Source organism: Apodemus sylvaticus, chromosome 21 (genome assembly GCF_947179515.1).
Source record: "Apodemus sylvaticus chromosome 21, mApoSyl1.1, whole genome shotgun sequence".
Lineage (NCBI taxonomy): Eukaryota > Metazoa > Chordata > Mammalia > Rodentia > Muridae > Apodemus > Apodemus sylvaticus.
This window is the reverse complement of record NC_067492.1, coordinates 37,013,896-37,158,074: the sequence shown is the minus strand read 5'-3', so window position 1 is coordinate 37,158,074 and position 144,179 is coordinate 37,013,896. Positions and strand designations below refer to the sequence as shown.

Sequence of the window (144,179 nt, the reverse complement as noted above, 5' to 3'; positions counted from 1 at the left end):
GGCTGTCTGAGTTGGCAGTGTCTGAGGTGCTTCAGTAGCTGCTGGGAGGCCACCTAGATATATTGGGCACCTGTACTAAGCCTACCAGAGTGACTATGATACTCAGAATATTATTCAGATTGGAAGTAAGTAGCTAAACACATAATTGCCTTGACCATTTCTGTACAATGTCAACAATCAAGACAGGAAATAAATATTCTTTCAACTTCACTGAATGACCATTTTTAAACACTGTTCATATTGTAACCCTGTCTATAACTGCTTTATTAATTTATGTACAGTATATCATCTATCTCCTCCTGTTGAATATAAACCTCATGGGGATAAGAATCATTGATTTATTCCCTAATAGACTCCCTATTAGAATCTAAACTAAGCATATTGCAGGTACTCAATTTAAACATGTCTAGTAAAAGACTCCAGAAACGTATGACCCTTCTAGAATGTCTTTACAGAATTCTTGAGAATTTTAGAGTAGAGTACAGCTGACCAGAGGATTACTTTGTCTCTTTACACACTATACATCTCCACTTAAAGAGACCCAGGCCTACTCCTACGACTTACATTGGTGACTAGGAGAGGGTGTTCTTCAGGAAGCTCCAGGGCTTTTCAGGCTCTGATGGAGCAAGCCTTAGGGATCCAAGATGGGCCTGACAAAAGGGGCTCCCAGGAAGACGGCCGCAGGCTATGCAAATCCTTCTAAGCTAACATACATGTCCAGAGCTTTGCAATGAATGGTGCTCACCATGTGTGGTGAGAATGTATGCCCTGCTGGTCAAGATAAAATGAAGACATTTTTGAGGAGAAGGTCCAGGATCTGCATTCCATGTGAGTTTTGTCACTTTCCAGGGATGTGACCTTAACAAGTCATCTCAGTCCTCTAGACCTCAGCTTCTTCTCCTGTAAAATAAAGATAATGAAAACTGTTCTTCCAAACCAGGATGAGAAGGAGTCAACTCCAGTTTGAATTGGATATATAAAAGCATTTGGATTTTATGCATAGTCATGAAAATACCATTGGGACTAAATAAGGCCTTTGTTTTCTTCTCAGAAGCCTCTGTAAATATTTATCCATTAAGATCCCGAGGTTTTGACCTACATGTGGGGTGAGGCAGTGCATGAGAAGTGTACCCCAATCTCAGGAGAGCTGACCTACCTTCTCAACCTTCCTAATGCTATGACCCTTTAATACAACTCCTCATGTTGTGGTGCCACCAAACTTTCAAATTCATTGCTATTTCATAACTATAATTTTTGCTACCATTATGAATCATAATGTAAATATCTGATATGCAGTATATCTGATATACTACATTGTGAAAGGGTTGTTTGACTTTCCCAAAGGGTCTGGACCCTCAGGTTGAGAGCCACTGTTGTAGAGGAAGGACCATGGGCACACTCGATCCACTTTTGAGAAGGAAGTTATAGACCAGGAGAGAGACATGGAAAGGATACAGAAGTTGGAAGGAGTAAAGTCGTCTGTTGGTGTTATCATGGAAGACCACTGGCTTGTAGCTGAGACCAAAAAGGAGGCAAGATTATCAAGAATAAGCCTTAAATGCAAACACCTAGAGATAGCACAACACAGGGCCATTCTGGGAAGGCTGAATAGCACGTGAATATCACCGGGAGAAGTCTAAGGGAAGTAGAAGAAAACCTTGGATGATAGGGTGTGTGTCAGGAAGAACACAGGCTGAGGGACTAGCCTTTATTTAGTGGGCAAATAAGTAGGATAAATAGATATGGAATCAATAATCCAATTCTACAATATTTCTCTCCTGACTCTGGACATTGTCATCCAGAGAGCAAGAGACTGGGCATCAGGCAATGGGATAAACGTTGGCTCAATTCTTGCTCAGCAGACAGTTCTTCCTCCTCTCCCTGCAGCTTCACACCTGTCCTCATTCTAGCTGCTTTGAGGCTGGAATGAATGGTTCTTATCCCCTTCAGGAGGCAGGAGGATGTCCATATATTAGGTCAAGGCTATTGTTGCTAACCCCTGTTTGCTCTCAAAAGCATATTTTGGACATGATCTTAATCCCTAATTCTCCAACTCTTTGCAGCAAGCTATCTCACCCAAAATAATGGTCAGAAAGGAAGAGACTAATCTAGATTTCTCTACTACAAAAATTGCCAATGAAACACCCAAGTATAAAAGGGAGTCTAACTTCCAAGTCTCTGAATCAATAAACCAATTCCAAACTGTGTACAGTTAGGCTGATCCTGTTAGTGATGTTTACAGAAAAACTAAGCTGGATTTATAGAAGTTAAGCATAGAGAGACTCCAATTATACATATTTTGATATGATTCTTTTTAAAAACTTCAAGATCATGAGTTTATCACTGGAGTAACCTCATAGTAATTTGGAAGCATTTTAAAATCAAAATAGCCAATAACACTATAAAGTCTGCGGAAAGTCACATGATAAAACCTTGTCCATCCTTTTTAGTAATTAAGGACAAACCTCATGCCTGATCTTTGCTTTTACCTTACCATTTGCATGGGGATCGCTTTCTTGAAAAGAATGTATGTTAAAATGTCTATTTATAGCATTGATCATACCATATTGGATCCATTTATGTTCTAGAAAACTCTTGTGCAGAAATATGAGGCATATATGGGGGACTTAAAAGGTAGACTTGGTTCTTGATTAGATAGATATAGGGGTTGTGAAAGAGAAAGAATACGAAGGATGAATATATGCTGTTGGCTTCTTAAGAGAGGGCTACCACTGTGAGATGTCTTCATAGGAAGACAGCACCAGACATGGGGATTTCAATACTGGAAGAAGATCAATCAGGGGGAGGGATGTTCAGGGGTGAGTATGAGAGTGGAGAAAAATACAAAGTTAAACCCAGGGAAAGTTACAGATAAGTTACAGTTGTGAGTGAGACACCTACCTGAGTGGTAGAACGAGAAAGAGGGGACAATATCAGGGTAGCCCAGGACTCACAGGGTGATGAGAAGGAAGGTGTAGCCGGGGTAGAAACCACCAACCATGGCCTGTGTTATCTCAATGGTGACTTTCTACCCAGATGAAGTGGGCAGGAGCTAGGTTGCCCTGGATAGAAAAGTGGACATATGGGATGATATCATAAACAGAAATGCACAAACTGACACTTGCACAATGTGGCCTGTGCACATATTGACCACCTACTGTGCGCCAGATGCAAATTTTCAGTGTTTTTATTCCTTAGAAGAACTTCATTGGGTAGTTGATGATTTTAGTGTCTTGGTAAGCCTTTCATTATCTGTCCAGAAGTAGGCTAAGAATCAAGAAGAAAATAAAATGACCTCTTTCAATTCTTCATGCTTCATTTTTTTTTGTCCTCCTGTGCCAGGCAGCTGTAGTTGGAGTCGTGAGCATCCTCTCCATCTCTGGGAAGCTGGAGCTGGCTGAATCTGGCTGTTCCAGGCTCAAGTCCAAGTCTGGAGGGCAGGAAACTTTGAGAGGCAGAACCTGCTTTTTTACTACGTAACTTGCAGCTCCACTGACCAGTGCTCAGGGTAAAGAATGCTAAACATGCATCCGGATATTTGCACTCACTCATGCAAATGGTGAGAGACATCTGGACCAAAGCCCAAAGCCACATCATGGAAGGACAGTAGTTCTGCGGTCCACTGGGGTGTCTGGTACTGGGAGGAATAGTTATAGACTTACCCCTGTAATTGCCACTACTGAGACAAATTACATCATCTAAAAATGATAGGTAGCCTCCCACCTTCCCAGGAGCTCCATGGCTGCCTAAATGGCACCACTAAGACACACCCATATACAATATTCTCTCTTTTATTTGAGCAGTCATTACTCAACTCTTAGATTACAACCTTCATTCAATTTTCAGATTGCAGAGATCCAGTTACCCAATGACTTCTCACCTAAAGATTTCTTCCTGTAGCATTCTAATCTCCATGCACTGTGAACATCCAAAGGCAGAAACTAGTGAGCAGAAGCTTTTAGGCAGTGAAAATATTGTACCCTCAGAAAAGGCTAAGACATTGTAGAGCAAATCGGGGTCTCACAACATCTCATCTCTGGAATTTGGACACACCTTTTTAGTATCTCAGGATCTGTGTTTTCTCAAGTTCTAGGCTCTGGCATTTGGAAGAAATCTCATCCTTAACTCGTTCCCTTCTGAATCCTAACTTGTATTCATCATAATACCTGCTGAGGGCCCTGCCTGCTACTAAGCACCTGCTTCTTCTTGAGTTCACTTATGTTGATGAGCTGGGATTTGGGGTCAGAAGGTTCCACAGGAACCAATTCGATCTCCTCAGTCTAACCCCAGTATTAAAAGTCAGAAGAGAAAGATGTCAGCCTTCTCACAAACTCCTCAGACTAACTTCAAACCTCTTCACAAAGAACTGAAAGCCAGAAAAGCCTGTGCACTTATCACTGTTTTCATTGCTACAGTCATATGACTGACAAAGACAGGGTTTCTTTCACTTCTCAGTCCGGTGGTGTAGCCCAGCTAGAGATGGGACTTCTAAGGTCTTAAACATGCATCTGAATTTTTCCATGAACACCTGACAATATTCATAGAGAAGTCCGTAGTGACATAAATTCCTCCCTCAATATGCAATTCCCGTGCCTTTCAAACTCTCACATTAGCCGTACTTTGTCTCTAGAACTTTAATAAATGTTAGTGTTGTTCTCCTTGATGCAAGATGATGTCTTCCATCTGAGATATAAGGCAAGCCTAGATTTAAAACCTGTTTTTTTTCTGCAACAAGTTTCTTTTCTCTTTTATTTCAAAGTAACTGTTTTGCCAGGGTACCTCTTGTGAAAGATCTTTTTATAAATTCTCTCTTCCTCTTTTTCTCTGTTTTTTTGTTTCCCTTTCCCTTCCCCCACCTCTTACTCTCTTTGTGAGGTACATGCATTTATATTCAGATCAAAACACAGATACTTATTTCACCATAAAAAGAACATTTATTGCCTAAATTGAGGCCATAAGTGCAACCGTTTCCCTTCCCTGGGCTCTGCCTGTATCTATGACAAAGTTCTTCAGGATCCTCTAAGATCCGTCTTTGATTTACATACACTTTTAGTGGAAGAACCATATCTTGGCTTCTCTTGCAGCGCCTTGCATTCACAGCTCATTGTGGTATGGCTCAGGTTGTTTCTTGGCCATAGACTGTGTCCAGAAAGCTACTTCCTCTGCTTTCAGTCTCTGGGCTTGCTGGGTGGTGGCACCAATCTGCAGATATCCTTCTTTCTGGTCATATTCTGGCCAGTGAGGCAACCCCTCCCCATTAGGGTTCCTGGGAACAGAGTCAAATAGAATTCCTTAAAGCTACACTGTGATCTCTGCATGTTTAATGAGATTTATAATGATTCCTAGATTATCTGTGCCCACCCATCTGTACATATCATAAGAGATAGGGAGAAATGATGTAAGAGCAATGGTTTGGAGTGACTGGATTTGAATTTATCCCTAAACTTTAGAAACTACTCTTAATTCCAATGAGCACCTTGAAGGTCCAGTCTGGTCCAATACCCCAGTCCCATCTCTGCCACCATCCTTACCCATTCCGAGCAAAGTTGGCCCAAAATTTCATCATCATCTTGCTGAGTTTGATCTCCTCTTCAGAGGCACCATCTGTGAGGAAGGGGGAAGTTAACACCCGTCAGTGCTGAAAGCATAGCTCTCAGGCCCAAGACCAGCAGAACTCGGGATACTGTTCAGAAAGGTGGGATTCTGAACCCTACTCCATACCGACTTAGTCAAAAGTCTACAGAGTCCTGGTTGACTGGTGCACACTTTCAGACTGAGGAGGACTGATCTAGGATTTGTCAGTGGGACACAGCCCATCCAGTACTGCCTTCCCGTCCCAAACCCATCCATTCCTTCTTCCACACTCAGGGTAGAAATGTCACACCATGGGGTTTCCTCTACCCCAAAATATTGTTGATTCTTAGGTCTTCTCTTAGTCTTGTAAACTTGTGAATGTTGAAAAATATAAAAATGTGGATATGCTAAGTTGTCATTTAACTCGGGCTTCCAACAACAGCTGATGTGCCCTAAGGCAGCTAGAGAGTAGGTTAGGGGTCACAGGCAATTTCTGAAAGGTTTCATAGGTTTAGAAAGGTTTTCTCCAAATATTAACTGTGTTAGAGCATCATAATGTATTATTAACTGTAATATAGATAAAAATTCACATACACATATATTAAATAACTACATAGATTGGTAGACATACTTATGCGGTTTGAATATGCTTGCCCAGAGACTAACACTATTAGGTGGTATAGCCTTGTTGGAGTAGTTGTGGCTTTCTTGGAGGAAGTGTGTCACTATGGGGATGGACAATAAGATCCTCTTTCTAACCATGTGAGAGCCAGTCTCCTCCTGTTGCCTTTGGAACAAGATGTTGAACTCTCAACTCCTCCAGAGCCATGCCTGCCTTGGTGCTGCCATGCTGCTGCCTTGATGATAAAAGACTGAACCTCTGACCCTGTAGGAAAGTCCTAATTAAATGTTGTCCTTATCATAGTTGCCTTGGTCATGGTATCTGATTATAGCAGTAAAACCCTAACACACATACCAATAAATGTGAATATGATTCATAGTTAGCACCAATTCTGACCTTACCTTCAGTCATATTCTGGAATGTTATTTTGAGTATAAATTCAAGAATGGGATTCTTATCATCAAGTGGCCTAGGTATGATTTAAACCATTTCAATCTCTTGTCCATGGTCAGGATTGTGAGAAAAGTTATGCTGGGGACGCAGTAATATATATTCTCCTTCATGTATGTTAGGCCAGAAGAAAGAGTGGTCATAACCAGGCATGCCTCACCCCAATATACAGACTTATGAAATTAAGATCAAGACTGGAGAAACATAGTCAAGAATACCAAACCAAATCTGGAGCCCAGATCTATTAATTCTACACGTATACCAGCAATGAGCTATTACCTCTTAAAATTGGGGCACCGAAGACCGAGTAGACTTCATCTGCATGGTCTCCTACTACATTCTTGGGTCTTTGGGGTGATGAGAAGCTTGGGTAGTATTGAAACTCATACATGTAGGTGGGAGCTCCAGCATCTGAAAAGATATAAATTCATAACAGCTCATGTTATTCAACATACACCTAGATGGAATCAAAGCTCCTGTCTTCAAAGGAAACCCCTGTTCATAAGCACATCAGAAATCTTCAAGAAAACCCATTGATTTGCTAATATTTGCATAGTTAACAAAAATAAAATGTTTGAGTCTTATGTTAATGCATTTAAAATGAATATATACAATGAACCCGGTAAATATGCTCTATAGTTGTTAATGATAGCACACTAGTGCTTGTTCATTTCAAGGAGATCTACGGCACACTAAGTGTCCCCATTCAGCCTGGCTTTGAAAGTTCCTATAAACTGAACCAAATTTACTTGTGTCTGACAATAATGTCATTTATTTCTTGTTAAATTGCTGTTTAAGTTCTCAGGTGAGCGGGTGGACTCCAGCGTGGAAGCCCTTTGCTTTAATCGCCTCCTTTCTCATTTCTTCCCTCCCTCCTGCTGAAACTTCCTTTTCCAATAAACCACTCTGCACTTATGTCACATGGGTTTCATTACACTCTCTTACTCCTTCCGCTCCCTTCAGATTGCTTTTTCCTATCTCACACTCCCCTTTCTAGTTACACACAGAGAGACACAGACAGATACAAATACAGACAGACACACAGACAGACATGCATGCACACAGACACACACATGTACACACACACACACAGGCACAAACAGACATACAATTCTATTCAGAAAGAAAGTCCTGTACATACATTTTGCTTCATATACTCTACTTTTCCTCTAGCTGTTTAACTGTTTCAATTGTAATTATTGAAAGAATAATCCTGGTAATTAACAAATGATAGTTAATAAAATTAAAAATAGATTTTTTTTTTTACAGCAAAGGAAACCAGTGAACCAAAGAAGCAGCCTACCCAAAGGAGGAAACTGTCATTCATATCTGACAGAGGAATAAAACTAGAATATACAAAAAAATCTAAGAAAATAAATATCAAGAAAATAAACATGAAGCTGGGCAGTGGTGGCGCACACCTTTAATCCCATTACTTGGGAGGCAGAGGCAGGTAAATTTCTGAGTTCAAGGCCAGCCTGGTCTATAGAGTAAGTTCCAGGACAGTTGGGGCTACACAGAGAAACCCTGTCTCAAAAAAAGAAAAAAGAAAAAAATGAAAAGAAACTTGATTTTTTAAAAAGGCCGTGGAACTGAAATACTGTGTTACAAAAGAGGATCTTGAACTTCTGATCCTCCTGTTTTTTTTTTTTAAATTGATGCCTGAATCTTTATTGATGGTCTAAAAGCAGCCATCAATAAAGAAAGCATTCCAGCTCAACATTAAAAAAATTCTAATACTATAATGCATGCAGTGAGATTAAAGGTATATGCCCTACCCCAGTTTGTAGGGGGCTGGGGACTGGACCATGGCTTTGTGCATGCGAGGCTAACATTCTAGGAACTATTATGAGCATACTACACATCCCTGGTGTTGTTTACTGCTATTAACTACCAAGTTAACCAATTGCATTTGCACCTCATGCCCAGAATCTATTGATTGGAAAAAAAACAAAAAACAAAAAACAAGATCTCTGCTGAGTCATACTTTGCACACTGACTATAAAAGCTTTCCACATCTGTCTATCCTAGGGAGTACGCAGGTTAGAGGCCCTAGCATGCATCTTCATCATTCTCCCGTCCAACTTCTGAGACTTACCTCTATGGTCACGGGACACAATCACTGATGGGACACCAAATAGCATATCCCCAACCAAGTCGAGGACTCCATCTTTGATCGCAACAGGGTCATCACTACCTTTTGTGTACTTCTCTAAGGCAGCTGGAATAATATCCTCTGGTATGCCCTGAAATAGATGTCAAAAGTGATCACCAGTCTTCCCTGCAGGTTGAGGCTTCATTAAGGCTGACCCCCCTGTGACCTGTGTAAATCCTTCCTGGGGTGATGCAGTGGGAGACGTTAAATTGATCTGCAATTTGACCCAATCCCTCCAAATATCTGTATTTCTCAGCCAGTGGCCATGGATCCTTAGATGCTTACAGACACAGAAGCAAACATCTCCAAGAATTTAATGGCCATCTTCTTGTCCAATTTTATATCAGGTGGTAGAAATCCCAACATCTGTTGAAAAAATAATTAAGCATTTATGAATCCTCAGAAATGAACAGAAAGAGACAATCCTCTTACTGTGAGATGAAGGCTCTAGCTGTTCATTCGGTGGGTTTGGTTCTCTCATATGTTTGACAAAAAAATATTAATGAAGCAAATGTTTTATATAGAGGAATTTAAAGAAGGTACTGAAGGCACCCTAAATAATTACTTAATGTCTGGGAACAAGTTCCCTACAATTATTCAAATTATTCAAAGTTAGAGCAGAAGCAAAAAGCTCAGAGTTAGAACAAGCCATCCCCTTCCCTCCAGACTCAGTTTCTGATGTTTGGGCCCAGGATTCACCTCACAAACCACTCAGCCAGACAGGGATAGTTCACCAAGCATTTGCCCCAGGACTGATTGACTAGGGCCACAGTTCAGATTTGAGAACTGAACCATGACCCTGAGTTAGGGTCCAACAGTTCTTTTTAAGTCTGAGACTTACAAACATCTGTGCCAAGTTATTCCATCAACTGGGATTTATGAATGGGGGAATTCCCTTAGGAGCATGTCTTTGTTGTACACCTATCTTGCTCCCATTGGTTGAGGTATTCAACTGTGGCATGGGACGTGCCTTGTTTGATATTCATGTCTTAACTTGTTTACCAGGATGGGACTTGTCTTGTGACATTCATGCCTAAACTTAACAGCCAGGATGTCTGTTACCTACTCTTTCTGCCAAGAAGGATGTCAGCCCAAGGAGGTCTTGGGAACTTAAATGTTACTTAACTCCTACTCAAAATTTAAGTCTTATCTTAAATAATTTCTTATATCTCTTATGTTGGGGTCCATCCTAGGGGCATCGTATACCATAAAAGGTTCAGGAAGTACTGCTGGTGGTAGGTTCGGGTTCAAGCTAATTGTATGAAACTATACAAAATGATTTTACTGACCTCTTTCATGACTGATTTCCAAGGGCACAGGGCATAATAGAATATGTAGAATAGAATTTGGCATTATAAATTTTCCTATTAGCAGTAGAACATATGAGAAAGTTTCCTTATAATGGCAGACTAGCCAGGTAACACTTACCAAGGCCTCAACATTTTACCTAGGCCTTAACATTCCATCTAGGCCTTTTACCTAGGCTTTAACACTGGAATCAGTCAGCTCTGCCTGTGCTCTTTGGTCTCTGAGATCCTTCTGCAGAGGTCGAGAGCAGAAGAACTCTCAGCTGGGACTGATCCCCTTTAAATGTCTGCACTTAACTCCAATGACAGAATAAGGCACATCCTAAGATACACACAACCTTATAAAATCACTATTTGAGAATGTTCAAAGGTTGTGGTTGAAATTCCTCTTTCCCCTAGCAAAACAACAACAACACAACATTGTTGAGAAGTCTGTCCCTGAACTGTACCATCTCTTAGAGCTATGACCATACACAATCCTCAGCCATCATCCAATCATTTGTTTCATTTTTGAAATGTAAAACATCAAAACAAAACTTTTAGTTCAGGAGCGTAAAGGCAAATTTAAAAGTATTACCCACAATTTGGGATAAAGGTTTGGGAAGCTAACCGTTGTTGCTTCTTTCAGTCCCTGGGAAAGACAGAGACCTGATTTCTTACTTCACCTCAGACCTCTGCCTGTTGTCATGAAGAGGAGTCTTTCTCTTCTTCCTACATCCTGGAGATGTAGGTATGTGAACTCATCACCACCACACCATAGTACCTTGAACAGCTTTCAACAGTCTAAAGACACCTCTGGCTTTGGGGTCAGGGAGTTAGTTCAGATAATGCTTTATCATTAATCATAATGCTTTATCTGCTGTCCTATTGTGGATTAAAATATGCCCCCCTATTTTTACTATTAGCAGTATTTTGATCTTTAAAAGAATCTATTTCTCCTCCACTCAAAGTCGAAAATAATTCCGAATCCCTTTCTTCAAAAAGTGGCAATGAGTCATTGAGCATCCTGGTGGAGATCTGCAGGATCCAAGACCCAAGCACAGGAGGAGATATATTTACCTCAGCCCAGTTCTCCTGAACTTCCAGCTCCTCCCTCACTTTCTGCTTGACCTTGGTTAGTCAGGCTACAAAATGCTTATACCAACCAACTCTTGCCTAGCCCAAGAATTTCATAATTCATTAAGAAAAGGTAAGCAATTGGTATAGAGTTCCCAAGCCTGTGCATCTTAGTTGGGCCATGAAAGAGAATGCTTCTTTGGATGAATACATTAGAGTGATGGGAACAGCTGCTCCAGACACAAGGCAGGGCTTAAAGACAGAATTCATGAGAGCACAGAGCAGAGGTATGAGAGCAGCAGCTTAGAGGACAAGCATTTGTCTGAGGGGTCTCTTCATGCTCACTGTGGGCAGAAGCCAGCCACATTCTTGCTTGTTGATTCCCACAATGTAGGGCACAGTGTTGAAGTTCTTCCCAGCCAGGATCCCTTTTGGGTCCTTGGGTAGCACCACTCCATCAAACACAGTTAACACATTCTGGTGGCTCTGGGGAAGAGAGCAGTGCAATGTCAGAAAACCCCCACATCTCTTACTATCTAAGGGAGATAGTGGCCTGTCTAAGGGAGCAGCTAGAATACAGACCCCACGAACACACAGTGCACAGAAATTTGTATCTTTTAGAAGACCTGTGAGCCACATAGACCAAACTTTTGGCATTTATGAATGATGAGTCTAAAACAAGTGGTTAAGTGAAGGGAGGGAGGCATTTTCATTAAATACATAGCATGTATAAACACATTTATTCATAAACACACATATACACACACATCGGTCATGAATATTCTCTAGAATTGATTTTCACTATTCCTAATATTTAGATCTATAAAGTTTCCATGAATTTTGAATTTGTGAATCCTGGGCCTCCATTGCATTAGAATTTTAGAGGTAGGATCTGATCACAATATTGTCATCATCCTTAAATATGGGAACCTGTTTAACTGTGCCTTATATAACATATATTTCTCCTCAAGCCCTAGAATTTGTAAGATTTATTCATAATATAATAAAATGCCCTTCTGAGCTGGAATTACTACTTCTTCAACCCTGGGGAGCAAAACACTTCCTTTAGCTTCAGCTGCAATTCGTTACTGGCATGTGGATGCTAAATACTCAAAATCCACAAGTTTAGACATTTTACTACCTTTTCCACAGTTTTATCATACACTGTAGTTATCACATGACCATTCTCCCAAATTGCAAAACTGGAAAACATTCAAATTTCCTCCCCTACTTTTAGGTGTCCTGTATTGCTGTCAGGATATCAGCACGGACATCACAGTCAAAGACATGATGTCCAAATGGAAAAGGCTGAGTCAAGAAAAGAAATGCTGTCCTTTGGAGCTTAATCCAGGACAGTCCAAGTTGGAGCTTGACGGAATGAATGTCCTGAAGCAAGACTGTAGAGAAGAGGGGCCACAAAGTGAGATACCCTGAACAGAATCAGAACAGCCTTCTTTCCATCCTAATTGAAGATGTAACTCAATGGAGTTGCTGTGCTTTGAATCTTAAGTATTCCTAAAGGCCAATGTGGTGTAGGCCTGGTCCACAGTCTGTGTTGCCGAGAAGAGGTAATGGATCCGTTAGGAAATGGGCATAAGTAGGGGTTCAGGTAATGAAAGCGTCCATTTAAGGGAAACTGTGGAACTCTGTCTCTTTCTTCCCTCTTGGCGTCCTCTAATTCTGCCCCCATTTCTCATTTTCCTTCTTTCCTTCTTTCCTTTCTTTCTTTCTTTCTTTCTTTCTTTCTTTCTTTCTTTCTTTCTTTCTTTCTTTCTTTCTTTCTTTCTTTCTTTCTTCCTTCCTTCCTTCCTTCCTTCCTTCCTTCCTTCCTTTCTTTCTTTCTTTCTTTTATTCTTCCCTTCTTTCTTTCTTTCTTTCTTCTTTCTTTCTTTACTTCTTTCTTTCTTCCCTTCTTTCTTTTTAGCCTTACCTTTGATTGTAATGAGACATAACATAGTTTGCTAATTTATTTTTGCTATACTGTGCTCAAAAGTTGGAATTCTTTGAAACAGATATTTTTCTACTTTACTGCTGTCCATCTCTGAAGCCATAACCTGTCACATAGTCGTTAAAAGGCTAACCGTCTGAAATAATTGAGATTCTTTAAAGTTCATAGATATTTAAAGGTACTCTGGGAACCCCATGGAGCAGTCAAGAGGACAGGGCTATAAAATTTAGCATGGCTAATGTCAAAAGACCCTGACTACTGATGGAAAGTGAGGAGAAGGGAGACGATGGTGGTCACTACTGGAGTATTTCTGTGTTCAATAAAGTGGGGGTTACATCTCCCTGTGTGGCTTATAACTTGTGTTCCTCAGCAATGGTTTCCACCACCCTTAGTTATCACATGACCATTCTCCCAAATTACAAAACTGGAAATCATGCAAATTTCCTCTCTATCTTTTAGGCGTCCTGTATTGATGTTAGGATGTCAGCAACTAAGACATCTGGCAGTGCAGCCTCTTTTCATTGGTTCTTTTAGTACAATAATTATAATTGAGAAGATACAAGGTTGCTGATTGGGAGCACTAAACCAGTAGTCAGAGGAGGAGTTTTAATACTGCCTGTGGTTCTTGGCTCTGCTAACCTGTTGCTCAGGACCTCAACAGTACACACACACACACACACACACACACACACACACACACACAAGGATTGTGATTCCACAAACAGAAATTCTTTCAATCACTGTCTAAGTCTGTTACAGTTACAAACCTTAAAAGATCCTTACCTCTTTGGTATCTCCTTGCAAATTGGGTTTAAACAGACTCTGTGGAGACAAAGAAAGCAATTATGGTTAGAGTCTTTCTGATATGAAGCACATCTTCAGACCTGTGCACCTAGTTTCTTCTCAGGATAAGAGAAACCCACATGACATCTTCTCAGTCCATGCACATGGTAGAGCAGGATGAGGCCCGTGGAGGGGCAGCAGTAGGAATTATTTAGTGCTAAGACCCAGCATCAGAGTCACCGAGGCTCTGAGGGGGTGCCTGCCTCTGTGCTGGCATCCTCTTTCAGTCCTACCTATCTCTTCTGGTAACAACACACCAATTTTTCTGTTAAGAAAATGTGGGTCCAAGGCGACTTCAGTGGCAGGATGTTTTAAATTTTATGGAAGACAAAGCTGGATGGATCAGCAGAATGGGATGAATCCTCTGCTCCTGCCCTTTTGCTACTTTGTCTTCATGACTTCAAAATGTGAGCTGAATCACTATGTCTCAGAACACAGGGGACAGCTCAAAGATGGATATAATACAGTGCTAGTTAGAAAGACTTTGACTCTCCAGGAATGTTAGGAGGAGTAGATAGTTCCTAAGCACACAGGGTATGAGTGTAGATTTCTGTTGTGCTTAAGCTTTATAGGAGGCAAATGTGCTTCAAAAGGAAGCCAATAGAGCAATGGAAAACTGTGGTGTAGATTCTTATTTTTAGAGCACTTGGAACAGGATACACTCTTAAATTTGAGTTATTTGATGTTTTTACAATCCATTCCTTTCCTGTTTAAGGCTTGAGTGTTTATTTACAATAGAAACCCCAACTCCAACAAGCTCACTGATGCTCATTCCAGCCCACCACGATGGAGGTGACTTCAACGCTACTCCATCTAATGGGTCTGACCTCAGTGTGTGTTATAGTTAGAGTATCACATGGTCCCCATCAGATAAAGAGCAGTGAATAAATGAAGCCTGTGTGCAAGCCTGTAGAGGAAGTTCATTAGACTACACACCCACCATTTTCTGTGTAATCTCCAAGAGCTCCTCCTCTGTCTTCTGCCGCAGACAGTGAACAATGACAGCAGATGTAGTGGTTTTACAGCCAGCAATAACAGCAATTTTCTGCAAGAGATAACAGGCAACCGCAGATGTCAAGAGCAACATCAGTACCTTCCTCTGATGTAGGCAGGTTCTACCTTAAGAGCCATTTGTGAAGACAGAAAGCGTTTCCTGAAAACACTCTAGATCAATAGACTTTCCAATACAGGTACAACAAAAAGTTACCTTTGTTATTATTTTTAATGTTTGTCATGAACACATCTGAGCATGTTTTCTTAACTTTTAAAATACAATGTTGCAAAAATGTATTATCATAAGAGAAGCCCTGTGCAGTGGATAAAAGGCAAGGAATCCATGATTCCACTGTCCACTTCAGATCTACTTCCTTAATTTACAGGCCTTTCAACCTATCTAGTTTTCAGCATCTGTTATATAAGGAGAGCTAGTGCATTTAGAGGGCATACAGTCTTTCCTCCCACAAAACCCATGCAGAACTGTAGAGTGTCTGAATAACATGACTTGTAGGAAGAAGCTTCTTCAGAACCTACAGATTGTCGTTTAGATGGAACCCTAGAAGTAATCTCTGTTCAGCCATTCTCACTTTGGAAATCCCTGGAGCACATGGCTGAGTTCTATGACCAGGAGGACCCCTGAGGACTCCAAGAAAGAGTATGGTGATTTTCCAAGGTAGGACCTACCTCAGCCACCGGTCTGACATCCTTGGTATACAATCCAGGAGTGAGGGCAACACCACTCTCAGAAATGGCCCTGTGGTAGAGGTTCTTGGACAATGGGGACAATACCTGTCATGAAGAGAAGAGGGTAGTTTGGCTTACAGGGGTTCAATGTAATCCATTTGCCCTCTGAATGCCCTCATCCATCTGCCCTCATCATTCTTGGAAACTCTGGCAATAAAACTCCACAAAATAAACTCAGTGGAGTGGAACTAGGGTGCACAGAATGTGTAACAAGTGTCTGGGGTGACAAGAAAAACTGCTTGAAAGACATTTTGACAATTTCTAGCCACAAATTCTGTTTGAGAGTTATTTTGACTTTCTCCAAAAATTAATGTTTATAGGGTCAAAGGAAATGAGGAGTCAGCTTCATGGTAGAACAAGTAATGCTTCAAGTTAACATGAGATATGAAATGAAGAGAGGGAAGAAGGAAGAAGGAAGGGAGGAAATGGTAGTATCATCATGGAAGTATGCAAAGACATCTACTTCATATCCTGTTGTATATAATGGAAACAATGGAAACTATCCCAAGATTCTGACATTTTGGATATTTAATAAATAATCAATTCATAGCTTACCATGGAACTCTGTAATTAAAAGTAATAACACTGTATGAGTGTTTAAGGCTTAGGGGAATATTTATGCCATACTGCATTTTAAAGTAGAGTTTCATCGTTGAAAAAAACAACACCACAATTAGATTATGAGATTCAGAAGATGCATGGAAAATAATAAATAAATAAATAAATAAATAAATAAATAAATAAATAAATAAATAATAGATGAATATATAGACAGGTAAATAGGTAAAGTTGCAGAAACAGTAATAGATAGATAGGTCAAAATATTCAAAGTGACTATATAAGAGACACAGAGCTATGGATAACATTATTCCACTTAATGTCATCTGTAATTTTTCTTTCTTTCAATTTAAATATGTATGTATAAAATGCAATCATTGAGTTTATATTTTGTTTAACTGTGTAGTTTCATATGGCTACCAGAACTTTCTATAACATCTCCTTAACTCCCAGTTTTCATTTAAGAATTTTTCTCAACTCAGCACGCATGTTTTGCACATTCCTACCCATTCTTCTCTGTCCTGCCCTCATACGCCCTTCCTCTCAGCCACTTCCCACAAAAAACTCACCCTTCTGCTCCAAAATTTGAGATCCACCCTGGTAGTTATGGGCAAGCCATCAGGCCACCACATAGAAATTCTTTTCTTCTTTCCACACTTGAGTCCCCTACAATGTAGATCTAACTTGGATCCAAACAATTCTTCTTCCTATTTGTAGTTTATCATCAATCTTATTTCCCAACAGAAGAAAGGTAAGCCCTAGTCCTAGTTAAGAAGATGCTGGTAGTTGATAGTACCTGAGAGAGGAAGGGTCCATTTTTTGTAAGACTGTGGTCCTGGTGGGTTGATCACACCCCTGTGAAGGCTACACCTCCAAGAGTATATAGACAACATAAACTATATATGATGAGGTTAAAATAAAAAAAAAAAGAGGGCACAAAGTGAAATGGGGAGTTGGGAACAGATGGATATACAGGAGATGGGTAGTGGGGAATAATATCAAAATTCACTGCATGAAATTCTCAAAAACTAATAACAAAATCATTATGAAGACAAAGCCTTCTGTACAAAATGAGATTCATTTTTTTGTTGAATAAACATTCTTAAAGACTTGGAAAATATGGTGGATAAGGGGAAACAATCTCAATTAAGAGACCAGGGCTGTCATTCATTCAAACTAGAACTGGAGATGTCTATACCTCTGGGGACACCAAGTAAAATTCCAAGCTTCCTAGTAACCAAATACCATTAGTTTGGTTGTAGGTGACTGACCATCTAATGTTGTGCAGGATGTAAAACCAACACCAAATCCAGGTTTTGGGCCAGTAGTTGGCTGGTCTGAGAGGTCCCATCAACAGCCACATTAGCAAGACTGGACATGAGGCGTGGTGCCCAAGGAACTTACAAGAATAGAGACACTGAAACCTCCTGCTGACTCTCCAAAGATGGTCACAGATCCCGGATCACCTCCAAATTTAGCAATGTTGTCCTGGACCCAGTGCAGCGCAGCCACCTGGTCCAAGTGACCCCAGTTCCCCCGGCTGTGTTCATCCCCGGTGCTGCAAGAGATATAGAAGACATAGAAGATATAGAAGACATAGAAGACATAGAAGACATTACATGGCAGGGATCTTAGGACTATATATATATATATGTATACTGGTAGTGTGTCTTTTGCAGTTTTCTGGAATCCAGGTGAGACCAGTATCACTGACTTAGGAATCTTCCTCTGCATTAGGCTGTCACTCATTATTCTGACAACTATTTACTAAGAGTCCAACATCCATCCAACTCTGGTATGAGGGCCATAGCCTTTCTTAAAAGAACATAAAAATATGGCAACATTCAGCCCACAGTACAGAGCACAAACTAACAGATAAAATGAGAATATGGTGTCAGCAACTGAGGAAAGAAAATCAGGTAAGGTTAAGAAGCAATGGTAAGTCTGGGTTGTGTTTTAGACTCATAACCAGAGAAACCTCTTGAGTTGGTTGTATGTGCTAGAATCCTAAGTAAAATGAGGACCCAAGGCTTTGTAAATATCCAAAGAAGAGAATTTCAGCAGGAATAAAGGTCTTGGGGCTGGGGAACAAAAAAATACGTGTGTAACTTCTGTGCGATGCAGGTAGAGGCAGTGCTGTGAGCCTTGGCGTGGCTTCTGTGTCACTGCAATTCATGTGAGTCTTATGCAAAGGCACAACATGGATTAGTCACCGTTTCACTAAGTATTCTGGCCGCAGTATGCAGGAGCTATCATGTGAATGTTCTAAGTTTGATTAAAATGATTCTTATAACAATAACCCACCCCACAGAAGCAAGGCTTTGCTCAGTGGAAAAGTGGATCCAAGGCAAGTAGATGGAGCATATTTTAAAGATAGGCTTGCAAGGATCTTTTGCCTACTTGGGGAAAAACCGGCATGAACCAAGAGTCCAGGATGAATGAAAACCCTCATGAGTAAACGGGTGCTTGCAACAGCAGCAGCCATATTAGGTGCCTCGCGGGAGACAGATGGAGACCTTGGTTGGTGCCAGGGGTTCAGCTTCTTCCTGTGAAGTGGGAGAACTCTGTACATGTCTAGAAAAGACTGGGAGGTAGGTAAAAGAACTATGTAGGATTTAAAGGAGAATGGGGGGTTTACAAATTGGGGGGAGGTGTTACTGGAATCACTCAGAGTATTTAGAGAAAGAGAGACGGAAACACACAGTCTTTGAAGTCAAAGAGAGGGGGACAGAGCAGGAGTAGACATGGCAGCAATGAGGAGGACAGCAAGGCCAGGGCAAAGCACCTCATTGTAGTTAGTGTTATAAGATATATGAGGTTGGGATAAGCACTGGTAAGGTCGCAGTTAGCTTCTAGGATGACAACTTAACTGCATGCATATTCAATGGTTTGGATCTGCTCTTTGTCACAAGAGCTCATGTACAGGGGCTTTAGTTCCTAATATACTATATTTATTCAGTGTTAGAATTTGTAGGTGAGGTCTTTTATTGGGTGCACTGTATTTTGAGGGAGTCTGTATGCTCAGGGTAAGTACCCTATATCCCAAGAAAATTAGTTGCTACCAAAAGGGCAAGACTGACCTTCCATTTTCTTGCACTTTCTGCTTTTCCCTGTGGTTGTCTCTTTGTCCCATAGACTCAGTTTCTATTCTTCCATAATTCATTATAGCCTAAGGCCTCACCCTATACCAAAGTCTGAATAATGATGCAGTCCTTGGTGTCCAGCCACCCCAAAGACTGATCTAAATAGATTGTCTTTCCTTATCACTGACCCATTTCAAATACATTGCTATAGAGCTAATCAATACAGTAGCCAGTATGCAGAGAGAAATGTTCACAAACCCTACCTGAAGAATCCCCAGATGCTCAGGCGGTACTGAATGACCACCACCACAATGTTTTCATATGCAGAGAGGGCCCGTCCATCAAACGTTGATGCCCCACCCAGCGTCAGTCCACCTCCATGGATCCATACCATCACCTAGTTAGCAAGAAAAAAAACATACTTTTTCTAGGAAATAGAATTGGGAAGGGACTCAGAAGATGTCTGGTTTGATTTTCCTGGCCTTGTCCTAATTTAGGGCATCATGTCCAAAGTTCCCCAGGGCCTAGCTCAATTGTAAAAGTAATATTGTCTTTCATCCTCAACTTACCTGGCTGGAAGACTAGATGTTACCTGTTGCAGGATTTTCCCTGACCAATTACTTTAGTGCAGAGGAGGTCTGTGATTGGACAGGGAAAAGGGAGGAAGAGTGAAAGTTACAGGACAAAGAATGTCTGGGAGGAGAGAGAGAGAGGAGAATGAAGGCCGATGTGATGATTTCATAAGGTAGAATAATTGGGATAAAGCTTTTGTCATTATCAATTGGCTCTGAAATTATTTCATTGTCATTTTGTAAATTGTGATTTTACTGATAGTAAATCTGATTGGTTAACTACAAACATTGAGAGTCTTGATTTTACCAGATAAGTAGGTGTTAAGATGGCTGACTTTGAGGTGCATGGGTCATTGTGTGGTAGCAAGAGACACACCACAGAGTGTGTCTCTCTTGACCACCACAGAGAGATAGTCCAGCAGAAGCCCTATGGCACAGCAGGCCCAGAGAAATGGCTGGCTGAGAGACCACACTGGTGAGATCACAGTTGCCTATACCAGCTCAGGAGCATGCCGGTTCATTTTTTTTAAAATATTTCCCACACCAGGTTGAACCCAATGTGAGGCACAAATCCACTAGAAATTTAAGATTATTATCCTGAGAGTTAGAGGGGTTTTGTTGTTATTGTTTAGTTAGTAACTGGGTAGCACTAAAAGCAAGTCATGTGAGGAGTCATGCATGGGGAGTTGAAACAAACTGTTAGCAGCACTGAGGACCCCAGCTGTGGGAGATTATAGGCTGCTCTGTGTTAGGAAAAGGATAAAGTTGGCTGCTCTAGACCAAAAGCCAAACAGAAAGATGGTATAGATTGTTAAATCAGCCAAGCCACCGGACAATCATATTCTGTCTAATGTGAGCTCCACAGGAATCTTGAGGGTCTTACATGATTGGCAACACAGAAAAGGCTGAAGTATAGGCACATACAGTATTTTGGTTTTGGAAAAGATGATTACGGTATTTAATCACCTTCCAGAGTTATATGGATCAGATATGATGAAGGGAGACCTCCAGAGAACTAAATTCCAGAGAATCAAACAAAAAAATATAACTTGAAGATACTAAAATTTTGTTTTTAGATTTATATATCACATAATACACAGTCTTGGTGGATTTTCTCATTAGACATGCTGAACTGACCTGCTGGAATTCCTGATGTCCTTGGATTTCAGCCAGATCCAGTCAAGGCTCAGACATCAAAGACTATTTTCCCTACACTTTCCCCCTCCATAATATCTCAAAGCCCATATTCAATTTGAAGAAATTGTAAAGAGTCATCGATCCAGTTCCCTGGGCTTTGGGGTTCTTCTAACTGAAAGTGTCATCATGTAAACAACAGTGGGAGAAGTTGTTATCTCTTCCCAGTACTCTAACATCCTGACATGTGACTCATTCTAACAGCTGAGTCTTTTAGCTTCCATCCCTTTGACCTGTGATATGCTGACATGCTCAGCTCCAGGCCCTGATTGGTACCCTCCCCTGTGCCTTTACTGCTCCTTTTCTCCATCACAATCCTCCTCATTTTGCTAATCCCAGTTTACATCCACCTTCTCTGTCATTCAGCCATCTGACTATGAAAGGGTCTTTACTAGGTTCTTTTAGAGGACTTGAGGCTGATTGGGAATATAATAATGTATGGCTTCATAATTTAAAGAGGTCACACTTCATAGAACTGAGAGAAGATAAAGTTGAAATCTTATAGGGCACTATAAGGCACTGTTAATAAGCAAAGAGAAATCAATGATAATCTGAGCATGGTAAAATGATTGTTATCCATAATGCCAAAACAAAGACTACCCTATCTGATAGATAGAAAAACTGAGGGACCTCTGCTGGGGATTCCACAGCTAATGAAAGGTACAAGTAGGAAATGAGCAACCATCTGGCCCCAGCACCACAGTTGAGCTCATGGCCACAGGTCAGGGATCTGAGCCAGTAGCCAGGCCCTCCCACAGCTCTGACTATAGTGTCATTGCTTCTGTGTTCTCTGCCATGACTCAGCTGCAGCTCAGCAGCCACTAAGGAACATTATAACATGTGAGGAAAAATGAGGTGAGGAAGGTACAAGATTCCTGCTCTTTCAGCAAGTAGAAGCAGATCCAGAATCTTTGTCCAGATCCCATATTCTCTAGAAATGTACCTAGCTGGACAGTTCCTTGCTTTCCAAACTCCACGAGCTTCTATTTCTCCTCTGCTTGGGCTCTCCACAATCTACATGGAGAGTCTGAGTCAAACTCATCATAGAGTAAAGATGAGTCAGCCGGTTGGCCAATGAAATGTTAAAGCTGTTATCCTGTATGTCTCTAATGACTGGCTGTCATGATCCATGAAGGGAAGGCTATGCAAAGCTCTTCATGTTCTTGCTTCTTCTCCTGATTCTAAATCTGGCTGTATGGATGCAGAGTCCAAAACAGAAGGGGAACAAATGAGTGGGGGTGAGGTTTGTTCCTAGTTCTTTGTACAATGCAAACATATTTAGGATGAAACACGATTCTGGTGACTTCTCCTTCCTCCTACACTTCTGAGTTCTGTTTCAGATGCTCCCAGGAGACTAGGTTGATGCTCACACCCTGTCTTATTCCACTTCAAAGATATCTCTTTTATAGTAGCTTTTCCCCAGGCCTCTGCCCTGTAACTGGCAGCCTGCCCTACCCTCATTTCTATGGAAAATGCTGACTCATTTGGGCCATCAGCGTATGCCAAAGGCAACCAGGGAGGGAAAGAGCTACATAGAATATTATCACATGAGGGCGGTAAGGGACATGAAAAGTGTTATGAGATTGCCCCAGACTCCTCCCTCTACAATGCCATCATGGACCACTGCCATCATGTCTGAAGTAATTTGAGAAGAAAGGCAGCAGACATCTCCCTAACCAGCCCCTGCTTAAGAGCAAAGGTGTGAATATAAATGACCCAAATTCTTGTCCTGTCACCCCTTCTGTGTTCTCTCTCTTTCCTACCTGAGTTTTTCTGTCTTATTTGTTTATTTATTTATTTGTTTATTTATGTATTTATATCTGATGTAAGGAAGCTCTTGGTCCCTGACAATTCTAGTGTGTCTCCTCTTATGTCTAGCTGCCTTTTTCTCCTTCCAGTCACACCAAAGACCTGGATGCTGTAGTGAATGGAGCTAGATTAGGGGTTTCCAAACTTACTGGTAGCCTGCTGTTCTTTGAAAAGTCTGCAGGAGTATAAATATTTAGGTAGAGACAGTCTTCCGAAAACTCAAGATGGATCTTCTCCTTTCTATTGGTTATGAGGTCATTGACCCTCTGTCCTTTTGCTGCATCTTGGGAGCACCTAGAAGGGAGAGTGAACACTTAAGATTCCAATATATAGAAACAGGAGATGTCATCTGAATCTCAACCTTGCATCAGGATGTTTGCTCTTATAAATGGAGGACTAAAATCCAATGTCATTAGTAAGAGGTACTTTGTGGGTAAGTGGTGGGAACCTGGAGTCCCCCAACCCAGTAGAGAAGCACTTGACATCTCTCCCTTTCCTCAAGCCTTTGAGATACTCTGGGTAATGGAGAGATATTCATAGTCTGACCTACTTGGGATATGACAATCTCACCAGTGTTTGTGTAGTGCCTTGCTTTTGCCTAGCCCTAGTGCAGTGGGCTGAAGGTGACCCTGATCATTCATTGGGTGACCTTCTTCTAGTGCTTATGAGATTTCTGTGAATCCAAAAGCTATACCAATAACTGTTTATCCTATTTCCCGTCGTGGCTGACATCTTTATGGGATGATCCCAAAGACCTGCATTCTAGTAATTAGTCACTGACATGCTAGACAATACTAGCTCAGTACTTTTTCCTGCTCTGTACCCCAAATCTCCAGGTGCAAGTAAAATCAGTGCTATCTCTAATGACCTCAATCAACATCTTATGCAAGAATAACTGTTGGTTTCTCTAACAAGGAATTACAAAGGACCAATGTAGAATAGATATAGAATTGTTGGCAGTTAGTGAGTCATCCTGGAGTCCCAGGCACGGATTTTAATTTTCCTGTATATTAATTAATTTAAGCTAATTTACAAGTAACTAAATTAGTTACTAACACATTAGTGCTTCCTGCCTACCCCTAGTTCTGTTTAATACTGTCACTTTGGAGAGGGTGCTGAAGAGGAGACTCTAGAAAATAATGAAAGGTCTGTAATGATTCTAAATTACTCTTGAGGGTTCCAGAAAGAACAGCTATCTGGCCAGAGGATGACTCCTTCCTGCATCACATAAAGACAGATGCTCTCAGAGAATGAAACTCAGACCCGTGTCAGCAGCTTACATAGGCGGGTAGGTGGTGGTGTTCTTTATGAAGCTCCAGGGCTCTGCAGGCTGTGGTGGAGCAAACCTCAAGGATCCAAGAGGAGGCTTGGCAAAGGGCACTCCCAGAAAGACGGCCACAGGCTGTGCAAATCCTTCTACGTTGATGTATTTCCCCAGGACTTTGCCATGAACAGTGTCTACCACAGGTGGTGAAGAGGGGTTTCCTGGTGGACATGGAGGAATAATAAGATCAGACCTGGATTCCAAAGTCATGGAAAAAGTCAGGAAAAAGAACTGCTAGGATGAACAGAACCTTTGCTTTCCCCTCTTAGAAACCTCTAGAAACTCTTAAAATTTTTGGTTGTGAGACTAGCCTTTAATGGCTGAGCCATCTCTCCAGCTTACTGAAACAGATACAGAGGTCCACAGCCAAACACTGGACAGATCTTTCAGAATCTTATGGAAGAGTTGAAGGAAGGATTGAGGGCCCTGGAAGGTACAGAACCTCTAAAGTAAGATCAACAGAGTCAACTAACATGGAACCTTGGGGCTTCCAGAGTCTGAACCACCAACCAAAGAGCATACAAAGGCTGAACTATCAATCCCGTCACCCCCATACATATGAGGCAGATGTGCAGCTCCGTCTTCCTCAGTTCCCCCAACAACTAGAGCAGGTTGATCTTAATGCTGTTGCCTGTCTGTGGATTCGGTTCCCCTAACTGGGCTCCTTTGTCTGGCATCAGTAAGAAAGGATACATCTAGTGTGCAGAAAGTCAATGTGCCACTCACAGAGGAGAAGGGGAGTAAAGTGTGGGAGAGAGACTGTAGGTTGGGGAGATTGAGGTGGAGCAGTTATCAGGATATACAGTGAATGACTAAACAAATTAATGAAAAATATGGAAAACTCTAGAAACCTGTATCCATCAGGAATCTGGTGCTAAGCAACATGCTGAACTACAGGATGAACAAGAACTAGTTATTTGTCTCAGGAAGGTGAGCCTTTTAGGAAAAAACAGACATGCTAGACTCAGAAGAAATGAGGTCTTCTCATCGGTAACATCGTGGAGGAACTGAGACATTGAGCAGGAGGAGGAATGACTATGAATGATGAAATGTGGAGTGATTAAACAGGAAGCAAAATCAAGAAGTCTGGGCAGTGTAAGTGCCTGGCTAGGAAAGATGAACAGCCTGTGAATGGAGTTCACAAGGAGAAGATAATCCTTAGGATTCAAAGTGTATCAGGGAGGGCACTGAATGCCTGGCTAAATGATTAGATTTTTACATGGTGAGCAAATATATAACAAATGTGTTTCTGGTATTGAGAACCCAAATGATCTAAAATACTCTGGACTCTCTATGTAGAATCTTCCAAGGGGAAGAAGAAATGGAGTGATATCAATCTGACTTTTGGCTCCATTCTTGAATGATAGACAGTCTTCTCTAATTCTCCCACAACTTCCTTATCTATTCCTCCACCTTCTGTGGGACTAGAAATAACCACCCTAAGCATCAGGAGGATGTCCACACATTTCGTCACAACCAAATACTGGCATACCCTTGTTTGGTTAATAGCCTTTTTGTCAGAGCATCATTTTAAACACGTGATTTCTATCTTCTAGTCCTGTTTCCCTTTAGCTGCAGAAAGTATATCAATTCCTCCCTCAATAAGTTTTGAGAGAGAGAGAGAGAGAGAGAGAGAGAGAGAGAGAGAGAGAGAGAGAGAGAGAGAGAGAGAGAGAACATGACATGGGATGGGTAGGAAGGTAGGGAAGAGCCAGGGGAGCTTGAAAGGGTAACAAATATAATTAATACTGTATAAATTTTTGTATAGCAACAATAATAAGGTTGGTCAGAAAAGAAAATTCCAGATTTTTCTTTCAGAAATAGTCTTGACACTAGAAAGTCTTTATGGGAATCAAGCTTACAAAATATTTATCTGTGAGGCATGAGCTCAGTTACCAAGTTCTATAAAATGGACATTTGGTTGTTTTTATTTCTGATGCTAGTTACTGTAAATAAAAGCAAGGCAACTTCTGAGGAATCACAGGTACATTTGCTCCTCAACGTATGACGTTTTAACATAATGACATTTGATTAACGATGTGTGTTTTACTGTCAGCTCATTAAATTTTCAGATTGAGACCTCTTCTTAAGTCTGAGATGAGCTTTACACAGAAGAACCTTTAACACTGGGGACTCTTTAGGGAATTCCTGAATGCAAGTTTGAGGCCATGCCTGGTGTTATTAGAAGTCAATCCCCAGGTTGTGTCCTCATATCATGGCTGTTAATTATTATTATTTTGTTTAACTTTTATTTTTAAACATACCACTGGGAAACCTGGATATGAAGTGATCCATAGGTTGAAACATGGAATGCTGATATTTGTTTTTCCTTCATGAATTCAAGAGTTGTTTCCTCTGCTTGGGCCCCATTTATAATCAGGACAAAATTGCTTTAAAAGATATGAAGTTATATATCAGGAATGGGGACTTGCTCCCTGCCTTGATATGGTGCTAAGGAGGGAAAGAAGGTTAGAGGTGAATCTGTAGCAGCAGCTCTGTGTGGGATAGGTGTGAGGGGAAGTAAGTTAGATGAACCAAGGCTGTTGGAGTGTACTTATGACCCCAGTGCCTGGGAGACCGAGGCAGGGGGAACAACCTTCATTTCTAGACAAGCTTAGGCTATATGGCAAGTGAAAGTATAAACTGAACTGGGTAGAAAGACAAATAGAAACAAACAAAAACATCATTGCACGTGATCATCTCATATTTAAAGATCGGAAAAGGGCAGGTGGCTCTATCCAATTGAGCTGAGGGTATGCAGTATGAGTGAGTGAGTGTGTGTGTGTGTGTGTGTGTGTGTGTGTGTGTGTGTGTGTGTCTGTGTGCATGTAACTCCACTTTAGGAGTGTAACATAAGAGAGAGAGAGAAAGAGAGCCAACATCACAGAGAAACATGGCTATAGCTGACTGAGAACACCTACCAAGACTTCTGGCAGGAGAAGCCATGAACCATGGAAGCCTCAGGAAGAGGAGGAGGAGGAAAAGAATGAAGAGAAGGAAGAGGAAGAGAAGGAGAAGGAGGAGAAGGAGGACGAAGAGGACGAAGAGGAGGATGAGGAGGAAGAGGAGGAAGAGGAGGAGGAGGAGGAGGAGGAGGAGGAGGAGGAGGAGGAGGAGGAGAGGTGGAAAAAATGCTTCAGAGATGAAAGAGGGCAAAGTCTGATTACAAATAACCAGGCATGGCTGAAGTAACTGAACTTTCAACCAGATCACCTAGAGCAAAGTGTGCTTGCATGCAAGGGGTGGGGGTGGGGCGAGAATATTGCCAACAGAATTGATGATTTGCATCATTGCACACACGTATGATGCCTACTGTCTACCAGAAGTACATCCCAGTTTCTTGTATTCATAACGAGAGTCTTTTTAGGTAACTATTGGTATGTCCACTTAACTTGGAAGCATTGTGTGTGAAGTTGCTAAAGATGGAAAAAGAGTGGCATTGCCAAGGTAACCAGCAGCAAAGGCATGTTCGGCTTCAAATCTGGGTCCTTCAGTTCCAGGCCTCTCTTAATGTCACGTGTCCACACAGGGTAAAGTATTTGGGGAATTGATTGCTGAGTACTGCCTCTGGATTCAGGAACTAAAGACAGCCCAGGACTTGATTTTCCAGACAAACTTGGAAAAACATACCAGTCTCTGTAGGCCACTTACCTCAGCCAATAAAATGGCACCAATATACATCCAAATCAGTGCTACAACCACATATTCACCATGAATTTAATTCATGTGTCTGATGTTTAGGAGGCCATTGTGGCCCATGAGAACTGTCCCTCTCAGAGTCTATTTCAGTCATGATTCTAAACATTTCCTTTATGATATCATCAACTTCTGTCTACCTATCTATCTGCCCTCATCACGCTAAACATGGTACCAGACACTAAGATGTTCACTGTTCCCTAGAGTCCCTTGAAATGCTAAGAAAAGAGGCATTTGCTACAGGTTCCCCAGCCTGAGCCTCCTCACGGATCTGGCATTTCCTGTTCCCTCCATCTTAGTATTATGTCTCTCTTCTTGGGAACAATGAATAACAAAGTTCATTTAATGGTTATTGGGTCCTGATGTGCTAGCTTATTCATACTGCATATTTTCTATTAATACATCACATATTTATTTATTTATTTATTAATAGAAAATATACATGGAGGGCCCACTATATGTAGAGGCATGAAGGGGCGTCCTATTGCAAGTGTACCTAAAAGCTTTAGAATTGAAACCAACTAATCCTCTACAGTCCAGTGAAGTAAGGAAACTGACCTGTCTTGATTCCTCTTATGCTGGGCTTGGCTCCTTGTCCTCTGTACCTATAGTGTGTTGTAGGGCCTCAGGGATTTTATTGTCTCCTGATCTCAGTGTGTCCTGTACCAAGGTCTAGGCCACTTAGAGGCAAATCTAAGTCAGGAGAGTGAATTCTCCTGCAGAGCAAACTGTCTTGTCTGTGCTCTATGCCCAACCCTGTAACTCTGTGTGTCCCCCAAAATTTGTATTTCAAAAGTACTCACCGCAAACCATGCAGGTTGCTAGAGACACCAGAAACAGAGTGCTGAGGGGGCACATCTTGCATGGACGGACTCCCAGGTCAGTGAAGTTTCTGACTCTAATCAGCAAGGAAGGAGAGTGTAAGGTCCTGCCCATGAGCTGGAAACCTGCCCAGGAGTCCTGCCCACAGAGCCCAATTACACAATGCAGAACTACACAGAGAGACACAAAATCTCTTCCTCTTCCATAGCCACAGATCTTCCAAACTTACCCTACTTTATCTGAACACAATACGTTTGCTGTATTATATCTAAACAATTAGTATGGAGATTTCAGATAATAGATGGTCATACGCACAATCAACAGCTTCTTAAATAAACATTTTCCCCTCTAACACTCTCCTGTCAAAGTGCCAGCAGTTCTCAAACTCAAGCAAATACCCCCCTCAAAGGGAGTGTAAAGCCTTAGTGAGGTGGGGGCGGGGGGAAGGGGAGCTTCTTATATCAGGCTGAAAATTTTTGGAGATTCTCATGACTCTGTAGTTGCTCACCAGGGAGATGGGAGCACATCTCTCTCCTTTCCTTTTCTAGTGTTTTGGACTCCTGTGTTAGGTCACAAGATAATCTTCAACTGCCCAACTTGGAGGAGTCCAGATTAGTTCTATTGTAATCTTGCCAAGTGGCCTGTCTTGGACCACATGCAGTCAAGGTTGGGAGCTCACTTGCTTCAGGGCAGAAATCTAAGTATAGACCTTCTTAGAGTAATTGAACTCTATTTCAAAACCCTTGGCTTTTACCACAGACCTGTCCATTGATTCACGCATACTTTGAACATTAATCAGACCAGATGTGAGGTTAGGGAGAGTCTGATGTATGTGTAAAAGCTCCTGACCATGGGGCTATGGTGTAAGCGTGCAACTGGGAGAGGGTCCTTCACAAGGTGCTGGGGTCCCCTTCCCAAGGCCATCAAATGCTTTAGGACAGTGCTTTGGTTGAATAGAGCCTGGTATATCCGGCTAAGCAAATGTCATATCCTCTCTCAAGGTAGCTGTGAGCATCACTGTGTAGTAATATGAAAATACAGAAGATCAGCTCTGGAGAGGAAAACACAGGTTATAGATTATCACTTAGTTTAAAGACTTAGTTTCTCTGAGAGAAACTAAGCAGAGATCTCCAGTCCTGTTAACATACCTACAATACTTAAAACCATGAGCAGTACAAAAATGTGTCTACAAAGAGCATTTGTTTCTAAATAGGAGCAGAAAGAAACAGCCCAAATAAGTGTTCGTGAATTCAACAATAAATAAGTTGGTCACCTATGTCCCTCACTGAACATTGTTTTTAAGAACAAGGTACTACGGTACCGCCATAACTTGAAAATAGGAAAACTAAAAGAAGCCAGTTACAAAGCTAATAGACTTGAGGCTGCCAGTTGTGTGAAGGTTCCAGAATATGAAGATGAACAATGATGGCTGCTTCCTGAGGGAAAGGACAACGTGAAGGAGCAGTGGAGAGCTGCCACGGCAGGGAAACCTGCATTTGGGTTTTACGTTTGTCTAAGGAGTGATGGAAAATGTGCTGGGTAAGTTGGCAGCGATGCGTAGCTTACTAGCATCTTTTTAAATGTGCTAGAACCTGATGGGTTGTATGCTTCCTATTTACTTAAAGTCTCTATTTTTATCCATCCTTCTATTTCATTGGCACATGTTTCTTGAGAGCCTGTGCACCCTGACCTCAGTGTCTTGCTCAGAATAACCCAGTAACTCTCACTAGTGGACCCAGAGGCTCAGTTTGGCTGAGGGACTGGCCCTAGATCACCTCACATAAGAAAAAATGCTGAGGTTGAAGAAAACCTGTAGAGCTATGGATCTGTAGTCTTAACTTCTGCAGAGTGTGTCAGTTGTACAGAAATGACTTTTCTGAGGGAGATCTGGGGAAACACCCTTCTCCTGGACTTCCCTCCACCTCTCCTCATCAAAATACCCACATGAACCCTCCTACTGGCTTCCACTGTGTTTCTAAGCCTCCAGGAAGGACGAGCACAGAGTACCCTATGGAGGGGTCAGGGGATCAGAAGAATAAAAGCAAAACCCATAGGATTTCTGGGAGAGACTGCAGTTAGGTGACAGACAGACGAAACTTGGTCGATTCTATCAGTGTGGATTTCTTTCTGGAAAAGCACTGCTTAGCCAGGAGTCTCAAGGCCCAGCCCTCCTGGTATTTAACTGGAGATAAGTATTTATTTATAGCTAATGAAGTAAAGTGACATTGTGTGGGGAGGGCAGGGGGTGTACCCAAACCAATGTAATGAAGGTGAGCTTTCCCCGTATAGTATTTTTCCTACAACCAGTTGGAAACCACAACCGTGAGACAGAAGAGATAAAGCAGTCACACGATGATGGTACCCGAGTCCTCAGGCTGTACCTGGATGGCAGCTGCTCTGGAAAAAAAAGTGGCATTGGCTTCCTGGGATGAAGAACTTAACCTCTATTTTTGAGTAATTATTATGTATCTACATATGTACACAAGCACATACACACATCATACACACATATGTTCTGGGGCAGCCATTCTTGAGAGGTACAAATATAATGCAAATACTTCTTACACAGTAGCATAGGAGACTTTATTAATTTGGTCTCTAGTCTCTCACCTAAGCTACAGCACAGAAGCTCACTCCTACAGTTTCTTTCAGAGATCTCAGAATGGGAATGGTAGTGTGGATGCTGTCAGTAATGGCAGGTATCCTAGAACCACACAGCACAAGTGTTCCTGTGTGAATTCCACTTTCTTTTATTTTTAATATTTTTATTTTCTATATTCTTTGTTTACATTCCAAATGATTTCCCCTTTCCCAGATCCCCCCTCCCCATATGTCCCATAAACCTTCTTCTCTCCATCCCTTCTCCAATCACCTCCCTTCTTTTTCTCTGTCCTTATATTCCCTTCAATGCTAGATCAATCCTTTCCAGGATCAGGACCCTCTCCATACTTCTTCATGGGAGTCATTTGTTATGCAATTTGTGCCTTGGGTATTCAGAGCTTCTGGGCTAATTAATATCCACTTATCAGAGATTGCATTCCATGTGTATTCTTTTGTGATTGGGTTACCTCACTAAGGATGATATTTTCCAGATCAAACCATTTGCCTAAAAATTTTGTGAATTCATTGTTTCTAATTGCTGAATAGTATTCCATTGTGTAAATATACCACATTTTCTGTATCCATTCCTCCTTTGAGGGGCATCTGGGTTCTTTCTAGCTTCTGGCTATTATAAATAAGGCTGCTATGAACATAATGGAGCATGTGTCTTTATTGCATGCCAGGGAATCCTTTGGGTATATGCCCAGGAGAGGTATAGCAGGGTCCTCTGGAAGTCTCATGTCTAGTTTTCTGAGGAACCTCCACCCACCCACGTTAAGATGTTTTCTGAAGTAGAACAATGACATTCCGAGTCCTCTGGGCCTGGAATGACTCTCAGGCATTGACTAAGGAGAGTTGGCAGGAAGTATCAAGTCTCCTCTTTGCTGGAGAAGCTCTGAAATACAGGCTTTGCCCCACTTTTCCTTCTGGCACTGACCTTTATCACACACAGCACCAGCTGCTGAGTAGTAAGCCCTTCCCTCCTCTCTTGTTCCCTGCAACTCTCAAAAGAAACTTCTACTACAGTGCTTATCTCAAGTTCCCTTTTAAGACAACCCAAGATGGGACAAAGGATGCATGTATTCTTCGATCTGAGATCTAATCACTATGTGTGTGATGAAAGTTGACTTGTGCAGGACCTACCCTCAAACTTCCTCACATGCTTGTGTTTAGACATAGGCCTTTTAAATGACTAGATAGTAAAATAAGGCCATGAAGCAGATGCTAATCCAGTTTAACTGATGACATCATGGAAGAAATTTAGGGTATGCAAAGTGATATCACTTGACAAGTGTGCTTTAAAGAGCAAGGACTCTGATAAAAATTCTTTCCTCATCAAGGTTAATGTTTTCCAGATAGTTCTAGGAGTGGGGCATGGCCTGGTAATAATGAACAGAGCAAAAGAAGAGGAAATAAACATGTTCAGCATATGTATAGAGGAACGGGGCAGGGGGAGGTAGCTACTTCAAAGAATGAAAGGCTTGAAAGAAAATTAGCCATAGTGGCAACTTGAGCTTGAATGATCAGCCTCCATAAACAAAAGACACGAAGTTAATAGTCTGTATTAATAGTCAGCTCTGCTTTCCACCGAGCCTGGGTCATCTTCCTAAGGCAACCCAAATAGAACAACATATAAGCACAAGCTGGTATTTTTCTTGTTGGGCAGAATGTGAGAAGGCATGCCAAATAGCACAAAATAACTCAATGTCAAAACCACAAAGTCCCATGCAAATAACTTCTATAGAGTCTTGATTAGTAGTCACCCGCCCTGCCTGATTTATTAGGGTGGTGGCCCAACTGGCAGACTTCTCACAAGACAAAAATGCCTTGACCTTTTACATAGTGACACTGTCAGTTAAATGGCCAAAGATAAGGAGGGAATGACTAGGTCTTAGAAAGAAGGAAACAGGAACCTGGAGAGGAGGGTTTTCTTCACTAGGTCAGGTCAATGTTGACAGAAAGCAGCACCTAGCTGTCAGTCCATCACCCCAGACATGCTCCTGAAATCTTCCCCAAGACCAATGCCTTTCCCTGCTGTGAAATTTCTAGAGACCTCATGTTTAAAGATGTTCTTTCACACTGTGACAGGATGTGCAGACTTTCAGTGAGTGTGGGGACTTAGTAAAATGATCAGTGTGTAGACAAGTTCTACTTTGCAAGGATTGGTATGGGTTTACATTCCTTTCTTACTTTTATCCAGTAAGAAAATATGGCCTTAAAAGAGCAAAGACTCTGAGAGAAAATACTTTCCTCATCAAGTCTGGTTATTATTTTCAAGATAGTTTTAGGAGTGGAGTCTGGCCTGGTAATAATGAAAAGAGCGAAAAAAGAGGAAATAAACATTTTCAGATTTTTAAAAATAAAAATGTTTACGTGGAGTTCTTTGATCCACTTGGACTTGAGCTTTGTACAGAGAGATAAGAATGGATCAATTTGCATTCTTCTACATGTTGACTGCAAATTGGCCCAGCATCATTTGTTGACAATGCTGTCTTTTTTCCACTGGATGGTTTTAGCTCCTTTGTCAAAGATCAAGTGACCATAGGTTTGTGGGTTCATTTCTGGTTCTTCAGTTCTATTCCATTGATCTACCTGCCTATCTCTGTGCCATACCATGCAGTTTTTATCACACTGCTCTGTAGTACAGCTTGAAGTCAAAAATGGTGATTCCCCCAGAAGTTCTTTTATTGTTGAGAATGGTTTTTGCTATCCTGGATTTTTCATTACTCTAGACGAATTTGCAAATTGCTCTTTCTAACTCTATGAAGAATTGATTTGGAATTTTGATGTGGATTGGCATTGAATCTGTAGATTGCTTTTGGCAAGATGGCCATTTTTTTTACTATATTAATCCAGCCCAACCCATGAGCATGGGCGATCTTTCCGTCTTCTGAGATCTTCTTCGATTTCTTTCTGCAGAGACTTGAAGTTCTTGTCATACAGGTCTTTCACTTGCTTAGTTAGAGTCAAATCAAGTCATTTTATGTTATTTGTGACTATCATGAAGGGTGTTGTTTCCCTAATTTCTTTATGAGCTTGTTTGTCCTTTGAATAGAGGAAGGCTACTGATTTAGGTAATTTTATATCCGGCCACTTAGCTGAAGTTGTTTATCAGCTTTAGGAGTTCTTTCATGGAATTTTTGGGGTCATTTAAGTATACTATCATATCATCTGTAAATAGAGATAATTTGATTTCTTGCTTTCTAATTTGTATCCCTTTGACTTCCTTGTGTTGTCTAAGAGCTCTGGCTAGGACTTCCAGTACTATACTGAATAGGTATGGAGAGAGTGGGCAGCTTTGTCTAGTTCCTGATTTTAGTGGGATTGTTTCAAGATTCTCTCCACTTAGTTTGATGTTGGCTACCGGTTTGTTGTATTTTGATTTTACTATGTTTAGATACGGGCCTTGAATTCCTGATCTTTCCAAGGCTTTTATCATGACCGAGTATTAGATTTTGTTCAGTGCTTTCTTGGCACCTAATGAAATGATCTTTTTTTTTTCCATTGAGATTGTTTATATAGTGGATTACATTGATGGATTTCTATATACTGAAGCATCCCTGTATCTCTGGGATGAAGCCTACTTCATCATGATGGATGATCTTTTTGTTTGTTTGTTTTTGTTGTTGTTGTTGTTTTTCAAGACAGGGTTTCTCTGTGTAGCCCTGGCTGTCCTAGAACTCACTCTGTAGACCAGGCTAGCCTCGAACTCAGAAATTCACCTGCCTCTGTCTCCCAAGTGCTGGGATTAAAGGCGTGAGCCACCACTTCCCGGCTGGATGATCATTTTGATGTGTTCTTGGATTTGGTTTGCAAGAATTTAATTGAGTATTTTTGTATCAATGTTCATAAGGGAAATTGGTCTGTAGTTCTCTTTTTTGTTGGGTCTTGTGTGGCTTAGGTATCAGAGTAATTGTGGCTTCATAGAATGAATTGGGTAGGGTTCCTTCTCTTACGATTTTGTGGATTAATTTGAAGAGTATTGGTATTAGGTCTTCTTTGAAGGTTTGGTAGAGCTCTGCACTAAACCCATCTGGTCCCGGGGTTTTTTTTTTGTTGTTGTTGTTGTTTTTTTTTTTTTTTTTGGTTGTGAGACTATTAATGACTGCCTCTATTTATTTGGAGGTTATGGAACTGTTTAAATAATTTACCCGATCCTGATTTAACCTTGGTACCTGATACCTGTCTAGAAAATTGTCCATTTCATCCAGATTTTCCAGTTGTGTTGAGTATAGGCTTTTGTAATAGGATCTGATGATTTTATGGATTTTTTTCAGTTTCTGTTGTTATGTCACCCTTTTCATTTCTGATTTTGTTAATTTGGATACTGTCTCTGTGCCCTCTGGTTAGTCTGGCTAAGAGTTTATCTATCTTGTTGATTTTCTCAAAGAACCAGCTCCTGGTTTTGTTGATTCTTTATATTGTTATTTTTGTTTTTATTTGGTTGTTTTCAGCCCTGAATTTATTTCCTACCATCTACTCCTCTTGAGTATATTTGCCTCTTTTTGCTCTAGAGCTTTCAGATGTGCTGTCAAGCGGCTAGTGTGTGCTCTTGCCAATTTCTATTTGCAGGCACTCAGAGCTATATGTTCTCCTCTTGTCCCATAAGTTTGGGTATGTTGTGGCTTCATTTCCATTGAACTCTAAAAAGTCTTCATTGAGTAGAATGTTGTTCAGCTTCCACGTGTATGTGGGCTTTCTATTGTTTTTGTTGTTATTGAAGACCAACCTTAGTTGGATAGGATGCATGGAATTATTTCAATCTTCTTGTGTCTGTTGAGGCCCGTTTTGTGACCCATTATATGGTCAGTTTTGAAGAAGGTACTGTGAGGTGCTAAGAAGAAGTTATATTCATTTGTTTTAGGATAAAATGTTCTATATAGATTTGTTAAATCCAGTTGATTCATAACTTCTGTTAGGTTCACTGTGTCTCTGTTTAGTTTCTGTTTCACTGATCTGTCCATTGATGAGAGTGGGGTGTTGAAGTCTCCCATTATTATTATGTGAAGTGCAATGTGTGCTTTTAGCTTTAGTAATGTTTCTTTTATGAATGTGGGTGCCTTTGCATTTAGAGTATAGATGTTCAGAATTAAGAGTTCTTCTTGGTATTTTTCCTTTGATGTGTATGAAGTGTCCTTCCTTATCCTTTTTGATAACTTTAGGTTAAAAGTCAATTTTATTCGATAGTTGAATAGCTACTCCAGCTTGTTTCTTGGGACCATTTGCTTGGAAAATTGTTTTCCAGCCTTTTACTCTGAGGTAGTGTCTGCCTTTGTCACTGAGGTGAGTTTCCTGAATACAGCAAAATGTTGTGCACTGTTTACAAATCCAGTCTGTTTGTCTATGTCTTTTTGTTGGGGAATTCAGTCCATTGAAATTAAGAGATATTAAGGAAAAGTGATTGTTGCTTTCTATTATTTTTGTTGTTAGAGGTAGAATTATGTTTCTGGGTCTATCTTCAGTTAGGTTTTTAAAAGATTATTTTCTTACTTTTTATAGGGTGTAGTTTTCCCTCCTTGTGCTGGAGTTTTCCATTTATTATCCTTTGATGGGCTGGATTTGTGGAAAGATATTGTGTAAATTTGTTTTTGTCATGGAATGACTTGGTTAGAAAATATCATCCGGAGTGAGGTAACCCAATCACAAAAGAACACACATGATAAGTACATATTAGCCCAGAAGTTTGGAATATTCAAGATACAATTCACAGATCACATGAACCTCAAGAAGAAGGAGGACCAAAGTGTGGATACTTCAGTCCTTTTTAGAAGGGGGAACAAAATACCCATGGGAGGAGATACAGAGACAAAGTGTGGAGAAGAGACTAAGGGAAAGACCATCCAGAGATTGCCCCACCTGGGGATCCATCCCACATACAGTCACCAAATCCAGACTTTTGTGGATGCCAACAAGTGCTTGCTGACAGGAGCCTGATATAGCTGTCTCCTGAGTGGCTCTACCAGTGCCTGACAAATATAGAGGTTGATGCTCTCAGCCAACCATTGGACTTAGCAGAGGGTCCCCAATGGAGGAGCTAGAGAAGGACCCAAGGAGCTAAAGGGGTTTGCAGCCCCACAGGAGGAACAATATGAACCAACCAGTAATCTAGAGCTTCCAGGGACTAAACCACCAACCAAAGAGTACACATTGAGGGATCCATGACTTCAGCCACATCTGCAGCAGAGGATGGTCATGTCAGTCATCAATGAGAGGAGAGGCCCTTGTCCTGTGAATGCTCGATGCCCCAGTGTAGGGAAGTAGGAATAGATAGGTTGGTGAGCATGGTCGGGGGGGGGGATGTTATAGGGTGTTTTTGGAGGGGAAAGAAGGAAAGGGGATAACATTTGAAATGTAAATAAAGAAAATATCTAATAAAAAAGCAAATGCGCATTTATTTTTTTAAAGGTTTGAGTTAATAATTTAATGTTAACTAATTTTACTTCCCACTAAAACAATGCCTTGTTTGGACTTGTCTCTTGTTCAGGTCAATGATGGGGAAGGCTCAGTGGTCAAATGTGCTAACTGCTTTCAGGACCCAAGTTCAGTACCCAGGTCCCTTACAGCAGCTGAACTCTCGCATCACATCCGACACCCCCTTCTGGCCTAAAAGGGCAATTGCACTCATACACATACACCCCTATTCCCCACTCTATAAAATCTCACCTTCAATGCACAATGAACACAGCAAATTTTCATCACAGGTTCTTACTGAAAAGGCATTAGAGTTTGAACCCATCTGCTCAGAAACTACAAAGTCCTTAGCATTCAGCCATAGCTTGCATTCCATTTTTCCCCATCCCATTACTACCAAGATGCCACTGTATTACAAATTCATCTGAAACCATACTGTGCTTTATTCCTACAGTCCTTTAAGCATAGCTGGCAAATACGCATTTAAAAAGAATTCATTAAATTTAAAGAGAGGGCATGGGGAAAGTTGCAGGAAAGAGGATGAGAATGAAATAAATACTCGTATATGAAATCTTAAAAAAGTGAAAACTTTTAAAAGAAAAACAGTTTTTAAATAGAAAATAAAATGCTGATATATGAGAATACACACACACACACACACACACACACACACACTTTGTTTTCCCTAGCTAACTGGCCTTTGATATCTGACAAGCAGCCTTGATGCTCCATGTATATAGATTGTACAGTGCTTTTCTTGCAAGATAAGATAAGAAATGAACTATTTTTCCAGTCCTTATTGAGTCAAAGAATTACCTGTACTCCAGGAAATTTGACACACATAGGAGGCACATGTACAGCTTGCCTGTACTGGGGTGTAGATTCCTGTCTTAGAGTGACTTTGTTTTTCAAAAATAATCTCTGAAGTGACTCTGGAGTCTAACAAGCCTCACACAACTTCTCAGAGATGTTCCTGATGTCTAATTTGCCTGCATTATTTCAGCTGAAGGTGACTCATCGAACTGTCAATTAATTGATAATAGTGCCTTTCCATTGGCTAACCCCCAGAAGATTGCTATGTCTAACTATACGAACTGGATAGGAAACAGCAAGGAACTGAGTTAAATATTAAGATATTGGCAGGCCATGTCTCAAATTAACCCGACAAGTTTTCCTGTGACCATTTCTGTACTCAGCAGGTTAATGAAAGCCCACATTAGAATAGACATTACACAAGAGCAAACAACGTGTAATGCTTTGCTACTTGTCCTGGGACTAATCACTGATATACTGTGGATGGAGACATTGTGCTGAGGGATCCAACATCTGAGAAACTACGGCAGATCCTCGCTGTATGAGGGCTCAAGGGGAAGGTGGTTTGCTCACTCATGCACTGTCCATCACTGAGCAGAATCCATGGCCTACAGTTATCAGACATCTTCCCATGTACCCTGGCACATAAGCTGTGTCTGTGTAGCCCCCATTTATGTTGAACTTACTCGCTCATTTATTTAATTATTTAGAAATCACCAAGAATCATAGAAACTACAAAAATATGTAAAAACTAGTAAATTAAACAGGAAAGGACAGGATACTTCAGACTTCAGCCTGATAGCAAGAGTATCCACAAAAAGACTAACAAAGTCACAGCTTCGCCTTAAGGCCACTGAAATATCATGGGAATAAAACTTTCCCGAGTATACCATTGTGAAACCTGAATTATTTTACCTTAAACTGGGGCCAAGACAAAAGTCAGACATTTGATCCTTGGAAAACATTGCTAATCTTCAGTCATTTGTTTTTTTTAAACCAAGCCTCGAGAAGACTTTTTTTTTATATAAAAAAAAAGTTTTATTTATTTATTATATGTAAATACACTGTAGCTGTCTTCAGACATACCAGAAGAGGGTATCAGATCTCATTATGGATGGGATGGTTGTGAGCCACCATGTGGTTGCTGGGATTTGAACTCAGGACCTTTGGAAAGGAGCTAGTGCTCTTAACTGCTGAGCCCCCAGTCATTTGTTTTTATTTTAAAATAGCTTATATAATATTCTTTTGGGTTTTAAAAATATTTTTATTTATTCTTTAAATTTTTCATTTGATCATAGCATCTGCCACTCTGTCCCTCTAGGGCCTCCATTCTGTCTTCCTCTTTTTATTATTAATAACACGAGTCCAGGTAGCACTACCTTTGGGCATGGTCATGAGGCCACCCTTGGGGACATGGGCAATCTATCATCAACCATGTCCCCAAATGAGAATAGCTTTTCTTCCTCAACAGTCACAAACTCTTAATAGCTCCTCTGCCAGGGGATGTGGTTTCAAGGGACCCTCTCCAATGCATGCAAGAAATGTGAATTATGGCTGCCTTGATTGTGTGCACGTAACCACAGTTGCTGAGAGGTGACCTGTGCAATCATTCTTTCATTCTTTCTGTCCCTTCTTCCGTATTTCCCTGTAGCAGCTCTGGAAGACAGTCATTGTTTCTATATACATGTGTGTTTCTCTTTGCAATGTTCCCTGATTATTTCTATATAAATTTCATCTCTCTCTCTCTCTCTCTCTCTCTCTCTCTCTCTCTGTCCCTTCCCTTCCCCTCCTCTCCCTCTCTTTCGCTCATCTACTTTCTTCACATATCACCATACTATCTATATAGCAATATATATTGTTTATAGTCTTAAACATTTTATTAACACACTATAATCTATCACCTATGGTCTTGTAAATAAATCTAATAAAATTTATTTGTAAATAAGAGACATAAAAGTAGCTTTTTTCAGTTTGGGAAACATTTTTATTTTAATATATTTATTCAAAAGATGGCTTTCACAGGATGTGGACAAGTGGGGAAAGTGGATTAAAATAAAATAGATTTAAAGTAAGCTGATATAATGTGTCCAAAACTAAAATAATGGCAGAGATAAAAATACACTCATGTTATATAACACATCTGGTTTCTAAACTGTATGTAAAAATAAACCACTGATAAAAAATGAGCATTGGGTTTGATTTGGTAACGAAAAGCAGCTGCCATTTTGACCACCATTCTGAACACCAGTTAGGTGACAGGGTTTAGGCTGCTTAATGCTCTGATCTCCTAGAGCTTCTGAGAACTCTCTGTTTATATTCAGGTCCTTGTGGAGCAAGAACGCATCTACACATTCTAGAGTTTTGATGCTGTATTGTAAACAGGGGCTCCATCTCTCTGGGATCCATTGAATTTTAAGACTGACTCAGTGTCAGAGAATCTCTAGTCTTTAGATGAGTTCCAGAGAAGAATACACTCTGCTGTAAATACAAGTTACATCCTGAGGTACAGTAACTAATGGGTTACACACCAAACATGCTAGGAGTCACCCTACTAGGACTGCTAAGGAAGCCCTGTTTGTGAGAGTGAGATGCATGATAGCATCTGTATGGTCTCCTGGATCTAGGTAGAGTGCTAACAAACTTTGGGTAAGTTGTAGACTGTTACTAACACCAGTGTTGCCATAGGGTTTCCATGGCAACTACCCAATTATGGTGAAAGTGTCCATATATGAGAAAATGAATATGGCTGTGTTTCAATAAAACGACTTTTTAATGCAGACAGCAGTCAAGATTTGTTTTATGGGCTACAATTGTCATAGCTTTTCTAGACTGTGGAAGACAATGGAGGAAAGGCTGCTAACTTGAATCAGGTCTCTTTTTAGAAGGATGGAAATGCTCTGCATTTAACAGCCACATTTAATGTAGTATACATAATTTATATTCTTGAGATTTTCATACACAAGTACCTTATTTACATCACTTCCACCCTTTTCTTTTCCCTCTTCAACTTTCCCTGTGCCCTCCAACTATGTAAATAGTCATTTTAAATACACATTTTATGTGAATTGCAGTTTAATGAAACAAAGATCTTCAATACAGTGCTATATGATGCAATCCCATTTTTGCTAATATATTATAATTTGAATAGGAAGCATTCTGAATGGTTTACAATTCCAATTAATAGGATTTCTGTTCCTGTGATAAAAACACTATGACCAAAAGCAGCTTGAAGAGGAAAGGCTTTTTTCACTTATATTTATTTATTGCAACCTTCAGGTCCTGCCTCATTGTTAAGAAAAGTCAGGGCAGGAACTCAAGACAGGATTCTGGAGTCAGGAACTGAAACAGAGGCCACGGAGGAATTCTGTTGATTTGTTTGCAATACATGCTTCCTTGCTCTGCTTTCTTATACCATCCAGGAATAGCCACCAGAGTGGCACCATCTCCAGTGACATGGCCCCACTTATAGCAAATCTTATGGATGCATTTTCTCAATTGAGAATTCCTCTTCCCAAATTACCCTCGCTTATGTCAAGCTGACATAAAACTAGCCAGCGTGTATCTAGTTTGGGTTGTAAATTCCTTTATTTATTTATTTATTTATTTATTTATTTATTTATTTATTTATTTATTTTACTATTATCCATCTTGCCCTTTCTGTACCGGTGTTCCTTGAGCACTTACAGTGCGGCAAGCCCTGTGTTTGGTGTTGTGTGTGTGGAATGCCAGCAATCAAAATAACCCATGATCCATACTAATGAATCTGAATGCTCGGAGTGGCTGAGGAATTGACCCAAAGTCACAATTGCTGAGCTCTCGAGCTCCTTGTCCTAAACTCACTACTGTAGACTTGCTCAAAAGGTCCTGCCCTGACAAGAGCTATCTGACCTCAATCTACTGGCATTTAACCAGCATCATGGGATTAGGTGTTACAATGATGTAAGAATGGCAATGGGCTAATATCTGCTTCTCAGTGAGTGTGTACCATGTGTGTTCTTTTGTGATTGGGTTACCTCACTCAGGATGACAGTCTCCAGTTCTACCCACCTGCCTAAGAATTTCATGGATTCATTGTTTTTAATAGCTGAGGAGTATTCCATAGTGTAAATATAACCACATTTTCTGTACCCATTCCTCCGTTGATGGATATCTGGGTTCTTTCCAGCTTCTGACTATTAGTGGAGCATGTGTCCTTATTACCTGCTGGGAATCCTCTAGGTATATGCCCAGGAGTGGTATAGGGGGGTCCTCCAGTAGTATCATGCCCAGTTTTCTGAGAAACAGCCAGATTGATTTCCAGAGTGGTTGTACCAGCTTGCAACCCCACCAGCAGTGGAGGAGTGTTCCTCTTTCTCCACATCCTCACCAGCACCTGTTTTCTCCTGAGTTTTTGATCTTAGCCATTCTGACTGACGTGAGTTGAAATCTCAGCACTGTTTTAATTTGCATTTCCCTGATGACTAAGGACGTTGAACATTTCTTTAGGTGCTTCTCTGCCATTCGATATTCCTCAGGTGAAAATTCTTTGTTTAGCTCTGTACCCCATTTTTAATAGGGGTATTTGACTCTTTGGAGTCTACCTTCTTAGGTTCCTTGTATATCTTGGATATTATCCCTCTGTTGGATGTAGAGTTGGTAAAGATCTTTTCCCAATTTGTTGGTTGCTGTTTTGTCCTTTTGACAGTGTCCTTTGCCTTACAGAAACTTTGTAATTTTATGAGGTTCCATTTGTCAATTCTTGATCTTATAGCATAATACCCAAGAAACAATTCACATATCAAATGATGTCCAAGAAGAAGGAAGGTGAGGCCTCTGGTCCCGAAAAGGCTCAGTGAAGCAGTGTAGGGAAATCCCAGGACAGGGAAATGGGAAGGAGGTGATTGTGGAACAGGGGGAGGGAAGAGGGCCTATGGGACTTTTGGGGAGGGGGGGCTCCAGGAAAGAGGATATCATTTGAAATGTAAATAAAGACTATATCAAAGCCAGGCAGTGGTGGCGCACGCCTTTAATCCCAGTACTCTGGGAGGCAGAGGCAGGCGGATTTCTGAGTTTGAGGCCAGCCTGGTCTACAGAGTGAGTTCCAGGACAGCCAGAACTATACAGAGAAACCCTGTCTCGAAAAACCAAATCCAAAAAAACAAACAAAAAAACAAAAAAAGAATATATCAAATAAAAAATATATCAGTATACTTTATGACAAAAATAATAATAATGGTAATGGGCAATGGGTTGTTCCCAGGCAACAACAAAAGGGAGAAGGCAACTCAGCCTTCTTAATACTAGTCTTACTCTACCGCTAACTGCAATCAATGGCTCTGAGACACTCAGGAAGAAGATGGCTGGTGCCTGAGTCCCTGCTCTGTGCCTGGGCAAGAGAGGCTCTGTGGTCCACAGTTTGGCTTCCTGTGAGCCCAAAATAAATGTCTATTCTTAGCCATCATACTTGTTTGGATAGGCATCCTGAAAAATATTTGGACAGACTTCAAACAATGAACAGTCCTTTCCATGGGGGTAGGGGTTGTCACTTTGGTCTTTAGTATGTTCTTTGATCAGGTCTACAAATACACACTCCCACAGATGATTTCATAGGACCCAGAATAAAAAAATGTAAGAGTAGATGTCAGTGGCTACCCAATGTCCTGGATCACAGGACCCCAGTGTTCTTGAGTGACTTCCACCTGCCAAGAAGCTCTCTCTATTTCGGGAACTGAAATAAAGTGAAATAATGTAACCACCCTCAGGACAGGTAGTAATTCTAGGGTATCTGTAGTTCTCCAAGCCCTGAAATAACAGTCAGTGAGGAGGCAACATGATATCTAAGTATCTCAGTTTCCCCATATCCCTGCTGGACTTACTTTGAACAAGCATATTATCTTCCCTGCATTTTCTTTTAATCTTGACTCTGGTCACCCAGGGAGCTAGCTGACACAGCACATTTAATACTTCATTGCATGATTTCCCATGACTAGTTCTAGAATCTCACAAAAACCCAAAGAAAAACAAATTCCCTAGTGTCTTTAGTCACCTATGTTTTCTGTAGGTTCAAATGACTTCCCCTAGAGTTCGTTTGTTAAAGTTCTAACCTTCAGATTTCATGGGAGTTCTGTGTTTACAGAAAGGAGCTTTATTGAAGAGATTATAAAGAAACACGAAGCAGTTTTGATGTGCACTAATTCTATCTAATTGATGTCATCACAAAAGGAATGATTTACACTGTACAAAGTGACATCCCTGGCAATTTTGTGCATAGAGGACCTACCTGTAAAGGCACAAAGGGGACAACCTATTGGAAAATCACAAGGCCTGAGAGAAAACCATGCTGCCAAATTGAACTTATACTATCAGTCTCTAGAAACAAAAGAGGAGATGTGGGTGCGTACCTTCTCCCCCAATGTGTGCCATATTGTTATAGCAGCCCAAGAAGAGTGCCATGTGAGCCTAATTCAACATTGTTCTTGTCACCTGGTGGAACCTAAATCCCAGACATGCATAATGTGTGACATGATGTACAGCAACTCAATGTCAAAGTCAGTATCAATATCCCGAGACAGGACTTTTACCTTATAGTGCCTAGAGACTCTTATTTTGTTGATTCACCAGGAAGATGTCCTAACTAGCAGCTTTATCACAAAGCAACATGCTTTGATTTTGTGCATAATCATGATGTCAGATTTTTGACCAAAGATTAGAAGGGAAGGGCTGAGGGGTTAGAGAAGTCTCAGGAAGAAGCAGGAACCTAGGGAGGAGTGTACTTTCACCAAGATGGCTTGATAAGCCTGCCATTGTCTGGATTGGATCAATGTTGATAGCATGCAGGACTGAGAAAGTAGCACCTAAGTAGCACCCTACTACTGAAGACACATTGACACTTCTTCCATAAGACAGTTTTGCCTGCTGTGGAATCTCTGGAGACCAGAATCTCAAAAATGTTCATTAGCACTCACTCTGACCTGGTGTGGAACTATGTACTTCAGGAAAAGACTACAGTAACACAATTGGATTTTGGAGATCTACTTGGCCAAAGACTAACCTGAGCTGAGGTCCCTGCCTTCATTTTCATAGGAAAGTCCCTCCTTTCCTATTCAGAAAGGAAATTTGGTCTTCAAAGGACATCATAATAAAAGAGTGCTCCTCCACCTCTACCTATATAGGCTAATCTGGGTAGTCCTTCTAATAAGACAATAAAGCTGTTTCCAATTAATTCCTGAGCACCAAGTCTTACCCTCTCCTCATTTACTATCTTGCAGGCATTTGAAACCTGGCTGATGGTCTTGGCACCTTAGCCCATAAAACTATAAGGCACATTCTCAAGTAGCCACCAACCATCACGTAAAAAACAAACAAACAAACAAACAAACAAACCAAAAAAAAAACCATGCCTTTATAATTAAGAAGAATGAATTGTTTGCCATCCACTGCTGAATCACAGGACCACACAGACACAATACCACCCTATTAGGCAACTAAAGTTAGCCACACCTAGAGATTTTCTGCACTTGGTTGTAGCCTCTGGAGTAGTTCACGACCCGTGGGTGCCTTGCAGAAGTGATGTGTGCCACTGGGGTCTACAAAGCCTCACACCAGAATCCACAGCAGGCTAACAGGTCTATTTTCTCCCTGTCATTTTGGCTATAGAGGTCACATCCTTCTGTTGATTGAGATGCTTTCCCCTAAAGACTCCTGCATGGAATCTTTATGATGATATGATAAAATCCTGGGAAGTAACCAGTGAAGACATCAAATGTGCTTTTGCTAGCAAACTGCAAGTTTTCTTATTGCATTTTGCTATTGGCTTTCACTGTAAGAATAGGTAATAAACAATAACCAAACACTATCTGAATGCTGTTCTGCCGGAGGTTTTCATTGCCAGCTTAATTAAGCTCCCTTGTAAACTTAGTCCCACACAAACTCTCAAGCTAGGAAGACAATGCAGGCAATGTCTTTGCCAAAAATAAAACAAACCACCCTCTACTGGGCATTTCCAATATTTTAAAGGTAAGACATGACATTATTTACAGAGATCACACTCTATAATTAGGCAATCAGGTTACTGCAAAAAAAAGTAAATAAAATAAACATAAAAAATATAATACTTTCAGCAAATTTAAATTTTGATTGTGCCCCTGTAACAGCTGTTATCCCTTGCCAGGTGTCTGGCAGTTTAGTTCCCAAGAGAATCTCCTTGCCACATGAAGCCTAATGCTCCACATTCTTCTGTGCATTCCAGTTCTGCATAGACCAGCCTCTTCTCCATATCTCCATTTGTTTAAGGTCCTGGTAGACTATATATAAAAATTACAACAGCCCTGTGCCTACTGTAGATGCTTTTAATCAGACTTTGTGTCACTATGAAAAATTCTTAAAATAAAGAACTTAGAAGAAAGAACCTTTATTTTGTTTGATAAGTCGGGCTATCTCAGTCTATCATGGGAAGGCGCAGCCCTGCTAAGCACTGTAGAAGTCAGGAACATAGAGATGCCCATGCAGGTTGGCTCTTCTTTTGTTCTGTTTTATTTCATGTGGGATGGTATGAACCACACTCAAAGACGGTCGTCTCCTTTGCAGATATAGCCAGGCATGTGCTGTGCTAATCTCCCAGTGTCTTCTCAAGCAAATCAACTTGATAATCGACCTTAACTACTGAATTTACAGTTATTGCCCTCTGTCAGATGAGTGGCTGGCAATGATGCTTCTGCCCTTCTGTTCATGGTCTCTGCTTTTTTAAAATGACACTTTTAAAATTGAAATGTAATTACTTTCCCATTACCCCTCAAACCCTCCTGCATGCCTTCCCTTGTTACCCCTACTATGTCCCCCCAGTCTCACTTGCTGTCATACTGGTGAATCTCTTTTTTGAATTAACACACACACACACACACACACACACATACACACACTGAATCTAGATAGTGTGGCTTGTGTTTGTATAATTTCATTCTGACCACATTCTATTGCAGAACCACTTAGGTGGTTCACCCTGAGGAGGGGCTGATGCTCCATCTCTTAGCAATTGCTAGTTGCCTGAATTTCTGTGTCTTGACGCAGAACTGCTTGAGATCTCTCCCTTCCATGTTAGCACATCTATTTCTTGTATCATTGCTCCAGGTTTGTTTTGGCAGCCAAATATTTGAGGTATCATAGGAGTAACTTCTCTCTTGTCTCTAGGAGATACAATTTCCCAGCAGATTTCCTGGCCTACAGGCAGTTACAATCTTTCTGCTTCCTCTTCCTGATAGTCCCTGGGCCTTAGATGTAAGAGTTGTGTTGTAGATATATCTATTGGTTGTATGTTTTGTTGAGCATAACTTCTTGATTTGATAGAAACTCAAATACCAATTCTTGTTTTTATTTCCTGAGTCTTATTTAAGAAATAATTGTAGCCAGACCTGATATATCTCTATTATGTCTTTGTACTGCAATTATGTAGAGGTTAGCAAGAATATTTTTCCATTTTAAGTTGAATTTTCAACAGGCAGAACAGTTAACTATTTTCTAATTTCTAAATACACATAGCCATCATCTTAGTTAGGGTTTTATTGCTATGAAGAGACACCATGATCAAGGTAACTCTTATATTGGAACAACATTTAATTGGTTCTGGCTTACAGTGACAGAGGTTCAGCCCATTAACGTGATGGAAGGAAGCATTACTCTCAATCTCTATCTCTTTCTGCATGTTATAGCTATTTATACAATACAAATTCTCCCTATTCATGAACATGGGAGGTCTTTGCATTTTTTGGTGTCTCCTTAAATTTCCTTCTTGAGTTTATGATTTTCTCTATTAGCCACAGGGATTTCAGGTTGTTCTCATTTCACACCTGGTCTCCTTCTCACCAATCAATTCTTTCTGATCAGTCTTAGGATGATCCTCCAGTGTGCTTGGCCAGGGTTCCTGTATTTTATGCCCCTCAAGATGGCCAGTTGTATGTGTGGAGAGAGCAGCTCTTCCTATAGGTCTCATCGATGTATAAAAGATTCTGTCATTTAGTCTTGAGACAAGATTGACTCCATGGAGACTGACCTTCACTATGTCAGAAGAAGACATTCTCTGAAGCTCAAGTAAATGGCTACAGTGTTCAGGACCCTTGTTAGCTAACTGCCGGTCACAATGATGGCTAAGGTAGGCACTCTTCATTTTATTAAATGACTATCAGTGATTCAGTTTCTATACTGGCTGACTTACTTTTGGATATATTATTTTTTTTAACAAGGCATTATTTTGTATGCTATAATTTTGTTTGTTTATACAGCTTTAGAAAAGTGACACATTTTCAATGCCAACCTTCAAATTATTGTAATTAATACATCTCTTCCATTTATGGGAATAGTATTAAAGCTTCTTATTGAAGTAATATCTTACAGTAAAATGAGTTAATGAACTGACAGAACATTAATGGTGCAAAAAGAGTCCAAATGTCCATTGGAGTCAACCTTTAAATAAAAACGTAGAGGGAAAGAAATGCTTAAACAATGCTTTTTATTTGGGAGTGAACATGGGACATTGTGATGCAGAATAAGATACCATGGAAATTGCTGGAGGCTGATGGCTAAAGGAAATCTAAAGGCAAAACTAACAGGTTTGTTGTTAAAATGCTATTATGAAACACCATTCATTGACTGGGAGGATCAGCATAATTGGTTCAAGTCTGAATAGATGCTGCCAGACTAAAATCCTCTCAGAATATGCTAATTGAATGTTACAATGGCACTTGAGAAGGATGTGATTTTGCCAGACTCCTTTGTAATCTTTCTTGATTCCCTTCTTATAACTCTCCTAGTGTTACTTTTTTGCTTCAAATGGAGACAAGTGTCTTAATTTGGTTCTGGTAGCTTTTACAATGGCCAAAAAGTGGCAATATGAGACAAGTGAAAATTCCAGAAACAGGACAATGTAGTCTACACTGGTGATGTATAGTGACAAGCCATGGCAAGGGGATGTATGAGGCAGAACCTTCCCAAGTCTTTTCAAAACAGCTCTGCAAAGCTAGTTGGGAGAATCTGAGTCTCTCAGGATAGTTTTCTCCACATGGTCCAACCCTGCCATAAATACAGCTTAGTGTAATATGCAGTAGGACATGGCTTACCTATATCTCAGACCTGTCATCATGTGCACACCACTAAGGTGTTGGATAAGGTGTAGGGGGGATTATGGGATTGCTCTGAAGGCATCTGGCAGAGGATAGCCAAATTTTAAACTTACTTTAAACATTATGGTATTTTTTGGTGTTTTCCTTTTTCTTCATTGTTGTTTGTCTTTTGGTTACCTGATTTCCTAGTACTAGAGAGTGAACTCTGTAAATAATGCCATGCTTTAAAGTCAAAACTTTGGAAATGCCTAACAGAGGCTAGTTTTGTTTGAATTTTGGCAAAGAAGTCATCTACACTGTGTTTCCGTTCTAGGACTTTGCTTATGACTGAGATTCAAAGGGTCTTAATTAGGTTGGTAGTGGAAACGCCTAACAGAACATCAATCGGGTGGACCTTAGTTATTGGTAGGAGCTGTTAGCTCTGCTTCAGGGAGAGCCAGATGCAAAATGCAATAAGGGAACATGCAGTTTTATAGCAGAGGTCCGTTTGATGTTAGAAGCAAGAAAACTGTGGGAGATGACAAGATTAAAGACTTAAAACTAAGCCACGCTTTTTCATCTGGAGGAGAAAGATGCCTCGAGGTCATTGTAGGAATTGTTCAGATCCCACTATTTGCTCTCAAGAATGTAACATGTTTCCTTGAAAATAGAATTTTCATAGTATCCTTTCAAATAAGCCATGGGAGAAGGAGAGGATGTATTTCCCTACATTCTGACACCTAAGCACTAAGGAGCTCCTACAACTGTAAGGACCTGTCTGCTCCACCATTTGGGGGTAGACATTGGCATCATCCATGTCTTCATGGTTCTTCAGTCACACAGAATGCAAATTATTGACTCATGGAAGCCTTGGAATGGATTTCAATGGAAATGCAGACAATGTGTGCCTTGGTCAGAATAACCACAACCTGTGGAAGCACTCATGTCCTCATGTCCACATGTCCACACATGTAAAAACTACAGATGCCCTCTGTAGAACAGCTCCAGATAGAGCAGAGCCAGCTCAGAGAGGCCATATGCACCACAACCCTCAGGTCTATAGAAGAGGAGAATGTAGCCCGATGGTGCTCTCATCTGAATACAATGTGCCATGCCACGGGTGTAAGGCTGTGAGTGTGAAGGGCATAGTATTTGACCTGCTATCTTTCCGTCTTCCTTTGCTCCCACTCCTGCTTTATGGTCCCCAAATCTGCCATTGGACCCAGGAAAAAAGGAGCAAAACAACATCTCCCCTCTCCCACAGTATGCTTGTTTCCTTTAGATAATGGGACAGTCTCCTGTGGAGGTGACGTCCCATGATGTTGAATATCTCTCCATTCTCCCTTCGTTAATGTGTAAGTGAATTATTCTTAATATAAATGTAAGCAGTGAATTAAGCCAGAGCTATATTTCTTTATGTTAGTCCCTAATAATCACACCTCAGTGTGATTATTTATTTATAATCACACTGTGTTTATTTAAAACTGCACCTCAATAACTGAGCAATTCACTTTCTATGTTAATCTGGCTACCTCTCAGCCAATTGATACTTGCATATGATTATTGATCTGATTATCAGACGTCTCCTTCATGGCTCAAATTCCTCAATCCTGCCCCTGGCCTAGAAATCTCTGTCTCTGTCTCTGTCTCTCTGCCTCTTTCTGTCTCTGTCTCTCTGTCTCTCTCTCCCTCTCTCTCTCTCCTTCCCTCCTCTTTCTTCTCTTCCTCCTCCTCTTCTCCTTGGCAGATATCCTACCCTATTCTTTATTTCTGCTCAGCCATTGAGTGACTAGCATTTATTGACAAGGCAGAGAATACATGGTAAGAAAAGTTTACACAAACATGAACAGGAGATACTTGGTATAATCATTACAATGCCATGTCCAGAATGAAACAAGACATAAGGGCAGAGAAATGAACATTTGAGTAACCCAAGCGTAAACCTTACAGAGTATATGAAAACATTATTAGTACACTAATAATGCACATAGATCCATTTTGATCCAAAGACACAGACTCTGTGTCTAATTTTGATTTCTAAGGGAATGCTTTTGTGATGTCATTAAAAATTGAAAGCATATGGCAGTCAGTTGTGTCACATGCTTTTAATCCCAGAATTTGGGAGGCAGAAGCAGGTGGGTCTTTGAGTTCAATGCTAACCTGGTCTACATAGTGAGTTCCAGGACAGCCAGGGCTACAAAGGTAACCCTGTCTCAAAAACCAAACATTTGAAAGCATAAAATCAAATGTTTCTCCCTCTTCTGTTTGTACAGCATGCCACACAATTGATTTTTGAAACAATATGCAATGAATAAAGACCCTTTTCTTAGCTCCAGACTCTCACACCTGGCTGGGTCTCCTGATCACAGTTCAACATGTTCCTTATGGGATGGCCTCTCTGCTGTGTCCTTGGCTTTGAGCTCAGTCCAAAACTTCACTTCCTGGTCTTTCAGCCTATGGGCTGCCTGTGCTTGGATTCCAATCTGAAGGTATCCTTCCTTCTGGTCATACTCTGGCCAATGAGGCAGCCCATCACCATTAGGGTTCCTGTGAACAAAATAAAGAGAAATTCACCAAAACTTGCTGCTTTCATGGTGCTTAATGATTCTAAAAGATGCCCTCCCTGGCTTATCTCTGTCAAGAAGCCTGTAATCTTCCACAGATCAGATGGAGAGGTCTCTATCTCCAGGTACAGATTTTTTAAAGCTTGCAATTTACATTTGCATTCTCTGTGTGTTATAGGCTGGTAGTGAGCTAGAAACTAGTGGAATAAAAGGTGGAGTGTAGTTAGAAGAAGCAAATACTGGCATCCTTGAAGAGTGCTGGGGTCCCACTCCTTCCTGCCATGGCTTCCTGACTGCATGATGCTCTGCCTCAAATGAAATGTCCAAGTGAAACTCGGAGATAGCACCCATTTAAGCGAGTGGACTTTGGGCATTTTGTCAAAGTATTTGAAAGCTAACATCTAAAATTGTTTCTGAGAAGTGGGTCACTCTGTGGTTAAGCCAGCATTGTTTTGAATACTTTTTAATAGGCTTGTGAAAGAATTTGGAAGTTTGGAGAACATACTGTAGTAAACTCAGAATAGGTAAGTAGGAGATTCTAGATTCTAGTGGGTACTAAAAAGAAAGAAGACAAGGAAGCCAAGTTTGTGACATTTCAGAGAGCAAAGAAGCCTCTGTGAGGAACTTGAATCGAGATAATTAGTGTTACATTATGTCTGCATTTGTCTTTACCCCGACCTTTCTTGATAAATTAATTGCAATGACAGCAGATTGCATAACTGATGGGCTTGTTCAAAAGCATCACTGCTTTCAGGCAATGTTAGGGTACTTTTTGTTGGTTTCAATTAGATTTATGGTGAAATTAAAGGAAAAAATAACAGTATAAAGAGTTGCATGATCCTGTGTTTCAAAATTAAGAGTAGGGCCAATAAAGATGCAAGTCTTCTGAACAGATAAAAAGAAGGACATGATCTTGAGAATGTCTCAGGGATCTGCAAGATAGCTCGTCACAAGGGTGTCACTTGTTTCAAAGACATTGCTTGAGATATCAGCATTAGCTGTCTTTCATCTACAGTATAGTGTAAAGAGTTGATTCTCTAGGACTGGCTTCCCTATGTTCAAGTTCTCAGAGACTTTATAGCTGATGACCCATGGAGCCTAACTTGACTTCAAGTTACATCTTGGCATCAGCACATTGCATTGGTTTTGCAGGCAAGCAAAATGCAACACTTGTGGGGCTCTCAAGGTTGCTATCTGGATTTCAATGAAAGCTTGGGCAATCATCAAGTGTGTAGAAGGTTTCAAGTCCCAGGTAGCAACCCTGAGAGCATGATGCATGGAACTGTGAGAGTAGAGTGACATTTTGATGGAGGGAGTAGGTCATAAGTGGCATGGCTTGGAACATTGGCCTAGGAAACATTCAGACCATGAGCAGAGTGACTGTCATAGTCACTGTTGATGTGAAGAGACACTATAGCCAAGGATACTCTTATAAAATAAATCACTTAATTGGGACAATTGCCAATTGAGTAAACTTTTAGTGGCTTAGTCCATTATTGCCATGGCAAGAACATGGCAGCATGCATGGTAGTGGAGTCATAGCTACCCTGATTGACAGGCAGAGAGAGACTGGGCCTCACAAGGCCACCCTGAGTGATACACTTCCTCTAACAAGGCCAGACCCATAAATCCTTCTAATCCAAGCAAAGAGCTTCACTCCCTGGTGACTATGCCTTCAATTATATGAGCTATGGAGGGCATTCTTATTCTAGCTACCACAATGCCCAAGAGGCCACAGAGGCTACAGGCATTGAGACTTTAAGAGAATGTATTCCCCAGCATTCAGAGCCCATGTGTCCGTCAATAAATTCCTGGATGTTTCAAAAATAGATTTAGGATGTAAATTCTTCTCGCTTAGATTTTGTACCTGCTTTAGTCTAGCTTCTCATTGCTATTCTCCTGACCCTCCCCATAGAACAGCAATGTTTGGCTATTTTCCTTGTATCTTAGAAATTTGTTACTTTTTTGTTTGTGTGGGCTTTCATAGCAAAGGTTTGCCTGAGACTGGAAAGTCTTTGGACTTGAATTTCAATGCAGTATTCAAAGTAATGAGAAGTTAGGTATTTGTAATGGTCGTGAGCTTCTTGGGGTCATGGGCAGGAGGTTATAATTTAGAACTTAATACTACCCCAGATGCTCATGGGTTGAAGGTTTGGTCCCCTCCTGATGGTGCCATAGTGACATGGAAGAAAAGTAATATAGGAGAACTTGGAGGAGGATGATCATGGAAGACTTTCCACTGAGGATTATAGTAGGACCCTGGCCCTTTCCTTCCATTCACGAATGACAGGAGGTAAAGAGTTTTGACCTATCATATGCTTCACACATGATGTTCTGTTCCGACACAAAAGCTAATAGGCAAAAATGACAAAAAAAAAAAAAAAAAAAAAACCCAGTCTGAGCCAAAATTCACATTCTCTCCTTCATGGTAAACTACCACAAATATTATAACTACAAATTGGATGAACCTAGCTCTCATTGTGAGAATGCTACAATTAGAGGGACAAAAGGATGATCACACAAACATTAGCAAACTAGTCCTTCCTCAGGGGTCTGACTCACTGCACCACACCTCCAGCTTTGGTTTCATAGCCACCCATCTCACCCATTCCGAGCAAAGTTGGCCCAAAATTTCATCACCATCTTGCTGAGATTGATTTCTTCTTCTGAAGCACCCCCTGTGATAAAGAAGAAATAAAAAAATTAGAAACTTAATTTAAGATGTAGTTAATGAGCAGTTGTATTTGAATCTGAGTACCTTTAAGAGATTCCATCTTGTCTATAAATGGATTGCCCTGCATATGTTCTGTCTAACCTCATCTACGAAGATAAATGGACTCAGGCCTGGTTACTATTTAAAGGGAAGAAATGCACTTTTGGCCTTTATTGCATACTCGAGTCAAAATCTTCCTTTTAAGAAGATCTTGGTGAGTGTGCCCTCAATTTAAAGTCAAGAGGAACGTTCCAGATGTTCTTCGCTTTCTCTGTCATGTTCACCTGCCTGGAATTTCCTCCTTGGGATTTAATGGCAGCAACACTCACTATCCCTGGCTTTAGCACCAGGGTTGCTTGCCCTTAGGTCTACTTCTGACACATATCCTTCTTCAGAGAATCTGAACACCATCAGAATGGGAATGATACCAAGTAGATATCCAGCAGGGAAATGCTTAGAGGCACTGGTATGCTATAAAGGACATAAAGTATGCTAAACTGTTGAAAAGTAAAGTGTTGAAGACCTTTGTGCAAGGTTCCCTAAATATATTATTAACTATATTTATTCGATATTTTTTTTAAAATGATTTCCTATTTTCTGGCTCTCCACTCCCCGAAAGTCCCATTTAAATGTGTGTGTGTGTGCACCCACATGCATGCCCACACCCATGTGCACACCTGTGCACACATGCACGTGGAAACCAGATGGTGGGTAAGACCTTATTAAAGGTTAGAAATTTCCCTCACACCCCACTACACTCACAGTGTAATACTTATGGGAGGAAAATTAAATACTGGCACTCTTGCCCTAAAAGCAGGGCCTATAGTGACTTTCCACGTTTCTTACTGGAGTCACAGGTCAGGATTCTGAGAATGACTATCTCTGGGGACACATTAGCATAATCCCATCTTGTATGTTAAAGGAGAGAGTCTGGGGACTGTCTTACAGCTGATCCCTGTCACAAAGCACAAAGAAAGCCAGTTTAAAAGGAGAAACTCGCTCAAGGCCATCAAGGCAAGACAAACTGAGGCCTCATATCACCAAGAACACAGAGACATTACCTTTTAAAAATGGGGCTCCCCATAGAGAGAAGAGTTCGTCAGCGTGGTCTCCTAACAATGTCTGGGGTCTCTTGTCAGACACAAAACTTGGGCGATACTGAAACTCATACATGTAGGTTGGGGCTCCAGAATCTGTGGAGACAAGAATTCAGGTACAGTTACATTACCAGACACACACCTGGACGGTGTCACAGCCTTAGGTCCTGCACTTGACTATATTTTTCATCTGCAAAAGAGGTATACACAGCTTTAATAAGGCTATGGACATCATCCTTCTAGTCCACAACTGTACCATGGGACAGATCAAGTGCTCTAGCACCCACCCCAAGCCCATACCCAGAGATAGCTTGACTCTCAGGAGGTCCGTCATAACGAGGCTCACAGGAGGGGCAGGCTCCAGCCAGAGACAACAAAGCCAGTTAACATGAGGGAGAAGCAGATGACAAAAGGCAAGCACAAGAAGATAAGCAACAGAAACCAATGCCACGAGCTACCATCACAACCCAGTTCTCTCACTACAGCAAGCCCTGGACATACCCTTATGTACCTGAAAAGCAAGATTCTGACCTAAAATCCTAAGGATGATAAAGAACCTTAAGGAGGACATAAATAACTCACTTAAAGAAATACAGGAGAACACAGATAAACAGGTAAAAGCCCTTTAAGGGGAAACACATAAATCCCTTAAAGAAATACAGAAAAAAAAAGACAAATAGGTGAAGGAATTGATGAAAAATGTCTGGGATCTAAAACTAGAAATAGAAACAATAAAGAAATCACAAAAGTAGGCAACTTTGTGGATGGAAAACCTAGGAAAGAGATCAGGAGTTATAGAAACAAGCATCACCAACAGAATCCAAGAGATGGAAGAGTGAGAATCTAGGCATAGAAGGTACCATGGAAGATATTGACATAAAAATCAAAGAAAATACAAAGTGAAAAAAGCTCCAAACCCAAAACATCCAGGAAATTAAGAATACAATGAAAAGACCAAACCTAAGAGTAATAGGAATAGACGAGAGTGAAGATTCCCAATTCAAAGGACCAGAAAACATCTTCAACAAAATCATAGAAGACAACTTCCCTAACCTAAAGAAAGAGGTGGCCATAAATTTACAAGAAGCCCATAGAACACCAAGTAGATTGGACCAGAAAAGAAATTCCTCCCCATCACATACTAATCAAAACACTAAATACAGAGAACAAAAAATATTAAAAGTGATAAGGGAAAAGGTCAAGTAACCTATAAAAATTACACCAGATTTCTCAACAGAGATTCTAAAATCCAGAAGATCTTAAACAGATGTCATGCAGAGCCTAAGAGAACACAATGCCAGCCAAGGATACTATACCCAATAAAACTCTCAATCACCATAGATGGAGAAACCAAGATATTATATGACAAAACCAAACTTAAACAGTATCATGCCACTAATCTACATATGATAATACGAGGAAAACTCCAACACAATGAGGGAAACTACACACAAGGAAAACTAAGAAATTAATTATCTCATAACATAACACCAAAAGAAGAGAACCTCACAACATAACACCACCTCTAGCAACAAAAGTAATAGGAACCAACACTCATTGATCTTTAATATCTTTCAATGTCAGTGGACTCAATTCCCCAATAAAAAAGCATAGGCTAACAGACTGGATATGTAAATAAAACCCAAAATTTTGCTGCATACAGGAAACACAAAGACAGGCACTACCTTAGACTAAAAGGATGGAAAAGTTTTTTCCAAACAAATGATCCCAAGAAACAAGCTAGAGTAACCATTCTAATATCTAATAAAATAGACTTTCAATCAAAAACTAACAAAAGAGGTGGAAGAAGGACATTACATATTCATCAAAAGAAAAATCCATCAAGATGAAGTCTCAATTCTGAACATCATTGTCCCAAATACAAGGGCACACACATTTGTAAAAGAAATGTTACTAAAGCTCTAAACAGGCATTGAACCTCCCACAAAAACAGTGGGAGACTTCAACACCCCACGCTCACTAATGGGCAGGTCATCCAAACAAAAACCAGATAGGGACACAGTGAAAGTAACAGAAGTTATGAGTCAAATGTATTCAACAGATATCTACAGAACATTTATTTTGCCTAAAACAAAAGAATATACCTTCTTCTCTGTACCTCTTGGTACTTTCTCCAAAATTGACCATATAATCAGAAACAAAACAAGTCTCAAAAGATATAAGGAGATTGAAATAGTCCCATGCATTCTATAAGCTCACCACAGACTAAATCTAGTATTCAGTAACAAGAAAAGAAACAGAAAGCCCACATACTAATGGAAACTGAATAACACTCAGTGATAACCTGGTCATGGAAGAAGCAAAGAAAGAAACTAAAGACTTTCTAGAATTTAACAAAATTAAGGCACAGCATAGTCAAAATTATGGGACACAATGAGAGCAGTGCTAAGAGGAACTCATAGCACTGAGTGCCTTCATAAAGAAATAGGAGAGATCCTACACTAGCAAATTAATAGCACATATGAAAGGTCTAGAACAACAACAAAAAAAAGCAAACACACACAACCTCTTGCATAAGGCAGGAAATAATCAAACTCAGGGCTGAAATCAACCAATTAGAAACAAAGGGAGCTATACAAAGAATCAACAAAACTAAGAGGTGGTTCTTTGAGAAAATCAACGAGATAGATAAAACCTTAGACAAACTAACTAAAGAGCCCAGAGTTAGTATTCAAATTAACATAATAAGAAATGAAAAGGGAGACATAATAATAGAAACAGGAAATTCAAAAATAATCATCAGATCCTACTACAAAAGTCTATACTCAATAAAATTGGAAAATCCAGATGAAATGGATGATTTTCTAGACAGATAACAAGTACCAAAGTTAAATCAGGACCAGATAAACTAAACAATCCCATAACCCCTAACGAAATATAAGCAGTCATGAAAAGTCTCCCAACTTTAAAAAAAAAAAAAAAAAAAAAAAAAAAAAAAAAAAAAAGCAAGCCCAGGGCCAAATGGTTTTATTGCAAAATTCTATCAGATCTTCAAAGAAGACCTAATACCAATACTTCTCAAGCTAATCCACAAAATCAAAATAGGAGGATTATTACCTAATTCATTCCATGAAGCTGTAGTTAAACTGAGAGCTAAACTATAAAAAGACCCAACAAAGAAAGAGACCATGAGACCAATCTTATAAATATCAATTTAAAAATACTCAAAAACATTCTCACAAACTGAATCCAAGAACACATACAAATAATTATTCAGCACAATCAAGTAGGCTTCATCTCAGGTATGAAAGGATGGTTCAAAATATGGAAATCAATCAACATAATCCATTATATAAACAAACTCAAAGAAATAAAAAGTCATATGATCATCTCATTAGATGCTGAAAAGGCTTTTGCCAAAATACAACAACCCTTCATGTTAAAAGTCTTGGAAAGATCAGGAATTCAAGCACATACCTAAACATAATAAAAGCAATATACAACAATCCAACAGGCAACATCAAATTAAATGGAGAGAAACTTGAAGCAATCCCACTAAAATCAGAAACAAGACAAGACTGCCCACTCTCTCCCTATTTATTCAATATAGTACTGGAAGTTCTATCTAGTGCAGTAAGGCAACAAAGAGAGGTCAAAGGGACAAAAAATCAGAAAGAAAGAAGTTAAGGTATCACTATTTGCAGATGCTATGATTGTATACATAAGCAACCCCAAAATTTCTACTAGAGAACTCCTTCATCTGAAAACAACTTCAGCAAAGTGGCTGGATATAAAATTAAGTCAAACAAATCAATCGCCTTCCTCTATACAAAGGATAAATGGTCTGAGAAAGAAACTAAGGGAACAACACCCTTTAAAATAGTCACAAATAATATGAAGTGTTTTACCTAACTCTAACCAAGCAAGTAAAAGATCTGAATGAAAAGAACTTCAAGTCTCCAAAGGAAAAAAATTGAAGAAGACCTCACAAAATGGAAAGATCTCCCCGCTCATGCATTGGTAAAATCAAAAATAGTAAAAAATAGTAAAAAATGGCCATCTTACTGAAAGCAATCTATAGATTCAATGCAATCCCCACCAAAATTCCAACTGAATTCTTCAGAGATAAAAAGGGCAATTTTCAACTTGATCTGGAATAACTAAAAACCCAGGGTAGGGAAAACAATTCTCATCAGTAAATGAACTCCTGGGGGAATCACCATCCCTGACTACAAGCTGTACTTCAGAGCAATAGTGATAAAAAGTGCATGTAGAGCAATGGAATAGAATTGAAGAGCCTGAAATAAACCCAACACCTATGGTCACTTGATTTTTGACAAAGAAGACAAAACCATACAGTACAAAAAAACAGCATTTTCAACAAATGGTGCTAGTGTAACTGGCAGACTGCATGTAGAAGAATGCAAACTGATCTATTTTTATCTCCTTGCATAAAGCACAAGTCCAAGTGGATCAAGGACATCCACATAAAACCAGACATGCCGAATCTAACAAAAGATAAAGTGGGAAAGAGCCTTGAACACATCAGCACAGGGGAAATTTCCTGAATATAACACCAATAGCTCAGACTCTAAGATCAACAATTGACAAATGGGACCTCATGAAAATATAAAGCTTCTGTAAAGCAAAGAACAAAAAGGCAACCTACAGATTGGAAAAGATCTTTATTAACCTTACATCCAAAAGAGGGCTAACATGCAAAATATACAAAGAACTCAAGAAGTTAGACTCCAGAAAATCAAATAACCCTATTCAAAATGGGATGCAGAGCTAAACAAAGAATTCTCAACTGAGGAATCTCAAATGGTTGAGAAGCACCTAAGAAATGTTCAATATCCTTAATCGTCATCAGGGAAATGCAAATCAAAACAACCCTGAAATTCCACCTTACACCAATCAGAATGGCTAAGAGCAAAAATTCAGGATACAGCAGATGCTGGTAAGGATGTGGAGAAGGAGGAACATTCCTCCATTGCTGGTGGGATTATAACTTTGGAAATCAATCTGGTGGCTCCTCAGACAACTGGAAATGGTTCTACCAGAAGACCCAGCTATACTACTACTGGGAATAGACCTAAAAGATGTTCCAACATATAACAAGGACACATGCTCCACTATGTTCATCGCAACCTTATTTATAGTAGTCAGAATCTGAGATCAACCCAGATGTACCTCAGTGGAAGAACAGATACAGAAAATGTGGTATATTTACATGATGGAATACCACTAAGGTATTAAAAACTGACAACTTTACAAATTTTAGAAGGGGAAACAAAATAATCAAGGGAGGCAGAGGGATAGAGAGACCTGGATGGGAGAGGGGGGAGAGGAAAAGGGGGACAGGGCCAGGTATGAGAAGAGACAAGAGAGAAGCCTAGAAGGCCAGGAGAATGAATATAAATATGTAGCAGTGGGGGGTGGGAGGGATGCAGGGGATGAAAACCACTAGAAAGTCCCAGATTCCAGGGATTCGAGAGGGTCCCAGAACCCAATGGGTGTGACATTAACTGAAATACCCAACAGCAGGGAGATAGAATCTGAAGAGACCAGTGGATGGCCCCTAGTGGAGGGATGGGGCCACCCACCCATCTCAAAATTTTTAACCCAGAATTGTTCCTGAAAAAAAGAATGCAGGGACAAAAAAATGGAATAGAAACTGAAGGAAAGGCTGTCCAGAGACCACTCCCCCTTGGGATCCATCCCATCTGAAAACACTAAAACCTGACATTATTGCTGATGCCAAGAAGTGCTTGCAGACAGGAGCCTGGTATGGCTGTCCCTTGAAAGGTTCTGCCAGCACCTGACTAAGACAGATGCAGACACTTACAACCAACCACTGGACTGAGCCTGGGGACCCCAATGGAAGAGTTAGGGGTAGGACTGAAGGAGCTGAAGGAGATGGTAACCCCATAGGAAGAATAGCAATATCAATTAATCAGGCCCACAGCAGAGTTCCCAGGGACGAAACCACCAATCAAAGAGTATACATGGGTTGGTCCATGGCTCCCTCTACATATATGGCAGAGGACTGCGTTATTTGATGTGAATGGGAGTGGAAGTTCTTGCTCCTGTGGAGGGCTGCTGTCCCAGCCAAGGGGAATGCTGAAGAATGAGCTGGGAGTGGGTGCCTGGGTGGGGGAGCACCCCCTTAGAGTCAAAGAGGAGGGGGGATGTGGAGGGAGTTTGGGGAAGGGAGACAGAGAAGGGGACAACATTTGAAATGTAAATAAATAAAATACTTAATAAAAAGTAAAAATAAAAAAACCCTCACATATAAAAAAATCAAAGTGTGAGGCTAAACTGGGTCATTAAAAATAATCAATATTCTCCCATGGTGGGGGTGTTGGGAAGAAGCCTATGACTTGCTTAGGGCTGCATAGCTGGTTGATACAAGCTTATGATTTAAGCCAGGTGTTTATTAAATGAACAGTTAATGTATCCTGCATGTGTGATGGCATGGGTGTGCCTTGGTTCCAAGACAAGGTAGAACCTCACAGTTGTCTTTTGTACACCTAGCTTTGAACATTCCTAAGGTTCTCCTCAATTCTACTGAGCAGGTTGAAAAAAATAGTCCCAGCTGTCTTTCTGAAAATCTATGATAATTAGATTAAAAATTGTTGTAGAAATTATTTAATCTCAATTGGGGGTTTCTACTCTGCCTTTGATCATTTAGTTCCTGGATAACAGACACAACTTTTTATTATTATTATAATAAGCCTAAATCAGCAACAAAGGTGGGCAGATATCTACCCTCTAAGCTACTAGAATCTATTTTCCCATTAACAACCCCGAATTACAATTGGCCATGTTCCATTTGTGCAGCTCTTCAATTGGCAAATCCTCATGACCATGCTTTCATGACTCACCTAACCAGTGGCATCTCTTTCTCCTCCTCCTCCCTCTCCTCATGGATCTCAGATCATCCCAAGTCGCGGACCCCCAAGCCTTGCCTATCTCAATTATGCCCAGCTGTAGACTGTAAGCATCTTTTCTCACCAATCAGGGATAACTTAGTGGGTAACGTCACATAGGTCACTTAGAGCTACATGCACATTCTCTTATCCTTGGGGCAACCAGGGCTTGGGGGCCAGTATTTAGCATTACAGTACATAGCAAAAGACCAAATCTCGACAAAAAATAATCCATCCAGAAACTGGAGGTTTCATATTTTATATTCAAGTATGGTTCAAAAACATATTCAAAATGTAATCCTTGGGGCCACTAAAGGGGCTCAGTAGGCTGACCACCAGGGTGGCCTCAATCTTTTCCAAACTTTATGCTCACATCACTTTAGAGTATTTTCTGGGATCACCTCCTAGATGAAATTGGCTGTGAACCTTATTCTCATAGACACTGGTAGAAGCAAGAATAAACATTATAGGACATAAGAGGCCAACCTTCAATACTTGACCCTCAGCAGACTTCATATCTATCTGTGCTGAGGGGAAAAAGTTAGAGACTTGTCTGATGAGTCTATGTTCTTCCCCCATTCTCAAGTCTTACCTCTGTGACTACGGGACACGATTACAGATGGGACACCAAACATAACATCTCCAATCAAGTCCAGGAACAGGTCTGTCATGGTGACAGGGTCGTCTGTCCCTCCTAAATACTTCTCAATAGCTGCTGGAATCAACTTCTCAGAGACGTTCTGAAATGAACCAGAAAGTTCACCTATTGCACCTTACCTATTGCAAAGAGGGCTTTTCCAGACAGTTACCAGGGATTCTTTGATTCTGAGTCACTTGAGTGCTATGCCAAATTCTTCTAGTTTTGGCAGTGAGTGGAAAAGAAAAAACCTTCTGGAAAAGAATGTGGTGCAGAGAAGAATAATACAAATTCTTTAGGTTTGTTTGTTCTTGGTAGATTTTAAGTTCAAATTTGGAAGTTAGGAATTTCCACAATATATCTTTATTGTTCCACTGGCTTCAGTGGCAAAAGTCCACATGACTGAAGCCACATACTAGGTTTAAAACTGTTCTCCAGTGGGTGATATCTCAAGCTATGTCCTTAAATAAAGGCACTTTTCTTGCTACACATATACTTCACCCCTAGGACCCCAAAGGAAATGAAATTTTTGCTATCTTCTCTTGTTTTCTGGAAAAGGACACTTTTAGTATCTGTACTGGCTTGTTTTGTGGGTCAAAATGACATAGTCTGGAGCTGTCACAGAGAAAGAAGGTTCAGTTGGGAAAGTGCCTCCATGAGATCCAGCAGTGGGGCATTTTCTCAATTAGTGATCCAAGTGGGAGGGCCCCTTATGGTTGGTACCATCTCTGGGCTGGTAGTCTTGGGTTCTATAAGAAAGCAAGAAAGAAAGCCAGGGAAAGCAATCCAGTAAGTAACATCTTTCCATGGCCTCTGCATCAGCTCCTGCTTCCTGATCTGCTTGAGTTCCAGTCCTGACTTCCTTTGGTGATGAACAGCAATGTGGAAATGTAAGTTAAATAAGCCCTTTCCTCCCCAGCATGCTTCTTGGTCATGAGTTTGTGTGTGTGTGTGTGCAGGAATAGAAATTCTGACTAAGACAGCATCTAATAAATTAACCTCAAAATAAAATATTCCTAGGAAATGGAATGAAGAAGGTACATGTCACATGATTCTCAGCTGTGAAATTTCTCTTTAACTCTATGGGGCCCAGGATACACAGGGACACACAGAAAATGGCAGCCTGTATACCAAAAGAGCAGAATACCCAAAATCTGTAATCAGCATGGTGCTCCATTGGCTATACCTCCTCATAGTAACCTATGTAAATCTTATGCCTCCATCCAATTTGACTTAACTTTCAAAAAATTTTTCCAAGAACTTGTCTGCAGTCACCAGCAGAGAAGGTTGCAAATCACAAAAGTGTGTTTCACAAAAGTGTGTTTCTTTCCAGGATGTGAAAGTAAGAAAGGAAGTAGGGCTGACCCCAACATCTAAGTATTTTTCCAACCATTGACTAAGCCTGTGTTTCTGGGAAAACATACAGACTTCTTTATTTGTCAACCAATTCCCATGATTCCCTCAACACTTACAAGAATGGGATAGGCCTGCCACAGAATGGATGCAGCTGTCTTCCGGTCCAGTTTTCTTTCGGAAAGTGGGAAGCCCAAAAACTGTTAAAGAGATGTTTACAAACAGTCATGAGTTGTGGAGAGGAGGAGCCCAACAGCCAAACAACCAAATCAATACAGCAGGAAACTTCTTCACTGGGTCTGATTGGCATGTGATTTCATGTTTGAAAATAACCAATGTGACAAATGAACAGTACAAGGATGTGTGTGTGTGTGTGTGTGTGTGTGTGTGTGTGTGTGTGTATGTATGTATCATATACAAACAACATACTTTATATTTGTACTAATATATTATAAATTCATACACAGCATACATTGTATACTGTTTGTAATATAGTATATATTGTATATGTATATATTATATACTGTATATAACAATATAATACATATTTATACATATATATTCAAATATAGTCTTTGTAAGGCCAAATTCTATATATGTCTATTAATATGCACTCCAATACAAATGTGTATGCGTGTCTGAGTGTGTGTGTGTGTGTATGTATGTGTGTGTCTGTGTGTGTGTGTGTGTGTGTGTGTGTGTGTAGCACAAGAATGAAATAACATATTGGTCAGTAGAATAACATAGAAATGAGAGTTCAGGACAGAAGACTCAAGCCCCTGCCCACAGTCTCAGGTGACTGAAGAAGCCAAAATCAGCCACATGGCTGTACACTTTTTATGATCTCTGAAGTTCTTTTCTAGCACAACTGTACAACCATCAGTGAGTCCATACCTCATCCAAACTTCTGTAGTCAAAGATTTGATCCTACTCTCCTACAACTTCTAGCAACTAGTGGTTATACCCTAGCACAAAACCAGCTCAGGACACTCAATTGAAGTTATTCAATTTTCCAGCCTGAACTTGGTGATGGGCAGACTAGTCCCAAAACCTTCTCTTGGAGAGTTAGAGAGCTTGCAGTTATGAATCCTTTCTCTATCCTATGAGTTATAGTTTCCTTGACAGTATTATTTTTCCATGACCTGAGAGAAAATTTGCTTGTGACATTTGAAGCCTTTTGGAAATGTAAACATCTGGAGGAGATAATGCTTGATCCTCTTTGTGGCCACTGTGGAGGACAATGGACTCACTTTGGTGAATGTTTGATTGTAGCTTACAACTTCTGCCTGATAAGAGAGCATGAACTGAATTCAATAACCTTGTGATAGACTCATCATTCATATCAGAGATGAGATGATTGAGCTCCCAGCCTTGAAACCTACCTAGATATTGGACCCAACTCAGGTCATGCCTTCTATTTTCCATATTTCTGTCATACTATTAGAAGTAAACTAAAAGTTCCTAATTCAGTTACTCAGTGTCCAACTTGATCTACGACATATTAAAAAGTCTTTCTTGGCTTTCAGAACTAACTCAATGAATTGTCCCTGAATCTCAGCAATGGGGCACCTAAGAGCACTTGTGAAAATCTGTGAGACCTAAAAGTTCAAGTGTAAGGTAGAAGCTCCTGAGCCCTGCCTGACCCCTGCACTCCAGTCCCCTGTCCTTTGTAGATGTCCTCAGTTTTCCTATCTGCATAGATATTATCTACATTCCTGCCAGTCTATGAATTTCAATAATCTCTCAGAAATGTTAGTGTTTGGGAAGAGAGACTAAAATTCCCAGTAGATAGTTGAAATTTCTGAGCAACTACAGAAATGCCCACTCATGGCAATGGGGACATCACTCATGGTCTTTAAGAAAACTGGAAGTAGAAAGAAGACATGGAAGCAGCTGTAGGATTGTGATAGGACATCTATAAAAGAGGCCATATTCTCACCATTGGGATAATCCAGCCAAACTCATGCTTGTTGATGCCCACCATGTAAGGGACAGCATTGAAACTCTTCTCAGCCAGAATCTCTTCTGGTGCCTTTGGAAGCAACACTCCATCAACCACAGTAGGGAGGAAGGGATAGCTCTGGGAAGATGAAAATGTTAACATCTGTGATCATGCTGCACAGGAACAAGCGAGATATGTATACTACCCTTACTAAGGCTTGGGGAACATTATGGAATGGTAGGAAGCACTGGGAGGCAGAGGGAAAGCGTGTGAAACCACCTTCCCCTAGACAACAATTTCTATCAATAATTTATAAGCACGCTGAACACGCACAAGGCAGGCCCTATCAACAGTAAGTCAAGATATGAGAGGGGCTGACAGAGTTCTGCCTTTTAATTCTGCATTATTGACCATTAATAAACTCTGGTAAGGAGGAATCAGTATCTTGTTATATACAAACTGCTGCAGTATTGAAGAGGTAGCTCCAAACCCATGATCACAAAGACCTTTTAAAAACCAACAAAGTATTGTTCTCAAATGTAGCACTAGATAGACCCAAAGCAGAGGATTGTTAGTTTAAGAGAGCAAGCAAGAAGACAAAGTACTTTCTCTTTGAGCTCAAATAGAACCTATTGAAAAATAATTAGTTTTAAGAAGACAGAATTTATCACTCAAGGCAATCAAGTCATGGACTTGATTCTATATCTGGGAAATGTAGGGGAGGGCCAAATCCTCCTCCAACAGGCTGACAATAGAAACTAGGACGTCTGTACAATTACTCCTGCCATAGAAAAACTGCAGTGCAGAGAGGCTGCCATGGTACAACCACTATGAAAATCAATCTGGCTGTTCCTAAGAAAACTGGACATGATACTTCCGGAGAACCCTGCTATACCTCTCCTTGGCATATACCCAGAGGATTCCCCAGCATACAATAAGGACACATGCTCCACTATGTTCATAGCAGCCTTATTCATAATAGCCAGAAGCTGGAAAGAACCCAGATATCCCTCAGTGGAGGAATGGATACAGAAAATGTGGTGTATTTACACAATGGAATACTACTCAGCAATTAAAAACAATGAATTCATGAATTTTTTAGGCAAATGGTTGGAACTGGAAAATATAATCCTAAGTGAGGTGACCCAATCACAAAAGAATACACATGGAATGCAATCATTGATAAGTGGATAGTAATTAGCCCTGAAACTCTGAATACTGAAGATACAATTAGCATATCAAATGATTCCCATGAAGAAGGAAGAAGAGGGCCCTAATCCTGAAAAGGCTTGATCCAGCATTGTAGGGGAGTACCAGGACAGAGAAAAGGGGCGGGGGGGGGGGGAGATAGGAGAATGGATGGAGAGAAGAGGACTTATGGGACGTATGAGGAGGGGGGAACTGGGAAAGGGAAAAGCTTTTGGAATGTTTACACCAGTCAGAATGGCTAAGATTAAAAATTCAGGAGACAGCAGGTGTTGGAGAGGGTGTGGAGAAAGAGGAACACTCCTCCACTGCTGGTGGGGTTGCAAATTGGTACAACCACTCTGGAAATCAGTCTGGCGGTTCCTCAGAAAACTGGGCACCTCACTTCCAGAAGATCCTGCTATACCACTCCTGGGCATATACCCAGAGGATTCCCCACCATGTAATAAGGATACACGCTCTACTATGTTCATAGCAGCCCTATTTATAATTGCCAGATGCTGGAAAGAACCCAGGTATCCCTCAACAGAAGAGTGGATGCAAAAAATGTGGTATATCTACACAATGGAGTACTATTCAGCCATTAGAAACAATGAATTCATGAAATTCTTAGGCAAATGGATGGAGCTAGAGAACATCATACTAAGTGAGGTAACCCAGACTCAAAAGATGAATCATGGTATGCACTCACTAATAAGTGGATATTAACCTAGAAAACTGGAATACCCAAAACATAATCCACACATCAAATGAGGTACAAAAAGAAAGGAGGAGTGGCCCCTTGTTCTGGAAAGACTCAGTGAAGCAGTATTCGGCAAAACCAGAACGGGGAAGTGGGAAGGGGTGGGTGGGAGGACAGGGGAAGAGAAGGGGGCTTACGGGACTTTCGGGGAGTGGGGGGCTAGAAAAGGGGAAATCATTTGAAATGTAAATAAAAAATTATATCGAATAAAAAAAAGAAAAAAAAGAATATAGAAAATAAAAATATATGAAAAAAAGAATTAAATAGTTTCTACAAAAGTGATGTCCTCAGCACTAAGACTAAAGTCTCCCCCTTCAAACCATATCACACCTGTTTCTTCCCAGAGACTTGTGCTTCCTATTGATGGCTCCAGGACTCCTTAGCCATCACAGTCTCCTAAGCATGAAAAATTCTTGCTGTTACAGGGTTGTTTTAAAAGCTGGAAATTTCACTTACAAAGGGATAGGTTCCTCTGAGTGATACCAAGTTGCTGATGGGGAGCATTAGATTGGGAATTGGGTCATCTTACCATTGATTCTTTTAGCTATATGATCCTTACAAGTGATTTCCCCTCTCTGGACCTCAGCAGTGTACACACAAGAACAATACTTTTCTACAAATGAGAATTTTTTTCTCAATAGAAAAACTTACAAGAATTATAAGAACCCATAATTTGGAAAACAAAGGACTTTACCTCTCTGGGGTCTGCAAGAAAATCAACACTTCCAAATTTCTGTGAAAACAAAGGCAGAGAAATTGAAGATAGAGGGAAAAACTTCTTTGTACAAAAGCTTATCCCTTGATCCTGGCCTCAGAGGTATTAGGTTATCTCTCCTGATTCTTCCTTGGTTAAGAGAACCTTATACCTGATCTGTGATGGTTAGCTTTAATTATCAACTTGGAACCACCCAGAACCATCTGGGAAGAGAGTCTTAGTGGGGATAGAGTCTACATTGTGGTGGGCCTGTGGTGCTCTTGTCTATTGGTGAGTATTCTAATTAATTTAATTGGTGTAGAGAGATCCAGACTTCTAAAGGGGAGTATCATTTGCTCGGCAAGTAGTTCTGTATAAGGGGGTATAATTGAGCACAATAAGCAAGGGCATATGGATCCAATCTCTTCTCGCTGTTCTCAGCTGTTAATAAGATATACCAGCTGCTTCAAGCCCCAACTACTCTAACCTCTCCACAATGGGCTACAATGATTTCCATTGATCTTGGTGGTGTCAGTGGTCTGAGTCCAGATGAGAACCCTGTTTGGAGTCTGTTGAGCAGAATAAAAATATGCATTATAACAGAATCTCTAAGCAATTGAAATGTTCTGAAAAGATGCTGTAGGCCATGGCGATACCCAGATTCTCTGAAGATACTTGTGAATTTACCAACTCTATTATTCAATTTTTTGTCCTCTTTTCCCAGCATTCCAAAGTCATACTCTATCTGCTTAGAAGGCATTTTTCCCATAATTCCGTTGACCAATGAGCTATAACTAGGAGTTGCGAGTTAAAACAAACCATTTCCCCCTGAAGCTGGCTTTTTGTTGAGAAAGTTTATCACAGCAACAGAAATGAAACATGGTCATTGTCCTCTGGGAATGGGCACAGGGAAGATCATGATGATGCTGGGATGGTGGCAGCAGAGGGACAGGCTTTGGGATCCATTCAGGGTCATTGGAACTCTGGGAAGAATGCTGAATGTCTATGCCTGTGCTTCTAATCTCACTGGCAACAATACCCTTTGCAAGGTAGTAGAATTAGATCAAGGTGGTGGTAGGGGTCATACAGAGGTCAGGTACAGGAGATAAGGCTACAGTTGGAATGGAATAGCAGAAAGCCTCTCCACCGTTTTCCCCTTCCTTTGATCCTGCCTTATGAAAGCAGGCAACATGCATGATCTGAAGCATCATTTCTCTCAGTATGAGGAGCAGTTAAGGAAGATCCCAGATTCCAACCGCATCTTGCACTCCACTTCTCAGGAACAATTCACTGGGTCTCTTGCCTGGCTTAATGTAGCATTAGGTCTTCCCAGGTGCTGTTTGGGCATTTAACCTCCCCTACAGACTACTTCCATGAAAGTCAAAAATCTTGGTAAAAACCATATTGGTACAACTGCATTTATACTAAACCTATGGCTTAAATTAAGGGGAAAATGCCTTCTAAGCAGATAAGAGTATGACTTTGGAATGTTGGGAAAAGAGGACAGAAAATTGAATAATAGAGTTGGTGAATTCACAAGTACCTTCAGAGAATCTGGGTATTGCCATGGCCTACAGCATCTTTTCAGAACATTTCAATTGCTTAGAGATTCTGTTATAATGCATATTTTTATTTTGCTCAACAGACTCCAAACAGGGTTCTCATCTGGACTCAGAAAACTGACACCACCAAGATCAATGGAAATCATTGTAACCCATGCTTTTCTTTGTTGTAAGGAGTACAGCAATTGTACCACCACACTCTAGCTAGCGGGCCTCATTTGCATATGGGAAGCAATTACTATAGTGCCTCCACTGTAAATTGTGGTCCTATCATCTAAGAGTATGGTATGTGTGTGTGTGCACACTCATGTATATGAGTGCATGTGAATGAATGCTGGGACCAATAGATAATTGTGCATGAACTTCTACAAGATCTTAAATATTGTAGAATGTTCTTGGATATTGGACTCTCTTGGTTTCCTCAAAGTGACTTGCTATTCCTGTGCAAGCTGAGCCCTCCTGTGCCACATGAAGAGTAGCTGAAATGGTTGCCTATTTTCTGGGTATTAGAAAATAGCCCGTCTTAATTCTTCTAACATTTTGATCTCTTTACATAAGCCTGACAAAGGGAATCCTATGCCCACAATGGCTCAGTCCATGGACAAGCAGAAACATTATAGTGCCAGAGAGCTTCTGTGGGGTCCAAGGGAAACCTAAAGACCTCTGTTTTGAAGGTCTATGTAAAGGCATGTAGATGCAGGTTGACTGGATGATGAATGGAGATTATATAGATGAAAATAGAAGAATTAAACATTTTAGATGTACCTCCACTGGATTAGTAAAAAAAACATTAATAGAATTGGTTATGAGGATGAATTGATTGATGGTAGTTGGATGGGGAAATGAATGTTGAGTTGCTTAGCTTCCTTATCTTGACACAGAGTAGAGTCACCTATGATGGGGAAATCTCAGTTGTGAAATTGCCTCCACTACATTGCCCTGTGGCCATGCTTGTAGAGTCTCTTGATTAATGATTGATGTGGCAAAGCCCTGCCCACTGTGGGTGATGCCTTCCTTGGGCAGGTGCTACTAGATTGTATGTGACACTTTTCTTAGAAGCCTGTAGTGCAGGTCCTCGCCCCCTTTGCTATTCTGTTTTGTTGATTATATGTAGAAATGTGGATTATTTTATAACTTTAAATACACCTGGAAGCAAGAATACCATGACATTAAGCTTTGATAAAGCTGGGGAATTATCATGTAAGTTCTTACAAAATATCCATAGTAAGCAGTTTCACATTTTAGGTCTTTCATGTTAAGGAAGCAGTGAGAATCTCAGTTTAGATCACGAGACTGACACTGTTCTGAGAGGTAACAACTATTTCAGAAGACAGTTGAATGAAGCAAGCCCTGGGCCAAGTGCACAGGATGGAGACCACGAGGTTGAGCATACCTACCATTTTCAGCGAGACCTCCAAGAGCTCCTCATCTGTCTTCTGGCGCAGGCAGTGAACCATGGTAGCTGATGTGGTAGTTTTACAGCCAGCAAGAGCAGCAATTTTCTGTAAAAGATCAGGGGTCAAGAGCATATACGTTCCCTCCTTCCATGCATAAAGTGGATCCTAGCCTATGTCTTATTTTTTAAAAACAACAGAGTGTTAATGAAAGTAATCTAAAGGAGCAAGTGGGGGGACTAGGTACTAGAGGGTAACCTCTATTACTGCTCTACCAGAGGTGCAAGCTGGTTACCTAATATCTATGCTTCTGTTACCTTTCTTGATAAAATGGGGACAATGTCAATTCCCAGGACCAGAAAGTGGTGAGGGATATTCTCAATGTAAAATGTCTCTTAAGAGGCTGTTGGAGATTTAAGGTTTAAAGCCCATAATTTCACTGTCTGGTTTTAAGCCTCACCTCTAGCGCTTGCTGTGATAGTCAATCTCTGCTTTGCACTTTCCGTTGCTCATGTATAAGAGTGATGCTTAGACATGACACACATAGGAGGTGATCATGTTTCTCATTTGGTAAAATTTGTGCAGCATGTCTGGATGACTGGATAGCATAGTCAACATGAAATCTTTAACAAGTGTAGAATGCGGTGTGGATGTGGATAATAAATCATCAGACTTTCCTACTGGATCATTCTTATTTCAGGAAGCCCTTGAGCACCTCAGCTGAATATTGCAGCAAGACAGACTGCTAAAGATCCAAGGCATTAGTTTTAAAGGTTCAATAGTTGTTTAAAAGTGATACCTACCTTAGCCAAGGGTCTAGCATCTCTCCCATACAGGCAAGGATTGAAAATGACACTACTCTGAGCAATGGCCCTGTGGAAGAGGTTCTTGGCCAGGGGGCTTAATACCTGGCAAGAGAGAGAAGAAGAGTTTGCATCCAAAGGTGGGATCTGAGAATCATTTGCTCCTTAAGTTTCTGTCCACCTGCTCTGCTGCCATATTATTCAACTGGGGGCCCTGGAGCTCTGGAGACATAAAAGTATCCTGACCTAGCATCTTCCTAGAGCCACCTCTTCCAAAAGACCCTTAGCACAATAGAGACAGCCCCAAACAAAAACCAAACAAAATGAAATGGTAAAAGCCTTTCTCAATAATTAAGCCACCAGCAAGACAATATGGCATTTTTTCATCACAAATTATGGATCAGAATTTATCCCAAGAAAGTGATCATGGAGGCCCATAAAAAAATAAGTGTACTCCTGATATTTATATTACAATCATAAAAAGCCCAAGGTTTCAATTGAGCAAATAATCTTTTATTCTCACTGTGGAATAACATATATATGTGCATTATATATGTACATTACATATAATCAATATAATATAAATATTTACATTTATATTAAAATAAAATAATATACAATAACATAATATAATAAAATAAATACTAACTATTATATAATATATAATATTTATATATAATATAACATATTATATATAATATATAATATAATAATGTGATATAATATAATCAATATAATATAATATTAATATATTATATGTACTTACATAGTAATACTACAGAAGACTTCTTCCTATTTAACAAAATATTTACTGAGTTACTAAATATCCCAGAATGGGCAAGAATTACTTCTTTAGCTTAGGTTTGGCTTGATCTTATGACCTTTAAACCTCAGCTTTCTGAGTGATGGGATTATAAACATCCGTCATTACCCAGCTTCTTGTGGTTTATTTATCTTTCCCCTTTATCTCTACTTTTAAAAGTGTGAATAATTCTTTTAACAATAAAAATATGAACTTAGTGTGTCTGAAAATGCAGTAATAGGGCTGATCCTCTGTTCACCTCTAGAGGGGCTGGAGGGGTCCTAGGAGTCAGTTTCCATAGCTCCCTTCAAAATCCTGTAGTCCTATGCCATATCCCACCATATCAGACAGTCCCAAAGACTTCCACTTTCCTTCCTGGGCATGGAAAAACCATCCAAGGACACCTCTGCCTGTTCTGGGTGCTTGGGTCCCTTCACAGTGAAGATACACCCCCAGGCACCAAACAATCACACTCATGGCCTCTCCTTTTCCTATTTGGAGTTTACCCCCAACACTTTGTAAGAGAAATCAACCCTAATGCCAGTCTGATTAACAAAGAAAAGGAGAATTCAAATAAGTGAGAAGTGGAGAAACGGCATAGCGCAGTATACAACTCGTGTTTGTTATGGCTCATGACATAAAGCTGAGCTCCGAGCTCCCTGGGAGCCAAGGAAAGTTTAATCTTTAGCCATCCACAATCTGATGCGGAGAAAAAAGTAGAGCCAACCTGAATCCAGGTCATGAGAACAAAGGTCCAGAGTGGGACTGCTTGGTATCTAATAGGTTCTACTGGCAGCCACATCCAGAGTAGGCAAGAGATTCTGGTATCAGGAACACTTACAAGAACAGAGACACTTTCACCTCCTGCCGACTCTCCAAAGATGGTCACAGATCCTGGGTTGCCCCCAAAGTTGGCAATGTTGTCCTGGACCCAGCGTAGTGCAGCCACCTGGTCCAAGTGACCCCAGTTGCCCCGGCTGTGTTCATCCTCTGTGCTGAAAGACAACAGTGGATAGAGGTAAAGATGCTGTGTCCTAAGAGATGGAAGGTGTCTTAGTCAGGGTTTCTATTCCTGCACTAACATCATAACCAAGAAGCAAGTTGGAAAGAAAAGGGTTTATTGAGCTTACACTTCCACACTGCTGTTCATCACCAAAGGAAGTCGAGACTGGAACTCAAGCAGGTCAGGAAGCAGGAACTGATGCAGAAGCCATGGAGAGTTGTTACTTACTGGCTTGCTTCCCCTGCCTTGCTCAGCTTGCTTTCTTATAGAACCCAAGACTATCAGCCCAGAGATGGTACCAACCATGAGGAGCCCTCCCCACTTGATCACTAATTGAGAAAATGCCCCACAGCTGGACTTCATTGAGGCATTTCCTTAACTGAAGCTACTTTCTCTGTGATAACTCCAGCCTGTATCAAGTTGATACACAAAACCAGTCAGTACAGAAGATTGGTCTCTCTGTGAGTTCTCTGAAATGAGGTGGGTCCCACATCACTGGTGAGAGTGTTCACCTCCTGCTCATCCCTACAGTGATGTTCTGAGAGAGGTTCTCTACTTATTGTCCAAGAACTGTGTAGTCACGATCCACCATATCCACAACCAGAGTTTAACATGCAATCTCTGTCTACACTTGGCCCTTGCTGTATACCACAGGATGATACCAAAAGATGGAAACAGAATATAATGACAGTGGCAAAATAGAATTGGGTAGAAGGAGGCAGCAGCGAGGCTATGGGGAGGTACTTTAGACTGCATAACAAGGGAAGACATCAGAGAGACAGTGTTACTTACTGGAAACCTGAGTAAACCTGAGTAAATCATGCGTATGTGTTGTGCTAGTTAGTTCTTGTTGCCAGCTTAACACTGCCTAGACTCACCTGAGAAGTGGGAACCTCAACTGATGGGTGGCCGAGATCAGATTGGCCTGTGGCTATGCCTGTGGGATTGTCATGATTAATGGGTGGTATAGGGGAGCCTAGCCCCTGATGGATGACAACATTCCTACTTAGGTGAGTCTGAGCTACATAAGAAAGATAGCTGAGTATGAATCATGTAGAAAGCCGATAGTCAGCATCCCTCCTGGTTTCTGCTTCAGTCCCTGCTACATTTCCTGCTTTGACTTCCCTTGATGATATGCTAGGACCTGGAAGTCTAAGCCAAATAAATCCTATCTTTCCCCAGGTTGCTTTTAGTCAGAGTGTTTTGTCATAACAACAGAAAACAAATCAGGTCATGTGTTTTGTACAATTGAACGGAACTGCAGTTAGGAGGCACAATAGATACAAAGGCCACTGGACCAAGAACAAGAGTATAAGTATAGTAGGTATGAGATGCCATCAGAATAAATACTAAAGGCCTTAGCAAGGACACCTGCGTCTTTATAAATAACACAGAAGCATTGTATAGAGAAACAAAATTACTTAATCTGTCTCACTGAACACTCTGGGCTCTGTAAAGGACAGCTATGGTACCCAAAATCAGTTTATAACTGGAGATAAATATAATATCAAGTTTTCTACTTGGAAATTTGACTAGGGTTTTAACAAGGACTCATACTGATGACCAGGATTTGCATATGGTTTGCCTACCAATGGTTCAGTGTGGGAGTCCTGACCTATGTTGTGTCAACATTTGCCAGTAATAGGATCTGGGAAACTTGTGGCCCAGGAGGTTATTTGGCTCCTTGAGATGTAGCCATAGGATGGAACTAACGTAGTTCTCACGTGACTCTGTTTGTCTCTCATGTAAGTAAGTCTTTACAAAAAGGAGACTGTCTCTTTCCCACTCCTAAGCATTCTGTCTTGCTGTGTGATCTACTTACATGTTCATATCTCCTTTTGTTTTTGCATCATGTCTTAACACACCTCAGAGCTCTCTCCAATGGCTCGTTGATGCATCTGGACTTTTAACATCTCAAACCTAAGCTAAATAAGTTTGAACTCTATATAACATCATTGTCTTGTGCTTTTTGGCTATAGTAACAGAAGCAGACTTATTTCAGGACTGATATCTAGAGAGGAATATTAATATATTACCTGAAGAATCCCCAGATACCCAGGCGATACTGAATGACCACTACAACCACATTTTCATGGGCAGCCAGAGGCAGTCCATCATAGGTAGATGCTCCATCTATCACAAGTCCACCTCCGTGTATCCACACCATCACCTGGACGAGAACATAATCACACAAGGCATAGGTAACAGAATTGCAAAGACTACAGGCGTCATCTAGTTTGGTCACCTGCATCTGGACTTCAGCTCAAGGAGGACTTTACCCAAGGCTGTAAGAGGCAATCGCTCTCCTTTCAAACTCCCTCAGATCAGCTTTAGCAGCCAACACCCCAGTGTTTCTGTCCTCATTCCCATCCTTCAGTGATGGTAAATTTAAAAAACCTTCATGGGAGCACCAAGGAGATCCCATTCTCCCCACAAGTCCATGACCTCATGCCTAGACTGTTGAGGCAACTGAGCATAAAAGCAAGAGACAGCCCTTGAACTGCAACTTCATCTCATACCACTGACACTTCTATGTTGGCTAGTGATTATTTGATGAGGAACCCTGCACCCTGATGGTACCCACTTCTGCAGTGCTCCCTCAGCACTCCTGACTCCTCCCACCCTGCTAAGTCCAGCTTGTTTCTATTTCCTCCATGATGTCTTTACTACTCGGATTAACTTTATTTGAGGACCCACCGCGTACTAAAACTTGACGTGAAAGGACACAAACATTTTCTCTGTGTGTGTGTGTGTGTGTACATACAGAGCAGAGGAGAAATGAGAGTTTACAAGATCCTATTTGTTTAAAAGAAGTCATAATGTGTACTGTGAACCAAGAAGTTTAATAAGCTGAAGAAACAGCCACTATATGGAATTGAGAATAATGCCCACGGCATCATGAAGGAAACCAAAACACTTTGCTGCCTGGAATAAAATGTGGTACTGTGTCTTGAGTGGGCCATGGGGCTCCAGCATTGTTCACTGAGCTCCTAATCCTGGCTGCCCATGGTCACAACACTTGAGTTAGTAGTTGGGACAGGAGACAAATTTAACTCCAGACCCTGAGGCTCTTGGATCTCTGTCTATAAATAGGGGGTCTCCTGGCCTTTAGGCTCCCAGAATCCCTGCACCCTCACCCACACAAGCAGGTTCTATACCCCCTCCAGTAGCCACTAAGCCAATGTCATGTTGTGAAAGCTGGAGCAATCTCACACACACACACACACACACACACACACACACACACACACGAGCAGTTTATAAGACTAGGCTGAGGATATCTAGGCCCTGTAAGGCAGGGAGGGCTGTGTGAGAGTGACTTATGTCCCTGCTTTCCCTGACCTGAAGTATGGCTGTGCTTGGAACACTGAGTACACAAGAAATAGACAAAGAAATCAGAGTTTGAGTGAATGAACATTTGTTCCCTACTTCCTGTGCATTATAAAGCATCCATGGGCCCCAACAGTAGTCCCAAGTTCAAAAATCTCTTCTCCCTACTCCTGCCCATGGAGACTGGCAGGGTTTTGACATTCGAAGTATTACAACCCAGAGATAACTTTTGTCCCAAAGCCCCTTTCCAAACCGCTGGCCTACAAATGGCAGCTTGCCCAGGCTAAGGCCCTTTATTCCTGTGTGAATGCTGAGTCACTGCAGCAGCAGCCTGTGCCAAAGGCAGTTTTTGATCGCAATGACCCACAGTAAAATCCAGCATTATTGACAGAAGGCAAACGTGAGGACTTCTAATTTCCCACAGACTCCTCCCCTCAGAACTTTGTCTCAGGCCAATCAAAGTTATCACTGTTACTATGGGTAGAAAGGTGACACTCCAGCTACCTTTTCTAGTCCTTATCAAAGAGCACAGGTTTAAATATTAAAAGGCCCATGGTCTTGCCCTGGCTACCCACTGCATGTCCTAGGCTTTCTCACCAGAGCCTCAGTTTCACCTTATGTAAACTATCTCATAGTCTGTATAATTTCTGAGTGCACACATGCATTTGCATGTATGTGTGTGTGTGTGTGTGTGTGTGTGTGTGTGTGTGAGAGAGAGAGAGAGAGAGAGAGAGAGAGAGAGAGAGAGAGAGAGAGAGAGTGTATTTCAGCTTAAGTTTGTTGAAGTTATGTCTTAGCTGCTCTGGAATCAGGTTGTCACTCCAGTAACTAAAACTTGAGGTTACTGCCATTGTTAGTATAAAAGAGTTTGGAAGGTTATGATTTGTTTCTCAGATTCAAGCAGCTGCCACCAAAAGTCTGATACACTGGGACAGACAGGCGGAAAAGTTTGCTTTTCCGGTGGTTAACAGGCCTTGAACCCCTACTTAAGCCCTGGACTTTGCAGACCCTACCTCCAGCTGCCTTTGTTCCTTTCCAGCAGTACACAAGATACAGATAACCGTACCCACAAGTCTAAACCAGAAGTCCCCACGCTTACAGGCAACCTGCTGTTCTTTGTTAAGTCCGCAGGAGTGTAAATATTGAGGTAGAGACAGTCCTCGGAAAACTTGTGCGGAATGGTCTTTTTTCTGTTGGTGAAGAGCTCAGCGATCGTCTGTGCTGACTCTGGGTTTTGGTAGCACCTGGGAAGGAGAGAGAATACCTGAATTTCCACCAGATTGTCTGCTGCTCAACCCACCAGGTTTGAACTTGGTAATGGAGTTGGTATCAGTGTATAAGGGGGTCTACGTGTTTCCTGGAGGAAACTTTGAGTTCTCTAATGCCTTCTAACTCTGCAGAGAAAGGCTTAGTGCCTTTCTTCTTCCTAGAGTCTTTGGATACCCTAAACCTAGGAGAGAAGAACTCAAATGCTGGCCTGTCCTTTAATACAGGATCCCCTGCATGGCCAGGACAGATGTATGTCCAAGCCTCTTCTGGTCATTTTATAGTACAGGCTGATATGGTACTCCATCAGAAGAATATGTCCTTATCCTTGAGATATTTTCATCAACCAATGGCACAACTTCTAAAGGCAAACACGCACATTGCATAGGTCAGGGATTGTGTTTTTTAAGGGAGCTTTGGAAAACTACATATTAGTTCTGCTTCACCCACTAATAAGTTGGGTCACTTTGGGTAAATTATTTTCTTATACTGAAACTCAAAATGCCAGGCCTGCTAAGATTCTACCTTTTCCACAACCGAAAATTACTGATGGATGCCCTGATAGGAGAACTTAATGGTCCAATGCAGAGAGAAACAGAGGGCAATTATCAAGTCCTTTGAGTGTTCAAGAATTTACTTTTAATAAGCCAAGGTACTTTAAAGACCACATCAACCCCAGACAGCTATTATCACCCTCATTTTATAGAATAAGAATCTGAGGCACAAATTTTAGACAACTTCCCCCAATGACAGTTAGTCAGTATGGTGGCTTAAATAAGAATGACTTCCATAGGTCATTGCATTTGGATAATTGGTGCCCATTTGGTAAAACTGTTTGGGAGGTGTGGCCTTGTTGGAGGAGGTGTGTCTCTTGAGGTAGGCTTGAGGTTTCAAAAATGCATAGCATTCCAAGTTAACTCCCCTACTTCTGCTCCATGGTTGTTGTTCTAAGATGTGAGCTCTCAGCTGCTGCTCAAGCACCATGCCTGCTAGAGTGCTACCATGCCCCTTGACATGATGGTCATGGACTCATCCTCTGAAACTGTAAGTCCCCATTCAACTCTTTCTCCTATAATTGCCTTGGTTATGCTGTCTACACAGCAACAGAAAGGCACCTAAAACAGTCAGGAAGTTGATGCTTAATTTATAAGAACAAGGTCCCCAAACAGGGTCCTAGTGGCTTACAAAGGAGGGTAGGAAGTGGTGTTCTTCACGAAGCTCCAGGGCTCTGCAGGTTGTGGTGGAGTAAACCTCAGAGATCCAAGAGGGGGCTTGGCAAAGGGGACTCCCAGGAAGACGGCCACAGGCTGTTTGAATCCTTCCAAGCTGACATACTTCCCCAGAACTTTGCCCTGAACAGTGTTCACCACAGGTGGTGAGGAGGGGTGTCCTGTTTGACAAGAGAAAATGAGGATAGAGCAGAAGGGAAAGGTTAGACCTGGATTCCAGGTAGGTTTTGTCACTTTGTAGGCATGTGAGCTTAACTAAGTTACCTCAACCCTCTAGGTTATGGCTTTTTTTCATGTAGAATGAAGGAAATTTTCTTCCTGTATCAGAGGATGATGGAATGAGAAAATTGGAACTGGATGTAAGAAATTAACCAGTCAAAGCAGTTGCAAACAAAAAGCCCATTGTGAACAAACATATCATTTGCATTCTCTCTTAGACACCACTGAAGACATTTGTCCACATCCCAATGTACTAGATGACACAATGAGCAACAGTGGCCCTATCCTTGGGAGGATGACCTCATAAGAAGGACTGCAGACGCACTTCGTTCAGGTAATAAAGAGGTTGTGACTCAGGAGAAGGATAAGAAGGAGATACAGAAATGAGAAGGAATGAAGCCATGTGGTTAGTGTCATTATTGAGAACATCAGACTTAGAGCAGAGCAGGAAGATGACAAGATGGAGAATAAACAAAGACTAAACATGGAGCACAGAAGGCTAGAGACAGCACAACGCAGGGCATTTCTGAGAAAAGAAAACGGCATATGAATACTACCAGGTCAGTCGAAGGGAAGAGATAATAATTGTGTGTTATTGGGTATGTGTAAAGAAGGACACTGAATGGCCAAGGGTTTTTATGTAGTGGACAAATAAACACAACAAATAGTTATGGGATCATGAAGGTTCTAGAAGTGTCATGTCATAACTTTAAGCATGCTCATCCATAGGGAGAGAATTGGGCATCTGACCTTCCCATAACCACTGGCTCTGCTCCATTCTTGCTCTGCGGAGTCCTTCCTTCATCTTCCCACAGCTTCTCATTTGTTCTCTGTCTGCCTGCTGTGGATCTCTAACTTAAGATATGTTTGATTTGTGATGTTTTTCCTTCAAAGTCAATGATTTAACAATGCAACAACCCCATCATAATTTTGAGAGTGTCTGTTATCCAGAGTAACTAATAACCATTTTATAAAAAAATCATGCCCAGGCATTGGTTTACTAAGGGGAAAAAAACTATGCTTATTTTCTTATTCTCATTGCTTTTAGATCACCAGAACCAATGAGATATCTTTCCTATGATGTATACATGTCGAAATGTCCATAGGTAACAGAACTGCTATTTCATGTGGTTTCCAGGATTCTATGCTACAAAGACTCTTCTATAATTAGAGGAAAGAGTTACACAATGATCTGGAGATGTATATGAGGAATTTATAGATCCAGCCTCTAAATCTTCAAATCTCCTGAAATTATCCCAACTAGACAAGGCTACACCACTTTCCCCTGCCTCCCCTCTTCTTTTGAGGATAAACTATGACAAAAACCCTTGATATCAGCTTCCATTCCGCCTCAGCTTGCTTTCTTTATTCTTTTTTTTCTGTACTTTTGGTTCTTTTTTTTTCTTTTTTCTTTTTGGTTTTCTTTTCTTTTCTTTTCTTTTCTTTTTTTAAATTTTATTCGATATATTTTTATTTACATTTCAAATGATTTCCCCTTTTCTGGTCTCCCACTCCCCGAAAATCACATAAGTCCCCTTCCCTTCCCCTGTTCTCCCACCTACCCCTTCCCACTTCCCTGTTCTGGTTTTGCCCTATACTGCTACACTGAGTCTTTCCAGAACCAGGGGCCACTCCTCTGTTCTTCTTGTACCTCATTTGATGTGGGGATTATGTTTTGGGTATTCCAGTTTTCCAGGCTAATATCCACTTATTAGTGAGTGCATTCCATGATTGATCTTTTGAGACTGGGTTACCTCACTTAGTATGATGTTCTCCAGCTCCATCCATTTGCCTAAAAATTTCAGCTTTCTAAATAACCCAGTGCATCTCCCTCGGCCCTATTTCATTGATATGCCCCGCCCCTTTTCAGGGAATTCTCAGTAAGAAATTATTTTTTCAGTGTCCAACAGCTCTTGGATAATTCTACATGTCAAACTTTCTATGGATATACTCTACTTTAAATCACCTTTTTTTCAATATCTCCCCTAGAGCAGCAAGAATTCAGAGTGTTACAAAGAAAATCATTTCACACTGAATTGCAACCAAATGGGGAAGAAGCAGGCACTGCAAAGTTAAATTCCTCACTCAAGGACATAAAAGCCCAAAGCACTCAGCTTAGAGTTGCTCGTGTATTCTGTCCATGTCTGGAGGACAAATACCTTTAAGAAATGGGATCTGTTTTTAATTTCCCTGAATGCATCTGCATTCATCAAGGCTCAGGAAAAAGAATTTCAAATGTGCACCCGGAAGTACTCACCCAGACTCAAGCCAGCAGTGAGAGAGATCAGACCCAAAGCATAGAGCCACATCATGGAAGAATTAGTAGCTCTGGGGTCCAGTGGGGTGTCTAGTGTTGGAGATAATGCACTGATCCTGCCCCACAACTATAAACCCTTGCCTGAAATCCTGCCCACTCAGCCAATTTGCATAAAATAACCAGATGAAAATCCCTGACCAAGAGCCCTCTAGGCGCCTAATGGCCACACCCTCCTAGAGTTTACACACACTCTGTTTTCTATTTGAACAGCCATTGGTCAACTCTCAGATAACAGAGGTCCATAAACTACCCAAGGACTTCTTACATAATGTTCCTCCCTTTGGAATTCAAACCTCAGTGTTCTGTGAGCCTCCCAAAGGCAGAGATTAGCACAGCAGGCAAATGCCTTCAGGCAGGGAAAAGCTTTCATTGGGGCATCTCCAGTAAAAAATGGAAAATTTTAGAACAAATAAAAACCTCCAAACATCCCAGCTCCAAGATTTGGATACATCTCTTGGCATCTCTGGGATTGTGTTTCCTCATGATTGGTCTTTACTCTATCCATGGTCTCCTGATTCTGCCCTTACAATACTGTCAAGTATCCTGCCTACTTCTTCTCTACTCTATGGTCAGAGAGATCACTGCTTTAAAGAACAGGAGTTTGGAGACAAAGTCTCCCAACAGTAGATATCCTTCCATAGTCTAATCATCTGCCTATTCATTATCTGTTTATTCTTCAACTATTAACCACGATGTCTAGCATTTTCTTCTACAGGAAAGAAATCAGGAACAGAAACCTACAGGCCTATGACCCCCTGCCCCCAGATATCTGCAAATGTAGTTCTCTTCAGTGAGACTAAACTCCCCATACCCATGCAACCAAGACAATGTATACAACATCACTTTCTAATGTAGCTATGTGTTTAGGCTTCTGTCCTGCCTAAGGGTCTACAGTATCTTCTTTAAAATCATTCATAGGTGGTATCATGGCACTTTCATAAATATGCCTTACATCTTTTTCCTTTTTTTCCGTTATCCTCCTACTTTGTCCTAGCATACCTTTTTGCTTATCCCCATTCTCCTCCGAGCTAGCTAACCTCTGAGCTTTTGTGTCACGTAGGTTTTTGACCTAGACCAGCAAATCATTCCTGAATGACAGAGTTCTGAGAAAGAAAGTTCAGGGTGTCAGAGTTAAGGAGATAGAAAAGGTGGACTTAAGATGTCTTACACAAGCAGTGTCTTATGCCAAGCAAATTTATTAAGAAATACAGCATCTTGTATACTATTCCTGGGAAAGAAATCAAACAGAGCCAGCAGAAACTATCATACGATGGGATGAAGTCAGCAGGAAGTTAATCAAGAAATGTTGCAAAAAAGAAATACAGGGTATCTAAAGAGTTTGATAGACCAAGCACAGAGTGGCCTTGGGACTGATAATCATAGCACGATATAGAGGAACAAATTAAATTCCCAGGATCAGAAGTCACAGCTCCTCCAAGGTGTTGGATCCAAGCCATTAATGCCTCTACTAAGCAAATCCTTGGTTTTAGATAAGTAACTGTGTTCCTTCTCCTACATCAGGAAAAAGCTCTCAAGGCCCTGGGTTCAGGCTATTACTGGCTCTGCCAAACTTGTTCCTGGTTAAGAGAAAGAGCCTTGTTCCTTCTCTATACACCAGGACTTCAGAGAAAGCCTTGAATCAGAGGACCCTTCAAGATTTTCTGATTTCACCTCTCCAAGGATATTTTCCTCATTTATAATAGTCCCATCTCTACTGTTACTGTCCTCTCCCTTCTTTTCCCCTCTCCTGCTCCCCCCTCTCTTACACACACACACACACACACATACACACTTCTAGATCCCGCATATGAAAATAACATGTATACTATAGAGTCTGGGGCCCAGCAGCCCTCTCAAAAGAGAGAAATCCATTTTCTGTTATGGTAGTATTTTCTGCTGAGTTTCAGGTGAAGACAGATTAATTTGTTCTAAATGTCTTTATTTCCTTGGCTTTAAGAACTAAGCTGCTTAAAAACAAAGAGGCAACTAAGGAAAGTTATGAGCATGGAACCAGGCTAAACCTGGGTAAGGGCACAACAGTTGGCTATCCAATACCAAATGGTCAGCCCTGAAAGCATGTGTGTACTAGTAACTTGGTTTTAGGTAAGTAACTGTGTTCCTTTACAGCAGGCTGTATTTATGCATTTATGTATAGGCATATATGTATATACATATATGTATGTAACAATTAATGAAAAATATAGTTCATGAATTTGAAAGACAGAAAGGAGGGGTATATGGAAAAGTTTAGAAGACTGGTTCTCAAACTTCTAGATTCTGTGGCCATTTAATACAGTTCCTCCAGTTGTGGTGACTCCAGGCATCAAATTATTTTTGTTGCTACTTCACAACTGGAGTATGGCTACTGTTATAAATCCCAATATAAATATTGAATATGCAGAATATGATATGTGACCCCTGTGAAAGGATCATTCAACCCCCAAACAGGTCACAACCCACAGTTTGAGAATTGCTGGCTGGCTTAGAGGGAGGAAAGGAAAGGGGGAAGGTATTGCATTACAATTTCAAAAATTAGAAATATTACAAAAAAAAAGAACAAACAACAAAAGAACAAAAAATAAGGTTTTCTGCAATAGAAATAAAGTACTATTTTATGATGAAGAAATATGTTTTATGCTGTTGATAGGAAATCAGATGTGACCATGAAATGCCATGCTCTATTTTATTTTCCATGCTTTGCATCATTGATGGTGAGATGGGGATATAGCTCATTTGGACAGTGACTATACAAACAAAAACCCATAGGACATGAGTTTTAGAGCATAAGGGTATAACATAAAAGTGGACTGGACTTTGCCCTATACAACGTCCTGTGAAAACACTGAGAGCGTGAATAACATTTAAAATAGACAGAACCAACATAGGACTGCAGTAAGCATGTCGATTCAGAAAATCTCAGCATAGATAAAGATTCAACAAGAAATTGAGATTATAGAATAATCTATAGATGTTGGAAATAAATAGATCAAGCAGAAGAAAGGAATATATAAGGAATGGAAGAAAACTCAAGGAAATATATCTAGAGAGAAATAAAGGAAAATTAAAAATGAATGCAAACTTCAGGATACCTGGGACATGATCAAGATACAAAATCTGTGAAGTTATAGACTAGGAACAGGGATTCCAAATGAACACATAGAAAAGCCATTTAATGAAAATAATTACAATTATGTTAAATTTTTCAAATTTAGAATAAGATATGAACACAAAATTACTTGAGGCGTTTAGAACTCCTAACATCTGTGGTAAGAACTCCTCCACATCTCAACATAGGTCAACCATTGAGGACTACAGAACATAGGGGGATTGTTAAAAGCCTACAAAAGAACAGTATCTATTTACTTAACAAGCCAAACTCATCAGAATTACACCATCACTCGTAACAGGAACCCTGGACTTAAAACAAGCAAACAGGCAAACAAACAAGAAACAAACAAACAAACAAATAAATAAATAAATAAATAAATAAACTTCAGATGATATAATCTCAGCTTTAAAGCAAATAATTACTACTTACATTTGCCAAGTTAGCTTTCAAAATTGGTGGAAACCCAAAGACCTTCCATGACAAACACAAAGTTAAATTATGAGAATTCTGACAACACTGAAGATACTTTGAGCTGTGCTATACACAGGGGAAGAACAAGACAGTCACAAACAACATAGAAACCCAGGAAAAAGTGAACTTTGTGAGAGGAATAGATAAATAACTGTGAACCAAGAAAGACTCAAGTATGTTCAACTTGGTAAGCCAACAAGATCCTATGGCAAATAAGACAGAAGGTAAAAAACAGTGTTCAAACCCAATGAGAAAACAGCCAACTATGTTACAAATATACAGAGGCATTGGAAGAGGACAGTGGGTGTACTGGCTAGTTTTGTGTGTCAACTTGACACAGAGAAAGGAGCTTCAGTTGGGGAAGTGCCTCCATGAGATCCAGCTGTGGGGCATTTTCTCAATTAGTGATCAAGTGGGGAGGGCCCCTTAGGGCCCCTTGTGGGTGGTACCACTTTTGGGCTGGTGCTCTTGGGTTCTATAAGAGAGCAGGCTGAGCAAGCCAGGGGAAGCAAGTCAGTAAGAAACATCCCTTCATGGCCTCTGCATCAGCTCCTGCTTCCTGACCTGCTTGAGTTCCAGTCCCGACTTCCTTTAGTGATGAACTGCAACGTGGAAGTGTAAGCTCAATAAACTCTTTCTTCCCCAACTTGCTTCTTTGTCATGATGTTTGTGCAGGAATAGAAACCCTAACTAAGACAGTGGGAAAATGATTTACCAAGCAAGGAAACAAGGAGAGTTACCATTGCTGTGTAGGACAAAGTAAGCCCCGAGCCAAAATTAATCAGAAGAGACAAAGATGGTTTCTACATGTGATTAAAGGCACAATATGCAAAGATGATATAACAGTAGTAATTACTTGCCTAAATGCTGGTAGACCAAGTTTTATAAACCAAACATCACTGGCTGTAAGGTATAGACAGGTCTACATACAAATACAGTGTTTCATTTCAATACTCTATTCTTATCAACAGATAGATCATAGATATAACAATAAAACAACAACAACAAAATCATCATCATCATTTTCATCATCATCATCATCATCAATCATTTGCCAAAAGCTCTCTCGGTTAAACCACCACAAATAAAATGATTTATCAGGAACCTGCCATGTCCCATTCAACAACTACACAATACATATTCTTCTCTGTAGCCCATGGGACTTTTTCCCAAATGGATCACATTCTAGGTTATAAAGCCATTCTTAACAAACACAAAATAATTCAAGTAAATTCTTGTATATAATCAACTCATAATGAGATAAAATTAAAAACCAATGGGAAAAGAATCTAGAAAAATGTACAGATATGAGGGTGACTGTGGCCTCATAGAATGAGTTTGGCAGTGTTCCTTCTCTTTCTATTTTGTGGGATAGTTTGCAGAGTATTAGTATTAGCTATTCTTTGAAAGACTGGTAGAATTCTGCTCTTATGTGGCCCTGGGATTTTTCTTTTTTCTTTTTCTTTTTTCTTTTTTTTTGGGGGGGCGGGGTTGGGAGATTTTAATGACTGCTTCTATTTCTTTAGGGTCTGTAGGATTATTTAAATTGTTTACTTAACCTTAATTTAACTTTAGAAAGTGGTATCTATCAAGAAAATCATCTATTCAGCTTAGATTTTTCAATTTTGTGGAATACAGTCTTTTGAAGTAAGATATATTGATTCTTCGTGTAGCAAAGTAGGACTTCTTGTGGGAGAAGGGGGACCCCAACACATTCATAAAACCTTCAACCCAAAATGTGTCCTGCCTTCATGATATGCTGGGATAAAGAGGAAGCAGGGATTGAGGGAATGGCCAACCAATGACTGGTCCAACTTGAGACACATCCCATGGGAGAGAGCTAACTTATGATACTATTAATGATACTCTGTTATGCTTACAAATGGGAGCCTAGCATAAATGTCTTCTGAGAGACTTCATCCAGCCACTAATAGAAAGAGATGCAGAGACCCATAGCCAAACATTAGGAGGAGGTTGGAGAGTCTTATAGAAGGATTCTGGGAAACAGAGAGTTCAAGATCATCACCACAAGAATACCTACAGAGTCAACTAATCTGGCCCCATGGGGTCTCACAGAGATTGAACCAAAAACCAAAGAACATTCACGGGCTGGACCTAGGCCTCCTACACATATGAAGCAAATTTGCAGCTTGATCTTCATGTGAGTCCCCTAACAATTGGAGTTAGGGGCTTTCTCTGACTCTGGTGTATGCCTAACTTTGGATCCCATTCCCCTAGTTGGGCTGCCTTGTCTGGCCTCAGTTGGAGAGGATATACCTAGTCCTGCTGCAACTTCATGTGCCAGGACAGGGTAGTACCTATGGGAGTCTCCTCCTGAGGAGAGGAGGAGGGAAGATGGAGAGAGTGGGAGTAGGGAACTGGTAAGAGAGTAGGCAAGGGACTGTGAATAAATGAATAATTAAATAATTAAAATGCATAAAGATTGAACTATATACACTCCTGTGTGTTTATTGAAAAATTTCTTCTCCCCTAATTCCTCCCAGATCCTTCCCACATCCAGATCAAATTCTATGACCTTTTTTCTATCTTTTTACAAAATAAAAGAAGAAAGAAAATAAACCTACAAAAAAATACCCACAAAAAATAAAACACAAACACACACACACACACACACACACACACACACACACACAATCCATTCTTAAAAATAAAAGACATTATATCTTTATTATGACACAATGAAACACGTTATACATTAACTCATTTTAAGGTTAAAATCATTTTATGTACAACTTCAGAGAAACAACTGTTCATACAACTCAAACATAAAAACTGGTTGTATTTCAAATGTCCACTGAGTTATCTGATAAATTGGAAAATATTTTCTCTGTAAAAATGTATTCAATGTATACTGAATAATAGCCAAGTTATATACATAATACTGGATCTAGAAGAAACCTTATCATCATTCATTCAAAGACCTAGGTTTGACTTAAAATTAAATAGTGAGCAGGGTGTGGTGGTGCACCCTTTTAATCCGTGGGCTTGAGAGTTAGAGGAATGTGGCTCTCTGGGTTTAAAGGTAGCCTAGTCTACATAATGAGTTTTAGGACAGCCAGAGCTGCACAGAGAAACCCTAAAGCAAAATAAAATGATGTGTGTAAATGATATTCCTATTCATCTTCTCCCCTCCTGTTTCGTATATGATAGAGCATTGTCCTACAGACTAATCAATAATCATCATAGGTTTTAACTCTTCCTTCTGAAGGCACAATCAGCATAGCGTGAACTTCCATTTGATTGATATGCTATGAATTCCTATCCTGATAATGAAATGTTTCATTGTTACTAAAGGATGCCCAGTAAAGAGATCAGAATGAAAAAATTAGATTTCTAGAGTCACATGATAATAAAAAATTATGCTGTAAGCAAACCTTGAGATACCGAAATGCATTTTTGAGGAAAAATGTATAAAGTGCCTACATTGAAAGTTATAAAACAGAAAGCAAATAAATAATGTAGTGGTACATCTAAAGAGCTAAGAAAAATAAGACTAAACCAAACAATGTTAATTGATTGAAATTACACCTTTCTTTTGCTTTGGTTTTTGTGTTTTGTTTTGTTTTAAGAAAGAGAAGTATTATGAAGTTGGGTGGGTAAGGAGAAGAGATCTGAGTGCCATTGATCAAAATATACTGTATAACATTTTTATTTAAAAACTATTACTAAAAAATAAAAGAGTAAAGATCAGGATAAAAATTAATGTAGACTAGAAGATCACAATAAAAAGAAGAATTTGCCTTTCATAAGTTAAATAGGAGGAAAGGAGACCATTCAAGCTAATAACAAGAAACAGAAAGGAGGCATCACAACAGCTCCCTGGCATGTTCATGGGCATTAGAGAAGACTTCAAAAAGTTACGTTCCAATAGATTGGAAAACCTTGAAGAGATGTATAAGTTTATAGTGACACGAGATTCGCCAAAGTAGGTCAAAAAGATGTGAACACTTCTAAATTGATCGTGGAACTGAGGTAGCAAAGAGACTGTCACAAGAGATCAGGTCCTGGCAGATTTGCTGCAGAATGCTGTCAAACTTCTTAAATGAGAGCTGGCACAAGACTCCAAAAACCATTCAATTGAACTGAAAGGAATGGATTCTGTAAAACCTCTTACAAAATAGAAACCTCCAACAGAGATCATCTTCTTGCAATGAAGAGTAATCAGCACAAAGACTCAGGACTGGGACATATGTAGAGGGAGAAACTCCGGAGCACTGAGCCCTAAGGTGGATGTCTCCATCACACACCCTGCCTCGAGAGTTAGGGAGCTACATGCAAGAAGTGAAAAGATTGTAAGACCCAGAGATAGTAGACATTCTTCTCACTGCACTGCGTGGACATAGCTGATACTGCTCACTCTAGTGCATCATAGGAGATGCTATGGGGTCTTCACCACGGGAGACTCTGGCTTAATCACATGCTTTCCCGTAGCTGGTTTAAAATGGAAGTGATCATTCCCTTCTTTGTGTGTCATAGTCACAGACTGGTTTTCTGTGACATGTAACATTTAGCAGTTTTGTTTGAGGTTTTCTTTTCCTCAAGAGAAAAACTGGATCTCAAGGCAGATTCCCAGTCATTCACTGAACTTATGTTTGTGGTAGGTTCACAGAGACAGAAACAGAGGGACCATGGGCTCCCAAAGAAGTGGCCTAGGGCTCTCTTTTTCTTAAACTTTCTATGTCTCTGCAGAAAATACCCTCATCATTGTATGAAGTGTTTTTGATGGTTATTCTAAATCTTTATTTTTTTATTTGTAATGAAACATTTAATGTTAAACATAATGGATAGAAAATTAGAAACAAGTATTCATGTTTAAATATAGACATATTATTATTTAGTTTATGTTCTGGTGTGCATCTGTGCATGCATGCATATGTACATATGTGCTAGAGAAATGAAAAAATGGAATACAAGATGTGAGCTGTGAGTGAGGCTTGGGTCCTTCTGACATCTTGGAAGACTTTGAGACATCTCTAAGTCTTCCAGTTCTGAGTCTTGGCTGTTGCCTTTCTAGAATGTTTCTGTGGGGATGATTCCTAGAGATTGCTATGATGTCTCCTCAACCCTCAACCTTAGACCTACTCTTCACAGAAAGTTCCCCCAGCTTGATGCTTAATGTCCAATCGCTTAAAAGCAGCACCAAAAGTGGCTGATAGAGCACTAACAGGGTTTCAAACATAGGGAGGTGCTCCTAAATATTAAAAATATGAACTTCTCACTGACATTGTTCTTCCTTAAGAATAGAGATGGCTCATAGTCTCCACCCAGGACATTTTCTTACCATTCTCTCTGAGTTTCTTGCTTCCTTAAACCTCAGTAGCTCTTTACCAGTGCCCTCAAGTAGAGAATAAAGTGTTTTCCAATGGTTATAGGGTACCATTCATTAGAGTACTAGTCTGAGCAATATCTACACCAGTAGAGATGGGTTTTCTAAGATCTTAAAACCTGTTTCCAATTTTTGCATGATCACAGAGACGTTAATGGTGGCCATAAACTCTTCCTTGAGTATGTGGTCACTGGGGATCTTAAATACTCAAGCTAGCCCACACATCACCTCTGGCACATGTGTACACTCTCATGTGACCTGATCTCCCAACTGGAGGGAGAAGGTGATCCAAAACACACATTGCACTTGAATTCTTCAAACATTTGCTAATTTGGGGTAACCATTTGCTAAGTCACACCCCATACATGGAGATATCTTTCTACTCTAGTTTCCTTCTATTTGTTTCTTTCTATATTTTTTTCTATTTCTTTTTCAGTCTAAGATAGATAGAGACAAAGACACTGAGCTGCTCTAAAAACTAACATTTATTGTCCAAATTGAGGAAAATAATTCCCCTTCCTTGCCTCTGCCCATCGCTATGACAAAATTCTCCATTTTCTCAAAAATTTATCTTTGGCCAAGAAACATCTTTTGTAGAGTATCCTCATCTTGACTCCGTTGGTCTCCTGAGGCTGGCAGAGCTTCCTATTCATAGTTCAGTGTGTCCTGTCTGTGATGGTTTCTTGGCCCTAAGCTCAGTCCAGAAAGCCACTTCCTTATCTTTCAGTCTCTGGGCTTGCTGGGTGGTGGCACCAATCTGCAGATATCCTTCCTTCTGGTCATACTCTGGCCAATAGGGCAGCCCCTTCCCATTGGGATTCCTAGGAAGAGAATAAAGCAAAATGTCTTAAAGTTTCTGTGTGGTGCCACATTCATGTGACATTTACAGGGATCCCTAGTTTATCTCTGCCAAAGGCTTCTGTACAACAAGAAATAGGGGAGCACCATTGTCAGAGCACTGTGACCACAGGTAGGATCTGATTACGTGACTTTAAAAATCTACCCCTTCCCAGCAGTTCCATTTTGCCCAATATCTTAGCAACATCTTTGTACTAGACTCACCCATTCCGAGCAAAATTGGCCCAGAATTTCATCATCATCTTGCTGAGGTTAATCTCCTCTTCTGAGGTGCCATCTGTGGGAAATAAGATAAAAATATAACATATAACATATAATGTATAATATATAATATATTAATATATGTATATATGAATTTCCTATTGAGTTGCTATTATATATACATATATATATAGATGTATATATAATATATGATATATATTATATATAAATATTAAATATAAGAAACAAACATCCTAAAACACATCTAATTGGTAGATGCCCAGAGTGTATCCTCAGAAGCCATTAAAGTTGGCCAAATCATATGAACTGCTGAGAATTCATCTATTAAAGAGGTTCATGAAAGAATATCTTTAAATATTATATTATTAGCTATAATATAAGTAAAACATAGCTTTTAGATAAGTAAGTATGCATATAGAGAGATTCAGGTATATGACATCTGACTCATAGTCAGCAACAGCTTGACCTTACCCTAACTCACATTCTGATGTGGCATTTTAAATGGGAAACTAAACAGTGGCATTTGTATCCTCAAGTGTCTCATTTCTGTGAGTTATATTAGTGGTCAACATCCTGATGCAAAGCATTGCTCATTGACTGTGAGTATATACTTTTCCTTGTGTATGCTGGAGTGGGAAAAAGGTTGGGTACTTGACAATTTAGCTCACTCCTGTTACTGTGAGATGAGGAATGAATATTAAAAGAGGAGAAATGTTTCCAGGGCCACAGAAGGAAGACTGGAATCACAAGCACACAGGGATCAAAGCATCATTACCTCTTAAAATCGGGGCACCAAAGACAGAATAGATTTCATCTCCATGGTCTCCAATCACTGTCTTGGGTTTCAATTCTGATGAAAAGCTTGGGTGATACTGAAATTCATACACGTAGGTTGGGGCTCCAGCATCTGGGAATACATGGATTCATGTACAGTTTGTGTTGTTAGGTATGTACTTGGATGGTAGAAAGGCCTACCTGTGAAGGAACCTCTGGTCATCAGCAAAGCAGAACTCTCTCAGGGAATCACCTGAACGTGCTTGCAGCTGTTTAACAGAGCAAGTGGAGGTGGTATCTGAGTCAGTCATTCATAGACACAGAAATTGATGAAGAAAATGCACCCAAAACCAAACCAGTTAGGTGATACACTGGTGCACAAGAAAATCTACAACCTACTGTGTGTCTTCCATTCAGACTGGCTTTGAGCATTTGCCGGGCTTTGTCACTCATTTCCAGGAATGCGAGGCAAATCCAAGTGCTTGCCTAAAAGTGTTACCTATATTTTTGTAATATTTAATATTACATTTTAAAATTAGTTAACTACTTAATTAACGTTTAAGTTAGCATAAGAGTAATGGGTTTCATTCCTATATTTCCATGCATACTGTGTTCTACTAATGACTTTCCCTCACTGTCCTCCTTCACACCCATTCTACCTCCTTGCTTGTCCTCTTCCTTCTGACAATACCCTTTATTCTACTTTAAGGGCATGTGTATAATATCTTCCTCCTCCTTATTTCCTCTCCCTTATCATCTCCTCTTTTCTCCTTGTTTTCGTTTTTATCTAGTTTCTCCCCGCATGCACACATACATAAGAATTTAAATCTAGGCTCCACATATGGGGGGATATACACCATATTTGTTTTCCCATGCCAACTTTGTTTAACTTAACCTGACTTTCAGTTCCACCCATTCTTTTGAAAATATCATAACTGTGTTTTCTTCATAAAACTGTGTTTTCTTTTGTTGTGTATATACAGCATTTTATGTACTCCATTTATCCATTTTTGAACATCTGGGCTACTTCTACTTCTTTATCATCACTGGTATGGTAATAAACATAGATATACAAGTTTCTCAATGGTAGAACTTATTAAAATTTAAAAATATGCAGAGATGAAATAATCAGTCTTTCATATCTCAGAAATACCATAGTATATAAAGATGCCATTCATAACAGAGAAATAAACAAAAACATATGGAATTGAGCACCTATAGACTTGTCTTATAGAAATTAGTAGAGATTTTAAGGTGAAGTAAAAAGATATTAATGAACAACACGAAACCTGTTAGCACAAATGTCAAAGATTTAAATAGAATCCGGGACACTCTAGAGCCGTAACCACCATGCATGCAGAAAGTGGATTCCAAGTCCTTACATTAAAAGATAAAAATAGCACTGACAACTATAGTTGTCAAATAATCTATGGCTAAAATAAATTCTCCTTACAAAATGATATAAAATCATAAAAGACATAAAATGACATAAAAGACATGAAGTGTGTGGTGTGCGTACAAGCACAACAACAAACTAAGCCTAAAGCTAGAGAAGGGAGCAAATGAAGGTCAGAGATTTCCTGTGAGGGCTGGGACAGCAGCCCAATGGCAAAATACTCACCTAGAATGTCTGAGGAACTGAGTTAAGTAGCCAGAAAAAGGTGGTGAGGGGTGGAGGTGGGGAGCAGAGAGAAACAGATTTGTGAGAGTATGAAGGTTTAAAAGTTTTGTTTTGTTTTGTTTTGTTTTGTTTAAGATAAAAATATGGCAAAGTTTAGCTAGATCCACCAGCCTTTCCCCAAAAATTCAAAGGAGAATCAAATAGAGAAAATCATAAATGAAAGACTTTACACTAGATGCTATGGGGATTCAACTGATCATGAGATATTATTATAAACAACTGTAAGAATACAAGCTGGATCACCAGGAAAAAGCAGGTGAACGATTATTAGTCCAATAAAGCCTTCCAAAGCGTTACTAAGGAGAAACAGACAGTCTTGAGATTAATGATGAATGAACTTGAGTTAATGTTTAAATTTTCCTTGAAGAAAATAATGATTCCCCCCAAAGGATAGTTACAAATATTTAAAGAACCGAGAACCAAATATCTCACCAAATTTCTTCAAAGGTCAACAGAACATTTCCAGTTTCTTTCCCAGAAAGACATAATCACACAAATTTAAAAATAAGACAAGGTGCCACAAGAAAAGACTACACCAAGGTCCTTAATGAACACAGATGGAAAAATACTCAACAGAACACCAGCAAACAAATTTAACAACATATTGGAAAGATAATTTACAATGGTCAGACTTAGACTTGTGATACAAACCAGTTTAACATACATGGGAACTGTGTTCATGTTACAGGCAGAGAGACAAAAACAGTCACCTCATTACATGCAGAAAAAAATATCTGATAAAATTCAACTTTTGTAGTAATATGTTGGCCAAATGAGAGAGAGAGAGAAAGAGAGAGAGAGAGAGAGTATATTTTAACACAATAAAGGTAATATATAATAGTCCCAGTGCTAACATTGTCCACAACAAGGAAAATATTTTTTTCTCTAAAACTTGGAACAAGACAAAGATTACCTTGCACATACCTTTGATGCAGCACAGGGCTGGAAGACTACCTCAACCATTGACAAAAACAATGAATTCATGAAATTCTTAGGCAAATGGATGAAGCTAGAGAACATCATACTAAGTGAGGTAACCCAGACTCAAAAGGTGAATCATGGTATGCACTCACTAATAAGTGGTTATTAACCTAGAAAACTGGAATACCCAAAACATAATGCACACATCAAATGAGGTACAAGAAGAAAGGAGGAGTGGCCCCTTGTTCTGGAAAGACTCAGTGAAGCAGTATTTGGCAAAACCAGAACGGGGAAGTGGGAAGGGGTGGGTGGGAGGACAGGGGGAGAGAAAGGGGCTTATGGGACTTTCGGGGAGTGGGGGACTAGAAAAGGGGAAATCATTTGAAATGTAAATAAAAAATATATCGAATAAAAAAAAGAAAGAAAGAATTGACCCCTTAAAAAAAAAAAGCATCCAAATTGGAAGTGTGTGCAACAATGTTCATGGGCAGCATATTTCTACAGGTAGAAACCTTACAGACTCCCAAAGTATTTACAAATAACAATGGAATAAAAATAAAAATAATAAAAATGGAATAAATTAAAGCAGAGAAAAGGAAATCAGCAAACAAACATCAAATAGTATTTCCACATATTAAGCATAAATTGTGTCTCTAGGGCCAAGTCCTTGGAAATACATTTTTCCTACCACATCCTGCATTTTTTTTCTTTTTGCTTCTTGTGTGTCATGAAGTGAGCATGTGCGCTCCACTATGCCCCCCAAATGATGTTGAGTCTCACCTCAAAGACACAGCAGTAGAATCATGTAGCCATGACCCAAATAAGTCTCTCTTTCCTCATCACGTTTATGTTAGGCATTTTATCTGGGCGAAGAAGCCTGACTTGTATATCCAGTACTGGTAACAATGGGAGATCTTTTGCTTCAAAGTTTTCCCTGGTCACAATAGACTATTTAGTCCATGTGTGCAGCAAATCAAAGCACACCAATGACAAGTGAGCAGGGGCAGATAAATCTCCTCCCCATTGCTCACAGAGGACATGCGCTTAGCCGTGCATCACTGACTGGCCTCCATCTCCTCTCTGGGTCACTTATGTCCATCAGTGACCTTTCTTTGGATCAGCTCATCAATTTACTGCTCACAGTTACATTCTGCCCTGAGACTCTACTACTGACAGGAACTGAACAGAACAGAGCCCTTCCTGTAGCTCATAGTTTTAAAAATGATCCCATGCTAAATCTGGCTATGAGCCAGCTGCAGAGGTCTTACCCACCCCCTTGGCCAGCCCCAAGTAGCCTTCTTGCCCTGGTGCCTTCGGCCAGTCTGCTGCCAAGCCACTCTGGTCAAAAACCCTACTCCCGAGCTATCTCTCTCAGTCTTGGTTTGCTAAGCTGATTGAACAAGTCTTTTCTGAAATGCCTGGAGCCACCACTCCCACTTTCCAGGCCATCCACCCCCTATGGATGGCCTGCAGAAAGCCAGCTACCACTCTCTCAGATCCTCTTAGCCCCATGAAATGATAACACGAGAGACTTATAATATACCAGCCAGATTTATGATTACCAATCTCCAACCCCCAAATGCCTGTGCAAAGAACACAGAACTCAGTTGATATAAATACAAGCTGCACACATAAACTGGGCAAATGTCCCCTACATTACTCTATTGCCCATCTAGGAAACCCCTAGCTACTTGCAGCTCCTTTAGGCCACGTGATTCTGGTTCATCATCTTCTTCCTCCATCTTCTTCCATACCCCAACCCAAGGGTCTTGTCTGACGCTTCTCTTCTCTCCTTCCCTTCCTGTTTTGCCTGGAAGATCCTGCCTCCATATCTCTGCCCAGTGATTGATTTCCTGTCATCTTTATCAGCCAGTCAAATAACTAGGGGAATTCTCTTACACCTTCCTGAACCAAACTCTGAGGCCTTCACCACAAGAAGCTTTCACCTGTCTATCCTGGGAGGTGAAATGTTTAGAGACCAAAGCTAATAGGCCTTTGGCTGCCATCCAAACTGTTGGACTCACCTCTGTGGCCACGAGACATGATCACAGATGGCACACCAAACATCACATCCCCAATTAATTGTAGGAGAAAGACTCTGTTTTTGATGGGGTCATCTGTGCCTCTTGAATATTTCTCAATGGCAACTGGAATTCCATCCTCTGGTATGTTCTAAAAATGGATGAAGAAAGTGACAACCTCCAACTGAACAGTGTTTTGCTTGTTTGTTTGTTTGTTTGTTTGTTTGTTTTCCCAGCCAATTGAGAAGGCTTGGTTAATTGTGAGATTCTGGGCCCTGTATAAATCCCACCTGAGGTAATAGAATCAAGAAGTTGGTAAGATAGGTACAGAACCCCAATGTCAGTCATTTTTTGAATTTGAAATGGTCTATAGCTTGAGCCAATCCCTCAGCCAATTACCAGAAAATCACAAGATGCTTACAAAGAAATAAGACAACTTCCTCAGGAGCAGTGAGACAACCTTCTTGTCCAGTTTTACATCAGTTGGTGGAAATTCCATTATCTGTTTAAAAAATAGTTAAGTATTTGTGAATTAACAGGAGTAGACAACCAGGGAAACCATCCTACCCACAGTGGGATGTAGGCTCTATCTAGCTGCTCATCAGTGGATATGACTTTCCCATGAGTTTGATAAAATCAATAAAACAATTAGATTTCTGTATAGAAATTCAAGGAAATAAATAAAGACACTTGGGCACCTATATATCAGGCTAAGGAAACACTGTTCCTCCAGGCAGTGGGAGAACATTTAGACAAAGGTAAAGTAGAAGCAGAGAGCTTAAGGATAGAGGAACAGGCTGTCCTCACTGACTGTGCTGAGTAAGAAAGTCACCCTTACAACCATTGTGGCTGGGTTCTTTGCTGATCTCTGAAATCCTCCAGTGAGAGCTGCAAAACTCTAGAGTCCTGGCCCTAGCAGTTGTTTTCAGAAACTTAAGGCACCGCAAAACCCTTCTATGCCAGCCTGATAAAATGCAATGCTTTCAAACAAAATGACATGTTCTCCAGGGAAAATCCACTGATGAAAATACTTGCCCCTGAAACTTCTCTTACATAAGTCAATATAGAAAAGCAGAAATTATATATTGTGAGCCCACAGACATCCCCATTGTTGGTGTCAGAGACTTTTGAGTTCAGGTCATGTCTTTCCCCATCTGCTACTGTATTCCTAGGTCAAACCCACCCCACTGTGTAGCCATTTGGGGATTTTCCTATGTTCACCTCCTACATTGCTGTTTTAACCACTGTAGGTGATGGCTATAATCTTTAAAAAAGAAACCTCTTCTTACCTATTAAAGCCAAATGTGAGCTCAGTTATAGCACTTTTCTGAGCACTTTCCCTGAGACAATTAGAACACCCAAGAGACTTAAGAGGCCAAGCACAAGTTCATATTTCTGTTCCCCCGCCTGATGCGCTTATCTCCTTTTTGGGATTTATTTGGTTATTTCATCTACACAATTGTTATCTCTAAAGTACAACCAGCCTTAGGAATTCCAAGATTCATTAAGGAAAAAGCAAAGAAAACACATTCCCGGGCCTCTATTTCAAAGGAGATATATAGGTGATGTCTAAGAATATTTCCATGGAAGAATCACTCATAGTAAGTAACAGGAACAGCTGTCCTAGATACCAAGCATGGCTTGAACAAAGAACTCATGAGTGCACACGCTGGATGAATTAATTGGTAGAGGGGAAAGGTCATCTGTCAAACAGTTCTGTTTATGATCACCATTGGCAGAATCCAACCAAATTCTTGCTTGTTGATTCCCACGATGTAAGGCACTGTGTTGAAGTTCTTCTCAGTGAGGATCACTTCTGGTGCCTTTGACAGCATCACTCCATCAAGCACAGTAGGCATAAAAGGATAATTCTGGGAAACAGAGCAGCCCAGTGTCAGAAATACCCACATCTCATGCTATGCCCGTCTAGGTGAGCAGCTGGAACATAGACCCCATGGCTGTGACTAGAACATTTACCCTCATGGCTATGTTCACAGTAACCACAGAAACTAGGGGGTCTTTATAAGGGATCTAAATGTCTAGAGTCACAAAGATCTGATTAAGGGCATCTGTAGCAAAGTAATGTTAGCAAAGAAGGGGTAGGGGGATCCTGAAGACAAATTAAACATGTATCATGTACCATATATTTCAAATTTTATTTTGGCACATTACCTAAAATTAGTCTTCACTATTCCTTATAGTTAGATCTTTAAGATTGTCATGAGTGTTGAATTAGTGAATCTTAAGTCACAGCTTCAAGAAAAAATACATAATGCATTTACCATGAGCCTCTCACCATAATAATGCCAATGCTCATATACTATGTGTGAACTCCTATTTAAAGGCACATAGGTTTACAAAAAAACAATTAGTGGATATAAAAATGTGTAGAACTTGCTAGTTCTCCCACTCTGGGTAACATAATGCTACATTTCTTCCGTTTCACAATTATTCTCCACACTATGATTATTTTTAAGTTGCCTTCCTTATGTGAATTTTAAACATATGAAACCACAAGTTTAGATGACTCCTTACTTTTTCCAACATTTTATCATGCACTGTAGGTACCACAAGACCAACTCCCCAGAATGGCCTTACACACAGATAGCCAAATATCCTCCCCCACCTTTGGAGGTTATTTTAACAGTTCTGGCTGTATGTAGGTCTAATCCCAGGATTATCTGAGCCATGGGTAGAGGAACACTCTAGAGTAGGCTTAGAAAGTTGTTCTCACAGTAGGGCACATTGTATATCTGGCACACCTCTGACTCTCTGGTACTCCAAATATCTAACTCAATGGAGGTGTTGTTATTTGGGTCTTAAATGTCTTCAAAAGTCTCATGTGTCATAGTCTTGCTCTCTGGGTGGTGCTGCTTGTGGGAGGAGGGATCTTTAGGAAATGGTTAAGTATAAAAGTTCAGGTTATTGGGAATGTTCACTTGAAGTTGACTGTGGACTCCCATCCTTTCCCCTTTCCTATTCCTGTCACAAAGAAGCAAGGCCAACTGACCATGGAAAGAAGCCTCAAAAGAAGTCCACCGAAACAAACTCTGCTCCTTGATCAGGACCTTATCTAGATTACTTACAATAGTAACAGAAATTTGAGTTACAGAGGAAACAAAGTAATTTTCCCTATAAGCTATTTTAGGCTTTCACATTTTACATGGTTTATCTTCTGGTCATCAGGGTACACCTTGTGTTGCTACAAGCCATGGCAAGAAATTATGGTGTGAGAAAAGATAGTAAATTTAGGAAAGAGACTTCAAGGTCCAAGGTGGGCAGCACTACTGTGAGAGCATTAACTTGGCCATCTATGAGAACCACAGTCTTTGGCACTGTCTACTTCCATGGTGCTGAAGTCAATGGCATGGTGTCAAGTGCTTGAGTTACAGAGTCAGGAACATCCTTCTTCCCTCTCTCTCCTTACAGTTTATACAGCACCTACCAGTAATTCCTCTTGGCTATTCCTTTACCATCCTACTTCTCCGGCATTCATAGAATTTGACATGATCTTCACCTGTGTTGCCCCTCTGAGAGACCTCCAAGTTTGTCTTATCTTCTCTGCCTCTTTCATATAATCTATTTCTACATGCTGAAAAAATACTTTCAAACTCACCATGTCATTGATCCATGCAGAGTAATCTGGAAACCTTCCCATCTGTACTACACCAAACCTCCCAGTGACCATTTCCCTTTGAATCTCTGTTCCTGCCCCAAACTCAGGCCTACTCTTCTCCCTATCACCCTTCCAAACACACCTTTCTCCTGCAGCAGGCCCTTTATCTCTCTCTACCTCCAGGTTTTATGACAGAGTATTCTTTCTTCCAGAGTTTGCCTCAGATGATCTCAGCTCTTGAAGCCATCATCTGTAACCTTCTCTACATGTAACTACTGGCCAATTCTGTTCCCCATTTTCCAATTTATCTTTATCTGAACCATGACAAAAACCCAAAATATAGTTTAATATATTTTTTCTATTTCACCCTTATCCTCTAGGATAGAAGTCTCCAAGATGGACAGATATCTTGTCTGTTTTGCTTCTATATCCCAGCTCAAAATCATATTCTGCCACAGAATGAAAGGGTCAGAACTGTAGGATGCTGTGAAACTAATTTCCTCAGAGCCTAGCTGCTGCTGGGAGGAGAGAGATGGGGGTCCTTGCTGAAGCTTCCATGGTATACGATATTGTGTGATATCCTCAGGATTGGCACCATGGGTTCCTCCCTACAAACCTCTTGAGTTCCTTTTCCCCCTGAGAGGGTTTTGGTACTCAAAATTGACTCCCGAGACCTTAGTCATTAATCTCAGTCTTCTGATAGTGAAAAGTTCTAGTGTAGTCTTTTTTAATGGGATCATTTTTTTAATAATAAATGCAAAACAGAAATGGATAAAGAATTTCTACCAACTATAGTTAATTAAAGATTGTCATTTCCAAGGTTGAAAATCTTAAAATTTCCTTACCTTTTTGGTATCCCCTTTGACATCAAACTTAAAAAGGTTCTGTGGAAACAAAGGTGGATTATGGTGGTCAACCTTCCTGGTATAAAATCTGATCATTTTGGCTGTGCTCCTAGGTCCTCTGTGGCTGACATAAGAGAACCTTACGTTTGGTGCTTTCTGTATGTTACAAGGTGAAGCAAGATAAGGGAAGGGCAGCAGCAGGAAGTTGACAGGTCCTGGGACCCAGAATCAGGGTCACTGGAGCTCTGGGTAGAATGTCTGCTTGCATGTACCTGAATTGTCCCTCAACCATCCCACTAAGAGATCCTCCTAGGCAACAACATCCCAATTTTCCTGTAGGAAAAAAATGATGGTGAGGATGCAGCAGCAGCAAGCAGAGGTTTAGCTGGGTGTGGTATAAACTAGCAGAGCAGGATGAGACTTCATTTCTTTGCCAGTCATCTACTTTCACCTCATAAATTCAGGCATCTGGATGTGAGCCGAGTCACTGTATCCCTGAATGCAGCTGACAATTCAAAATGAGCACATAACAGCTCCAGTCTGACAAAGTTTAAATCAAAATGATTGCTCAAGTGTCCATGCTAGACAGTCGCTAAGCAGGTAGGGTGTATATGTAGAGTGTTGTTAACTTTTATCTTCCCGGGAGACATGCATGTTTCAGTGGGAAACCAAGAACAGAATGGAAAGCTTAGGAATAGAGTCACAGTAACACCTCCAGAGCAGACAGGCCCAGCCGTGTGCTAAGACATTAGTTACTTTTGAGGATTCTGTTTCAACTTATCCCTTTTACTGCTCAATGCTTCAGAAAAAAAAAGGTACACTCTCACAAGTGAAAATTGTGTCTCCTAGAAGCTCAACATCAGTTATTCCAGAACACACACACACACACACACACACACACACACAGCAACAATTAAAGAAAGAGAGTCCATGAATTTGAAACAATAGGAGGGGCTTAGTAGAGGGAAGTAAAGGGGGATTGTATCATATTATACAATGATATAATTGTATTTCAAGAACTTAGATAGATAGATAGATAGATAGATAGATAGATAGATAGATAGATAGATAGATAAATGGCCTTGGGAACTTTAATGTCAGATGACAGAAAACTGAATAAAGCCTGTGGGCAAACCTGTAGAGGAAGTTCCCTAGACTATATACCCACCATTTTCTGTGTGATCTCTAAGAGCTCCTCTTCTGTCTTCTGGCGCAGACAGTGAACAATAACAGCAGATGTGGTGGTTTTACAGCCAGCAATAACAGCAATTTGCTGCAAGAGATAACAGGTAACTGCAGATGTCAAGAGCAATGTCAGTGCCTTCCACTGATGTAGACAGGGGCTCTATTCTAAACACCATTTCTGAAGATAGAAAAGGTTTCCTGGAAACACTCTAAATGAGCAGATGTGGCTTCTGGGGCCCATGAACCATCTGTTGATTCTGTTACTAATTATAATTGTGACACCATATATCAATGTATCACTTACTACCTAATTATGTTCCCTTATAACTTTAAAAATGAACAAAATATTAAGATACATTATCTCAAGAGAAGCCATGATATCCAGACAAGTGAAGATCAAGATGTCCAGACAAGTGAAGATCAAGAATCCATGATCCCACTATCTAGCTCAGATCCATTCTCTCACTTATTGGCCATTTGGCTTCAATTTCCAGCACCTACTCTATGAGAACTAATACAGGCGGCATGCTTCCAAGGATACCCTGTCTCCACACACAGCCTCTGCAGAAGTGCAAGGCTTCTTAATGTGATCCATAAGAAGATCAGATACCTTCAGAGAGCAGCTAGCATGAAATCTGAAAATCCCCTCCCATTCAGTAAGTCTTATTTCAAGAATCCCTTGAGTTGAATCTCATAGGCAGAAAAATCCCTTCCCCACACCAGGCCCACAGGAAATCAGAGGAAAGGACACAAGTAAATAAGCAATTTCTCATTTTAATGTGGAATAGTGTGCAATTATAGGTCACAGTGTTATGTAAGTGAGTAATGTTTTGGGGAGACATAGGAGTCATTCAGGGTGGGACTTACTTCAGTCAGTAAACTTGCATCCTCTGTAAACAAACCAGAAGTGAAGACCACACCACTTTGGGAAATGGCTCTATGGAAGAGATTCTTGGCCAAAGGAGACAATACCTAGCAGGAGAGAGAAGTGGAGGAAAGAATTTATACACACAAGAGGGTCAGTTTGTCCCTTTTGTAATAATTACATAATTATAATAATCACATAGATTATAATTAAATAATTTCCCCTTTTCTTTCCCTTCCCTTCCTTTGTTCCTTCCAACCTATCCTACATACTGCTCTCCCTTGTGTTCTTTCTCTCTCTCTCTCTCTTTCTCTCTGTGTGTGTGTGTATGTGTGTATGTGTGTGTGTGTTGGTTAGTTCATCTAACTCTCTCAAATTCATGGTTTCTATATCTACCTGGTGCAATTTAAAGTTGCTTCTACCTTCTCCTCTGCCTACACATTCACCTTGAGACTGCAGTGCTCTGTGGAAATGAGAGTTCCTCATCTTTCCTGGCCTGCTTCTGAGGCTTTTCTTGGATCTGAGATTTCCCCCACAAAACCTCAACGTAGTAGAACCAGAGCATCCACTAAGAAGCAAATCAGAACATATATGGCCTGTGCCATCATGATAATCAAAACTTCCTAAAAGGCAGTTTTGGCAACAGCTAGCCCAAAATTCTGCAGTAGAATTTCTATTACACAGAACTTACCCTAAGAAAGGGGGCCATGATTAAAAGGACTAAGGGTACAACTTATGGAACAACTAAGGGCAAAATGAAAGAGAGAGGGACAGGCAGGAAATAAGAGGAAGGGGAATATGAAATGACCAGAGGTACCAAAAATATTTGTTTAATATTGGACATTTTATAATGAAAACAATTTCCTTATATTGGGATATTAAGTAAATAAGCAATTTCTAATTTTAATGTAGAATAGTGTGCAATTATAGATCACAGTGTTTTGTAAGTGAGTAATGTTTTGGGGAGATATTTATATCACCCTACATTATTCAGGAAACTTTTACTGTAGGAAAGGAATGTAATTAGATTATATGGAGTTAGAGAATAGAAACCTGATAAGAATAGAGACAGATGATGTCAGAGGTTTGATGGATTATAAATAGATGCATAGATCAATGGAGAGATGAAAGGTACCATATATAGGTGGCATAGTTAGATACATAGATTCATTGGTTCTTAGATTATGAGCAGATAGATCATAGACGCATAGGTTAGTAGATCTGTGGGTTGGTTGAGAGAGTAGAAAGGGAGATAGACAGACAGACAGACAAGAAATGGACACCTTCGCTCTGTGAGTTATTAGTTAGTAGGGTCTTTATTGATCCAAAAACTTTCTGTAGTGTCCCTTAGAATTTCCCTAAGTTCTGTTCCCTACATCAGCAACACATTTATACCTTCAAGTATCTGTGTCCTACACCCCCTAGCAGGACTTACCCATCTCACTTCCACACATTTCTCTTTCCACCTGGCTTCCAAACAAAACCCCTCTCTCTGCTCCAGAGTCAGCTGCCCTCCCTCTTGAGTACTGGCAAGTCAGGAGAACACCTCAGAGTTCCCTGCTGGCTTTCAACACCTGAGCCATGGCATGTAGATCATCTTGGAGCTTAGAAGCTCCTTCTTCCTCTTTGTGGTTTCTACTCAACTCTATTTCCAAAAGAAGTGCCTAATCTTATTGCTAAATGATTAACAAAAGGGGGCTTTTTGGAGAATCAACCAATTGCAAAGAAGAGGCTCATCAGCACACCAAGCTAAAACTAGAAATGCTTATAGCTCTACAACACAAAGTTGAACACTGAAATTTCTGGAAACCAAAGCATTAGTTTGGTCCTTAGCCCTTCATCATCTAGGGCATAATGAGTAGATTCCTGAACTTCTGCATTTAAAGTAAAGATGCCTGTGGCCCTTGGAGATGGCTGGTCTCCAAGAGATTCCATGGGTAAATTCACCGAATCTAAGCATGGATTGACAGAAACACTTACAAGAACAGAGACACTTTCACCTCCTGCTGACTCTCCAAAGATGGTCACAGAGCCTGGGTCCCCTCCAAAGTTGGCAATGTTGTCCTGGACCCACCGTAGTGCAGCCACCTGGTCCAAGTGACCCCAGTTCCCCCTGCTGTGTTCATCTCCAGTGCTGTAAGAAAATAAAGGGGACATAAATAAAATAACAAGGCCCCAGGACTTTGGACTGACTGCGGTCCCTCATGAACCATCCAGAATTATTCTATGCTCTGATGCCTGAGTCAGAGGACTTCACCTACCTTGTATCCCTATAGTGATCTTTGTGGAACCCTCAATATTTCTTTTAGCAACTATGTACTGCATATCCATCTGCCATCTGACTATATTTCTGGGAAACAAAGAGACAAACTGACTACATTCATTTTACACTGCAGACCACAAACCAACAGATTCAAAGGATATATCATGCCACTAGAAAAAGAAAGTCACAAAGAAAGAGGCAAAGGCAAAATTATGAGTCAGTATTAAGATCTCACGGCCAGAAAAGGCCTCACTGAGACAGTGGCATTTAGAATAGACTTAAATAAAATGAGTCCAGGTCTTCTTAGCATCTAGAGAATGAACTTTGGGTTAGGAGAAGCATCATGTGCAAAGACCCCAAGGCTATGTGAACAAGGGTGTGAGGGTTTGCCTGTGAAATGTAGGTAGAACAGAGGCGGGGAGCCCTGGAAAGGGTTTCTGCATTGTTGTAAATAGCAGGGAGCATTGTGCAGAGGCCATTGTGCAGAGGCCTGACATGACTCAGCATGACTCAGTTGTTTTCTCCCAGAGCATTCAAACCACTCTGTGGAGCACCCTCATAGTGAATTTACAGGTTTATAGAATCTAATCAGGGGTGGTGGTGGTGCATGCCTTTAATCCCAGCACTTGGGAGGCAGAGGCAGGCGGATTTCTGAGTTCGAGGCCAGCCTGGTCTACAGAGTGAGTTCCAGGACAGCCAGGGCTACACAGAGAAACCCTGTCTCAAAAAAAAAATAATTAAAATAAAATCTAACCAGTTATAATAATAGGCCAGAGACAAAGGGTTCTGATTTGTAGAAGAGAATGCAGGTTGCATGGAGTGGGGGTGGGGGGTCTGCAGGAGGAAAAGAGAAGGCCAGTAAGCTGCAAGGCCTTTGTCTAGAGCATCAAGGAAGTTGGAGCTGCCAGCAGCTATACAGAGGACCGTATGGGAAACACCTAAAGTCTTTGTTGTGTGGAATATTTTTGACAATGGCCTTGTGAAGTGCTATGTTCCTGCACACAGTCAGAGATGTGTGGTGTTAACTAAAGAGGAGCACCTGGAGTTCAAAGGAGAGGTGAAGAGCACAAACAGGGAAGTGTGTTAAGTCCTTCTGGGGTCACTCATGGAATCAGAAGAGGGGGAGACACACATAGCCTGAAGACAAAGAGTGGAAGGGCTGAGAAGCAGCAACTGGGGAGGCGGGAAGTGGCCAAAGCCAGGAATGGGAGCATCTCAAAGAGGATGGAATAATTGTCTATGGCTGCTGTAAGTGAGACACATGAGCTTGGGATGACGACTGATAGAGGTCACGATTGGCCTGAGAACAGCTAGGTGGTGCGGTTTGTTAAAAAGCTGCCTGCAGCAGCACACTGGTACAGTGCCTGTCACAGAGGAATGCGCAGGATCTGAGCAGCACAGGGGAAAGTGGAATGTGTACTTAAAGGGCAGTAACATGAAGAGTGGTGCTCACAAGGTAAGCATCATTTCTGTGGGCGGAGTAGACACCACAAAGGAAGTTCAGAAGGAAGTGGATAGGTGTGGCTGGAGAATGAAGAGAGATAGTATTCAAGAAAGAAGAAACTGGGAACCTTGTGGAGAAACTTAGCAAAACTCCTCATGAAGAATGACAGCATTAATGCCCTTTTGATGGTTTGGATATGATTGATGTGATAAGGGTTCATGTGCTGGGGCCTTGGTCCCCAATGTGACAGAATTATGCAGTGATAGAATCTGTGGAAGGTGAGGCCCTGTGGAAGGTAATTAGGTCATTGGGCATGCTGGAATCTTTTAGTGCTCCATGTTCTTGGGGAGATAAGGTTACTTCTTCCTGAGACAATGAGATGGTGCCTTGCTTACAGATTTTTCTTTGTCAACTTGACACAAACTAGAGTCATCTGGGCAAAGGGAACCACAATTGACAAACTACCTCCATCTGATTAACCCACAAGCAAGACTGTGGATACATTGTCTTGATTAATATTTGATAGAGAGGTGGTCCCAGCCTACTGTTGGGGGATGATTTTTTGCACTGTGTATTCAGATGCTGATTGATGTTCCCGGAGATCTGGTTGTAGTCTGGACGCTGGCATTGTCATGATTAATGGAGCACCTCCTGTATCAATGAAGTATAAATATTGTTTGCCATCACCTCTGATTGGTTAATAAAGTGCTGATCAGCCAATAGCTGATTAGGAGAAGAGACTAGGGAAGGACTTCCAACTCTAGTCTTGGGGAGGAGAGTCCAAAGAAAAAGAAGGTAAAGAGGGAGAGAAAGAAGGAGATGAAGCAGGAAGATTCAACATGAGGTCATAATAAGAGAACAGCCACAAGGATATCCATGGACTGGAGCGAGCCAGGGCAAGACAAAACGACAAATAATGAGACATGTGACTGGGTAGTAGACAGCCTAGTTGGGTTACAGTAGCCCAGAACCTGCCCAGATCAGTGCTGGAAGCTTGTTAATAGAAATATCAGGTCTGTGTTTAATGTAATTTGGAGCTGAAACAGGCTAGAACAGGTCTAGAAATGCCCTGTCATTATTCCAGTACAAGAGAAACCCCACCTGGAAGAATTACATTTACAGCCTCTTGTGGATTGTCCTCTGATATATGAAAAGCAAGATGGGTGCGCCTTGAAAGAAAGCCAGTAAGGAGCGCTTTTTTATGGTCTCTTTAGTTCCTTTCTCAAATTCCTGACCTAGTTTCCTTCAATGATAAACTATGATTGGGATATGTAAGCCAAATAGCCCCTTTTTTTTCCCAAGCTGCTTTTAGTTATGATGTTTTAATACAGCAATTAAAAGCTGCTAGGAGATTAACCTGCCCCTCCCTTCTCCCCAGCTTACTGTCTTCTTGTGTTCTTTGCTCTTTAGCCCATAGATTAAATTTCATTTCCTCCACTAATGCATTGTAAGGTGGAGCTTCTCACCCCCCAATTCTGATGAAATGGCTCAGTCTTGAGCTTTGGGCCATTCACATTCTGAACTAAGTATCTATCTTCTTTACCATCAATCTGTTTCGGGTATGTTGGCTATTTAGAAAATACCAATGCAAGTCTAATAAGAGAAATAGGAAGGCCCAAAATCCTACCTGAAGTATCCCCAGATGCCCAGGCGATACTGAATGGTCACCACTACCACATTTTCATGTGCTGAGAGGGCTCGTCCATCATAAGTAGACGCCCCGCCCACTACCAGTCCACCTCCATGGATCCACACCATCACCTGGACAGCAAGAAAAGAACTATCCTGTCATAGGAAGTCAGAAAAGCCCATACACCTTCTGGTTTGGTTCTCTTGGCCGTACCCTGACTCAGGAAGATCAGATCTTTCCAAAGTAAGAGCATTATCATGGGAAACCAAGGAGCCAGGGATGCTATGTTCTCTCAAACAGCACACTATCCTGATGCCTGAAAATTAGCAAGGGTCAGTATTTAAGTTTTACTCTCTCTCAGCCCTGATAATACTAATGTACCTGAATGATTGTCTCCAGATCTACGCATCCTCAATGAGACCACTTCCCAGTGTTCCCTCTGTTTCAAGTTCTCCCCATCCTACTAAGTTCACATGTGCATCCTCTAGGAAGTCTTCAGATACATAAATAGGTACCTGGATGCCTAAAATACACCAGGTCTGAGGGACTGTACCAAAGCTCTATGATGACTCTTGGATTTAAAAAGCTCACATGTCATAGAATGGAGAGAGGATAAAGTTATAATGTATAACATTAAATGATTTATTTATATAACATTACTAATAAAAATAACACAAACTATTCAACAAGACTCTGCGGAGCAATTTGAAATGATTATCCACAATGTAGGTACTAATACTGCCCAATTTGACAGATAAGAAAATACATAAGCCTGAGATACAACCTTAATGAAAGCTGGAGATAGGACCAGACTCAGACATCTGGCCACAGTAGCTTTGCATGGAGCTCACCATCCCTGCAGCTCCTGGCCACAATTCAAAAACCTGGTGCTAGGCATGAACTAGAACCCCTACAACTCTAAGGCATTAAGAAAGATTAAGACTACAACTCTTTTCTCTTTGGTGCATTGCTGCTGCTATTCTGCCTACTGAGCCAGGACTGGCTACACAGTAGTCACTGAGTGCTTACATTGAAGACTCCTATTTGAGGATGAGACGCTGAGAAGGTAAGACACAGCTTGGTCTTGCAGCAGGTGAAATGAAGACCAAGGATTCAAACCCAGACCTTGAGGTTGAAGTCCTATGTGCACTGCCAGTGGGGTTTGCTACTGCCATGTTCCCAGAGATCCTATTTCTCCTCCTATAGAACTTTGCCTGTCTGAGGAAGGACTGAATCAAGTTCATCTTGAGTAAAGACTGAGCTCAAGAGCTGGTGGTCTCAAGACATTACGATGCGTGTACACGTTCAAGGCTCCCCATAGTGGTTCCTGTTTCTATTTCCATTGCCAAGAGTCTCACTGTGTAGACACACTGAGTTCACAGTGGAGGCAAAGGAATGAGCAGAGATGAGATTTATTCTCATTTTCTTGTGCAAATTAATCATGTTTAGGAACAGATATTGTTCTCAAGATCAGAACCTCTTCCTTCACTTCTGAGTCCTATTCTAGAAGACTCTAAGAGACTGGGTAGGTACTCACACCCTGTCTTAACTTCAAAGATCATCTCTTTTACAGCAGCTTGTCCCCAGGCCTCTGCCCTGTAGCTGGCAGTCTGCCCTACCCCTGCCTACCCTCACTTCTATGGGAAATGCTGACTCATTAGGCCATCAGCATATGCCAAAAGCAACCAGGGAGGGGAAAGAGCGACATACAATACAATCATAGGTGGTTGGCAAAGGACATGAAAAGTGCTTAAGAGATTGTCCCAGACTCCTCCCTCCACACTGCCATTGTGGGCCATGAGAGTTTCCCCTGGCAGTGAAAGTTGTCACAGGTAATCTGAAAAGAAAGGCAGCACACATCTCTCTTTGCCAGTCCCTGCCTTAGAGCACAGGTGTGAAGATCTAAGAACCACACTCTTGTCCTGTCACCCCTCTGTGTGTCCTCTTCCCTATATGAACCTCAGTTTCCCTAACTATACAGAAAGGCTTCATTTTTCTCTAAGATTCCTTTACTATAAGTTGTGTCTTGCCTGCTCTGAGATCAGATTCTAATCAAATACCTGAAAGTATTTTTTTAAGTAGCATAAGAAATCATGGAGAAAACAAGATGCAATTCTAGGCAAGTTGCAAGTCAAGATGTCTTTGGGGAAGAGTGAAATAGAAAAACTCTCAAACGGGATGAACTCTTGAATCAGTCAGCCAGGGGTACCCATTGTGTCCTGTGCCCAAATGCCTTTGTTGTCTTTCTGTTGCTCAGAGATCTAAATGCTGAGACTTGGGAGACTTGGGAGTCTGAATTAGTGAGCCCCTCACTTACTGGAAGCCTGTTGCTGTTCTTCATCAAGTCAACAGGAGTATAAACATTCAGGTAGAGACAGTCTTCAGAAAACTGGGGATGAATTTTCTCCTTGTTGTTTGTTAGGAGGTCATTGACCATCTGCCCTACCACTGCATCTTGGGAGCACCTTAGAAGGAGCGAGAAAACATCAGATGCCTAGCAAGACCAAAGCTGGAAATGTCACTTTAGGTTCAACATTGCACTAGGAGGCTTGCTCCTGTGAATGACTCTGTTTTAACTTGACTGGATGTAAGTGCAATCAGGAAGAGGGTATCTAAAAAATATTAGTGAGAATCCTGGGACTATAACAGTCTCTTCATCCTGAAAATTAATGTAAGCTTGGTACCTCCCCCTTTCCAATGAAAGAAGCATCAAGGCTCTCAGTGACAAGATGAAGTTGCCAAGTGAAACCAAAAAAGGTTTGTGTATATTTCTATTATCTGGGGGCATTCTCAGGTCAATGAAAGCAAGGAGTATAATACTCATAAAAGTAATAATTCAAATATCAAAAGAGGGAAAATTCAACTTCATTAGCATTCAACACTAAATTATATTTATTGTTCTATTTATTATATTTTCATTCCAAGAAATAACAATTTTATAATCTTGATATATATATATATATATATATATATTGTTTACTCAAGAGTCACAAATTATTCATTTCTAAATGTGTGTATGTATGTATGCACGTATGTGTGTATGTATGTATCAGTGTGGGAATATATACATTTGGGTAGGGGTGCCCACAGAGGTCAGAACACAACATTGCATGCTCTGAAGCTGGAGTTCCAGGCAATTATGAACTGACCAATGTGGGCAACAGGGGATAAACCCTGGTATCTGCAAAATTAGCAAGTTCTCTTAATTGAACCACCTCTCCAGTGTCCACAAAACATTCTTTAAATAAGTCCAGCTACTGGCAGGTACCTGTGAATGAATGTCTTCATACGTCCTTAGAAGAAACAGGCAGACTTGGATCTTTATGGAGAAATACTCAACAAAACAGTGTTTATTTGTTAACTTCTGTGCTTTCTTTTGTTTCTCTCTCATACTAAGACACAGCTCAATGATTCTAGGAGTCTGAATTTGGCTCTTTAATGGATCTTTATATTAGAGCATGTGTGGCTCACAATAGATGTTCAAAGGTGTGTGCTAAACACAGGACTCTAGAAAAATATGGTGGTTCTGAAATGTTTCTTGAGGATTCCAGAACAATATATAGTTCAGAGAACTGTTTTAGATCAGAGATTGTTATAGATCAGAGAATTGTTTTCATTCCTTTCTGCATCACTCAAATACATAACAGAAAAAGGCCCCAAATAACCCCAGCAGCTTACATTGGAGGGTAGGTGGTGGTGTTCTTCACGAAGCTCCAGGGCTCTGCAGGCTCTGGTGGAGCAAACCTCAGGGATCCAAGAGGGGGCTTAGCAAAGGGGACTCCCAGGAAGATGGCCACAGGCTGTGGGAATCCTTCTAAGCTAACATACTTCCCCTGAACTTTGCCATGAATGGTGTTCACCACAGGTGGTGAGGATGGGTGCCCTGCTGGATAAAGAGAGGTCACATAACTTCATCAGAAGGAAAAGGTCAGACTTGCTTTCTTAGTGGATTTGCACACTTTTAAGATGTGGCCTGGAATAAGTCACTTGAACTTTTATAGGACCCATTTGCTTCTGACACAAGAAAGAAACTGCCCTTATATCAGAGCACTTAATGGAATGGTAATCTGAAATTGGAGCTAACAAAGCATCTGGCCAAAGTCATTGCAAAAAGAGGATAGACTGAAATATACAGGACTTTTGTTTGCCTCTTAGAAGCCTTCAGAAACTCTTATCCAGTAAGATTCTGGGAAGAGATGCATGCTGGGTGAGAGAGCAAACGAGTTATCCCTTCTTTCAGAGTGGTGGACTAAATACTGAAAGAGGAGTGTCAGGATGAGTTGGAAGAAAGAGGGAGGCCTTCTGAGTGGTGCCACTACAGTAAACCTGGTACTTGATGTAAGTAAAAAAGAAAAGATGAAAGGCTATGAGACAACTATGCATGAATAAATAAAAGCAAGCCAGAACAACTCAGGCTGTGACTGAGAAGGAAGGGTAGCATATGACTGCTGGCAGAGAAAGGTAAGATAATCCAGGATGAGCAGGTACAAGTCAGGGATGAGGGGGACTTTAGCTTTCATGCCATGGAGTAGTATGCTATAGGAATAGTTTTGGTCCTAAAACCACAATGATCTAAAATATTCTGGTGCCTCTGTGTAGTACCATCTAAATGTAAAGGAGACTGGATGTCAAGCCCTGGCTGAACCACAGACTCTATTCTCGAAAAGCAGGCAATCTTTCCCCATCTCCTTGAAGCTTCCTCATCTGTCTTTCTTCTACCTGCTTTGGGATCTCAGGGGACTGACCTGGTCCTTATTCTAGAGGCAGAAGAACAGCCACATACTTCCCCACCACAATCCTGATGTTTCCCTGTTCGGTTAATAGTCATGTTGTCAGATTATTGCTCATAAGACATGGTTCCTATTGTCTTCACATTGTTTTCTTTTACATACAGATGGTGGGGGTGAAAAACTCCTTAAAAATATGTACCCAAAAGAAAATTCTACACTTTATCACACAGAAAAATAGTATGCGGCCCTGGAGAGTCTTCATAGTAAATTACCTTTAAAAATAGTATTTATGACACTTGGTCTCAGTAACCAACTCCATAATTTGTACATTTGGGGTTATTTGTCATTTTTCTGTTCTAATTATTGTAATTAAAACAGAATGGAGATTTTTGTAGAGATGTACATTTGCCATCTGATTTATGATGGTGTTTAATTTAATGACATTTAACTGATAGTGTATGTTTTTACTTTCAGATCATCAGATTATCAGAACTTAACCTCACTCAAGTCAGTAATGAGCTTTATAGAGAGAAAAGCCCTTAACATTGGAAACACTTTGGGGAAAATCTTGGTCACAAGCTTGGAACCAGGCCTGATGGTCAATCCCTCACTTGCCTCCTTTTGTAGCTGGTGTTAATTATTACCATGTAGTTCACCAACATCTGGGAAACCTGGGCATGCGGAAATCCACAGGTGGAAATGCTGCATGTCTATCTTTTTGTTCATGAATTTAAAGAGTGTTTTTCCTGAGCATAGGGTCCTTTTATAGTGAGGAGGAAAACGCTATGAATAAATATGGAGATGTATATGAGGAATGAGGACTTATTCCTGCTCTAATGTGAGACTAAAGTTAAGAGTAAAGCTTGAGTAAGTGATGCTGGCTTCTTGTGAGATGAAGGCAGTGAGATATCTTTGTAAAAAGATGCTACTAGCCAGATGTTATGGGACACATTTGTGACTGAGGTCCAAGTGATCACCTCAAGTTTAGGTGAGCTTGGGATAAGTAGGACAAAAGGAAGCAAAACGGAAATGTCAGTGAAGTTGGTCATCCCAATAATAGAAGAAGTGGATTGGCCCACTTGAGAGAACACAGCCTGAATGTGCCTGACTCTGTGGCAGTGAGAGGAGGTGTAAATGAAAACAGCGCCAAAGATGAAAAACAGGTGTGGCTACAGCTTAGAGTGAGAGCAGAGTGAAGTCAGGAGGACACGCCCCATGGGCTGGAGCTTCTCCATGCCTGGGCTGGAGAAGAGGAGGAATTGGCAAAATTGTTGAGTATCTAGTTACAAATCACTTAGGTATGATGTATATTAGTTCAGTGATAATCTTTCCAAAGCAGACAAAGTAAAGTTTACTTTATATAATGAGGAAGGGAGACAAGAATATTACCAACAGTTGATACCAGTTGCACTATATGGAATGCTCAAATATTGGATACCCCCTATATACCAAGTGCACATTCTAATCCTTTTAATACTTCCCAAAAATCTTGCTAGGTGACTATTAATATGCACACTTAACAAATGGACATAAGGTATTCGGAAGAATGGACCTGAAGGGATGGAAATGGGGTAGTGTTGCTAGGGCAGCCAGCAGTGCTGAGGTGTTGTTCTTCATATGATTTTTTTTTACAATTGTTTACACTCAGTTCTAGGCCATTCCTGTCCTATGTACAAAAAAAAATACAGACTCAAGAAAGGATGAGGATGTTAGGTCCCTGATGGCTGTGTACTTGGTCTGGATTCATGAACCAGAGGTAGATCAGAACATGAATTTCCAGAAAACCCTGGGGAAGAATGTTCTCATGAGCCTAATTTCCCAGCTGATGAAAGGAAAGGATTATATGTTGAAACTAAATATTATAGCATATGTTAGCCATGAACTTAATCTGTATGTCTGATGCTGTGACTTGTAGGACCCTATTTCCCTGTGGGAACTGCCATTCTCAGGATCTATCCAATCTGTGTCAGCGCCCTAACCACTTCCTTCTCATAGATAGCATGGACCACTTCCTCTGCCGTCATCACCTAGAACCTTACACCATACAGTCAAAGCAGGCAGTATTCCCTGGATTCCCTTGCAATTCACACAAATCCTACACCTACACATGCCACTTTACCTCTTTGTTCAGAATAGATCCTAAAGAGAGAATCTACTCCTACTCCTGTGTCTCCTGATTGAGCCTGGTGCTGCTTCTTTGCCCCTCCCCCAGTTCTGTGTCCCTTCCCTTAGGACCCCCTAATAACAAATGCCTCTCAAAGGGTCATTAGATCCCAGTGTGTTGACCTGACCATATCACAAATCTTCTTTTAATCCACTCCATTTGAAGTCAATTCCTATTTATACCTTCTTTGTTACACTTCCTCTCAACCAACCAACACCCTATGCCTATGCACAAAAACCTATTAAATCTTCCCTACAGTACAGCGAGGTAAGAAAACCGAGATATCCTTGCTGCCCTGTGTGAGGCATGGGGTGGTCTCTTTGTCTTCTACACCATCATGCGCTGCGGGTCTCAGTTATCCTCTCCTGATCCAGGATATCCAGTCTCAGGGAAATCGCCCAGGTCGAGAGAGTGAAAACCTTATAGAATTAGATCCATCTTGCCTTTGTTCTACAAAGACACATCTCTGTCTATCTCTGCCTAGAGCAAGTATTTTGACTTCCATTGGAAAGAACTCACCCAATGCCATGGCTGACAAGGACAGCAAAATCAGATCGAAGAGGCACATCATGGAAAAACAGACTTGCAGTAGAATGAAGTCTTCAATTCTGATCTGTAATAAAGGAGAATACTGGTCCTACCTTTTCACTGGAGAGCCACCCAGATATCTTGCCCACTAAGCACAATTATAAACCCATGATGACAGAAACCCCTCCCTCTTCTAAGAAGTTCCCAAGGCTTTTCATGGGATCCCTAAGCTGCATCTTCTCACAGATTTTACCTGGCTTAACTTGGTTCACACGCCCATATTCTGCCCTCTTTTATTTGAACAATCATGACCTAAATCTCAGATTCCAGACAACTGGAAACAAATCCAATTTTTTTTTCTTCACGAATTTCTCTCGGCCACATAGTCTCGCCTCTGTGCTCTGTGAGCCTCCTAAAGACTGGCAGATGCCTTCAGAGTGAAGCCTTGGTTGGGGAGCCCTGACGGTAAGTTAGGAATTTGTGATATCCATCAGAGCCTCAGAACTGCTCATCACAGAATTTAGATGGCACCTCTTAGCTTCTGTAGGCTGACATTCCTAGGCTTTTTCAAGTTTGGTAGCAATCTTAAATTTCACCCAGCCTCCTTAGTTTTGCAATAATCCTGCCAAATGGCCCTGCCTAGTGTCACACACAGCCAAGATCAGGGAACTCACTAGCCTTTTCATTTAGATTCAGAATGCCTTTACATCAAACGAACTGCATTTCCCTGAATCATTGGCTGTTGTTATCTGTCTATCCATTGTTTTCATACACACTTCAGTTAGCAAAATGAGTGGTCCTTCAAAGCTGTTGTAGAAGGGAAAATGATTCCAACGCACAGACTCTTTTCTCAAGAAACCCTATGAATAGAAGACAAAACAGATGTGTGAAGGTGAGCGAGTGCAGTGCATGTAAAAGCTCCAACGTAGAAGGAAGAGAGATACAGCATGGGGGTACCCCGGGGAAGGGCTCCTTTACAAAGAGTTAATGATGCAGGGCAGTGGTTCAAGTCCTCTTCAATGATGTTTCCAATTGCCCTATAGGAGAAATGTATTTCAAGCAGCCTGATACAGCTGACACTTTACTCAAGGTAGAGAGTCTGTAGGTGCTGGCATAGAAATACAGACTACTCTATTGTGAAGGGAAAATGCAAGGTATAGATGATCATGGTTGCTTTGGGGCACAGTCTGTTCTCTAAAAACTCAATGTAGATTTCCCATAAGGCACAAAAGTCCCATGCGTAGGAATGTTCTCAGGATAATTAAAAATGACAGCCATACAAAACCTTCTATACAAATATCACTGGCAAATGTAATGGTTAGAAAATTGAAATATCCCCAATGAACGGCTGACTAAAAGGTAATATATGCACTATGCGAAATATTGTTTGTAAGAGCATTATCCTGGATGGTAAGGACAAAGAGAAAGGAATGAAGAGCAACAAGTGCTAATGGGAAGAAATGATGCTTGCTTTTATGCCTTTTCTTTTGAGTGAGGAAAATGTTGGGGGCGTGGTTTTGTACACTGTGTATTCAGGTGCTGGTTGTTATACCCAGGGATCTAGTTGCAGTCAGGATGTTGGCATTGTCATGAATATTGGAGCATCTCCTGTAACAATGATGTGAAAAGATTGCTCTCTGTCACCTCTGATTGGCTAATAAAGTGCTGATCGGCCAATAGCCAGACAGGAGGAGAGACTAGGGAAGGACTTCTGATTTCAGTCAGGGGGTCCTAAGGATAGAATCAGGAGAACAGAAAAAGCGGAGAGGGGAGAAGATGGACCAGGAGGATTCGCCATGAGATCATAATGAGAGAGCATTCATGAGGACATACATTGACTAGAGAAAGCCCGAGCAAGTCACGATAAGACCAAATGGTAAGTAACCGTGTATGTGGCTGTGTAGTAGGCAGCCTCGACTGGTTGAATAGCTCAGAACTTGACCAGCTTAGTGTTTGCAGCTTGTTAATAAAAATACCAGGTCTCTGTCTCATTTATTTGGGAGCTAAACTGGGCTAGAGTGGGCATTGCAACACCCCACAGTTGTTTGAGAGCAAAAGGAAGTGAAGACCCCCCCAGAACTATTACATTTAAAAGAAAATGTCCTGAGTACAATAGTGATGGGTATAGAATACACAATGAACCTTAAAATACATTGTGGTTTTTTTTGGGGGGGGGGAACTTTGTATAATGTATCTTGGTCAGATCCATCCCCTACTTCTTCCTGTAGCTCCTCCCAGATCCACACCTACCTCTTTACTCTCTCAAAGTTATGGCTTCTGTTTATTTCAAAAAAACTGACCCGAGTCCAACTGTGCTACCTATATACTCCTCAGCATGAAACCGTCTCTGGGGCCACATCCTTAAAGAAAACTCACATTCCCTCCCTCAGGACCCATCAACTGTCCAGTTCAGTTAAGGGTAGAAACTCCATGGACATCTTCCCATTCCTGCTGGAGAGCTGTCTGAATTTCCACTGTTATCTATCTTGTGCAGGCATCCCCAGATGCTGTGAGTTCATGAGTAGGACCATTCTGTCACCTCATGGAGACAGCGTTTCACATTGATTCTCCTCATTCTCTGACTCTCACAATCCTGCCAGTCCTACAAGGTCCCTGAGCCTTGAATTATACAATTTAAAAGGAATATTCTAAATAAATTATAGTTTCATTAACTGGAGACTTGTAGATACAATATATATAATCTGGCCCCTTTTAAATCGCAGTAAACATTGGCAATTGCACCACAAACACTCTGGATGCTTTATATCTATTAAGTTAAGATTCAAGCAACACTGGGTATTTATTTACATTTTCTATCTTTATCCATCTTTACATTCTTCCACCAAATACTTCATGAGAGCTTGCAGTGTGGAAAACCCTGGGCTCAGTGATTTGTGTCCAAGACAGAAGTGTTCAGAATAACTACATGATTCACACAAGTGGATCCTGAGGCTAAGTGAGGCTGAGGGATTGGCTCAAGATAAGATGTCCTGTAGGAGGAAAAGATAAGATTGAACAAAGCCTGTGTGACTGTAGACTCATGCTCTTAACCACTGTCGCACGTTCTTTGATATCTTAGGTGAAGCAACTTTGTCACTGAGCTGGCACACATGTCGGAGAGCCTGGGATAGTCTCATTCTCTCCAGGGATCTCCTCCCCAACTCCCTGTCAAAGTACCCACATAAACCTTTCTGGTGACCTCTCCTGTGTCTTATGGGTCCCAAGAAGGACAGATATAATTTCTGTGTGGAACTCGGGGGCAGCTAAAAGAGGAGACAGGAGGTTGGAAACAGGAGCCCTGGGGTTCCAGGGAGATGCAGTAACCAGATGACAGAGGAGCAGCTAAGCTTCCTATTCTCTGTCTGCCAGCATAGAGTTCTTGCTAAGAAGACCCTGCACAACCGTGAATCACATGGCTGATTTCTCCTGGTGTGATATCAGCTATTGCCAAAGGAGTGGAAGGGAGAAGAGGATTTATCTATACAATAAAGAGACAGCTGACCTTTTCCATACTGGCTTCCCCTACAATCAGCCAGAGGCAGCACCTGTTAGGGTTAAGGGATGAGGGAGTTAACAAGATAGAAAGAGCCTGTGTCCCTAAGCTGAAACTGGATAATAGCTGCCCTGTGATATCCAACAATTTAAACACCATATGAGCAAAACTTAAAGAGCTGTATCTGAGCGGTTATACATTTTTAGATAGACAATCTGAAAGATACAGGCAGAATGCAAATATTTTGCAAGCAGTACTATAGGGGCTTTGGCACTTTGATGTCTAGTCCTTCATTGAAGCAGATATTTAAATATCTCCACAGCCTCTGTTGTAGAGCTCAGAGCAAAAATGCTAGAGTAGATGCTGTTAGTAGCTGCCCTCCTGGAACCATGCAACCACCCAACCAGGGCTCTTGGGTGACTTCTACCTTCTAAGGAATTCATCTTCGCTTCAGAGATACCCTGAGTGGAACAAAACCACAGTATTCATGATAGGTCTTGGTCTTAGGAGATTCACGCTCCTCTGTCACCTGAAATAATGTGTAGGTGGTGACTGATTAGAAGTGATATGTATATGCCTCTGTTTCTCTACCTAACTTACTTAAAAAAAAAAATTTTTCCCCCAGTACTTTCACTCACTCACACTCAGTAATAGCTAATGGTGTAATCAACTCTACTTTCGACACTTTCCTTTCGCTAACTCTCATCTTCTTCCCTACCACACTGGTTTGTTTGCTTTATTTATTTATTTATTCATTTCTTCATTTATTTATTTATTTATATCCTAAATGCTGGCCCCCCTCATGGAGTCCTTCCTCCATTCCCCTCTCTTTTCTTCTGAGAGAGTGGGCCCTCCTAGATATTCTCCCCCCCTGGTGCATCAAGTCTCTGCAAGGTTAGACACACTGTTTCCCACCGAGGCCAGACAAGGCAGTCCTGTTGGAGGACAGATTCCTCAGTCAGGCAACAACTTCCAGGAAAGCCGCCACTCCAGTTATTGGAAGACTCACATGGAGACTGAGCTGCACATCTGCTACATCTGATCTGGGGGCCTGGGTCCAACCCATTTATTCTCTTGGGTTGGTGGGTCATTCTCTAAGGGCTCCCGAAAGTCCAGGTTAGTTGATACTTTTGGTCTTCTGTAGAGTTCCTATCCCCTTCAGGGCTCTCAATCCTTCCTGCAACTCTCTCCAGTGTTTGGCTGTGAGTGTCTGTATCTGTTTCAGTCGGCTGCTGGGTAGAGCCTCTCAGAGGACAGTTATGCTTGGCACCTGTCTGCAAACAAAACAGAGTATCATTAATATTGTCAGGGATTGGTGCTTGCCCATGGGATTGATCTCAAGTTGGGCTGGTTATTGGTCAGCCATTCCTTCAGTCTCTCTGCTCCATCTGTGTCCCTGGATTTCTTTCAAACAGGACGAATTTTGGGTCAACAATTTTGTGGGTGGATTGGTATCCTAATCCTTCCATTGGGCATCCTGCCTAGCTACAGAAGGTGGTCACTTCAGGTTCCATATTCCCACAGTATTTCAGCTAAGGTAGCTTGCTTTTACTCCTAGGAGCCTCCCCAGTCCAAGGTCTCTGGGACTTCCTAGAGAATCCTTCCACCCCAACACCCAACGCCAGGCAGCTGCAGATTTCCATTCATCCTCCTGGCCTTCTAGCCCTCTCTCCTGTCTCTCCCCAAACCTGATTTTATACTCTCCTTCTACTTGAATGTTTATCTCAAGTCTGCTTCTGGGAAAATCCAAAAGTTGATATATGTATACCAGACAATTCATATGTTAAAGCTCTAACCCCCTACCTCAAACCTAAGTCTGTGGCTATGCTTAGACGTAAGTCCATTAAAGATCAGAACAGTATTTTTAATCTTAGCCATTCTGACTGGTGTAAGATGAAATCTCAGGGTTGTTTTGATTTGTATTTCCCTAATGACTAATGAAGTTGAGCATTTTTTAAGATGCTTCTCCGCCATCCGAAGTTCTTCAGGTGAGACAGCAGATGTTGGAGAGGGTGTGGAGAAAGAGGAACACTCCTCCACTGCTGGTGGGGTTGCAAATTGGTACAACCACTCTGGAAATCAGTCTGGCGGTTCCTCCGAAAACTGGGCACCTCACTTCCAGAAGATCCTGCTATACCACTCCTGGGCATATACCCAGAGGATTCCCCACCATGTAATAAGGATACATGCTCTACTATGTTCATAGCAGCCCTATATATAATTGCCAGATGCTGGAAAGAACCCAGGTATCCCTCAACAGAAGAGTGGATGCAAAAAATGTGGTATATCTACACAATGGAGTACTATTCAGCCATTAGAAACAATGAATTCATGAAATTCTTAGGCAAATGGATGGAGCTAGAGAACATCATACTAAGTGAGGTAACCCAGACTCAAAAGGTGAATCATGGTATGCACTCACTAATAAGTGGATATTAACCTAGAAAACTGGAATACCCAAAACATAATCCACACATCAAATGAGGTACAAGAAGAAAGGAGGAGTGGCCCCTGGCTCTGGAAAGACTCAGTGAAGCAGTATTCAGCAAAACCAGAACGGGGAAGTGGGAAGGGGTGGGTGGGAGGACAGGGGAAGAGAAGGGGGCTTACAGGACTTTCGGGGAGTGGGGGCCTAGAAAAGGGGAAATCATTTGAAATGTAAATAAATTATATCGAATAAAAAAATTTAAAAAAAAAGATCAGAACAGTAAACATAAGGCCATGGATGTGGGCACCAATCCAATCTGACTGATGTCATCATGGCAGGAACTTAGGGAATTCGATGTGACAGCACTGACAGATGTGCACAGTGGACCGGCCTTGTTAACAGGCATGAAGGCTGCACCCTGATGAAGATAAGGAAGATAGCCTGAAGGAAAACCAACCTGTTGGCAACTTAAAGTTCAATTCCTAGCCTCCAGAAATAAAAAGAAGGAAATTCTTACTCCAGCACTCAGTTTGTGACAAACTGTTTTGGTAGCACAAGAACAATGGCAAATAAACCCAACCCAGTGTCTCCTCGTTGCCCAGGAGGATGTAAAACCCTGATAAGAGCATAGAGGATTCCTAATATGACAAGCAACTCAGTATCAAATCCTGTACCAGGACCTGCGACATCTGGCTTTCACCACTTGGTTCTTTTTTTTTTAATTTATTGATATATTTATTTACATTTCAAATGATTTCCCCTTTTCTGGACCCCCACTCCCCGAAAGTCCCATCAGTCCCCTTCCCTCCCCCTGTTTTCCCACCCAACCCTTCCTACTTCCCTGTTCTGATTTTGCTCTATACTGCTTCACTGAGTCTTTTCAGAACAAGGGGCCACTCCTCCTTTCTTCTTGTACCTCATTTGATGTGTGGATTATGTTTTGGGTATTCCAGTTTTCTAGGTTAATATCCACTTATTAGTGAGTGCATACCATGATTCATCTTTTGAGTCTGGGTTACCTCACTTAGTATAATATTCTCCAGCTCCATCCATTTGCCTAAGAATTTCATGAATTCATTGTTTCTAATGGCTGAATAGTACTCCATTGTGTATATATACCACATTTTTTTTGCATCCACTCTTCTGTTGAGAGATACCTGGGTTCTTTCCAACTTCTGGCAATTATACATAGGGCTGCTATGAACATAGTGGAACATGTATCCTTGTTACATGCTGGGGAATCTTTTGGGTATATGCCCAGGAGTGGTATAGCAGGATCTTCTGGAAGTGAGGTGCCCAGTTTTCGGAGGAACCGCCAGACTGATTTCCAGAGTGGTTGTACCAATTTGCAACCCCACCAGCAGTGGAGGAGTGTTCCTCTTTCTCCACATCCTCGCCAACACCTGCTGTCTCCTGAATTTTTAATCTTAGCCATTCTGACTGGTGTAAGGTGAAATCTCAGGGATGTTTTGATTTGCATTTCCCTAATGACTAATGAAGTTGAGCATTTTTTAAAGTGTTTCTCTGCCATCCGAAGTTCTTCATGTGAGAATTCTGTAACTCTGTATCCCATTTTTAATAGGGTTGTTTGGTTTTCTGGAGTCTAACTTCTTGAGTTCTGTACGGCAAAGGACACTATCAAAAGGACAAATCGGCAACCAACAAATTGGGAAAAGATCTTCACCAATCCTACATCAGATAGAGGGCTAATATCCAATATATATAAAGAACTCAAGAAGTTAGACTCCAGAACACCACTTGGTTCTTGGTTGCCATTCACCTAGCTTAGGACAGGGGAAGAGGGCCTGACTGCAGCCTTTTCATATGGCAAAATGCTTTGATTTTGTGCAAACTCACACTGACAGTTCTGTAACTAAAGATAAAGACAGAGGGGCTGAGGGGTTTGGAATAACACAGGAAAAAGCAGGAGCCAAGAGAGCTGTGTTTTCTTTCTCAGACCAAACTAATGTTGAAGTGAAAATTGGGCACCCATCACCCCACAAACAGGATTCTTACCTCTAAAGGAACATTCAAAGCTCCAAAGTTGGGTGTTCGTTAGCATTCACTGCAACCGTTGTGACAAGTTGTATAGTTCCACACTGAGAGTGAGGTCTTTGACAGAGTTAGAACCAGTTCCTGGAGATGATCTACTCTGCCAAAGACTGGTCAGGGCTGGGTTTTCTCTTTAACTTTTATCTGCAAATAAAATTTGGTCATAAAAAGTGCCTTAATAAAATATATTACTATATCTAAATGCATATAGATTAGACAACAGGGCTCCACCAGATAACTAGTATATACCTGCATACACACAGGCACATAGGTACACAGGCACACACACACACACACACACACACACAGGTGGGAGGGAAAATACTTTGTTTGCCCTAGACAACTGGCCTTTGAAACCTTGAAAGCAGCCCTGGCACACAATTTATGAAGTGCTTTCCCAACAAGATATAAAGGATTCAAGTGGATTGTTCTCATGTTCACTGTTTGATCCCAGGTGCACTTGCGCCTCCAGAGAATTTGGAAAATACAGGTAGCCACACCTGAAGCTTACCTGCACCTACATGTAACCTTCCAGTCTCATGATGACTTAGCAGAAATGATGGGTGAAGCAGGGATGGCCCATGCCTCATACCAGATCACAAAGCTGTTCACTAAGTCTAATTTACCTATGCCACTCTGGCTACAGTTAACGCATACATCTTTCCCCTTACGTGAGAATTAATCTGTAGTATTCCTTTATCCTTGAGGTGCTGTCTATAGAGCCTATGTGGAACTATATGACCTTAAGCGAAAATCCTAGGATATGACTTGGAATCTTAAGAAGTTGGAAGAACATGATAGCCTAGGTGTCTCCGGATGTTCTTAACTCTACAAGCTTTCACATATCTATGAATTTATTCAGATTAAGAGTTTTCAGACTAGAACAGGGCTGAGGCAAGATCAAGCCATGCATGTAGCTTTGTCTACTACTCCCCTGACTCATCGAGAACGGACTGTAATGGAGGACACTGCCCTAGGAGCTCTACAGTCTGGGAATACAACAGGGCCCATTGCACACCCTCTCTGGAAAGGGCTTATAGTGATGTGGAATCTTCATGGGATGCTTGTTTATATACCATCTGCTATGGCTCAATATGCATAGTCTCTAAAATTATAAGGCATCTTCTAATGGACCCTGTAATCCCCCATATCCTATCCACTGCCATGGAGTGATATGACAGGCTGCTTTCGGTGATAACGTGAGGTAAACCCTCATGATTCTCAGGATAAGAAATAATACAAAACTTTTGTTTATAATGAGGTCATTCTGTTCATCTAGGAATCTCTAATAATTTACAATTAAAGTTCACTGAACCCTCTTCAAGGTTAGATTTCAACCTAACTTTGGTGCATCTAAATTTATATATGGCTTGATTAATCTTCCTTTTTACCTTTGCATTCAAAGGCTGAAGAAAAGCTTCACAAAGCTGTGCTGACTTAACCATCATGGTTTTATGATTTAAATTAAAATTCATTATTTATCGAACGGGATTTCGTTTATTCCTGGAGTTACACAAACTCTTTTAGATGGTATGCAAAGACATTCTAAACCACGATTTTGTTGTATATCAGTGAAGCAATTCTCAGTGTAAGATTTATGGATAGTAGATAGTAGCTCTGGATAGGAATTTGTGGCCAATATTTGTGTAAGGGATTGTTATAAACTAGGTAAGATCTGTCCTATTGCTTTGGGACACTTACAGAGCACATTGTCCAGTTCCTTGTGATAAGGTTAATTATGACTAAGTTGCTTGTAATGGAATCTCAGTGAAAGCCATCTAGGCCACATTCAGTCTTAGACCCTGTAAGATTCCTGGTTATTCTTGCCTGCTATTTTCCTTTGCTTTTGCCTAGATTCAATTCTCACAAGAGCTTTAGAAATCATAAAGATGTCAAACAAAGGAGTTAAGTATATACCTCAGTGGTAGCATAGTTGCCTCACATGCATAAGGCCTACATTCAATGCTACTAAACATATACATACACACATATATACATATATACATACACACACACATACACATACATATATATCCATCCCCAACATAAACATTATCCACAAAACCCTGTCGAGAAATATATTTGTGTGTGTGTGTGTGTGTGTGTGTGTACAAACAAGCATCCTGTCCAGATAAATACATTCATATATATTTCTCCTTTAAAAATATTCTCCATTTGTTTGCTTGTCTTAGGTTTGATGAAAGCAACTTCATTTGCATCATAACAAAGTTCACAATGGCAAAATTTGACTCAGTCAAATGAAAACATTAAAAATTCCAGAAATATGACAGTGTCTTTGTGCTGGAAGATATAATATTCTAGACTCAATAATGATCAAACTAGGGTAAATGATGCTTGTGATAGCACCTCCCACAGAGCCTTCTGATCAAAAAAGGTCTTCAAAGGTGCACGGTGTGTTCCCAGGCTCCTGACTTCCCAGGTCAGTGCTCTGCACAATCAAGCCCTGATTAATTTCATGACTGCTAAGCAAAGTAGACTACAGGACTCAATTGGAAATGGCTTGTCCTTGTCTCAGACCTATTTCCATATGTGCGCTCCATTGGAATATGGAACAACTTAGTGGGTGGGGGCAGTTACTTTAAGTCTAACAGCTTCCATGCCTCTTACTTCCTATTCTATTATTTAGTCTCTTCTGAACATGCATCCACCACTAAAACACTAAATGCTATGAGGTATTCCGAAGATACCACCAGATAACATCGACATGCTTTTGAACTTTGGGGACTATGAGTCCAACACTTCTTTTCTTTATGAAGAACACAGCTTGAAATAGTTATTTCTATTATAGTAACAGGAAAAAGAGACTACCACAACAATATAAAGTATTATCATTGCCTCCCAGAACTGGAAGGTAAAAATCTGTTGCTAAGTACACCACATACTTCAGTTGAAAGCTTTTATCTGGAACTAACCCAGAAGCCCTCCCTAGCTCTCCCTAGTTCTTATAGAATTAGAAAGTGCTATGTAAGTTGTCAAGGGAGAAAAGCAATCAGTAGTCCTGCATCCTTGCAAAGCTTGAGAAACAGGATAATGGCTAGCCGGATAAGATAGCCCAAATGGTGCTCTAAGGATATATATGTTAGAGATAACCAATAACTGTCTAATTGGTCTTAAGACCTGTTTAGGTCGTGGTAATCCATGCCTGCTAGGCAACTACCCATGGATAAAGAGGTCATGGGCCCTAGAAGATATCTTACTACTGCCACTTTTCTAAGTTAATGTTGTTTTTGTGTTCTAAATCCTTATCCGTATGCCAATAGATACACATAGCTCTTACCCATTGCCAAAGCAGAGGTTACTACAGAGATCAGCAACTGGTCAAAATACAGGGAACAAATGACTTAAGAGCCCAACCTTCAGTTCATCTACATCTACAGCACAACTCCCAATGTAAAACTCAGGGAACATCACAGAGAAGGGACAGGAAGATTATAAGCACCAGAAGGCAAGAATGTCAGCTATATGATCTCATCTTCTAGACATGCCAGCAAAGCTTCACCGATGAAACCTCAACAATATAGTTGCATAAACAAGATCTGTATAAGGACCATATCAATGAACTCACAAATATAGATGGGGAAATTTTCACAAGGACCCACCCCTAGATGAAGAGCTACAGGCAACTGGTGGTTTCTGAGAGAGGGAGAATGTGTTTTATCAGGGATCAGCTCCTCTGGTAGTTATCTAATCCCAAGTGGTCACCCACTATCATGTGAGCAACAACTCATGAACTTATTACGTTTTCTGCATGTGCGTGCACACACACAAACCAATGTGTATATGTGACAATGATAATTAAAAAAGAGGTTATGAATTTGAGAGGAAGTTGGAGAATAGTCAAGGAGTTGGGGGAAGGGATCGAAATAGTGTAAATACAGTATTTATGGATGAAATATTCATTGTTAAATTAACTAGTTTTAACTCTGATCCATAATTGTGTCTCTCTGAAAAAAGTACAAGGATGAAAATGGAGAGGAGCCTGAGGAAAAGAAGGACCAGAGACAGACCCAAAGTGGGTCCAGCTCAAGGGGACGTCCCAAGTCCTGACACTATTACTGAGGCTATGAAGCATTCACAAGAAAGGAACTGAGCATGACCACACTCTAGAAGAACCAACAAGCAGCTTAAAGAGTCAGATGCAGATATTTTCACCCAACCAATGGACAGAAACAGCTGACCTCTGTTGTTGGATTAGGGAAGGCTGAAAGAAGCTGAAGAGAAGGGCAATCCTGTAGGACCCGCAGTCTCATTTCATCAGGACCTCTGAAATCTCTCAAACACTGGACCAGCAAACAGGCAACATACAGCTGGTGCTGATATGAGGCCCCCAACACACATACAGTAGAGGACTGCTGGGTCTGTGTTCATTCTGAGATGATGCACCTAACCCTTAAGAGACTGGAGGCTCCAGGGAGTTTAAAGGTCAGGTGGTGTGAGGGGTGGGACATCCATGTGGAAACAGGGAATGGGAAGGAGGTAAGGAATGTGGAACAGTCTGAGGGTGGATGAGGTGGGGTAGGGAATAAAATATGGAGTGTAAAAAATTAATTAATAAAATTAATTAATAAAATTAATAAAAATTTAATGTATGTGTATCAGATTTTTGCCTGGCTCTATTTTTATACACCGTGTATACACCTTGTGTTTGTAAAGTCCAGAAAAGAGCATCAGATAACCTGGAACTCAAGTTACAGATGGCTGTGCAACAGCATGTGGGTGGTGGGAATTGTACCTAGATCCTCTGGAAGTTGAGTGGGAGAACAGAGGAGAGAAGGGAATATGAGGAGGAGTAACTAAAGGTTGTTTGGAGGATCTCTATGGGAACCTACCACTGTAGAAGCTTCCTAAAATGTATACATATATAAAAGGTATTTAAGTGGAGTTAACATATAATGTGTGGAAAATTCTCCAAACTAGACATCATAGGCTACCAAATAAAGCACCCAGTTCATAGATGGCTTACATTTCTTTGATTTTTTTTTGCCAATGGAGCCTAATAGACCCCACAAGTGTCATTGACTATTGCCAATACCTGTTTCTTATCTTCGAAAACTTAATAACAAAACCCTATTGCTGAACATACCCCATACTTACATCATAGAAGATGAAGAAAGATAGCTGGCATTCAACTGGAAGATTCACTCCTACTGGATAGCATTAAAAATGTTGAATTACATCCTATATGCTACTAGAAAAGTAATTATTAAGCTCAATCGGCTACAAGCCCTGCAATCTATTATACCAACTAGCCAGCGAGATATGTCTACTCGTACAATAGTGGCACAAATGTTATGGAGTATCCAACCTCTTTTATTTGATGTGTGTGTGTGTGTGTGTGTGTGTGTGTGTGTGACAGTATTAATGAGGTTAAGAACTTGAAACTCAATAATAAAGGGCCACACAAGAAACCATTCTTCTATAGGAACATAGCAATAAAATAACTCCTATTTACATACTGCTTTACCATTAAGTGCATCACAGAACCCTAGTCAGAAAAGATTCTTCTTGCAGTAGATAGCAGCTGACATGCAGACCCACAACTGGTCAATATGCAGAGAATGAAAGACTTTGGAATGTTCAGTCCTAACTGGGATGCCTATCATACTCTTCCTCCCAAAACTCAGGGATCATTACAGAATTGGGAAGAGAATATGAGAGCCAGAAGTTGCAGACCATTTCAAGGGAACAGTGTTCTCCAGACACAACAGGGTAGATGTACATATGAACTCACAGGGACTATGACTGCACAGGCAAGACCTACACAATTCAAGTTAGACAAAATTCCCAGCACAGAGGAGGGCGAGTGGGCATGAAATCCCATTCCTAGTCAACAAGCTATTCACAATCGATCATTTCTTGGGGATAGAAAAATCAGTTATCCTCAATGGGGTCTGTGATGCTGTGACTAAGAATTATTCTTCTAAGATGGGCATCTGGACACTTTACTGCCAGTTGGTGTTTGGGAGGAGGTTTGGTAGGTGTGACATTGTTTAAAGTGTATGTCACTGAAAGGATTTGAGAATTTAAAGACTCACCCAGTTTGCTTTGTGCTTGCAGTTGAGGGTACAAGCTCTCAGCTTCCTGCTCCTGTCCCCCGTACCTGCTACCTGCTGCCACTGCCTCTCTACCATGATAGATTCTAGCCCTCGGGAACTGTAACCCCAAATACACTCTACTGCCAGATTCCTAGTTTGCATTTCTTCATTACAGCAACAGAACAGTAACTGCTAAAGAATAAAGTGGATTTATCAACCACACTTCTGGACTGGCCGCATTGTTAGTAGTCAGGCAACAGAAATCGGACTCCATGGTTTTCTTTAAGAGAGAAAGAAATTGGAGTGGGTAAGGCGGAGGCATGATCTGGGAGAAGCTGGGGGAAAAGAACCAATATGTCAAAAATATTTTGTATGAGATTCTCAAAGAATGAAGACATCATTAATGTCTCTTATTTTTGAAAGAAGAAATAGAGAAAGGGGGAATAATACAGGTATTTCCTGGTGGTCAATGTATAAAAGCTGCTACACTCCATGTCCTTGAGTATGCTTTGGTAATGTTATCAAAATAAAGCATGCTGTCAGCCACACTGACCCTCACTACCCTGTATATTCATGACTATATTCCCACCGCACTGTTCTTGATCAACATTCATCCTATTTGTACCTTAAGTACAACACCAGACCCCAGCCCATCCATAAAGCTAGGTGAACAGTTCATCTAGGAATTGAATCTAGCCCTTGCATATGTCAGGCAAACACTCCAACCCTGGGATACATGTTCAGCCTCTCTCATATTTTGACACAGCCAAGAGTTGTGATATGGTTTCTACTCCAGCATCCCTGTCCGAGGGGGAAAAAGCAGACACATAGGAAACTCAAATTTATCAGGGCACAGCTAGTGTGTCTGAATAGCTCTGTCCCAGCTTTGGGAAATGAAGTTCATCATGAAGCTGCGTTGTTTACATCAACATCACCAGGTGTAGCCGCCAGCGGCTACATGTGAACCAGGTTACCTGTTGAGAGAATCTTGGGGTACAGGGACACAGACAAGGGATTTGAGTCAAGCCTAGGATTCTGGTCAAGACTGCTTTTAATAAATTGAAGACAGGTTTTATAGACATTTGGGGGATCGGCCAACCCCCCAGAAGTCGGTAGCTTCAAAGGCGGTGCTGTGAATTCTCTGGCTCCAAGTCTCAGCGGGTCGTCTGCCTACTGCCTGGGAGCTCAGGTGAACGCCGGCCTGGGGGCGGTGTCGATAGCCGAGGTGTGGAGTCCCTTTGTTTGCAGAACAAAGGCCGGAGGTAGCCATCGGAAGAGTTGGGTGCCCGCTAGCCAACTAGTTGCGGGGGGGGGGGGAAGGGTACAATTCCCCCTTAATTATTAAATTTAAAACCACTCAGTGGAAATGATTAAGTTCATCCAATGGATGACGGGCATTCATCAGTGAGTGAAAGCATTGGCCGCAGCCCCCTTAAGTGTTACCGACATCTTTTTTCAGGGGGGGGGCTAGACCGCCTTTTTCAGGACGGTCTTACGATGTCAAACCCCCATGCAGCTGGGCGTGCTTTTCAGGGAAACTCGGAGCCAGGAATTTTTTCCCTTTCCCTTGCAGTGCCTCGCCTCGCACCTCAACTGATGCCCATGTTTGTTGTGACAACAAACACGCATGATTCCGAGTATCAAGCAGCCTCGTCTCCGAGGATTTCCACTGGCAGAGTAAATTCTCTGTGGCTAAGCGTTGGCTAGCTGAAAAGGCAACCCATCCTCCACCTAGGGCCATTGCTGAAGGAATTTCGTCTTCTGAGTGTTATCTGCTTCAAATATAAAAGGAGATTAAGAGAACCTGTCTGGTTAGTCTTGGGAGGTCAAACCGGTTTTTGGTTTAATTGAAATTCAGTGGCCTCAGGGAAGAGCCCTGGCCGGCAACTTAGTTTGCATGAACACAAAGGAACTATGCCTCCCCAAGCAACTGGGAGGTGGCTTGAAAAACAGCCTTTGAATTAATTATACTTACCTACAGTTTGGGGGTGGAATCCACTCAGGCAAAAGGCCTGGCTTGCAACTTAATTTGCAAGAAGACAAAGGAACTATATCTCCCCAAGTGAGTGGGGCGGCTTGGAAAACAGCCTTCTGACCTAAATATACTTACCAACCGTTTTTTGGGGTCGAATCCACTTGTCTTACCAATCTCTCTGGCAACCAACGCGCTTCGTCCTGTTCTTGTGAAAAAACGCATACCGCGCCTCTTCCCCATATCAAAACGGGGTCTGGGCCTTTCCAAGAATTATTTAAAGGATCCCGCCACTTAACCATGGCGTAGGAATTGGAAGTAGCCGGATGCCAATGCCTGTCAGCGGCAGACTGGCCTTCCGCATCCGTTTGGAGAAAATTTAAGACGAATAGAACAAAGGCAAGATGTGACTTTGGGGACCGAGGGGGATATAAATTTCCCTTCTTAGTTTTAATAAGCCAATTTTTAAGCGTGCGATGGGCGCGCTCCACTATTCCTTGCCCCATTGGATTATAAGGAATTCCAGTTTTAAGTTTTATATTAAATTCTTTACAAAATGAGATAAAGTTCTTACCAGTGTAGGCTGGTCCATTGTCTGTCTTAATGACCTTGGGTACTCCCATGGTATTAAAGGCTTGTAAACAATGATCAATTACATTTCTAGAGGCTTCCCCGGTATGCAGGGAAGCGAAAATAAGTCCTGAGCACGTATCAATGCAAACATGTATAAATTTTAATTTCCCAAACTCCGCATAGTGAGTTACATACATTTGCCAAATTTGATTGGGCACCAGGCCACGTGGATTAACCCCTAAATGGGGCACTGGTGCTAAAGTGAGACAATTAGGGCATTGCTTTACGATCATTCTAGCTTGTTCTTTTGTGATCTTATGGCGGAGTCTCAACGTATGACTCGAAAGATGAAATTTATCATGATCACGTTTTGCCAATTCTATGGGTGTGAGTGCCAAGACTTGACCAATTAGTGCTTTGTCAATGCACTCATTGCCCTGAGCCAGAGGTCCAGGGAGACCCGAGTGAGATCTAATATGTCCTATATAAAAAGGATTTTTTCTAGCAAGAATGATACCTTGCAATTGTGAAAACAAGGATCCAGCTGGCGTATTAAAATTAAACATGCCACAGGTTTCTAGTTGCGGTATCGAAAATGCAACATAAGCACTGTCAGTAAAGAGATTAAACGTACTATTTACAGTTTGAAAAACACACAGCACTGCTGTAAGCTCTGATAACTGAGCAGATAACCCAGGCGTTTCTACGACCACCTGTTGATTGTTAACACGATATCCGGCTTTTCCTTTTGATGAACCATCTGTGAACACTAGGAGTGCATTCTGCAGCGGCTGTAGAGATGTCATTTTTGGAAATACGACCTCATGCATATTTAAAAACTTTATTAACTTGTCTTGAGGATAATGATTGTCTATACACCCTTTAAAACCAATCTGAGCCAGCAGCCAATCTGTGCTATGCTGTTTTAGCCATTCATCCTGATTTACACTGTAAGGTTGTATAATAAAGTCCGGTTCCTTACCAAAATAAGTCAATGCCTGCTTTCTACCAAGCATAATTACTTGGGCCACTGCTTCAAAATATGGCAAGATATTACGCCTAGAAGACACCCTCAAATGAATCCACATCAGAGGAGCCTTTTGCCATAATAATCCTGTAGGCGAATGAGTAGTATTAAAAATTAGCAGATGCAGAGGTAAGGAATAATCTATATAGGTAATAAATTGGTTCTCAATAGCTTTCTCCACTGTCTGTAAGGCAAAAAGTCCTTCTGAAGTTAATACCCTAGGGGAAGTCGGATCAGCATTTCCTTTAAGAATATCAAATAAAGGTTGTAATTCCCCTGTGGTAAGTTTTAAATACGGCCGAAGCCAATTAATGTCACCCAATAATTTCTGAAAATCATTTAAAGTTTTCAAATTGTCCCTGCGGATAATTATCTTCTGGGAAAAAATTGACTGGTCCGTAAGTTGAAAACCTAGATAGTTATATGGCTCCTGAATCTGAATCTTCTCTGGAGCTATCTGCAGCCCTTTAGCGACCAGGGCTTGCTGCAAATCTCTAAAACATAAAAGCAAGGTCTGAGGATTTTTTCCTGCAATTAGAAAATCATCTGTGAAATGGATAAAGTAAATATCTGGCCATTTCTGTCTCACAGGTTGAATGGCCTGTGCTACGAATTTCTGGCACAAGGCGGGGCTGTTTGCCATGCCCTGGGGAAGCACGGTCCATTCAAACCTTTTCATAGGCTCTGCAAAGTTAATAGAAGGAACACTGAACGCAAACCTTTTGCAGTCTTCAGGGTGCAAAGGAATGGTAAAGAAACAATCTTTTAAATCTATGACTATTTTATGAAACCCTTTTGGAATAGCCACGGGAGATGGAAGACCCGTTTGTAAGGTTCCCATGGGCAACATTGTTTCATTTACCTTTCTTAAATCCTGTAACAATCTCCATTTGCTGGACTTCTTTTTAATTACGAATATCGGCGTGTTCCATGGAGATAATGACTCTATAAGATGTCCTGCCTCTAACTGTTCCTGCACCAAAAGAGAGGCAGCCTCCAATTTCTCTTTAGTTAAAGGCCACTGATCAACCCACACTGGAATGTCGCTAAGCCATTGAATTTTATCGGCGTGGGGTGCAGGCGAGATAGTGGCCATTACTGAAAATGCCCCAGACTTCTAGAGTTAGGGTTTGCCTGGGGGTTTTTAAACCTACTAGTGCCTTGTCCTTCATATCCAAGCCCCCGAGTAGGTTCGGATTCCTCCGACACTGTCTTTTGCTTAGAGGCAATTTCATTAGGATTACACAGAATCAAATTCATCTGAGATAACAGGTCTCTGCCCCAGAGCGTGGTAGGCAACTTCTGCATCACGAAAGGCCGAATTTGTCCTGAATTTCCATCTGCATCTTTCCAAGTTAGAAGTCTAGCGCTCTGTTTCGGATTATTTGCATAACCGATGCCTTGCAGATGCGTTAGGGTCTCTGTCAATGGCCAATTAGACGGCCAGTCCTGTCCCTTAATAATTGTAACATCAGCTCCCGTATCTATTAATCCTTCAAAACTCTTTCCTTCAATAGTCAATTTAAGGTTAGGTCTTTTATTAGTAATAGACTGAACCCAGAACACTCCGGAGGAGCCAAAGCCCTCCTCCCCTCTCTTATCTTTAATGAATTTGGAAGGCAGTGGATGTAAGGGCACCAAGACTAACTGGGCAATTCTTTGATTAGCTGGAATACTTATGACACCACGAGAGGAAGCAGCCATAATTTTAATTTCTCCCTCATAATCACTGTCTATGACTCCTGGATAAATCTGCAGTCCCTTCACAGTAGAACTGCTTCGTCCTAACAACAATCCCCAAGTACCTTCAGGTAATGGCCCAAAAACTCCCGTGGGCAAAACCTGGACTCCCATCTCTGGAGCTAGTACGGCATGGCCGATGCAACAGAGGTCCAACCCTGCACTTCCTGGTGTAGCTCTGGCGAGGTCAAGGATGGATTTCCTTGGCTCGGCAGTAGCTGTGCCCCGCAGACAGTCTGATGCATCGGGGCCTGGGGCTGGCCCCTCCCCCCGTTTCCCGACACGGGTCTACCTTGGAAGTTATTTTTTGACTTGTCTCTCTTAACCCATTGATTTCCTTTTCTACACTTATGGCACGTTCCTGGTGGACCACCTGATTGCCCGTTTATACTGGGCTTATTATCAGGACAATCACTTTTAAAATGACCCAGACTACCACATTTAAAACATCTCCTATTTCCTCGTCTTTGTGACAGAATCCCTTGAATAGTTGTTCCCTGCAGCGCTGCAGCTATAGCTAAACCCTGATTATAGGAAGGACCGATCTCAGAACAAAGGCGAATGTAACCGGCTAGGTCTGTCTTTCCTCTCTGGGGTCTAATGGCCTCTCGGCAGGCCGCATTAGCATTCTCATAGGCTAGTTGCGTAACCAGCGGATTCTCTGCCTGAGAGTTTCCAAAAATTCTATTAGCCGTTTTCAGCAATCTGTCTACGAAATCCTGAAAGAGTTCGTCGGGAGCCTGTTTCACAGCTGTTAGATTTCCACTAATATCTCCCTTAGCTGGTAACAGAGTCCAAGCACGGCGGGCGGCCACCGCAATCTGCGCATACACTGCGATGGGAAACCCAATCTGGTTATTATTTCCTTCAAATAGGCCTTCCCCCAACAACATCTCCGCATTCCATTCTGGATGGCCTGCTTGAGTGTTAGTGGCGGCGGTTCTTTTGCAAGCCTCACGCCATTCAGAACTCCAGAGCAAGAAATCTCCCCCCAACAACGTAGCTTTACACAGCGTTTTCCAATCCTGTGGAGTTAGATTCGACTCAATCACAGTATCCAACAACGCCTGTGTAAAGGGAGCCGTCGGGCCGTACTGGGCTACGGCTAGCTTTAACTCTTTTATCACCTTAAATTCCAAGGTCTGATATTGTCTGACCACATTGTCCTGGTCTTCTATCTCAAGGACTGGAAAAGCTAAGATTTCTGACGTATCCTGCCCCTCTCCGCGGGCCTGGTTTATAACTCTTTCTAATGGCGACTGGCGGGTCTCCGAGTTATTGTTCTCTCTAGTATTAGAGACCCTTTTTAGCTCCTGTAACTCATTAGTCAATTTCTGCAATTTAATTTCAAACTCTAACTTTTGTAATTGCATATCCTTCTGGATTTCGGCCTCTGCCATCAAGGTCACAGGCAGCGCGGATGGCGCTACAGGGGGCCAAGTTTCTCCATGAACTTCAATTGCTCCTTTCTCGGGATGAGCTATTTTTTTCCTAACCACAGACTCATCAGAACTGTCTCTTTGTTTACGAGACTCAGGTTGTGGAGAATTTTCTATAACAGGGATCCTCTCCACATGGCCTTTTACTTGAAAATCCTCACTTTCATGAATAACACCTAATTCTTCCAAACTCCCTTCATCTATGATGTCCTTAATCAGAGTCCAAAGGCAGAGGGTGATATTGTCTGCCTTGGCTGCCTTTAGCGAATTACCAATTCTCAGCCAAGTTCTCTCATTTAACGTTCGTTTTTCTCGGAACCAAGGACAACAGGAATATATCTGGTCCAAGAAATCTTCTAATCTTTCCTCTTCAAACCCAATCCCTTTTGCCTGAAGCAACTCTTGAATGTTGCGTGCGCAGATCTCGCGCGAACTTTCCTGTCCCATTTTTTCCTATCCTTTTAACCCAAGCAACTCCTGTGTCGGGTGCACACAGTATGCTTGAAAAACTGTATCTCTTCCTTGCACTCACAACGATAGACACGAATTCACTAGCGCTAGTTTTGATTTCTATGTTGCTTACCGTGCAGATACCATTAATTTTCACCTTTTTCTGCGAAGCTTCGCTGGATAGGGCCACCTCAGGAATTCTCTCGTGCCAGGTCTTCCCACGTTCAGGCGCCAGTATGTAGCCGCCAGCGGCTACATGTGAACCAGGTTACCTGTTGAGAGAATCTTGGGGTACAGGGACACAGACAAGGGATTTGAGTCAAGCCTAGGATTCTGGTCAAGACTGCTTTTAATAAATTGAAGACAGGTTTTATAGACATTTGGGGGATCGGCCAACCCCCCAGAAGTCGGTAGCTTCAAAGGCGGTGCTGTGAATTCTCTGGCTCCAAGTCTCAGCGGGTCGTCTGCCTACTGCCTGGGAGCTCAGGTGAACGCCGGCCTGGGGGCGGTGTCGATAGCCGAGGTGTGGAGTCCCTTTGTTTGCAGAACAAAGGCCGGAGGTAGCCATCGGAAGAGTTGGGTGCCCGCTAGCCAACTAGTTGCGGGGGGGGGGGGGGGGGGGGGGGAAGGGTACAACCAGGAAGGGCCGTGTCACAGGTGCAGGGACCAAGCATGATACAGCTCTCCACCTCCCTCCAGGGGCAAGGGAGAAAGCAGAGAGTACAGTTCAGACTAGTAACCAAGAGTGTAGAATTAAATTACGGAACTAGGTAAAGATTCACAGACCAAAGGATATTAGGAAAATAGTAGGGACTTAGAAAAACTCTTCTCTGTCTTTATCTGAGGCTCTTCAAGTACTTCACCAGTAAGCACAAAAATTAAATTTTAAAAAAAGAAGAAGAAAACAAAACTACAGCCCCAGCTTCTATTCCATCAATTTTCAGGTTATAGACTATACAGTTTCACTTTACAAATGCTACAGAGGAAAGGCTGTGTGCGTGTGTGTGTGTGTGTGTGTGTGTGTTATTTACAAAAATTTCTATTCTAACCAGCAGTCCAAGACATTTGTAAACCATATTTTCCCTGTTGTTTTTCTGCCACCTACTGGACTATAAGAAATTTACAGAGGAAGTAGACATTTAAAAGAACAAGATTTTAAAATGTTTTGGGGGGAGGGGTCTAATTAAAACTTTTTTTTTAAAGCATAATGTGAATTATGAATTGGTATATAAGACTATGTATGATACTGCATTCCTAGCCTGCAGGCGGTCCTGCATTCAAACTCCAGCACTCAAAATCCAAATATGATAGCATTATTTAGGGTTTGGTCTTTGTGATGGTGGAAAAACAAAGTAACTGACATGGGTTATTTACCGAGATTGATAATGTACGTATAGTTATGCAGCCCCCGAGGAACTTAGGGGCTGCATCACTTACCCTTCTAACAGGAAAAACCTCAGGTCAAGTATATAAGCAAAAGGCAGAAACCAAATGTGACTTAAATATAAACACTTTCTCCACAAAACACTTGGTTTTGTATGGGTCTGAAGGCGTGCCCTGATGTCTGGGAAGCTTAGGAAGGGTCTCAGTCTGGTAAGATATTTCCAGTATTAGATCCATAGTCAAGGATAATGTGAGAAGTATAGAAATGAAATATCACTTAAGATGACAGTACATTTTAAATATGTTAAGTGGCACTCATAGTCATTCAGTTTATTCAATACAAATGAGACTTCTATACCTGCAGAGGCTCTGGGCCATCCTCTTTGTCTGTGTGTGTCTTGATTTTTCTCCCTAGGTTCATAAAGCAATCCTTGGTCATGGACAGCATGTGGGAATATATATATATATATATACATCACATAAGTTCCTCTCCTTTAGGAGACTCTGAACATTTAACACCACCATCTGTTGGTTGCACTGTGAGTGCTTCATGCTTCTGCTAGAACTCTCCTACTCCAAACCTGCAATGACTGACCCCAGCCTCTCTGGTAATTTTCTTTACAACTATCCCAGTGTCCTGTGACCTGTTGGAAGGGACCAAGACAAAGGATCGTGATAGGATTCCATGATTCTGTTATATGCTGACACCCAATAGCTGGGTCCTAGTGATAGCTGGGAAAAAGAGACATAGGCTTGGGATTCCCATGCTTGGTATCTGAGAGAAGCATGAGGAGAGAGACGGTGGAGAGAGAGAGAGGAAGCCTCCATTGGATGGGTGAATCATGAAAACACAGCCATGAGGTCTGACCAGTTGGAATGAAGAGCTGCCCAGATGGAACATGGCAAGTTATAATTTGGGGTTCTTAATGGGGAAATAGATTCTAATAGCATAGAGGGTAGATATCTGCCCAGCTCTAATGCTAATTAAGGCTTATTATAGATACAAAGCTTATGTGCCTTTTATCTGGGAGCTAAATAATCAAAGGTGAGTAGAAGCCCAGATTGAGATTTAATATTTTCCACCACAGGTGACTAGAAATCCAATGACTCCATTTGTTTTGGTCTCCTTCAAGGAATGACAGGCTTCTAGTATCAAGACCTGAATATCATCTCCATCAATCTAAGCCATTATAACAAATTACCATACACCGAGGTTTCTACAAACTGAAGAATCACATTTTTCATATTTATGGAGATTGGTCAGTCCATGGGAGGACTTATATCTCATTTACCAACTGAAGGTGACTTAAATCCTTGTGGTGTTTGAAGGAAAACGGCCCCCATAGAGTCATAGGAATTGGCATTATTGGAGGTGAAGACTTTTTGAAGGAGATGTGACCTTGTTGGAGGAAGTATATCTTCTTTTCCAATCTGTATCCCCTTGGTCACCTTTTGTTGTCTTATTGCTTTGACTAGAACTTCAAGTACTATATTCGATAGGGAAAGAGTAGGGAACCTTGTTTTGTCCCCAGTTTTAGTGAAATTGCTTTAAGTCCCTCTCCATTTAAACTGATGTTGGCTATTGGCTTACTGTATATTGCTTTTATTATGTTTAGGTGTGTGCCTTGAATCCCTGATCTCTCAAAGACTTCAACATGAAGGGGTATTGGATTTTTGTTAAGGGATTTTTTTCAGCATCTGATGAGATGATCGTGTGATTTTTTTTCCTTTCAGTTTGTATATATAGTGGATTACATTGTTGGACTTTTGAATATGAATTACTAATTTGAATTATACTTGCATCTCTGCAGTGAAGTCTACTTGACAATAGTGAATGTGTTTTTGCTGTGTTCTTAGATTCAGTTTGCGAGAATTTTATTGAGTATTGTTTTCATCAATGTTCATAAGTAAAATTGGTCTGAAGTTCTTTCTTTGTTGCATCTTTGTGTGGTTTAGGTATCAGGGTAACTGTGGCCTCATAAAATGAATTAGGTAGTGTTCCTTCTGTTCCTATCTTGTGGAAGAATTTGATGAGTATTAGTACTAACTCTTCTTTGAAAATCTGGTAGGAGTCAACACTAAAACTATCTGGCCTTGGGCTTTTGGGGGGATTGATGACTGCTTCTATTTCCTTAGGTGTTATGGGATTGTTTAGATGGTTTACCTGATCTTGATGTAACTTTGGTAAGTGGTATCTGCCTAGAAAATCACCCATTTTGTTTAGATTGTCAGTTTAGCGGAGTACAGGCTTTTGAAGTAAGACCTAATACTGTTTTTAATTTCTTTGGTTTTTCTTTTTTTCATTTTACAAGTTAAACTTTTATTTGAAAGATGTATTCACACTTACAAGTCCTTTCCATGAGTGCATCCCATAAGGAACACACTAAAATCATGTTGGGGGAAGGAGGGGAGGGCTAACATTACCACCAGTTCAAACTGCCTCATTTGCTTTTTTTCTTAAATATCTGTGTGTTCACATATCATTTTTAAAGACAGGACAGACCGGGAAACGCTAACCACAGGTTGCTTACATCAGAAACATACTGATCAGGCATCAAGGAGCGCAAAGTAGCACAGAGTGGGCCACAGTTAGTAAAATGTAAAAGAGAAGAACGGAATGTGAATCGCTTCCCTGAGAAGCAGGGATAAGAATCACTTCCTGTTTTATTCAGCCAAGACCTAGTTGTCAGAAAGGCAGGATGTCGGCTTCCAAAATGTTTGAACCAGCTGTCGATCAAAGACTTTACTGAGCTGAAGTGTGCCCAAAGCTTTTCTAATTCGGTAAAACTGAAAGTTTTCTATTAATTATCACTTGAAACTCACCTCCACAAAATTAGAAGCAAAAATAGCTATAGTCAGTCCATACCTGGGCAGACAATGTGAAGTTCTTGCGAAGAACACCTGCAGCCTCCCAGAGAAAACCCCCAAAAGGCACGTTAACCAGACCTACTTTTTTAAAATTATTTTTATAATTTTTTTATTTTCAATATTCTTTGTTTACATTCAAAATGATTTTCCCTTTCCTGGTTCGCCCTCCCCATAAGTTCCCTAAGCCCTCTTTCCTCTGCCCCCTCCTATTTCTCTGTCCTGGTATCCCCCTACAATGCTGGAACAAGCATTTTCAGGACCAGGGACCTCTCTTTCCTCCTTGTGAGTCATTTGATATGTGAATTGTGTCTTGGGTATTCAGAGTTTCTGAGTTAATATCCACTTATCAGTGACTGTATTCCATGTGTGTTCTTTTGTGATTGGGTTACCTCACTTAGAATGATATTTTCCAGATCCAACCATTTGCCTAAAAATTTCAAGAATTCATTGTTTTTAATTGCTGAGTAGTATTCCATTGTGTAAATATACCACATTTTCTGTATCCATTTCTCCATTGAGGGACATCTAGGTTCTTTCCAGCTTCTGGTTATTATAAATAGGGCTGCTATGAACATAGTAGAGCATGTTTCCTTATTGCATGCTGAGGAATC

The 144,179-nt window shown here is 40.9% G+C and overlaps 3 protein-coding genes across 3 annotated transcripts; all 3 read right to left on the bottom strand.

The window, feature by feature from the left end:
* Nucleotides 1-4,956: 4,956 nt before the first annotated feature.
* On the bottom strand, nucleotides 4,957-28,814 carry LOC127671627 (carboxylesterase 1F). The gene is made up of 14 exons (XM_052166456.1): nucleotides 28,735-28,814; nucleotides 24,192-24,396; nucleotides 23,061-23,205; nucleotides 19,600-19,733; nucleotides 17,658-17,811; nucleotides 15,636-15,740; nucleotides 14,896-15,000; nucleotides 13,896-13,934; nucleotides 11,510-11,650; nucleotides 9,087-9,167; nucleotides 8,745-8,892; nucleotides 6,926-7,057; nucleotides 5,532-5,604; nucleotides 4,957-5,266 (listed from the first exon to the last, which is right to left on the bottom strand). The coding sequence occupies exons 1-14, from the start codon at nucleotides 28,787-28,789 to the stop codon at nucleotides 5,095-5,097; spliced, it is 1,689 nt and encodes a 562-aa protein (XP_052022416.1). The 5' UTR covers nucleotides 28,790-28,814; the 3' UTR covers nucleotides 4,957-5,094.
* Nucleotides 28,815-51,998: 23,184 nt separating this feature from the next.
* LOC127671620 (liver carboxylesterase 1) lies at nucleotides 51,999-83,405 on the bottom strand. Its single transcript, XM_052166444.1, has 14 exons — nucleotides 83,354-83,405; nucleotides 80,834-81,038; nucleotides 79,482-79,626; nucleotides 77,089-77,222; nucleotides 74,891-75,044; nucleotides 73,248-73,352; nucleotides 72,448-72,552; nucleotides 69,489-69,527; nucleotides 66,844-66,984; nucleotides 65,024-65,104; nucleotides 63,507-63,654; nucleotides 55,986-56,117; nucleotides 54,817-54,889; nucleotides 51,999-52,194 (listed from the first exon to the last, which is right to left on the bottom strand). Exons 1-14 carry the CDS (start codon nucleotides 83,403-83,405, stop codon nucleotides 52,011-52,013), a joined length of 1,698 nt encoding a protein of 565 aa, XP_052022404.1. The 3' UTR covers nucleotides 51,999-52,010.
* Nucleotides 83,406-92,989: 9,584 nt separating this feature from the next.
* On the bottom strand, nucleotides 92,990-118,127 carry LOC127671623 (carboxylesterase 1E-like). The gene is made up of 14 exons (XM_052166448.1): nucleotides 118,079-118,127; nucleotides 114,344-114,551; nucleotides 112,983-113,130; nucleotides 110,663-110,796; nucleotides 107,309-107,462; nucleotides 105,331-105,435; nucleotides 104,447-104,551; nucleotides 103,279-103,317; nucleotides 100,548-100,688; nucleotides 99,239-99,319; nucleotides 98,821-98,968; nucleotides 94,196-94,327; nucleotides 93,403-93,475; nucleotides 92,990-93,161 (listed from the first exon to the last, which is right to left on the bottom strand). Exons 1-14 carry the CDS (start codon nucleotides 118,125-118,127, stop codon nucleotides 92,990-92,992), a joined length of 1,689 nt encoding a protein of 562 aa, XP_052022408.1.
* Between the last annotated feature and the right edge of the window lie 26,052 nt (nucleotides 118,128-144,179).

Excerpts from the sequence above, each read along its gene's own strand:
- LOC127671627 (XM_052166456.1), bottom strand. The coding sequence starts at position 28,789 with ATGTGCCCCCTCAGCACTCTGTTTCTGGTGTCTCTAGCAACCTGCATG. Across the intron at positions 23,206-24,191 it reads ACCACCACCTACCCGCCTAT|GTGCTCCCAAGATGCAGCAA; the intron begins GTAAGCTGCTGA and ends TCTCCCTTCTAG. Across the intron at positions 11,651-13,895 it reads TGCAAGGAGATACCAAAGAG|AGCCACCAGAATGTGTTAAC; the intron begins GTAAGGATCTTT and ends TCTCTTCCCCAG.
- LOC127671620 (XM_052166444.1), bottom strand. The coding sequence starts at position 83,405 with ATGTGGCTCTATGCTTTGGGTCTGATCTCTCTCACTGCTGGCTTGAGT. Across the intron at positions 66,985-69,488 it reads TTCTTGCAGACCCCAGAGAG|AGCTATCCCTTCCTCCCTAC; the intron begins GTAAAGTCCTTT and ends TCATCTTCCCAG. Across the intron at positions 54,890-55,985 it reads GGGAGCCCCATTTTTAAAAG|GGGGTGCTTCAGAAGAAGAA; the intron begins GTAATGTCTCTG and ends TCTTTATCACAG.
- LOC127671623 (XM_052166448.1), bottom strand. The coding sequence starts at position 118,127 with ATGTGCCTCTTCGATCTGATTTTGCTGTCCTTGTCAGCCATGGCATTG. Across the intron at positions 107,463-110,662 it reads GGCATCTGGGGATACTTCAG|CACTGGAGATGAACACAGCA; the intron begins GTAGGATTTTGG and ends ATTTTCTTACAG. Across the intron at positions 93,162-93,402 it reads GCCAATTTTGCTCGGAATGG|GAATCCCAATGGGAAGGGGC; the intron begins GTGAGTCTAGTA and ends TTCTCTTCCTAG.